The sequence below is a fragment of the Ochotona princeps genome, chromosome 29, assembly GCF_030435755.1.
Source record: "Ochotona princeps isolate mOchPri1 chromosome 29, mOchPri1.hap1, whole genome shotgun sequence".
Lineage (NCBI taxonomy): Eukaryota > Metazoa > Chordata > Mammalia > Lagomorpha > Ochotonidae > Ochotona > Ochotona princeps.
In genome coordinates, this window is record NC_080860.1 from 827,521 (window position 1) to 959,924 (window position 132,404).

Sequence of the window (132,404 nt, forward strand, 5' to 3'; positions counted from 1 at the left end):
ACCTGCCGGGGGATCCTGTGCTGTCCTTGGGGTGGGGGTAGGGGGCAGCGGCCGCCCCAGCTTCGGCCAGGGCTCTGGGGAAAACAGAGCCATCTTGGGGCGTGTGCGCGTGTGTTTGCACGCTGACGTGGGCCAGGCTCTGGCTGCGGCTGCACGGTGGCCGAAGCCTCCGCTCTCGGTCCTCCGCTAGGAATCGAATGAATCATTTCTGGCCGGATCCCGGCGGCGCGCGGACCAATGCCCGGCGACGCCGCTGGCCCCGCCTCCGTTTGTAATCCGACTGGGGCGCAGTCGGCTGCGCGCTGGGCTCGCCGGCTCGGAGGCAGCTGAGGTGCGTGTCTCCTAAAAACAGCCTCGGGTGCCGGGCGCGTGGGCGCGCGGGGTCTGCGCAGGGCCGGCCCGGGCGCGGGGCGTCGCGTGTCCGCGCGGGAAGGGCAGGGCGGCCCCCGGCCGGGCGCACTCGGCGTGGCGCGGCCTCCGGGCCGGGGAGTGCGGGACTCCGGGGGAGGCGCAGGCCGGGCCGGCGGTTCTCGCCCCGCAGACCCACCTGCAGGCTGCGCCCGCGTGGGCGTGCGTGGCCGAGTGTGCCTGCCGGGCCGGCTGCTTGTGCTCAGCCCCCACCGGGATGCTCGGTGTGTGGGGTGCGTGACTCGCGGGGCGGTCAGTCCGCTGGACCGCGGCCGGGTGAGCGGCCTCTGGAGCGTCCCGGCGACAGGCCTGGGAGCAGGCCGGGAGAGGGAGGCGTTTTCCAGCTGGCCCCGGGGCGTGGACCGAGTGGGCTCCAGCAGCTGTCTGAGGCATCTGCAGGTCCGTGGGGCACTGGGGTGAGCAGGGGTGGGGCCGATGCTGTGACCCTGGGTGGAGACATCCTGGGAGGCGAGGCCCCTCCTTAGGGCAAGTGGATGTCAGCAGAGGAGCCCTGGACCCCAGGGACGGTGCACGTCCTGCAGGTGCCCAGTGCTGGGCCAGGGGCGGGTGGACCCTCTACACTGACCTGGTGACCAGGAGCCCCGCGCTGGGCTTGCTACAGCCTTGTTGGACGTTCCCAGCCCTGCTGTGGCTCTGCCAGAAGCTTCCTGCAGCTCAGCTCGGGGCGTGATGAGAGGGCCTTAGACCCACTCCCCAGGGGTGGCTGGCCTGTGCCTCTGCTCTTGGGGCACCAGTGGAGCTCCGACAAGCGGGTCAGGCGTCGTGGGCGCGGGGCTGCGGGGGCTGGGCGGCCTGGCGATGCTCCCTGTACGTGTATGGGAGGCTGGCCGGGCAGGCTGGTGTGCAGGTGGCATGGAGGAGGAGCAGCCCAGATCTGTTTGCTCTGAGCTCTGTTGGCGTCTGAGGGCACTGTGTGTGGGAAGCCACGGGGCGTGGGCTGCGGCACAGGCCGACGCGTCGCCTCCCGCCGGTGTGTGGCAGCGGAGGCCCAAGCAGCCCTGCACACTGGCTGGTCACTGCTGGGCCTGGCGGCAGCACTCCTGCACAGGTTCGGGCCTCGCGCTCTCGTCCTGGGGGAGGGCGAACCCCCTGAGAGCTGCTGCCCTCTCGTGCCCTCTGTGCCGGACCGCCTCACCCTGGTCTTCCTTCGGTGTGTCTCTGCGCATTGGCCGCAGCTGTGAGGAGGTTTGGGACGTGGTGCCCTGGCCTGTGGGGCCAGTCCCGTGGCTGGGCCATCTTCCCCTGTCCCTGGGATCCCGCTAGAGCTGTGGTTTCAGCAGGGCAGGTCCCTAGGCCCTCTGAGCTGCCTGGGGTCCCGTCTTGTCGCGGGGAGGCCTACCTGCTGCTCCCTGTGTCTGCATGATTCCAGCACCCCTGTCCTGTCGGCTCCTCTCTGTCCTGCCCTCCCCCACCCCACCATGGCTTCCTGGTCCTGTCTGCACATGGGACATGTCAGGACTGGTTTTCGTTTGTTTTCGGTTGTTTCATTTTGTTTTTAGATTTATTTCTTTTTATTGAAAAGGCAGATTTATAGAGAGAAGGAGTGGTAGGGAGAAAGATCTTCCATCCGCTGGTTCACTCCCCAAGTGGCCACAATGGCTGGAGCTGAGCTGATCTGAAGCCAGGAGCCAGGATCCTCTTTCAGGTCTCCCACGCGGGTGCAGGGCCTCAAGGCTTTGGCCCGACCTCGACTGCTTTACCAGACCACAAGCAGGGAGCTGGGTGGGAAGTGGAGGAGCTGGAACGTGAGCCAGTGGCCATATGGGATCCTGGTGCTTGCCAGGTGAGGATTTAGCCACTAGGCCATTGCACCGGGCCCAGACACCTGCGAGTTGTGAAGAGGACCTTGTTTAGTTCCTAACTTCCATGTGACCCTGTGCCCTCTCAGCTGCCCAGGGCTGTGTGTCTCTGGGTAGCTGTTATGTGTTCCCCATAGGGGAGCCTGGCGTCCCCAAGCCTGACACGGGCTACAGAGAAAAGTCCTGGGGCCCATCTTGGGGGAGTGTTTGCACCACACCTGCATGGGCTGTGCACAGTGGGGGAAGGTGAGCAGTACTCTGGGTGGTCGTGTGGTGGCCACGGGGTCCCCTCCGGGTGGTCGTGTGGTGGCCACGGGGTCCCCTCCGGGTGGTCGTGTGGTCACGGGGTCCCCTCCGGGTGGTCGTGTGGCCACGGGGTCCCCTGTAGGTGGTCATGTGGTCACGGGGTCCCCTCCGGGTGGTCGTGTGGCCACGGGGTCCCCTCCGGGTGGTCGTGTGGTCACGGGGTCCCCTCCGGGTGGTCGTGTGGTCACGGGGTCCCCTCCGGGTGGTCGTGTGGCCACGGGGTCCCCTCCGGGTGGTCGTGTGGCCACGGGGTCCCCTGTAGGTGGTCATGTGGTCACGGGGTCCCCTCCGGGTGGTCGTGTGGCCACGGGGTCCCCTCCGGGTGGTCATGTGGTCACGGGGTCCCCTCCGGGTGGTCGTGTGGTCACGGGGTCCCCTCCGGGTGGTCGTGTGGCCACGGGGTCCCCTCCGGGTGGTCATGTGGTCACGGGGTCCCCTCCGGGTGGTCGTGTGGTGGTCGCGGGGTCCCCTCCAGGTGGTCGTGTGGCCACGGGGTCCCCTCCGGGTGGTCGTGTGGTCACGGGGTCCCCTCCGGGTGGTCGTGTGGCCACGGGGTCCCCTCCGGGTGGTCGTGTGGTGGTCATGGGGTCCCCTCCGGGTGGTCGTGTGGTGGTCGCGGGGTCCCCTCCAGGTGGTCGTGTGGCCACGGGGTCCCCTCCGGGTGGTCGTGTGGTCACGGGGTCCCCTCCGGGTGGTCGTGTGGCCACGGGGTCCCCTCCGGGTGGTCGTGTGGTGGTCATGGGGTCCCCTCCGGGTGGTCGTGTGGTGGTCGCGGGGTCCCCTCCAGGTGGTCGTGTGGCCACGGGGTCCCCTCCGGGTGGTCGTGTGGTCACGGGGTCCCCTCCGGGTGGTCGTGTGGCCACGGGGTCCCCTCCGGGTGGTCGTGTGGTGGTCATGGGGTCCCCTCCGGGTGGTCGTGTGGCCATGGGGTCCCCTCCGGGTGGTCGTGTGGTCACGGGGTTCGCTGTAGGTGGTCATGTGGTCACGGGGTCCCCTCCAGGTGGTCATGTGGTGGTCACGGGGTCCCCTCCGGGTGGTCATGTGGCCACGGGGTCCCCTCCAGGTGGTCGTGTGGTCACGAGGTTCCCTCCAGGTGGTCGTGTGGTCACGGGGTCCCCTCCGGGTGGTCGTGTGGTCACGGGGTTCGCTGTAGGTGGTCATGTGGTGGTCACGGGGTCCCCTCCAGGTGGTCGTGTGGTCACGGGGTCCCCTCCAGGTGGTCATGTGGTGGTCGCGGGGTCCCCTCCGGGTGGTCATGTGGTGGTCACGAAGTCCCCTCCAGGTGGTCATGTGGTGGTCACGGGGTCCCCTCCAGGTGGTCATGTGGTGGTCACGGGGTCCCCTCCAGGTGGTCGTGTGGTCACGGGGTCCCCTCCAGGTGGTCATGTGGTGGTCGCGGGGTCCCCTCCGGGTGGTCATGTGGTGGTCGCGGGGTCCCCTCCGGGTGGTCATGTGGTGGTCACGGGGTCCCCTGTAGGTGGTCATGTGGTGGTCACGGGGTCCCCTCCAGGTGGTCGTGTGGTCATGGGGTCCCCTCCAGGTGGTCATGTGGTGGTCGCGGGGTCCCCTCCAGGTGGTCATGTGGTGGTCACGGGGTTCCCTGTAGGTGGTCGTATGGTCATGGGGTCCCCTCTGGGTGGTCGTGTGGTCACGGGGTCCCCTCCAGGTGGTTGTGTGGTAGTCACGGGGTCCCCTGTAGGGGTCATGTGTTGGTACACAGGGTCCTACTCACTGCTTCTTGCCCATACTGGGCACTGTCCAGCTTCTTGCTGTTCGTGGCACGCTCAGCAGTCCTGGGGCACTTTGTTCCCCTGGCACTCTCTGGGCCTGGGGGCGATAGAACACTGAAAGATACTTAAGTTCCAGACAGGGGTTGTGGGCGGTTTCCTGTGGTAGCGCTGTGTGTGCAGTGGTAGGGCTGGCGTGGTATGTGGTGGTCCCTCACGGGGCACGCAGAGCCTGTCTGGTGGGTTGGGGCTGGGCCTTTGACTCGAAGATGCAGCCAGCACGAGCCCAGTGTGGCTCTGGACGTGTCTGAGGGTCAGGTGGCCCAGCTGTACAGACCAAGAGTCAAAGTGATGACTGATTTTATGACATTTATTTAAAAGATGGAGAGAGAAATTCTTCATCCGCTGGCTCAGTTACCACATGGCCACCGTAGCTGGGCTGGGCTAGGAGAAAGCTGGAGCTCCTTCCTCTTCCTCACGTGGTGCAAGGGCCATGCGGTTAGGCCATCTTCGGCCACCTTCCCAGGTCATCAGCTGGGGGCTGGATCAGAAATGGAGCAGCCGGGACTACAACCGGCACTGTGCCATCGTCACAGGCGCCAAGCTGCTGTACCATGGCACGGGCCCTCAAGGCAACATCTCCCACATGGCACAGGAAGCTGTGTGCGCGGCTCAGCCCCCAGGGTGCACAGTCTTCCCTCCACAAAAGGATGCTGGAGACGCAGCCTCTGTGGAAGGCCCTCCAGCCTTGCCTTGTGTGTCGTCAGATGGGGGTCTGGGGCAGGGGAGTGCCCAGGGCTTCCCTGTGCTCTGTTCTTGGTGTCATCCATGTAGGATGAGCCATGCCACAGGTCTTGGTGCTGTGCGTGTGGCCTGCAGTCAGGGACAGCGGAAGGGGATGGGCTTTCCCCAGCCCCGGCACTGCCACGGCCCTGCTAGAACCTGGCTCCTGGAAGCAGTGGCTGTGGCATCTTGTCTCACGTCCCGTGGTGCAGGCACAGATCACAGACTCACTCAGCAGACAGTGGAGTGTCTGACAGATTCTGAGTGTTAGTCCGGGGGGCCCAGAGCTGCCAGCAAGGCAGATGGCCTGCCCTTACGTGAATGTCATTTGTGCGTGAGCTGAGATGCGACCCGGTCAGCTCTGGTCCTGCCAGTCCGGGGACTCCGACAGTGGACATGAGTCTGGAGATGTGACTCCGGAAGGCTCCCGGGAGGAGGACTTGAAGGGAGAGAGGCCTGCACAGGCCCCTGGGCACAGGGCATGCAGAGGAAGGTGGCTGATGGATCTGCACGGGGCCCCAGTTCTAGTGCACCCTTCGGGGTCAGGGACCCAGGGACCCAGGGGCCATGGGGCCGAGAGCCACCCTCCCCTCGCAGAGCCAGCGCTGAGCCCCAGGAGCAGCTGGGGGTATCAGGCAGTGCCATGCACAGGGAGTCGGCTCCCCTCTCCACACAGGCAATGCCACAGTAAAGAAAGCCCATTGGTCCTGCTTCGGGGCAGAGGTGCCCTGAGTGGATGTGTGGGCGGGGCTGTATGGTGCCGGCTGGCTGGAGCTGGTTTTCTTCTGGGAGTTGACTGACCCAAGGCCTCTGGGCTTAGAGCCCCGCCCCGTGGCGTGGCCACGTCCTGGCCAGTACTGATCACTTCCTTGGCTTGTCTTGGTCATTTCAGGAGATGCCTACGCTCACGTAGGATTTTTCTGCCTGTGGGGCAGGGACTGTGTGCGTGCGGAGGCGGGGCGGCCACTCTGCCATCGGCAACGGGGCTTGTGCACAGGTTCTCCAAGGAGCCGGCTTCGGTAGGACTTGGTCGTTGGCCCGGTGGAAGGGAGGGAGCTGAGTGGAGGTCAAAGCCAAGGTCTGATAAGGGCAGGATCACTCTTCCAGAAGGTTCTTGAGCAGGGGTTCTGGGTTTGACAATTGGCGCAGGTCACAAATGACCACCATACCCTGGGGTCTGTGTGTCTCTGCCCCCTTCCTGCGTCCTGAAGTGGGCCTGTGCTGCATGGTGGTAAAATGGCCGCACCCCCAAGTGTGGAGCCACGTGCTCACAGATGGTTGTTGGCAGGCAGAACTCCAGGGGCGTCCCTTCGAGCTTCCTTGTGCCCCTCCCCACTCCTGAGTGGGTGCCAAGGAAGCCCTGAGGGACAGGACATGCTGACTCGCCCTGAGGAAGGCCGACCAGTCCCAGGGGCACACATAAGCTGAGGGCTTTCTCTGGCTGCTGGCAGAAGGGGCCTCGAAGCAGCTGCTGGCGCAAGGAGGGACCCTGCCAGTGGCCAGCAAGGACATGGGGCATCGGCCCTGCACAGGGGAGGAGCGAGTGTTGCCTGCTGGAGGGAGCCTGGCCTGGTTCTGTCCACCTTCCCCAGCCTGGCCCTCCAAAGATGGTCCTCCCTCCCTTCACCCCCACAACCTGGAGCCTGCCCGGAACTGGTCCTCCCTTCACCCCCACAGCCTGGAGCCCACCTGGGGCTGGTCCTGCCTGCCATCCCCCAGCCTGGAGCCTGCATGGGTGGGGACTCTGTGGGAAGCTGAGCATACTTCTCTCTGAGAGGCCCTCTTCTGATGCACCCTGGGGTCTTCTGCATGCCCTTGAATTGGTCGGCTCTCAGTTAAGCTGCAGCTGAGGCCCAGCTGCTCCTGCTGTCCGCTGGGCCTGGGGTTGGCCCCCAGCCTGTGCGGCGTATGGAGTGAGGGGGGGGGGACAGCTCCGACACCACTGCCATCAGTGGGGGCTCCCCTTGTACCTGCTGCTCACTGAGCCCCACTTGGCGGGAGGGAGCTGTGGTCGGGCCTGTTTCCAGCCCACATCGCCCACGCGAGCCGTGACTCAGCATGGCGGGCTGGAGCTGTGACTCAGCGTGGTGGGTTGGAGCTGGCTGCCGCGCACCAGAGAAAGAACAGCGGTGCTTTGCCTGGGTTCTGGTGGTGGTGCTGGGAAGGCCACAGGGCCAATGTGATGCCCTAGGTCCCGCTTGGCCCCACCAGTGCTAACCGTGTCCTGGATGGTGGGAGCAGGGGTCCTTCTCTGCCTGTGTGGCCTCGCCTTGGGAAGTGTGGTTTTAGGTCCTGTTCCTATGCTTGTCACCCCTCTCTGGTCACCTCACTCCAGCCTTGTCTTTGCAACTTGGCGACTTCAGGACGGGTAACACTCTTGGGGCGTCGTAGAGAGCGCTGAGGTCCCAGGGCTCGGTGAAGCCTGCGGGGGGGGCCAGCTTGGGGTCCCACCTGCTCCTGGGAGCGAGGTCCTTTGTGGGGAGTCGCAGTGACCGAGGCCAGGGCCCGAGCTGGTAGTCCCCAGGGGGAGGTGGGTCAGTCGAGACTGTGCTGTGCCTAGAAGGTTCTGGCTGTGTCCTCACATCAGGAGCGAACTTGGGGGACTGGGGGTTTTCAGAGGGGCGGGTGGTGAGATGAGAGGAACAGCTGGCGTGCGCAGCCCCGTTCGGTGCCGGTGCCTGCATCGCCTGCCCCACTGCCCCGGTGTGGGCCCGATTCCCGGGGGGTGTTGGTCAGCTGCACTGTGGCAGGTGTGAGGCTCATTGTCCGGGCGCGAGGACAGGTCCTCCCCAGGCGCGAGGGCAGGTCCTCCCTGGGCTCTGAGGGCAGGTCCTCCCCAGGTGCGAGGCAGGTCCTCCCCAAGCTCTGAGGGCAGGTCCTCCCCGGGCGCGAGGCAGGTCCTCCCCAAGCTCTGAGGGCAGGTGCTCCCCGGGCACGAGGGCAGGTGCTCCCCGGGCTCTGAGGGCAGGTCCTCCCTGGGCTCTGAGGGAAGGTCCTCCCCGGGCTCTGAGGGCAGGTCCTCCCTGGGCTCTGAGGGCAGGTGCTCCCCGGGCGTGAGGGCAGGTCCTCCCCAGGCTCTGAGGGCAGGTGCTCCCCGGGCTCTGAGGGCAGGTCCTCCCTGGGCTCTGAGGGCAGGTGCTCCCCGGGCGCGAGGGCAGGTCCTCCCCAGGCTCTGAGGGCAGGTGCTCCCCGGGCTCTGAGGGCAGGTCCTCCCTGGGCGCGAGGGCAGGTCCTCCCTGGGCTCTGAGGGCAGGTCCTCCCTGGGCTCTGAGGGCAGGTGCTTCCCGGGCGCGAGGGCAGGTCCTCCCCGGGCTCTGAGGGCAGGTGCTCCCCGGGCGCGAGGCAGGCCTGTGCTGCTGCTCGTGGGTCCACAGCTGCCCCTGTGTGTCTGGTCCCCGGCCAGCGAGCCGCTCATGCTCCTCTCTGCTGGTGTGGTCTGCGGCCTTGTGTTGGGAGAACATGTCCTTTCCGTGGCTGCCGTACTTGCTGCCCAGAGTTGTGGGGCGGCAGAGGGGGCCCCCTGTGCCCACCTCTCTTTGCTGTCCTCTGGTGTGTGGGAAGGCCACATGGGGACGGACAGGAGGTTGGCCCACACCTATGCACTGTTCATCCGTTGGAAAGCCCTATAGGGGCTGTGTGGCTGTTCAGAGGTAAGGGCATGGAAAAATTTGCTAAGAGGAGAGTATCGCCCCTTGGAAACCAGTTTGCAGGTGAATGCTGCTAGCTGTACTTCCAGGGCGCTTCCCAGCCCTGGGTGCACGTGCCAGCCTCCATCACGCCTAGCGCCACAGAGGGCACCACGCCCATGCTCCTCTGCCTCCCTGTTCACACCCCTCCCGCTCAGGGCCATCTGGCTCCTCAGGCCCCAATGATGGAGCCCCAGCTGGCAGGTGACATGGAGCCTGTTGGTGGCACCGGAGGACGCGGCCTGCGCTAAACGCCCTGGCTGTGTGTGTGGGCCCAGAGCCAGCCAGATCGCGCAGACCGGGCCCTCTGCTGGCACGGTGTGGCTGCCATCTCAGCGGTAATGCTAATCACCACTTGTCTCCTGGCCCAGCAGAACGGCCCAACCGCAGGTGGGCCCATGGGCCGAGCTGCCTGCAGGTAGTGCTCCAGCCTGAGCCAGGGGCTGGAAAGTACTTCCTTTGGGTGGTGCCACCCGCCCCCCACGCTCAGCCCTCATCACCGCGGGGCCCCCACGCTCAGCCCTCATCACTGCGGGACCCCGGGGCCTCTGCAGGGTGGTCCTGCAGAGCCCACACTCAGGAAGGGCCTTGTGGCCTGCTGCCTGCTTGCCCAGCACTGAGCCCCGTCAGCACTGTCCCCGTGCAGAACATGGGCACAGCTGAGCCTCAGGGGCTTCTCCCGCCCACCACTCTCCTCCCCACCCTGAAGCCTTGGCTTTCTCTTCTTAAAACACTTTTTTTTTTTTAAAGTGCCTGCGAGGTGAGTGGCCTCTCCAAGAGAAAGAGGCCATTTCCTGTGAATTAAAATGTCCGTGATGGCCTGTCCCCTGGACATGAACTCATGCCTCTGGTGCTTCCTGTGTGCAGGTGTCAGAGCCCAAAGTCCTGGTGAGGACCACGGCAAGCCGAAATCGAGACCACAGCTGCTGGTGGTGGAAAGTGGTCAAGTTGGTCTACGCTGAGCTAGGATCCACTTAACCCACAAGGGCACTTCAGAATACCCCGGAGGGGCTGCGCGGACAGAGCCCCCGCCTGTGGCCGTGGCATCCCGTTTGCCCCAGCTGTCCCACTCTGTCCCAGCTCCTTGCTAATGGTCTAGGAGAAGCAATGGAAGGTATCCCGAGTGCTTGGGTCCCCGCTAGCCAGACGCAAGTGGGCTTCCTGGCTCCTAACGTCAGCCTGGCCTAGCCCTGCTTGTTGCAGCTGTCTGGGGAGTGAACCAGCTGAAAGAAGGTCTCTGTTTCCTCCTCTCTCTTTAAAACCCCGACCTTCATCTTAAACAAAAAGCTCCTGGAAATATGACATTGAAAAAATATGTTTATTTTGGTGTAGAAAAATTTGGGATTGCATGTAGTTTTTGCATGGTATGCATTTTCATGAACTGCTGGAGAATTCCTCCTAAGGTGAGCCCCGCGGAACGGTCCAGCTTTGGATGCTGTGTGTACGTCACATAACCCAGTTCACCCCGAAGGGAGCCCGTCCCCACGACGCTGTTGTCTGTGACACCAGCTCCTAGCATTGTCGGCTCGGGGCTCTGCCAGGTGGGCTTGGCCCCTTGTGGAGGGTTCTCTGTGTGGTGGGAGGGCGTGGGGTTCTGGGGTGGACCACCCTCCCCACGAGCAGCAACTGTGGCTGCCTGGGGCCTGAGCAGGGAGCAGCTTTGTGGGTGATGGAACAGCGCCCAGGTTAGTCCAGTGCTGAGATTTCAGAACCTGGGATAAGAGCTCTTACTCAGAGGACCCCTAGGTCCCTCCCTAGTGGAGGGTGCCACTTCCTGGTGGTTTCCTAGCCCCCTGGAGTGCGAAGAAGGAAGATTTGGGCGTGCAGGCCTGGGAGGGGGTGGCGGGTTCTGGAGTGCACCTTAGGTGCCCTGAGAAGGCCTGCAGACAGGCTGTGTTCAGCTTGAGTTGGTGCCAGTGCTGAGAGTCGAAGGCACAAACAGTTCCCGTAACATCTCAGGTTGCTGAGCGTGGGCCTGGCAGCCGCCTGTGTGGGAGCGGTCAGCAGGTGTGGTGGAGTCGCTGCCCACCACTGTTCCACCGCACTGCCCGCTACCAGTGTTGGCCCTGAGTCCGGGTCTGCCAACAGGACCCTGGAGCTTGGGGCTTTGAGCTCGGTTTCCCCTGTACATAGAGACCCTGCTGGGCTGTGGCAGGTGCCGCGTGAGGACTGGGGTTTGGCACATCCCAGCCACGCGAGTCGGGGCTCAGCTCACCCCGCCAGCTGGAGGAGCGTGCTTGGCCACCCTCGGACTTGCTGATGGAAAGCAGCTTCTGATTTCCATAAATAGTCCTGCCGAGCAGCGGTTTAATTGATTTAATGAGCCGTGCTGTGAGAATCAGACCTGGCCGAGGGTCTGTGTTTACTTCCGTCTCCATCTGTGGAAATTTCCTTTGGCCTGCCTTGGCTCAGACCCTGAGCCGCAGTCGGTATCACCCAGCACAGGCCAACATCTGGAAACTTCTGTCAGGGGAGGGGCTGTGGGGAAATCAGCATGTCCCATCTCCGATCTGCCCCAGAATTCTGAGCAATGACAGTGACCCTCCGTGCTGTGTGGTCTGCCTCCTGCACGGGCCTATGGCCTTGGCTTTGTTACTGCCGGCATCTCAGCGTCGTGTCGTCTTGACGCAGATGGCAGAAGCCATCCCGGCTGCTGGGGTCTCACATCTGGTGGCAGGGAAGTTTCCCTCTATCACTCAGTGGACAGGGGCTGCACAGGACGTGTTGTGGGCTCGGGTGCTGGAGCCAGGGCAGCTGCAGGCCATCCTGCCTTGCAAGGAAGTCCCTTGACCACGACGTTTGGGGGCTGAGGCCAGGCGGCCCCAGGCCGCGCCAGGGGTGTATGTGCTGGGGACAGGTGCTGACTGCAACATCTGGGAGGGGAGGACGGGCGATATGAGTTTATGTTGCAGGAATAACATGCTAGGGACAGGTGCAGGGGAAAATGGGGGAGGGGTCGGGGCAAGCAGGTGGCTCAGCTCCTCTCTCATGGAGGGGTGCGGCTGCTGAGCCAGGGCCAGGCTCTCAAGGCCACAGAACGGCTGCTGTTGCTCCACGCACCACGTTGATGCTCGTGATGGGAAGCAGGGCATGGGCTCCCATCTAACCCATCAGGGTGAAAGTGTCTTCAGCATGAGCTGGTGGGCAGATCCTAGGGCCTGTAGTCACGCTGGCTGCACGGAAGGCTGGGAAGGTGGAGGCCTCAGAGGGGGAAAGGGGTTGGGACAGGTGTAACGTCGGCTGACGCTGAGATCTGTAAGGAGCTGAGCACCTGGGGCTGCCAGGTGCAGGGAACAGTGCACACAAAGGCCTGAGGCATGAGTGGGTGAGGGGAGAGGCCTGTGGGTGCTGGCCGGTGCTGTGAGGGGAGAGGCCTGTGGGTGCTGGCCGGGGTGCTGTGAAGGGATGCTCCCACCCAAGCCTGCTTCTGCTCTGTCTGCCATGCCTCAAGGCAGGCTGCTAAGGACACCCTTGTTCCTCCCCTCTCGCACTGCCTGGGTTCAACTCCCGGCTCTGCCCCCAGCTCAGGAGGCAGCAACGACGCCCTGAGCTGCAGGTGGTTGGTCCTGCCACCCACACGGGAGTCCTGGCCGTGGCTCTGGGGAGAGTGCCATACAGGAGTTCTTCCGACTCTGTTGTTCTTTGCCTCTCAAACGAATTTTTAAAATCACTTAAAGTTGAGGGCCCAGCATGATAGCCTGCCTGATGGCTAAATCCTCGCCTTGCAAGTGCCAGGATCCCATATGGGTGCCAGTTCATGTGCCGACTGCTCCACTTCCCATCCAGCTCCCTCTTGTGGCCTGAGAAAGCAGCAGAGGATGGTCCAAACCATGGGACCCTGCACCTGCATGGGAGACCCGGAGGAAGTTCCTGACTCCTGGCTTTGGGTCTGCCCCCTCCTCACCGGCCTCTCTCTATCGCAGAACAATGTGTTTGAGTTGGGTTGGGAAGCTGTGGTGGCTGCTGTGGTCCCTCCTGTGTGGACCGAGAACCTGGAAGCTGGACGGAAGTGGCTCTACCTCCGAACACGAGGATGAGACCAAGGCGGGGCAGGCATTTGGGCCAGCGCCTAAGGGACTGTCCGGAGTGCCTGGTTCACCTTGGATTCCAGCTTCCTGCTCTTGCGTCCCCCAGGAGGCAGCAGTGGCAGGGTCCCTGCCACCTGAGCGGGAGACCTGGATTGGTCTGACCCATCCCTGCCCCTTGCACACGTTTGGGAATGAACCCGTGGCTGGAAGACCTCCCTGTCTCTCTGCCTTCAAATGCAATGCAATCAGTTTGAAGAGAGAGCGACTGGGGAGTGAGCATGCGGCCTGGTGTAACATGCTGCACCTCACAGCCTTGTGCCCGGCTCTGCTCCACACTCCAGCTCCCTGCTAATGGGACCTGGGAAGTAGCAGGTGATGGCTCAAGCATGTGGAGACCCAGGGCCGGCATGCTGGTGCTGTAGGCAGACGATTAGCATGCTAAGCCACCGTGCCAGCCCCTTTTCCACATTCCTGACAATGTGAAGTTGCCCGTGTGTTGTGCAATGTGGGTGGCACAGGCTCAGGCCACTCCTGTTTCCTCCCTGAACTGTCCTCCTGATCGTGCGGAATGCAGGCTCTCTCTCTGTCCCACAGTCTCAGATGACCTGACGGAGCTGGGGCGTAGGGGAGTTGGAGGTGGACTGGTGTGGATGCCAAGGACTGGGTGTGCCATAGACTGGCCTTGGTGTGGGCCTGGGCTTGTACATTTCCCTTCCATGGTGTGGATGTTGAGGGGCGGGTGACGGGCGTGGTGTGGCCTGGGCCTGGTCCTGGGCATTCTTCGTGTATAGTGCGAATGCTGAGAGGCAGGCGTGTCATGGGGTGTGGTATGGCGTGACATGGGCCTGGGCATTTCCTTTTCATGGCGTGGATGCCGAGGGGCAGGTGTGACGTGGAGCGTGGTATGGCGTGGGCCTGGGCACTCTTCGTTCATAGTATGAATGCCGAGGGGCAGGCATGTCATGGGGTGGCTGTGGCTTGGTGTGGGCCTGGGCATTTCCTTTTCATGCTGTGGACACTGAGGGCAGGGCCTCTCTGGTGTGTCCGTGTTGGGTTCAGCACAGTGAGGACTGCCCGACAGCTGCTGCTGGTTGTAGGAATTGGACCGCTCCTTCCCCCAAGACGAGGCGCTCGGTGTATGGAACCCTTCTCTTGCTTTGTCTCCTACAGCAGCCCGGCCCTTCTCCACCCAGATTGGGCCCAGGCTGTGGTTTCAGTTTTTGCCTGTGGAGTGCTGGCTGCACTGCGTGGACCTTGCCGCCGTGGCCACAGGCCAGCTCTTTGACCTTTCATCCACGTGCTCAGTGAAATACTACTCTCCTGGTCTCCCTTTCTCAGAATACTCCCTGTCCTCTCCTTTCCCTTCGTGGGTGAAATGGCTGCGTGCTCCCTACATGTGTGGCACAGAGGACGGTGTGTGCATGGCTCACACACGTGTAGGTGCACATCCTGGGGCTGTGTCCTGGCCGTAGTTTCAGCACCAGTGAGGACGGACAGCTCCAGGCACAGCTGAGCCCAACTTGGCAAGACCAGCCCTGGGGCTGGGCCGCCTCTGCCTGCCGCCCTGGTCCTCTGTGCCGGGCATGGAGTGGCAGGAAGGGAACAGGGACAAAGCCTGTCTCCTGTGGTTCAGCACGAACTTGGTCATCAGCTGGCTGTGCCTTGGCAAGCACGTGAGTGAACTATGGCTTGGGTCATGGCTGGGCTTTTCTCTCTGTGACATTAGCTGTTCTCAGCACAGGAGTGTTTAAAGCAAGATAAACAATACACGGCACGCTGAGCAGCTGTCCCAAGTGACGTCAGAGACAGCTCTTAGGGAGAGGCGAGTGCTTCTCGGAGCTCGGTAGGAGCGGGCTGCTCTCCCCACAGGCCCTCTCCTCCCACTGGGAGGAAGTGGCAGGTGGCTGCCACTGGCTTTGCTCAGCCCCAATTGTTCCTGGGTCTCTAACTCCGGGCAGTCAGGCTCACCTGGTGTGTGTCTGTGGGCTGTTGTCAAGCTGGGGCTTGCCAACAAGAGGCCTGGCGAGACAGTTAACAGGGTTTGTACTCTCCAGGGTGCGAATCTATCCGAGGATACTGAGAAATTGATAAGAAGACCCCTTTCCAAACCTACTCACTGGCAATGTAGCAACAACGTTTGAGTGTTACATGTTAAAACCTTGGGAAGCCGAGGAAGAAGCCAAGCTGTAAGAGAATGTGGGAATCAGGCACGAGGGAGCGTGTACGACTATCATGTCATAACAAACCGATGGAAAGGAGAAGATTTTTACTAGCATTTATTTTTATTGGAAGGTTAGATCAGATTTACGGAGAGGAGAAACAGATTAAGATCGTCCATCTGCTGGTTTACTCCCCAATGGCTGCAATGACCAGAGCCAAGCCAGTCTGAGCTTCTTCCTGGTCTCGCTCGTGGGCGCAGGGTCCCAAGGCTTTGGGCCGGCCTCTGCTCCTCTCCCAGGCCACAGGCAGGGAGCTGGATGGGAACTGGAGCAGCAGGATGCAAACTCGTGTCCATGAGGGATCCTGGTGTTTGCAAGGTGAGGATATGGCCAATGAGCCATTGTGCAGGGTCCAGCACACCTCTTCTGGACAGGGCCAGTTGGTGATTCTGTCCAGCAACAGCCTTTAAGGCCTTTGCTTCTCCAGCTATTACATAAATGAGTGTGGCTGTGTTCAGTACTTTTTTGGAATACTGTATTTTTTTTTTAAAGATTTATTTATTTTCACTGGAAAGAGAGATTTATGGAAAGAAGGAGAGACAGAGAAAAATCTTCCATCTAATGGCTTTCTCCCCAGTTGGCCGCAGTGGTAGGAGCTGAGCAGGACGGTCAGGAGCTTCTTCTGGTCTCTCATGCATAGGGGCAGGAGGTGCAGGGTCCCAAGAAATGCTTATTTCCTGGCAGAGCAAAGTGGAAAAGTGCCGAGCTTCAAGCCAGGGATCCCTTCCAAAGTCGACTCTGACCCAGGCAGGAGCCTCCTCCCTGACACTGCGCTGCGGCCTCCAAGCCTCTGCCTGCCGCTGCCCCGTGATGTGCGGGAAGGCGCGGCTTGAAGTCTGCTGGGAGTTGTCCTCCAAGGTCTGCAGACTTGCACCTGTTAGCACTGGGGGTCTCTTAGGACACAGGTCCAATTCAAGCCACAGAAACACTTGCTTGTTTGGGGGGAGGGACATATCTCTCTGTCACAGTCCTTGGTCCTCAGAAAGCAACTCGAACCCTCTCACTTTAGTGAGCTGCTGGGGTCTCCGACAGTGGTAATTACGCTCAGTTAGGGCTTTCCTGGGTAAAGAGTTGAGGGCAGCAGTTTTGCTGAAAACACAATTATCTGGATGTTTCCATAACAGACTCCCAACGCTGAGACAGGAGAGCGCTGGGGCACGCCTGCCCTGTGAGGGTCCCCCTCGTCCACACACCTTCCCGGCGGCCCTGGGCCTGGGGGTCTCGGTACCTCCTCTGTCCCCCCTACTCCCCACTCCAACACACCTTCCCAGCGGCCCTGGGCCTGGGGGTCTCGGTACCTCCTCTGTCCCCCCACTCCCCACTCCAACACACCTTCCCAGCGGTCCTGGGCCTGGGGGGTCTCGGTACCTCCTCTGTCCCCCCACTCCCCACTCCAACACACCTTCCCAGTGGCCCTGGGCCTGGGGGGTCTCGGTACCTCCTCTGTCCCCCCACTCCCCACTCCAACACACCTTCCCAGCGGTCCTGGGCCTGGGGGGTCTCGGTACCTCCTCTGTCCCCCCACTCCCCACTCCAACACACCTTCCCAGCGGCCCTGGGCCTGGGGGGTCTCGGTACCTCCTCTGTCCCCCCACTCCCCACTCCAACACACCTTCCCAGTGGCCCTGGGCCTGGGGGGTCTCGGTACCTCCTCTGTCCCCCCACCACTCCCCACTCCGACACATCTTCCCAGCGACCCCTGGCCCGGGGTCTTTCCCTCCCAGGGGAAGCTCACAGACTTCCCCAGCACTGTTACACCCGAGTGGGCAGTGTGACCTGTTCTGGAGTTGGGAGAGCAGGGAAGGGATGGGCAGGGGCCCGACTCAGCCTTCCGGAGCTGCTGCTGGTGGACGGGAAGATGGAGGGAGCGGCTGTGTGGCTGGAGGCTGCCAGCCTCACGGGCCTCTGCACCAATAGGAAGCAATGTTCTGGGGTGTTGGCTGGCATGATGTTGGCATTGCCCCAGGACACTTGCACAACTCTGTCCCCTCTAATTACTTCCTTGTCCTCCCCTACTCGCCTGCTCTCCGGCAAACCTGACAGCCCAGAGCTGACCGGACTGGGCAGCCACGGCTCGGGGGTGGGAGAGCTGTGCACCCACACTGCCAGGGAACAAATATCAAAACAGTGTGTGGGGCCCCCAATATTTAACTCCTGCTGCGAAAATTACTGTGTGTGCGCATTCCATTTTAAATTACAGTAATTTTACAATCCAGTTTTATTTGATTAATAGAGTAACATTTGCTGCAGTAACTCTAAAAGCACAAAAACAATGGAGAGAGAAGTTAAGCCACTGTGAGCCTGTCCTGCCCAGAGCGCCATGGGTGACAGTGGGTGCTTGTAGCTGACTGCTGTTTCTCGAGGTCTTGGAAACGGCACGCAGACCGAGGCATCCAGTAGTTTGTGCTCCTGTCTTCATCAGCTTTATTTCCCATGGATACATCTGTGTGATACTAACATCTGCTTATCCTGGAAGTGAACTTACGAAGGTGGCATTTCTGCCTGAAGGCAGTTGAGGCCGGGCCCTTGCGGCCCATGAGAGTTGGGGTCTCTGCCCTGCCACGCACAGTGCACAGAGACCGCTTGCCCTGCAGCCTGGGCACATTTTCTCATTATTGTCACAGAACATCAAAAGTTCAGGTAATAACCATTAGTGATGGCGGGTATATCTCCTCACGTGGCAGAGGGCTCCATTTGCAGCTCCAAGCTTCAGGTTGCTGCTGCGAGCTGGTCACAAGATGTGGCTGTGTCTGGAAAGCAACACTTTAACAAGGTGGGAGGGAGGGCCCAGTGTAGTGGCTCAGTTGGCTGATCTTAAGTTCCAGGGTTCCATATGGGCGCTGGTTCATGTCCTGGCTGCTGCACCTCCCGTCCAGCTCCCTGCTTGTGGCCTGATAGAGCAGTCGAGGACAGCCCAAAGCCTTGGGACCCTGCACCCGCGTGGGAGACCCAAAAGAAGTTCCTGGCTCCTGGCTTCGGGTTGGCTCAGCTCCAGCCATTGTGCCACTTGGGGAGCGAACCAGTGGATGAAAGGTCTTTGTCTCTGTCTCTCCTCTCTGTAGCTCTGAGTTTCCAATAAAAATAAATAAGCCTTAAAAAAAATTAAAGAAGAGAAGGTCCTCCTGAGCTGTGAACACCATCCTCACCTCTGTCCTGCCCTGGTCGTGCCGTGAGCCGGATCTCCACAGGTGGGGGACACCGTGCCTTCCCATTGGCCCGCCCTTCCCTTGAAGAGCTTGGGTTGTAGGCCCGGCTCGCAGGGAGCACTGGTGAATCCATTCGGTGGCTGACAGCAGATTCACACCCAGACGTGCTGGTAGACTCTCTTGGGCAGGGCTTTCCACTAGGAGAGAAAACCTCACAGAGCAGCCTGAGGCCCGGTTGGGAGCTCCCTGTGGGCTCAGGAGCCTGTAGGTGCAGAGGCGCAGCCTGAGGCCCGGTTGGGAGCTCCCTGTGGGCTCAGGGGCCTGTAGGTGCAGAGGCACAGCCTGAGGCCCGGGTGGGAGCTCCCTGTGGGCTCAGGGGCCTGTAGGTGCAGAGGCACAGCCCGAGGCCCGGGTGGGAGCTCCCTGTGGGCTCAGGGGCCTGCAGGTGCAGAGGCACAGCCCGAGGCCCGGGTGGGTCCAGACACTGAATGGCACGAAGGCGTGGGTGTCTGTTCTGAGCTAAGATGTAGTCAGTCCACGGCTTCAGCTCTGAGACATGGACAAGTCAGGCTGGATCAGTTTTTATTTAGAAGCTGCATCCGGCACAGAGCTTCCATTTGAAAGTTAGGAGGAGGGGCTCGTGGTGAGGCTCAATGCCAGCTTACCACGCGGGTGCCAGTGGAGCTCCGGCTGGTCCACTCCCATCCAGCTTCCTGCTTGTGGCCTGGGAAGGCAGTGGAGGATGGCCCAGGTCCTTGGGACCCTGCACCCGCGTGGGAGACCTGGAAGGCCTGTATCCCTGGCCCATCCCCGGCCGCTGCAACCACGTGGGAAGTGAACATGAGATGGTAGATCTCTGTAACTCTACCTTTCAAAATAAATAGATGAATCTTATAAAAAGAGAAGAATGGAAGAGCAGGGCAGCCTGGGATGGACGATGCTTGCAGCCTCCATGTCTGCCCGTAGCGAGCTGAGCAAGTGTGTGGCAGTTAGGCTGAGGGGTTGCCAGGAGCGCACTCGTGTGCAAGCCCGGCTGCTCCCCGACTCCCCCGCCCCGGGATCCCACTGTCCGTCCTCTGAGCAGATGCTGGAGCCCTGCCCATCTTCCCTGGTGTGGGCGGCCCTGCGGGGAGTGACTCAGCTGTGGGGTGGAGACCCCTGCAAAGCCAGCCAGGCCCCGTGGGTCAGGGGCTTCAGCTCACAGCAGGAGCAGCGTTCCTCATGCTTCCTGCGCACACGTGAGCTGCAGTCATTTCATTGCTGTGTCTCTGGGGAGCGGAGCCGCCGGGTTCTTCTCCTGGGGGAGGTGTTGTCCTGCCTTTCAGTTTGCGCTCATTCATGCGCTGTCATTCGTGGCCGGCTGGGAACACAGCAAGACAGAGCAACGTGCGGTGGGGCCATCTCACAGCCTGCCCCTGGTGTGTCCATTCTCCTTGGGCCTTGGAGTGACCCCCTGGTCCTGCATCAGAGAACAGTGGTTGAAGGGGAGAGGTTCCTTTGGATCAGTTTTTAAAATGGATAGACTTCCATGGGAGGAGGGCATAGGGAGGGGCTGGGGGAATCCCAGAGCCTATAAAACTGTGTCACAAAACGAAATGTAATCAATAAAAAAAAAAAAAAAAAAGAATAGACTTTAAAAGGACGTTTGCAGAAGAAATGATCAAAGGGTACAGAATTCCTGTGAACCTCTCCCAGTTTCCCCATCACACACGTCTTTAACAATATTTATGTTTGTCTCAAGGCAGTTGCACAGAGAGGGGAAGACAGAGATCTTTTATCTGCTGGTTGGTTCCCCAGCTGGCTGCAACAGCTGGGCTGGGCTTGACCGAAGTCAGGAACTGGTCCCCCATGAAGGGCAGGAGCCTGGTGCTTGGGCCATCCTCTGCTGCCGTCTTAGCAGGGAGCTGGATCAGAAGTGGAGCAGCCAGGCCTTGAACCAGCACTCAGGTGGGATGCCAGCTGCAGGCCTCAGCCCCACCGTCTGTGCTGCAGGGCCGGCCCTGTCACTCCCGGCTGGGTCGGTGGTGACCGGATAGCCACGCTTGGCTGCTGCTCACTCTGGGACTCGCTCAGTGCTGGGCCTTCTCTGGGTTGGGCCCAAGGTGCCGAGGGCTTGTCCAGCGCAGACTCAGGCAGAATGGCTGCCCGGCGCTCAACCTCGCCCCGACCCTGCCGGGGACCTGGGATCCTGTCTGCAGAGTCTTGTCTTTCCCAGGACCCCACAGAGCGAGAGCCACGTGGGGTGGACAGGCGCTTCCAAATGTATGTGGTCAGAGTTCCTCTCTCTCTTGCCATGGCTTGATAGTTCTTTAAAAAAAATTTTTTTTTTTGGTACTGAATTGTTTCATTGTGTGACTGTAGCATAGTTTATCTGTTCCCCCGTCAAAGCACAACAGGAGGGCCCGGCGGCGTGGCCTAGCAGCTAAAGTCCACGCCTTGAACGCCCTGGGATCCCAGATGGGCGCCGGTTCTAATCCCGGCAGCCCTGCTTCCCATCCTGCTTGTGGCCTGGGAAAGCAGTCGAGGACGGCCCAAAGCCTTGGGACCCTGCACCCGTGTGGCAGACTTGGAGGAAGTTCCTGTCTCCTGGCTTCGGATCGGCTCAGCTCGGCCATTGTGGTCACTTGGGGAGTGAATCATCGGATGGAAGATCTTCCTCTCTGTCTCTCCTCCTCTGACTTTGTAATAAAAATAATAAATAAAAATTTAAAAAAAAGCACAGCAGGATTACACAGGTAAGCACTTTCATTAAAGATTTATTTATACATTTAAAAAGCGCAGTGATGGGCAGGGTTGGAGTGCCTGCACAGCTGTGCTGGGTTGGAGCTCTGTGTGTCCCTTCCTGGGTGGCAGGGGTCCGTGTGCTTGAGCCGCCTTCTGTGGCCTTGCCCGGTGCATCAGCTGGGAGCAGGATCGGAAGTGGAGCAGCTGGGATTCAAGCCAGCATGCCTGTGTGGGATGCCAGCTCCCGGGCTGTGGCTTAACCTGCCGCAGGCTGGACTTCAGCAGAGAGCTTCTTAGCAGAACCTGTTGAGTGGGCTTTCCTGAGCAGTACAGCCGCGATGTGTCGGAATGGGGAGACCCTGGTGACAGCAGGAGGGAAGAACATGAGGCATTTCTGTGCCGTAGCCACAGCTGGAGTGGGTCAGTTATTCATCCAGTGCTGTTGCATTGTACCAAATGATGCTGGCGGCATCCTTATCTCCAGGGAGTTGAGGGTGGGTGTCAGAGACCGTGGAACCTGTGTCCACTCAGACTTCTTGCTGGAAGCATGCTTTCCTGGAAGGGCTGGTCAATGTCAAGGTACTGATTGATGCCACCCAAGAAGAGAACCATTTTCTGACCTGGCGTGATGGCTTGATTAGCTAATTGTCCCCTTGCAAGCACCAGGATCCCACTTCCCATCCAGTTCCCTGCTTGTGGCCTGGGAAAGCAGTGGAGGACGGCCCAATGCCTTGGGACCCTGTGCCATGTGGGAGAGCTGGGGCACGCGCGGGGCTGTTTGGGGGCTTGTCCTATAGCCTCTCTTTACCCATTCCCTTCCAGGTGCAGGAGACCCTGTTGTCACTGGAAAGTTAGAGTGGTTTGTTGGTAGACGGGAAGAGCCCTCCTGTACAAGATCACAGGAGTAGCTCGGGGAAGATGTGACAAGGGGATGAGCACTCGGTGCTGCGCCCTGGGCCTGCTTGTGGCCAGTGGGGTGAGCGGACCAGTGGTCAGATGTCCACTGGGGACTCTGGGTCATGTGACTGAGGGCTTTGGCAAGGACTGTGGCCGCAACTTCCCCTGATGCTCCCACCCCGTGTGTGTTTCTCGTGGGTTCCCAGGCGCCTCCCACCCATGTGTGTTTCTCGTGGGTTCCCAGGCGCCTCCCACCCATGTGTGTTTCTCGTGGGTTCCCAGGCACACCCCCCCACCCCGTGTGTGTTTCTCGTGGGTTCCCAGGCGCCTCCCACCCATGTGTGTTTCTCGTGGGTTCCCAGGCACACCCCCCACCCCGTGTGTGTTTCTCGTGGGTTCCCAGGCGCCTCCCACCCATGTGTGTTTCTCGTGGGTTCCCAGGCACACCCCCACCCCGTGTGTGTTTCTCGTGGGTTCCCAGGCACACCCCCCACCCCGTGTGTGTTTCTCGTGGGTTCCCAGGCACTGCTGCTTCTCTCCCTGGAGTCTGAGAGGAGGCTGCTCTGAGAGGCATTGCTGGTGTCCTCACTGCTTCTCCCTAGGTTTGGCCCTGTGTGCACCCGAGGGAGCTAGTGGAGGGTCATGGAGTGGGAGGGCAGTGTCCTGGACACAACTCGTGTGCCAGCGAGTCTTCCCGGCAGCCTTCCTGTGACCGTATGACTCCTGGAGACCAGCCCTCCCTGCCCAGCAGCTCCAGTTACCGCCCTGCTCAGCTGACTCAAGCGACTCCTGGCTGCCAGGGCAGTCCATGCATAAGTAAGCAGGCTCCCAGCGCCACCAGAGCTGGGCGAAAGCAGCTGGCTGGCTGGCGACCCCGCCTGGGACCACAGACAGCGCCCTGTGAGGACCTGCTGTGGGGTGAGGAAGAGCCTGCCGGGTGAGCTGGGAAATGGTGCCCCTGGGAGCTACGGGTTGGAACGTGAACAGTGCTGAAGACCATGGGATGGAAGGGTGTGTGTGTGCGTGTGTGTGTGTGTGTGGGAGGGAGAGAGAGAGAAACCGAGTGCTCTCTCTGCCTTTGAGCCTCGTGGCCTTCTTGCTTGTCGCTCCCGCTGCCCAGTCAGCCCTGTCCACAGGTGAGCTGCACCGGTGAACAGTGCGCCTGGACACGATGTGGTCCCGGGAGGGAGGCCGCCTGGCCTGGCCCTTGGGTCACTCCTGGTCTTTCCTTGGGGACTGAGCTTTGTGACGCTGATTCAGAGAGCAATGTCTCGCTGTGTTGTTGCTTTTCGGGGCAGTGTATTGCAGCCCTTTCAGCTGGCAGATGGGCGCACGGCCTGAGGTTTCAGATGCCGGATGCGGGCAGACGGGGGCGTGCTGGCATGCACGCCTATCAGTGGGCGGGATCTGTGTGAGGGATGCATGCTGGCTGAGGACCGGCAAGTTCTCTGGGCAGTGAGAGTGGCCACTAGCTCTCCCCTGTGGCAGCCGAGTCGATGCTGAGCTCCGAGGTGAGCATGCCGGTGAGGACGAGCAGGTGGCCTGCGTGTCATGCTGCCTGCCATTTGATGGCGGCAGTAAATGCACATTGGTTAATCATTGCCACCCCTCCCTGCCTGAACAGCTCTGTTAATTAAACCTTGTATGAGTGACATGTGAGCTCCCTGGCCCGTCCTGCCTAGGAACTGCTAGGCTGACTTGGGCACGGCCCTCAAGGGCGTCGTCTCGCCGGCCACTGGTGAATTAGTAATGGTCCACGCTGACACGAGCCTTGCCGAGCAGTATTCCAGCTGGTCACTGAGGGGCGCTGTGGTCAGCCTGGGCTGAGGCTGCGGAGGGGTGGGAAGGCGCAGCGCCGGGGTCCAGTGGGGCCAGGGCACAGGCAGGGGTCCCCGCAGAAAAGCTGGGAAGGATGGTGCTGCCTGAAACACTTTCCCTTTGTATAATTAGGAGGCATTGCCTGACTTGCAGGTTGTCAGGGCTTCCTGAGAGCAGGTGACACCTGGGGGAGCAGACGGGACTGTGTGTTGTTGGTGGCTTGTGGGCACAGGCAGGACTCACAGGGGTGGCTGTGGGCACAGGCAGGACTCTCACAGGGGCGGCTGTGGGAAGGACTCACAGGGGTGGCTGTGGGCACTGGCAGGACTCACAGGGGCGGCTGTGGGCTTGGGCAGGGGCCTCACAGGGGTGGCTGTGGGCACGGGCAGGACTCACAGGGGTGGCTGTGGGTACGGACAGGACTCACAGGGGTGGCTGTGGGCACGGGCAGGACTCACAGGGGTGGCTGGGCACCGGCAGGGCTCTCACAGGGCGGCTGTAGGCAGGACTCTCACAGGGTTGGCTGTGGGCAGGGACCTCACGGGGGTGGCTGTGGGCAGGGTCATCAAGGAGGACTCTCTGCTGTGTCCACCATGCTCCCAGCATCCATGCCTGTTCTCTGGCAGCCCTACCCGCTCAGAGCATCTCTGCCAGGGGTGGTTTCATAGGATGCAATTTTGTGAACATGTTGGTATCTGGAAGCTTTGGCTTTGTGTTGTTTAGCACAGAGAGTGCAGGATGTCACGTGTGTTCAGGACAGGTCCCCTTGGAGCATGGCCCTTCTGTGAAGACCTGGCGAGTTCCTGGCTCAATGTGAACACGCTTGTCTCTTGTGTGCTAACGACTTTTCAGCTTGGAAGTGCGTGTGCTGGCTCACAGCCGCAGCAGTCGGTTTCTGCCTTCCCTCCCGGAGCCCCACCGAGGGCCTTAACTCACTTTGAATCCTACTTGTGGTTTCTTTGTGATGTCACCCTAGCAATGCTGAAGAAGCAGCCATCGCTGCTGTTGGACTGGACAGCTTGCTGTCAGTGTAGGCAAGTGGTTCTTGACCAGGTGACTGGCACCCTGGCAGGGCACCCTGGGGCTGGTTCAAGGCGTCACTGTGCGAGGGCGAGAGGGCTTGGGGTGGGTGGAGACTTGGTGCCCTTGGGGCTCCTCCCAGGCTTGCACCGATGGCTCATTGCTGCTGGCATCCAGCCAGGAGTTCGTGTGCAATGTGTATGTGTTGGCTGTGCAGAGCATTTTGGTTAGCCCGGGGTTATCGGCTGCCCCGTGCTGCTTTGTGTCCGGTGTAGTTCTCCTCTTGAAGCAGCCCAGTTCCTGGTACCGGAAGCTTGCTCTAGGCCCCCTGCCCTCCTCCGAGTGCCCCCTGCCCCAGAGGGCCGAGGCTCAGCCGGGCTGGAATCCTGCTCCGTCAGGTGGCACGCTGGCTTCCCTCCTACTTGTTTGTTCCTCGTGTTTGGCTGCGCTGTGTCTTCCAGAGGTTTTGCAGGAGCCTGGCAGGCTGGGAGTGATTTTTTGAGGTGTCTCCCTCGCCCTTGCGCTGACTGGCAGTTGGTTTGGGGATGGAATTTGAAGCTGGAAGTGAAGTTTCCTTGGCATTCTGCTGAGAAACCCTAGGCCACACACACGCTGTTGCCAGTGTAAGCTGCACCCCTCTCTGTCGCCCCGGGGAGTGTTTAAAGTCATGTCCCAGGTCCCCACACCCTCTGCCCTGTGTCTGTCCGTCTGCAGAGAAGCCTCCCTCTGCTTCTCTGACCACTCCCCCTCGCCTTCCTCTTTCTGGGAATCTTCGTGGCAGATGTTGGGCTTCCCGGATTGTTTTCTTTAATATTTCCTGTCTCCTGAATGATGCGTTCAATCTGCGTGTGCATTGCTGCGTTTCTCGACCCTCTGCAGGTGTCCAGCTCAGCTCTGGGCTCTCGGTGATGTCTGAGATGCTTGCTGAAGTTTAAAAATTCATTCGGTTGTTTCTGAGCTCTTCTGCATGCGCTTCTTGAGGCCTTTGATTTTAGCTCTGTGCATTGGTGGTTTGGTAAGAATGTATGGGCACCCCAGTGTGCAGCGTTTGGTTGTGGGGCAAAGTCTTGGCAGTGCTGGTGGTGGGCTCGCTCTGGCCTTGAGGGAACTGCATGTTGCTCCCAGTGTTGGTGCTGGAGGGTCTTGGACCACGGGGAAGTGGTCCCTGAATGTTTGTAGTCTCCTGCCATGGTTGCGGCTGGTGGAGAGTGGATCCCACCTGCTGTGCCCGTGGGGCAGATGCCCTTGACCCTTGGGACCTCGCTGCTGCCTCTGGTCAGGGTGTCTCTAGCAGACAGCCCGTGTCTGCTGTCTAGACATCTTCCCTGTGTGTTGTCTCAATCTTATTAAAGTCCAACTTGAACTAAAACGGCACGCGCATGTCCTGCCCCTCCTTGCTGGACCGTGGTCCGGAGAGGCCTCCTTTGTGTTGCTTCTTTGGCCTGATAGCCGCGGGGGCTGCAGGGGCAGGTGCTCTGTGAAGGACGGCCGAGTGCACTGTACGCTGGTCACCAGGTGCCACTGTCCTCCCAGCCTGTGTGCTTGGTAAGACCCAGGGAGATTCCATTTATCTTCTTATTCTGTGATTCTGAGGCATTTAACCACTCCCCTCCCTTCTTTCTGTAACGAAAGAGACATTAGAGAAGTGGATATTCTGTTGGTGTCAACTGGAAGCTGCTGGTATTCCAGGGTCTTTGCAAGGACTTGTCAGCCGGGGGGAACTCTGACTTGGCCGTGTGTAGCTTGCCTGTTGGTTTTCACATTGACTCTTGCTAATTGGCTTGGCCCCTAAGAATGCTTGGTGTCATGCCCTGGGTGTCTGTCGTGTGTAGTCCTTGGGGACGCATCCCGGGATGAACAACCTACAGGCTGCCATGTGGCTCAGTTCTAGCCATTGGTGTCTAACCTGTAGCAGGCCCTAAGTCACCTCTGTGGCAGAGCAAGACCTTGGCTGTTCTCAGAGCATCCCAAGCTGCACTGGGTCTGTTGGACCTGCCTGGCATTGTGATGGACTGGGCTGAGGGACATAAGGCACTATTGGGGGCAGCATGGCAGAGGGACAGTGTCATTTCCAGAGACAAGATTCAAGATTGGAGAGGCCAACAGTGAGAAGCTTGGCGTTCCTATCTGTACCGAAGCTCAGCTCTGAGTCTGAGGTCCTTGAGTGTGGGAGAGTCAGCAGGGAGCTGGCCAGCACTCAGCCGAGAATTAGGGTAGCACTGCTTGGTTTGTTGGCTTCTGGGCAGATGTGTGGTCAGAACACCAGCCAGGAATGCTGTGGATCGTGGATGAAAAGAGGGAGAGGTTTTCAGCCTGCAAGTGGTGTCCCATCTGCATTTTGATCATAGAGCAAAAGCAGCAGAGGCTTCTGATGGCAACAGAGGAGCCCAAGTGGACTCCACCGTGGTGGTGGTGCTGCCTTGGCGAGGGTGGACCCGATGATGATGGACACTGTGGAGCTGGAGGTGGTGATGGTGATGATGGTGATGATGGTGATGGTGGTGGTGATGATGATGATAATGGTGATGATGGTGGTGATGGTGATGATGGTGGTGATGATGGTGATGGTGGTGATGATGATGGTGATGATGGTGATGATGGTGATGATGGTGGTGATGGTGATGATGATGGTGATGATGGTGATAATGATGGTGATGATGGTGGTGATGATGGTGATGGTGGTGATGATGGTGGTGATGGTGATGATGATGGTGATGATGATGGTGATGGTGATGATGATGGTGGTGATGATGGTGATAATGATGGTGATGATGGTGGTGATGATGGTGATGGTGGTGATGATGGTGGTGATGGTGATGATGGTGGTGATGATGATGGTGATGGTGATGATGATGGTGATGATGGTGATGATGATGGTGATGATGGTGGTGATGGTGGTGATGATGGTGATGATGGTGGTGATGATGGTGATGATGGTGGTGATGGTGATGATGGTGATGATGGTGATGATGGTGGTGATGATGGTGATGATGGTGGTGATGGTGATGATGGTGATGATGGTGGTGATGGTGATGATGGTGGTGATGGTGATGATGGTGGTGATGGTGATGATGATGGTGATGATGGTGATGATGATCGTGATGATGGTGATGATGATGGTGATGATGGTGGTGATGATGGTGGTGATGATGGTGATGATGGTGATGGTGACGATGATGGTGATGATGGTGGTGATGATGGTGATGATGGTGGTGATGATGGTGGTGATGGTGATGATGATGGTGATGATGGTGATGATGATCGTGATGATGGTGATGATGATGGTGATGATGGTGGTGATGATGATGGTGATGATGGTGGTGATGATGGTGGTGATGATGGTGGTGATGGTGACGATGATGGTGATGATGATGGTGGTGATGATGGTGATGATGGTGGTGATGATGGTGGTGATGGTGATGATGATGGTGATGATGGTGGTGATGATGGTGATGATGGTGATGATGGTGGTGATGGTGATGATGATGGTGATGATGATGGTGATGATGGTGGTGATGATGGTGGTGATGATGGTGGTGATGGTGACGATGATGGTGATGATGATGGTGGTGATGATGGTGATGATGGTGGTGATGATGGTGGTGATGGTGATGATGATGGTGATGATGGTGGTGATGGTGATGATGATGGTGATGATGGTGGTGATGATGGTGATGATGGTGATGATGGTGATGATGGTGATGATGATGGTGATGATGGTGGTGATGGTGATGATGGTGATGATGGTGGTGATGGTGATGATGATGGTGGTGATGGTGATGATGGTGGTGATGGTGATGATGATGGTGGTGATGGTGATGATGGTGGGAATGAATGTAGCAATATGTGTTCTATAGCCTTAAATTTCCATGCAGCTTTGTTTTCTGAATTGCATTCATTTTTCTTGGAAAAGCCTACCTGTCTCAGATGCAGGCTTGGTGTCATGGTCTGCCTGGTCGTGGAGCTGAAGGTCGTCACTCATGAACACAGGCAAACCCTTCACTGTAGGGTGATGCCAGGATCATTTTCATCCTTATCAGTTTCATGGTGTCACTTCCTTGAATGGACATTGTTTCTGCATGCCTTGAAAAGAACCAGTTGTCATGGGCACCTTCAAGAGGTGCTGTCTCGGCTGAGGGGCGGGGTCACCCCTGTGCAGCTGACATAGCCTGAGGGGAGCAGCTGTGGCCGTAAGGGACTGGGTCACCACTGTGTCCCACACATGGTCTGTGGGGGGCAGCTGTGGCCATGAGGGGCATGGGTCACCACTGTGCAGCTGACACAGCCTGTGGGGGCAGCTGACACAGCCTGAGGGGGGCAGCTGTGGCTGTGAGGGACACCCCTGTGTCCCACACATGGTCTGTGGGGGGCAGAAGGTGCCATGTTCTCTCAGGCCCGATGGCTTTTTGTATGCTTTAATCTCAGTCATTCTGGTGTTGGAAGTTCCAGCATGAGTGAGATGCATGTGAGATTCTTTCCTATATTTGGAATGGGCTGATCTTTTTTTCTTTGATAGATTGTTGGCAGCTTAGAATTGCAGATACAGCATTAAGTTATTGCATTTAAATTTAGCTCTTGTTCTCACTTTGGAAGGGAATGGAATGTTTAAAGTATCTCAGCACCAGGGTAAGGCAATGGGAAGATACTTCCCCGGGACCTCGGAGAGCAGGGACTGGCTAGAGGCTGCAGGGCCGCACGGGTCCCTGGAGCAGGGGGCCTGCCCCTGTTGGCGGCCTCGGTCCCTCCCCTTCTACATGCCATGCTCCTTAACAGGCAGTGCCTGCCCCATCACATCCCTGCCTCCGTCACACGCCTGCTTCAAGTAGTGGAGGCATGTGTTGTGGTGTGTGCAGTGGAGTCCGAGGGTCTTGGGTGGTCGGCCCGCTTCTGGCTAACAGTGCTTGTTAACAGCAAGTTCACTTCGTGTGGTCACACGTTCACCATCATCTGCACGGTGGTGTATGTGGGGGGGTCCGGGGAGGCATGGCACGGTGGTGTGGGGGTCCCGGGGAGGCATGGCACGGTGGTGTGGGGGTCCCGGGGAGACATGGTACGGTGGTGTGGGGGACCCGGGGAGGCATGGCACGGTGGTGTGGGGGGCCCGGGGAGGCATGGCACGGTGGTGTGGGGGGCCCGGGGAGGCATGGCACGGTGGTGTGGGGGCCGGGGAGGCATGGCACGGTGGTGTGGGGGCCGGAGAGGCATGGCACGGTGGTGTGGGGGGTCCCGGAGAGGCATGGCACGGTGGTGTGGGGGGGTCCCGGGGAGGCATGGCACGGTGATGTGGGGGTCCCGGGGAGGCATGGCACGGTGGTGTGGGGGTCCCTGGGAGGCATGGCACGTTGGTGTGGGGGGGACCGGGGAGACATGGCACGGTGGTGTGGTGGTCCCGGGGAGGCATGGCACGGTGGTGTGGGGGGGTCTCGGGGAGACATGGCACGGTGGTGTGGGGGTCCCGGGGAGGCATGGCACGGTGGTGTGGGGGGGTCTCGGGGAGGCATGGCACGGTGGTGTGGGGGTCCCGGGGAGACATGGCACGGTGGTGTGGGGGTCCTGGGGAGGCATGTTGCAGAGGCTTGGGGAGACAGGGACCACACAGTACACCAGAAGCTGTAGGAAGGCGAGGGCAGGGTCTCCCAGGCCCGCTGACTCTGAGCCTCCAGGACTCTCCGCCTCATAGAACACCTCGGCAGACTCACCTGAGGTCTGTCGTGGCCAGCAGGCTGACGTAATCTCGGGAGAACCCACGGGAAAGGGCCCAGGAGCTCGGAGTTCTGGGGACAGGTGTCAGTCAGGTGACAGCCCAGGGACGTGGGCATGACCCAGGACGCACCTGCTCTCTGTTCCTGTGTTCACGTCCTGAATCTGGGGCCTTCATAAGCCTGGGGGTGTGGGGTGCCCTGACCGTGGCCTTCCCAGCTTCCTCCCTGACCCCACAGAGTCGCCAGCCTCGGCTGCTGTCCGTGGCTCCCCAACAGAGGGCTGTGGGGCGGGAAACATCTGCCAAGTGGAGCTTAATTTTTAACCTGGAGCCACAGACTGTGTTCGTTCCCATGGCAACATGCTGCCACAGGGCGGGGATGGGAAGAGGCCGAGCCGGACACAAGTGTTTCCTGTTTCTAGTGAGCGAATCCCAGCTGACCCTGCCCCGGAGTGTGGAGCTGTGCACCTGTGGGGTTGAACGGCTGGAGGAAGGCTTGGTAAAGACCTGGGCAGGCCTGGAGGGTCGGACGAGATGACCAGGAACGGCCGCGCCAGGGAGACACCTGGCCATGAGGAGCCACATGCAGTGCTGAAGCCAGCCCCACGTCAGGGCTGTCGCTCAGGCAAGGCCTGTGCCTGCTGAGCAACGATAGATGCTGGTACTGGGAGACACTCCCCCACCCCCGTTTTTGCCTACTTGGTGTGATAACTTGAAGGTAGCTTGCTAGGAAGCAAGTCGTGTTTTTAACATGGAAATTTCACCAGCAAGAAAGCTGTTAACTTCTGCCTTTTACATGGATCGAGCCTCGGCGGAAGTCCAACCCCTCCCTTTTCAGCTTCTTCCTCCCTTCCTCTGAGTGAGCCACGGCTTGCATAATTAGTAGGAGCCGATGCCCTGGGATGCGGCTGGGTGTCTGCTCTGTTGCCGGCCTGCTCGCCCCAGGATCAGGCCCCTGACAAGGTCCAGGCTGCGTTCTTCACAGCACTGTGAAGAGGGCCTTTTGCTCCAGCCTCTGAGGAGAGCTGCAGGGAGAGGGGGCCCCAGGGTTGGGTGGAGGGGAGCCACTTGTCTCCCTACACCACCTCCTCACAGTTCCTACACTGGGACACCTGTGAAGGACGAAGGGCACCTGGCTTTGTTAGCAGGATCCAGCTGTGGGCTCTGAGGAGCCTACCTGTGTTTATTGGAAGAGGGGCGTTGGTGTGGAACAAGGGGCCACACTCCACTGGAAGGCGCCCTGAGGGTTGGTGGGGGCAGACAGGGCAGCTCGGCAAGGCCTGGAGGGTTGGTCACACTCCCTGGGCAAGGGTGCCCTGGGCCCCAGGAGCCTCCAGGGGTGTCTGGGACACCTAGGAATCTGGCACAGCCATCGCGGCCGACGTGTCCTGCTGCCTTGCCTCGCTCGGTCAGCTCACACGCACATCCAGCTGCAGACCCTGGAGCCCGGCTGATGCGTGCAACTATGTGCTGCTCTGGCCCTCAGCTGAGCAGAGACCCCCTGGCTTACCTGGAAGGATGGGGCTCAGAGCTGCCCGTGGCTGCGGCCGCAGCTGGAGCCTAGAGGGGTGACTGCGTGTCCCTGCAGCTGCCTTGGGGGCAGCGAGAGGCAAAGGCTTGGAGGTGAGCAGACACAGGCAGCTCCCAGGTCCAGTCCTGGCTCTGTCACCCCAGCCATGAGAAGAGACCTGTCCTTGGATTTCCACATCTCCAGGCTGCGTGCTCCACGGGCAGACGTGTTGGGAAGAGGACCCAGCATTAAGGTGGCCCCAGGAAGCTCCCGGAACTGAGCTGGCCGTGAGAGCTGAGGCTGGTGGACTGTCTCGCAGGGCAGCAGGGCCCAGCACACATCAGTTGGCCCTGCCGTCCACACAACAGGCACCTAAAATCCTTCTGTCCCACACTGGGCCCTTGTGTCTTTGCCTCTGTCTTTCATCCTGTTTGCTGCCTGGCTGTGCCCTTTGCTGCTGTGTGGAGGTCAGGCCCGAGGGCCGCTGTGTGGGCAGTGTTTTCAGGCACTCATGTCCCCTGGCAGCCCCTGGGCTCTGCCCAGGAGGAGGCTGGAATCTGGGGCTTGTTTGCCAATGGGCTTGGACACGTGTCATTGGTGTGTTTATTGGGCTTGGACACGTGTCCTTGTCGTGTTTATTGGGATTGGACACATGTCCTTGGCGTGTTTATTGGGATCGGACATGTGTCATTGGCGTGTTTATTGGGTTTGGACATGTGTCCTTGGTGTGTTTATTGGGCTCGGACATGTGTCCTTGGTGTGTTTATTGGGCTCGGACACGTGTCCTTGGTGTGTTTATTGGGCTCGGACACGTGTCATTGGTGTGTTTATTGGGCTTGGACACGTGTCATTGGTGTGTTTATTGGGCTTGGACACGTGTCATTGGTGTGTTTATTGGGCTCGGACACGTGTCCTTGGTGTGTTTATTGGGCTCGGACACGTGTCCTTGGTGTGTTTATTGGGCTCGGACACGTGTCCTTGGTGTGTTTATTGGGCTCGGACACGTGTCCTTGGTGTGTTTATTGGGCTCGGACACGTGTCATTGGTGTGTTTATTGGGCTTGGACACGTGTCATTGGTGTGTTTATTGGGCTTGGACACGTGTCCTTGGTGTGTTTATTGGGCTCGGACACGTGTCCTTGGTGTGTTTATTGGGCTCGGACACGTGTCCTTGGTGTGTTTATTGGGCTCGGACACGTGTCCTTGGTGTGTTTATTGGGCTTGGACACGTGTCATTGGTGTGTTTATTGGGCTCGGACACGTGTCCTTGGTGTGTTTATTGGGATCGGACACATGTCCTTGGCATGTTTATTGGGCTTGGACACATGTCCGTGGTGTATTTATTGGGCTTGGACACGTGTCCTTCGCGTGTTTATGGGATGACCCGGTCCCTTTGCCAGCTCTTCCCCCACGTGGCTGTCTGTAGATGGCGGTTCCATTCTTGTACATGCATCAGATGGTGGCCACAGGTATATGCTTGTCACGCAGAGTAAAACCAAAGGCATCAGGCCAGTGCATCCCTTGGTGCCCAGGAAGGGGGTGTGGTGCCTGCAGAGGAACCCCCAGATGGTGGGTTCCTCAGAGACAGCTCCTGGGGCACCATGTCCCCTGGTCCCTGGAAATGCGGGGGTTTCAGGATGAAAGGGGGCATCGCAGGACTCGGGACTCCATGTGTGGGTCTGGGTTCAGGCCCCCCGGGTGGCTCTGAGGTGTCAGGGTTGCCGGAGCAATGGGCAGGAGCCTCCATTCCCTCGGCAAAGTGCCAACCTAAGAACAGCCACGGGTTCCTCTGTGACTGGAAGGTTTGTGTTTGCTGTGGGCTGGGCACAAGCTAGCGCCTGGGAAGGCCCTGGAGGAACTCCTTGGCCGAGGCCTGCAGGACCTGCCTGCCTGCGGGGCCTGTCCTCCGCAGCTCTCTGCTCAGTTGCAAGGTGTGGAGTGCGTTTCCCTGCGACCAGGCACTAGTTTGCAATCTGCACACAAGCACGCCGTCAGTGCGTGCTCCTCCAAAGCAGGTCAGGTCTTCTGCTTCTGTTGTGTGTGACGACGGGATGGGCAACGGCCCTGCCTGTGCTCACAGGCCCCGGGGTGGAGCCACAGGAGTGCCGACAGGTAGTCTGTGGGTGCCAGGCCCATGTGTGTGGGGCCTGTGTGTTTGGGGCCCATGGGTGCGGGACCTTTGTGGGGGGGCTCGCTGCCTCCTTGGGGCTTACAGCTCCCTCCCTGAGCACAAGGCCTCCCGGTGGCTGCGTTGTGCCTCAGAACCCAGCAACACTGTCATAACAAACTCAATTAAGGCGTCAAGCCGGAAGCCAGCCTGGGCAGTAAATTAATTTTTAATCCATGGCCGTAGTGCATTTGTCAGTGTGATGGATGTGGCCGCCAGTCCTACAAGCAATAAGGGAGATAATCATGTTCGCCAGCCAATTTGCCTCTGTCCTCCTCTGCCCTCCCAGCCCCTGGCCTCCTGGCAGAAGTCTTGGTGGGGTTAGCTCCACGCTGGCACATGGTGCGTGAGAACTGCTGGTCCTCCTGGCTGGGTCATGTGGAGAGCTAGCCTTGATCCTAAGAGGGGGTGGCTGAGCCCCAGTCCCACAACAGGCTCGGCCTTCCAGTAGGCCGTGTCCACCACCTGCTAGTACTGCAGAGGTGCTCCTGGCAGGGACCACCAAGGGACACATCAGTGTGGCAGTGTGCTAGAACCTGGGGAGTCGGTGGTGCCTCTGGGTGGGGCTCCTGAGGGTAGGGAGCAAAGTATTCCCTCCCCACTGGGGACAGTCCGTGCCTGTAGGTACCCCGGGCCTTGAGGCTGCTGCGTCGCTCCCCACTACTGCTTCTTGGGTCTGAGGATGGCAGGTGCACCAGGGAAGGTTGTGTGGGCACTGCAGGGGGAGCAGTGACTCTGGAGGGGCTGTGGGGCCCCTGCTGGGCAGTGGGTGATTCCTGCTTCCCAGAGGCAGTGTTTGGGAACTGCCTGCCCACGGAGAGCTATGGCTTGCCTGCGTCCTTCCTTCTGTCACTGCTGTGTCTGGGCAGCAGGTCCCCTCTGCAGCCATGTCTACAGGACAGTCATCCCCAGGTGTTACGATCATGTCTGCTTGCTGGCAGCATGGCTCCTCTGTGATGCTAGGCACTGGGTATCATCGGCAGCCACTCCCCGAACCAGTGAGCTGGGGCATTGGGTGGACGCTGCCCTCTGACGTGGGCTCAGCACTGTGCAGCCTGCCCTGGGCCAGTGAGCTGGGCATTGGGTGGACGCTGCCCCCCCGACGTGGGCTCAGCACTGTGCAGCCTGCCCTGGGCCAGTGAGCTGGGCATTGAGTGGACACTGCCCCCTGATGTGGGTGCAGGACTGTGCAGCCTGCCTTGGGCCAGTGAGCTGGGCATTGGGTGGACACTGCCCCCTGACGTGGGCTCAGCACTGTGCAGCCTGCCCTGGGCCAGTGAGCTGGGCATTGAGTGGACGCTGCCCCCTGACGTGGGCTCAGCACTGTGCAGCCTGCCCTGGGCCAGTGAGCTGGGCATTGGGTGGACACTGCCCCCTGACGTGGGTGCAGGACTGTGCAGCCTGCCCTGGGCTTGCCTGCTTCCTTCCTGGGTAGATGGCCCTGGTCACTGTTGTCATCACAACAGCCGGAGCGGCAGCTGCTGGCGCTGGGAACACGTGCCCCGTGCCACATGCTGCTTGGAGTGCTCTCATCTTGCTTGTTTGTTTCTCACAGCCGCCACCCGGGATGGCGTGTTGCTGCCTTGCTGCCTGCCTGCTCGCCTTGCCTGTGTCTGAGTCCTGGGAGGCTGACCGCCTGCTGAGGGCCGCTCTGCAGGGCAGAGGTGGGAAGGGAAGAAGGAAGGGGACGGTTCAGCTCCGGAGCCTGAGACCTTGTCCCACATGGGGGCTGCTGAGTGAGCCAAGTGGAGCTGCTGCTAATCAGCCTCGCACGGAGCCTCAGTGTCTGTGGGTCAGCCAGTCCCTCTGCCTGGGTGTGTGGGGATCCAACAGGGGCCTGTGCCTCCCACGTAGGTTGGGGTTGACATGTCCTGGCTCATGCCCCAGGCCGTGGATGGGACTGGTCGGGTGTTCAGAGAAGCTGAGGAGAGCTGTGGGGGTCTGGGGCCACTGTGGCAAATCCTGCAGTGCAGGCAGCTGGGCCAGGGTTGCCTGCCTTGCTTGCAGTGCCTTGGGCTGGAGGGGATAGGACAGAGTGGCCAGGAGCTCCTCTGCCGAGGTGTCGGGGTCTGCCCCCCGCTTGTGGCTGGGTGGTTGGCAGGCTGTGCACTCAGAGCGCCCTTCAGCTGGGCATCTTTTTTGGCAGTTCTGTCCTGCACTCACTTGGCAGTCGTGTCCCAGCCGGCCATCCTGGGACAGCTGGCGTCGGGGCATTGGCGCCCCACCCACAGTGCCCCCTGCTGCCTAGGGTTCTTCCGCTGTGTGTGTACTTCTGCTGTCTCCAGGTGGAGTGAGGCCTTGAGCATGCCCCCGTAGTGCTGCCCCGCCCCCTCTGGGTCTGGCTCTGCCCCACCCTCCCCAGAGCTGCACAGCCCTTTGCCCTCCTGTTGGGCTGCCCTGGGGGTGATGCCCTCCTACACTTGGACGTGGGGCCAGGGCACAAGCAGGGTATGTGGTGTCTCCTTCCTGGCCCCAGCTCGCCACAGTGCCCCCACAGTCGCTCTGTGGCTCCTCTGTGCCCCCACAGTCACTCTCTGGCTCCTCTGTGCCCCCACAGGGGTTCTGTGGCTCCTCTGTGCCCCCAGTCACTCTCTGGCTCCTCTGTGTCCCCACAGTGGCTCCGGGGTTCCTCTGTGTCCTCACAATGGCTCCGTGGCTCCTCTGTGGTCCCACAGTGGCTCCCTGGCTCCTCTGTGGTTCCAGCAGCCCCTCCTCATATTCCTTCCTACATTCCAATCTCGTGTGTGAAGCGCGGGGTGACAGAAGCATTGTGCAAGTGTCAAAATGGATTACAAGCCTCCGGACCATGTGGGTGTGCCTTAATGCCCAGGTCACGTTCCTGGCCCCTGAAGTGGGCCAAGGCCCTGCAGACCCTGTCAGATGGGCCAGCCAGGCATGCTTCCTGTGGGATATTAAAAGAACAAAACTGCATTTAAGAAACACAATTGCTCAGAGCCAAGAACCCAAGCACAGAGGCTGTTAGCTTGGCTGGCAAGTCGCAAGATCCCCCACCATCTCATCACAACACTCCTCCACCCCACAGCCTCACCTGCTGTGCCCTGCGGTTGCCATGACAACCATTCAGTCCCCACCTTTGTGGTGGGAGGCCAGCAGGAGTCCAGGGTCTCCAGCAGTCACCACCTCTGGCTTTCCTGTGAGTGGTTTCCTGTCTCAGCACGTCCCAGTGACACCTGCTGTGGAGTGTCTGAGGTGGGGTGCGCGTCAGACCCTGAGATGGGCCACGTTTTTCTCAGGGGGATGCAGCGTCGTCTGTACTTGCGGCAGCAACACGCCTTCACCCAGGGCCTCGTGCTGTGACTGACACAGCAGGGGTGCTGTGTCTAGGGGAGTTGGCTCCAGGGGCCAGATTTCAGCATGGGTCCTGGGTGTCTGGATGGTGAGCGGCTGATGGCTGCTGCCTAGCCATGGGGCAGATGGGCCCGGGGACACCACTGGCTGGTCCCTGGTGCATCTGTGCTGGGTCAGACGGTGTCCTGCCCCCCCAAATGCTCCCAGAAGCCGACGTGGGGCCACATGGCCCCCTCAGGGAGCCGACGTGGGGGCTCGGGGCCTCTGCGAGCTGATGCGGGATGGTGAGGCCATGAGGCCATGTGCCCCCCAGGAGCTGATGTGGGGTCTGACATGGGACTACAGCCCAGGGCCTAGACCCCTGCTCAGATCCCAGCTCTGCCTGTGGCAAGCTCTTGAAGTCACTTCTCGTCTTGCCTCAGTTTCTGTCTTGTACAATGGGGACAGTGATGGCCTCTGCTTCCGAGTCTGTGTGAGCCTTGGGTGGGTACTTCTAAGTTCACCAGAACTGCACTTTAAGGGTGAGGGGCTTTCCAGAAGAGCATGGAAGTGAAAGGAAGAGTTGATTTTTGAGATCCATGCTGAGTTGTTCCGGAATCTTCCTGTGCTGTGATGTTTGTCACATGTCTGAATGCTTTCTGGATTTCCACGTAAGTCCAGGCTGGTGTTGCTGGGGTCACTTGGGGAGTTCACACCCAGGGGTGTCCTCTCTCTGCTGGTTTTATAGGTCCTGGGGGTCCAAAAGGCCATCCGACCTTGGGAGCTGGATGTTGTCCCTTGCTTCTCTGGCTCCAGGAAAGCTCTGCTGCTGGAGGTCCTGGTAGAACTGAGTGTGGCTGGAGCTGGAACTGCTCCCCAGCCCGTACTCACGGGTTCTGCTCACCTCCTGAGATAACAGGCCCAGGCTCACTGCCCTCAGTGCGTGTTTGCCACACATTCGGAAGAGCAGTCCCTTCCACCCTTGGAATTCTCATCACCATCCTACAAACATGAAGTCCTGAATTCCTACACCTTCTGACCAAGTGAATTTATGCTTAGTTCCCTGATAGTTCCTTTATCCCGAGGTGGGGTTTGGAGTGAGGGTAGACCCGTCCCAATCCCAGGTCTGGTCCCATAGGAGTTGTAGGAACTTGTCAAGTGAGTTTTACCCTAACATGAAAATTGTCCCTACTTTGATCCTGTTTCCTGGAGAGCAGGTATCTCTGGGTGACGTGAAAAGCCCTCAGAGCATTACTGGTGTAGGCCATCGGGGGCCACCGGGGTGTGGAGCCGGCTAAGATGTTTCCTTCTGCTCTTCTGTGAATTGGAGGCCAGGTGGTCCTGGTAATGGTTGCAGTGGCTAGCTCCCCTCAGCACCACGGACAGCACCAGGTTCTGTCTGCCCCATGGACCATGCTCTCGCTTTTGTATGCAGCTTCAGGGCTCACCCGTGGCAGGATCCCTTTCTGTCAGTGATTGTCTGCTAGCCTTCCCATTGCCTGGCAGAATCAACAGGTGAATCTGGTTTGAAATCGGGATGACTCCGTTCCCTGCAAGATGGCAGCTCTGAAGATGGTGTGTTGTTGATGCTCTTTGGGAACAGAACACTGTCATTGTCTTAGCTTGATTGCACTTACTGTTTCCCATTTTAAAAAAACATTTAACTTGAAAGTCAGAATTACAGAAAGGGAGAGACAGATCTTCCGTTTACTGGTTCCCTCTGCAAATGGCTGTAACAGCCAGAGCTGAGCTGATCTGAAGCCAGTAGCCAAGAGCTTCCTTTAGGTCTCCCACATGGGTGTAGGGGCCCAAGGCCTTGAACCATCCTCCGCTGTCTTCCCAGGCCATAACTGGGGAGCTACATCAGGAAGTGGTGCGGCTGGGGCTTGAACTGGTGCCTATATGGGTCGCTGGGCCTGCAGGTGGAGGAGTGACATGATATGCCATTTGCTGGCCCCTCCCATTTTGATCTGTTGGTTAATGGCCTTGCAAAAGATTAATTTTCATTTGTGAATTTATTTGCAAGATGAGTTGTGTCAAGGTAGCTCTATTTACAGGGTCACTGCGTCACAGAAAACCTCCATTGAATGAGTCTTATGTGTTGCCCACATCTGCTGGAACTGGCTGGTTGCAGTCATTCTGGAAGGTGGGGACTCGTGAGCAGGGCTCTGAGAGGCAGGAGGCAGCGGGTCTACCCTCTGCTGTGAGAGGCTGCTCTCTGGGGTCTAGACAACCCGCAGTGAGCACACCTGTGCCTTGAGGCCGCCAGGGACAGGAGCTTGCCAGTTTAACCTGGTGCTTTGGAAACTGGCCCACAGCTTCACTATGCATGCAGGCAGAGGGGGCTTTGTGGCCTTGTGGTAATCTGATGATTCAGAGTTAGTGACCTTAGGATGGCTGCGTGTTGGGGTCAACCCCCCGTCCCCTGCAGGCTAAAGGCTTGGTCTTGAGTGGCAGCCTGCCCCGATCTCCAAGCCAGCGGCCAGCCTGGGTACAGACCTCCAAGTGCCTGCTGATGTATTTCATGTGTCGTGACATGCATGCGTTTTCAGGAACATGTGCCCTCATCTATGGATGCCGACTTGTCCCTAGACCCCTTGTCGCCCCTTGGACTGGCAACCCCATCAGCGCAATCATACTAGATATTCAAGTGTGTAATTTAAAAACAGGCAAAAAAGAACAAAGCCGTCCTTGCTGGCTTTCTGTCACCTAAGCTTGTGTGTTATATGCGTGTTTCTCACCTGTTCAATATCTGAGGGCTCCTGACGGGGGGTGTGAAGACACTCCCTTGGGAGCAGGAGCTCGGAGAAGGCTGCTCATGAGGTCGGGGCCGTGAGACGGTCGGCCGGTCAGCCCCTCCATGGCTGACGCAGGCTCTGTTCCCTGACCTCCACAGAGGGCACTGGCTGGGCCAGCTAGCTATGATGGTAGGCCAAGTGGCTGGGACAGACCTGGGGCTCTGCCTGGGACCCTCCTTCTGGTGGCCCCTCCTCTGCTGGCATCCGTAGGTGGCACAGACGCCAGCAGGGACGTGGTCAGGCAGTGTGGGTTGCCAAGCAATCTGTCCATGCCGTCCTGCAGCGAGCCTGCGTCTCAGTCGTGTTGTGGGAGGACTTTAGCTGCTAGGCCACGACGCCGGGCCCAGAGTTGTTGGATTTTTAGTGCTGGAAAGGAGAGGAGCGGCTGCCTTTCCGGAGCACCTCAACTTTGATGGGGTCCGATTCAGTCAACACATCGGCCTGTAGATGTGTTTGTGTTGTGGGGCTGCGGGAGTCGCACGACTCAGAGCCAAACAGGGCATCTCCGACACACCTGGACATGCCATGCAAGGTCCCCCCATGCCCAGTGCCCAGGCCCGAGCTGGAGCCACATCCAGCTGAGCTCTGGAAAGGGCAGGTCCAGGATGTCCTGGCGCCATCCTCAGGGTCACCTACTTTCCCCGGGGACATCTGCTCCCCCCACCCCCCTCTTTTGTCAGTTGATTTTTTGCCCATCGTTTTGCTAAGCAGCAGGTGGCGGCTTGTGGAAGGCCTCAGTCGTGTCATTGGCTCCGAGACATCGCCCACTAGCCTTGTCTGTAGCTGCCCGGCCTCTGGTGAGCAGGCTGGACACAGGCGTCCCCGTGTGTCCATCTGTGAGGGGCGGGAAAGCCTCTCTGGTTGAGCACGGTTAGACTCGAGGCAGCACTGTCTGTCGCCCACGTGTGACGCATCTCCTGAGCAGACTTCCAAACTGGGAACTTCCCACGGCTGTGACTGAACCATCCAGGGCTGCGCTGGGGTTTCCACAGTTTAAGGCTCCGCCCCCAGCACCTGCTGCAGGGTGAGCAGGAGCCTTCCCAGAGCGGTGAGAAGCTGGGAGGAGGCTGCCCTTTCTCTGCTCACGCTGAGATCTCAGGCTGGGAGATGCCAGGTGGTGAGTCACAGACCCTGTCCCGGACAGTGGGTCGGTGTCCTCCGTGTGGGAGGGACCTGCACTGGGGGAGTCTGTTCCCCTGTGGCTTGCATGCCTGCGGATGCCTCACCCTGGGCTGTGGGAACTCAGCAGGGTCAGAGTCTAGCCATTTCCCCGTCCGCCACCTCCTGCTGCCACCTCTACCAGTGCCTTCCGAGCTGTTGTGTGGTGGTGAGCCCACACACTGGCGTCACTGGCTCCCAGGACTGTCTTTATCCTGTTGGGCCTCTGCTCTTGGCCAGAGGAGCATCAGCTGTGACCCCGCAGGTGTCAACCCATGAGACACTTCAGGGTAGGAGCCGCCGGCCCCGTCTGAGCTCTCCCTGAGCTCCGCCAAGGCCTGTGTGGGCTGCATTGTGCCTGGCCTGCAGGGGCAGCCCACACAGGCCGTGGCGTGCTCTGGCTGCAGCCTGTGTTTAACAACATCTGTGCCCATGGGCAAAGTGTGGTGGCCGAGCTGTGTGTGTGCAGTCTCAGGCCAGCGTCCGTCCTTGCTTGTTCCTGGCTCTGTGTGTGTGTGTGTGTTCTTGAAGGGATAGTTTGTTTTGTGCTGTGAGGGTCACGTTGGGACTTGGTGGTGTCTCATAAGTGTCATTGCAGTCTGAATTTAGACCTGGGTCTTTTTTTTCCTTCTTGGAAGGATCGATTTTGTCAGGTGAAGTAACTGACCTCAATTCACTCAGACAATATATGAGGGCACTTCAAAATTTTATGGAAAATTGAATTGAAAAGTCAATTATTTTGGTGCAAAAAAAAAGCTGACATCTATGCATAACCCTTTGGTGGCACACTGTCTCGAGCATCTTGGGGAGCCCTGTGTGTATGGAGCCCTGTGTGTGTGGAGCCCTGTGTGCGTGGAGCCCCGTGTGTGTGGAGCCCCGTGTGCGTGGAGCCCCGTGTGTGTGGAGCCCCGTGTGTGTGGAGCCCCGTGTGTGTGGAGCCCCGTGTGTATGGAGCTTGGCTTGGGGAGCCCCGTGTGTGTGGAGCCCTGTGCGTATGGAGCCCCGTGTGCGTGGAGCCCTGCGTGCATGGAGGCCCGTGTGCTTGGAGCCCTGTGTGCATGGAGCCCCACGTGCGTGGAGCCCCGTGTGTGTGGAGCCCTGTGTGCGTGGAGCTCGGCTTGTGGAGCCCCATGTGCGTGGAGCCCCGTGTGTGTGGAGCCCTGTGTGTATGGAGCCCTGTGTGTGTGGAGCCCCGTGTGCGTGGAGCCCCGTGTGTGTGGAGCCCCGTGTGCGTGGAGCCCCGTGTGTGTGGAGCCCCGTGTGCGTGGAGCCCCGTGTGTGTGGAGCCCTGTGTGCGTGGAGCCCTGCGTGCATGGAGGCCCGTGTGCGTGGAGCCCCGTGTGCGTGGAGCCTGGCTTCCTCTGCCCTGAATAGATGGACCATTCAGGTGTTGATGCAAGCTTTTGAAAGTGCCGAGTCAACAAAGCAAACAGATGTAAGCTTTGCTGCAGCTGCCAGATCCCTGGAGGAGAAACGGCTGCCATGCCCGCCTGTTCTCACAGTCCTTGTCAGCAGAGGGCGGCGGTGGGCCTGCGCCTGTTCTCACAGTCCTTGTCAGCAGAGGGCGGCGGTGGGCCTGCGCAGGGCCAGGCAGGGGGTCCGGGCTGCTGTCCCAGACTCAGGGGTTTCCAGCTGAGACCTGCAGATCCAAGCTATGGGCCTTGGCACACAGCACGGATGAGGTGGGGTTTTCTCTGCAAGGGCCAGGCGTTAACCCAGGGGCACAGCCATCTTGCCATCAGCCCTGGGGACAGGTCCCAACCTTGACCCTGATCCTGCTGCCACACTGCTGGGCCCTGGCAAGAGGCAGTCGGGGAGCACACCCAGACACTGGAACTGTCGTTGGGGTGGGGACCAGGTGCACGGTGACGTGGGATGAATTCTGACAGTGGTGTGGCTGGTTGGGGAGGCCTGGCTGAGGCCAAGGAACTGCTGTGAAGCCAAACTTGTGGCTTGTAGCAGGACTGGAAGAGGGCAGAAGGTGCTGGGCAGTGGGACCAGCAAGTGGTTGGTTCATCAGGGGCCAGAGAGAAGGCCAGGCTGGGGCTGGCCAGTGGGTGGGACTCCAGGGCCGCTGGGCAGACCCCACGGAGCCTTGTGGCCCACCAAGGAGACAGGGCTTTGCACCGCTGTGCAGGGAGAGGCAGATGCACATGCAGCTTTTGGAAACGCACGCTGATGCCCGTGTGAGATGGCCTGGGGCGCATGGCTGTCAGTCCAAGTCCTGTGTTCTCTGGCAGCAAGGACATGAGGGGTGACAGCTGTCAGCCAGCCCGCGGCCTGCATGCCGAGTCCGAGTGGGTGTGACACGCCCACCGAGCTCACTTGCGTGTAGCTCCCTGCCTGGTGCCTCCTGCGACAGCAGTCGTGGACCCGCAGCCCTGCGAGTTGGCTTCCCTGCGCTCTGTGCTCGCAGCTTCAGCACGTGCCCCCTCTCCCCAGGGCGCCGAGGGCCACCTGCCCGCCTGCCTTCAGCTGCTGCCGAGTCCTGGACATGCAATGCAGAGTCTTGGAAGAAAGGGCTTCAGGGGCTGACTGATGTTCTGGCAACCTATTATTGAAGTCATAATTTATATGGCAGCATTTAATGGAAGTGTGTCCTTGGATGCAAATTAGCAGGAATAAATCGCAGCACGACCCTTCTGACCGGGGCGGGCACCCATGGTAGGCCCTTCTGAACCAGGGCGGGCGCCCACGGCAGGCCCTTCTGAACCAGGGCGGGCGCCCACGGCAGACCCTTCTGAACCAGGGCGGGTGCCCACGGCAGGCCCTTCTGAACCAGGGCGGGCGCCCACGGCAGACCCTTCTGACTGGGGTGGGCACCCATGGCAGGCCCTGGCTGTGAAGGCAGTGAAGGTGTTGGGGGTTGGAGGAGTGGCAGGCGAGGTCAGTGGGTGGCTGTGAGGGGTGTGGGCTAATGAGGGGCTCAGAACTTACTGAGGAATCCATGCAAATTCACATGGAGTTCTTTTGCAACGTATCCACCTTCAAGTGGGGTGGAGTTTTTAGATGGGAACAGAGGATCTGCCTGGAGATTTCGGGAGGGCCATCTGTGGGGACTTGGTAGTTACCAGGGACAGAAAGCAGTCCAGACTGGCCCCAGCACTCAGCTGGGCTTCAGGCTTTGCTTGATCAAGATACTTGGGTGGGACCTCCTGGAGCCTGCTTTCCCTGAGTGGTCCTGACTCTGGGTCCACCCCACCAGCTCTGTCTATGGTGGGCAGTGAGGGACGGGCGAATGCCGTCCCTGGGGAGCAGGTAGCAGGTGCTAGCTGGGAATGGAGCTGGGCATGCAGTAGCCTTTCTTCCTCCGCAGGTGAGCCGGAGCATGCGTGGCCAGAGCACACGCTCGCTGTGGTGACCACAGAGTGCAGCTGGCCACGAGGGAGAAGCGCCAGCCAGAGCCAAGCTGGAGAACCTGGAACAGGTCCTGAAGGTGAGTTGGTGGGCTCAGTGACCTGGGGCTGGGGGGCTGCGCTGCCACCAGCTCTACCCCCATTGGTGCCCAGAGCCCTGGGGGCTGCATCCCCCGCTTGGCGGAATACATGCAGTAACTAGCACTGGGTGTGTTGTCAGCTCTGGGGATGGTGGTGGTGCCCCTAAGCAGGATCCGAGCGTGCGGGTCAGGCTTGCAGGTGGTGTCGCATCATTGACCTCGCTGTGGCTGGCCTCTGCCACGAGGGGGATTATCCAGGGTGCTGCACCTGGCTCCTGTCCCATCCACAGAGTTGGGGGCACACGTGGCCATGCATACCAAGACCACCCACATCGTGTCCTCATGGATACTCCTGTTCTCCCTCAGAGCCTCACTGTGACCATGTGGGAGTGTGGGAGTGGATGTCCCTGGGGCAAGGCCAGCTCCTGGTCCTGACCCTTGGCCAGCCACGGCAGCCCTGGACTGGGACGTGGGGTAGACGGGCCCCACTGGCCTCCATCCTGGGTGTGGTTTGTTTAGTGAGAGCAGTCTGACCCGGCTTGAGAGTTCCCATCCTTCGGGAATGTGGCTGCACCTGCTGGGAGCCCGCGGCTTGGTGTGTGAGGGTGGGAGCCGTGCAGGGAGGCCAGCTCCAGGAACACTCTCCCAGCTAGTGGAGGATGCCTGGTCTCTGGGGACAGAGCTGACAGCACAGGCTGCCTGGCATGCCACTGAAGTGAACCACAGCCAGTGTGCCCACCCCAGGAGGGCGCTGGAGGAGCACCTGCCCTGGGAACCCAACACAGACATTCTTGACCCAGTCCTGGACTGCAAAGCCCATTAATTAACTGTAACTGAACTGATTCGTTTGTAATACCTTTACCAAGTCCCTCAGGCTGGCCATTAACTGCGTGCTTTCCCATGTTCCATCCTTCCCTGCTTTGCTGGTTTTCCAGTCTTTATTTTCACTTTAATTGGAAGGGTGAGAGGGGGGTGGTGGATGTTGTGAAGGAGCTGGCTGGAGGGAGGGAGGGAGCCCTGCCGTCCTCTCTTGCACTCCCTGACTGCAACAGGTGGGGCGGGCCAAAGCCGAGGCAAGGCTGAACCCAGCTCTCCACTCAGCTGTGCCGGTAGGTGGCAGGGCCCAAGTGCTTGCCCGTCACCTGCTGTGTCCCAGGGTGTGCCTGAGTGGGTAGCTGGACCAGAAGCAGAGGTGACAGGAACCAAATCAGGCACCCTGAAGCTGGACCATGATCCCACTGCTGCTCCGCATAGCTCAGAGCCACGCCAGGTGCACAGTGTTAGAAACAAGAGCAGTCGCTCTGTGCGGGAGCCCAGGGAGGGCTGTGACACTGGAACTTGTCCGTGGATGACCAAAGGGAGGGACACATGTTACGGACGAGGGGAAGGCTGTGCCAAGGCCCGAGGAAGGGAGGGAACAGTGCAGACCCCAGAGCCGGAGTGCCTGGGGCCCACCTAGCTTCCTGTCATGCAGGCCCTGGCCCAGCCACTGCCCCTGTCTGGGGGTCCCTGAAGGCCCTGGCCCAGCCACTGCCCCCTTGTGGGGGTCCCTGGAGGCCCTGGCCCAGCCACTGCCCCCTTGTGGGGGTCCCTGGAGGGCCTGGCCCAGCCACTGCCCCCTTGTGGGGGTCCCTGGAGGGCCTGGCCCAGCCACTGGCCCCTGCCTGGGGGTCCCTGGAGGGCCTGGCCTAGCCACTGGCCCCTGTCTGGGGGTCCCTGGAGGCCCTGGCCCAGCCACTGCCCCTGTCTGGGGGTCCCTGGAGGCCCTGGCCCAGCCACTGCCCCCTTGTGGGGGTCCCTGGAGGGCCTGGCCCAGCCACTGGCCCCTGTCTGGGGGTCCCTGGAGGCCCTGGCCCAGCCACTGGCCCCTGCCTGGGGGTCCCTGGAGGGCCTGGCCTAGCCACTGGCCCCTGTCTGGGGGTCCCTGGAGGCCCTGGCCCAGCCACTGGCCCCTGCCTGGGGGTCCCTGGAGGGCCTGGCCCAGCCACTGGCCCCTGTCTGGGGGTCCCTGGAGGCCCTGGCCCAGCCACTGGCCCCTGTCTGGGGGTCCCTGGAGGCCCTGGCCCAGCCACTGGCCCCTGTCTGGGGGTCCCTAGAGGCCCTGGCCCAGCCACTGGCCCCTGCCTGGGGGTCCCTGGAGGGCCTGGCCTAGCCACTGGCCCCTGTCTGGGGGTCCCTGGAGGCCCTGGCCCAGCCACTGGCCCCTGTCTGGGGGTCCCTGGAGGCCCAGCGCGGCTGGTGTGTGCATGTGGAATAGACCTCAGTGGATAGATGCTCTTTTTTTCTCTTGTTCTGTCTCTCAAATATTTTTTAAGAACAGTAGTGGATTAAATGCTGGTTAGGAATCAGCAAAACCCTGGTGCATTTGAAAGATATTTATTGAAAGGCAGAGTTAGAGAGGCCTCCCAGGCACGGCTTGTTCCTCAGGGCCTCTGCCGTTCTGCCAGTGCCCCACACTGCCTGACTCATCAGCTTGGCAAAGCAGACATTACCCCTGGGCTGCACCTGCTTGGCCGCCACGCGGGAGGTTGCAGCAGGCCTGTGGTCTCGCGTCTCTCATGGCTCTGCTGGCCAGTAACAACTTCCTCCCCAGAGCTAAATAGAGACCTTTCGGGCTGCGCTTGGCCGCGCCCACTTCTAAAACTAAGACACACAAGTGTTGTAATGAGGCAGCTGTGGGTGAGCAGTGCTTGCCTGTCTGCGTCTGCTTTCGGCTGTTGTCAGCTGCCCCTGGTGGATGTGTGCACCGGCTGGGGGTGCCTTCCCTGGGCCTGCCAGCCTGGTGTGGAGCTGTGACCACGGCCCCACTTCCAGCAGCAGATGTTACCTGTGAAAGCTTGTCAAGGGCCTGGTGCATGGCAGGGAGCTGGCATATAGTAGGCACTTAGTATAGGACTTGGAGGTGCCAGCAGACACTCATGGACAGGCTTGGTGGGCCGCTGGAGCCTACTAGGTGCTTGGTAGCTGCCCTCTTCTCAGTACTGCTGTCTTGGGCAGGTGCTGGGATAATTCCCCAAGGTCCTGGGAGCTCAGGGAATTCCTGCTGCCGTACTGGCCTGTGTCCCCCATGGCCCTGCCGCCTCGGCTCACAGGCTGTCACTGTGTGCTCTCAGCGCACTGGCGGTGGGTCGGGCAGGCTGCGGCGGGCGGGGAGAGACCGCTGGAAGGTGCAGGGCCTCCACTGGCGGGTCCAGCTCAGCCACGAAGAAGGCATCACGCTCAGATGAACCAAGTCTGCCTTCACTCCGCACAGGCAGCCCGTTTTCCTTTTAAAAGGATTCCTTTGTTTGAAAGAGTTAGAGAGGTCTTCCGTCCACTGTTTACTCTCCAGATGGTTACAGTGGTCGGGGCCGAGTCAGGAGCTTCTGCTGTCTCCCACTTGGGCAGCAGAGGCCCCAAGCACTTGGCCTGTCTTTCACTGCTTTTCTGAGACCGTTAGCCGAGCTGAGGTGGAGCAGCCGGGCCTTGAACTGGCGTCCATATGGGATGCTGCCATCACAGCAGCATTGCCCGCTGAGCCACTGCTCTTCTGTTGCTTTCTTTGAATCATGTGGGGTGGTGACTGTGGAGCTGGGGGGTTCTGTGCATATTTTCTGCTCTCTGCAGGACAGGCGTGGGCTGGTGTTCCTGGAGTCTGTCCGGTGAACTCAGGGGGACCGTGTGCGTGTCCTGTTCCTATGTCAGTGAGACCAGGCTGTTGGAATGCACCAGGAGTCTGCTTTATGGGGCTTGGTCACAGTTTGGGGTTACTAGGTTCCTGTGAGTGTCCATAGCAATAGCATAACTGGCATTGCCTGCAGTCAAGTAGAGTGACCAGCCTCTGGGTTAATTGGAGGGAGGCAAGGCCTGGAGGTTGTTTCTGTACAGCATAGGCAGTACTGGGCCAGAACATGACCCAGGGGAAGGCACAGGAGGGCGTGTCCACCGCCAGGCTGGCCCTGCCAGCGTCCCACCTGGTGGCACAGGAGGGCATGTCCACCTCCTGGGAATACAGGAACATGGGCAAAGCCCCTCCTCTTGGTCTATCCACTCTGCCTCTGCACAGACCTGGCTGCCAAGGCCTCCTGGCTCCCCGAGGGGGTATAGAGTGCAGCACTTGGGTTTCCTGGGGTCACAGTTGGAACTATGGGGCGGAGGGGGCACAGGCATGGACTCTGGGTTCTAGTCCCGGGTGGACATCTGCTCATAGCTGTGTAATGGGCAAGGACCACTTCTCTGATGTCCTCTCAAGAAGGTGACGGTCGGAAGACCGGCCTCCTGCTCTCATATTGAGCGCCATGTGGCTTAGCAGGCCTGCGTCCCAGAAGGCCGGTAAGCCGGGGCTGCTCTTTGTAGCATGCCTGTGCAGGGAGCTGGCTTATTCAGGACAGGCAGGTCCACCACACGCAGGTGCCCTGCCCACCCTACCGTCCTTCTGGCCTCTGGAGAAGCCCGGAAGCAGGGGAGAGGTGGCACCCTGTGCTAATGACTGCTCCTGGGAGCTGGGCTCGTGGTGCACGCCACTGGCTCAGTCGGCACCCTGTCCCCCAGCACATGCGCGAGGCTGCTGACCGGCGGCAACAGCTGGAACTGGAGCATGAGCAAGCCCTGGCCATCCTCAACGCCAAGCAGCAGGAAATCGACCTTCTGCAGAGGGTGAGTGAGCAGGCTGGGCTCCCCGTCTGCAGAGGGTGAGTGGGCGGATGGGCTCCCCGTCTGCAGGGGTGAGTGGGCGGGCTGGGTCCCCCAATCTGCAGAGGGTGAGTGGGCGGGCTGGGTCCCCGTCTGCAGGGGTGAGTGGGCGGATGGGCTCCCCATCTTCAGGGGTGAGTGGGCGGGCCGAGTCCCCGTCTGCAGGGGTGAGTGGGCGGGCTGGGCTCCCCGTCTGCAGGGGTGAGTGGGCAGGCCGGGTCCCCATCTTCAGGGGTGAGTGGGCGGGCTGGGCTCCCCGTCTGCAGGGGTGAGTGGGCGGATGGGCTCCCCATCTTCAGGGGTGAGTGGGCGGGCTGGGCTCCCCGTCTGCAGGGGTGAGTGGGCAGGCTGGGCTCCCCGTCTGCAGGGGTGAGTGGGCGGGCTGGGCAGGCTGGGCGCCTCTCTCAGGTCCAGAGGTTGGGGGTTGGCATCTCCCGCAGGGTGAGGCACCCTAGGTTTTCCTAGGTTGCCCATGCCACGGCCTGTCATGTCAGACCTGTGAGTAAGAGGCCGTGGTGATGTGCTATGTGGGAAGCAGGTGCCGCATCCTGACCTGAAAGTGGGCTCTGCAACTCTCTGCAAAGAGGGCCCCGGGGACTGGGAGCCAGGCCAGAGGGTCCTTTTCCCTTCTTTGTTTGATGCCACTATTGTGTGGGGCTGGGGCGGGGTCAGGATGGCCTGAGCCACCCCGAGGAGGCATGCAGGATGTCAGAGAAGGAGAGAAGGTGGTTTGCTTCTGTTGGCCTGAGGCTGCTCAGGACTGAGTGAGCAAATCTAGGTGTACACACAGCCCACAGCCTGACCCCACTGTGGAGGGGCAAGAGGGAGAGCAGGAAGGAGGGAGGGAAGGGGATTTGGGGCTGATTTGGGTCTACGGAACACCTGGGGCACAGACGTCAGTGGGCACAGCCGGGGAGGGGTGTCAGCACTGGCCAGGTGTTGCTGGCCATCTGGCTGGTTGTCCCGCTGTGGGATGAGGTTCTGGGCTGCTGAACGATCCCACTGATGGACGCACCTTATAGACACTACTGGTGATGAAGTGACCATGAACTCTGAGCACTGTACAGTCATGCATCCAGGGCCTGCACCTGCTGGGCTGTGGGGCTGCCCTCTGCCTGCCGATGAGAGCTCTGCCCTTGAGTCACCCCCACCCCCAGGATTGCTCCCCTGTGCTTCAAGGTCGGTCAGCTAGCTGAGGGGCATATCCAGTGGTAGCAACCCAGGGACAGGAGAGAAGGACGGTGGCCATCTGCAGGCCTGTGGCTTCACTGCCGGTGGGAGCTGTTGGCATCCCCTCCCAGGCTGTTCCCGAGGAGGATGGCACCGGGCAGAGCACAGCTGAGGGCTCCACTGTGTCCCTGACGCGTCCCTTGGCGGCTCTGACTTTGCTTGGTTGTGTGGGCAGCAGGTGTGCGCACCCCCAACCACCCACCCACCATCGGCAGCACCGTGTTCTTTCCAGCAGCCGCCAGGCTGGTCCCCACTTCCATAGCGTCCAGGAGGACTCTGCCGTCTCCACCATGTTAGGGCTATGATCTAAGAGGTCCCCTCCACTACTCTACCACGGCGCCGACCAGAAAGATACCACCCGCTACCCTGTTGCCTTCCGGCCCCAGTTACCGTGGTGCCTGCATGGGCTCCTGTTCCAGGGGCCAGCGTGGAAATGTGTCCCCCTGTGGGCACTCCTATCGCCTAGCCCATCAGACCACGGGTGTCAGCATGACGATCACGCCTCCCACACGCTGCCAGTGGCCTGACAGGAGCCTAGTTTGTGATGGCTGAGATTCCGTAAGAACTTGGCTCTGCCCGTTTCGCTGCTAATTTTAACCGTCTATTCCAATCACCCAAATGGCCCCGCTTGCAAGCAGGCTGCTACTGGCATCGCTGCTGCTGCCAGCTTGGCTGCTGCCGAGGCCCCAGGCAGGTTCTGGGAGGGCTTTTCATCCACCATCAGCTCAGCGCGGGCCTTGTTTGTATGGTCCCTGTGTGTCCTCCCGCTGTTGGGCTTTCTGGCTATTGAGTGTCCTCTGGCTAGTTTTGCTTTGAAAGGGACGGTTGGAAGCTTGGAGCAATGGAGCTGAATCTAAGAACATTGTCATTATCTTGCAGTGTCAGAGCCCTTGCCTGGCCCTCAGAAGGGGCCACGGGAGGGCAGCATACGGGGCCAACCCTCGCCTTACTCTGGCTTTTCATGTTTAGTCTCTGCTGTGGAAGCCAAGCTCCTCCCAGCCCCACCCTCCCACCTGGGCTCCCTCCCAGCCCCCACCCAGGCTCCCTCCCACCCTCCATGCGGGTTCCCTCCCTCCCAACACCCACCCGGGCTCCCTCCCTCCCACCTCCACCCCCCCTGTGCTCCCTCCTAACCCCCTCCTGGGTTCCCTCCCTCCCAGGCCCCCAGTCTCTATCCTGCCGCTCCCTTCCCATTCTCCCCTCCAAACCCCAGCCTTGCTCTCTGCAAGTCCCCCTCCTGCTCTCCCGGTCCCCCAGCTCCCACCCGGGCTCTCTCCCAGCCCCTACCCCCTCTTGTGGGCAGGAAGTGGCACTGCCCAGGTAACACTCACTTGCCCATGGAAGATGCCAAATGGCCCTGCTCCAGGGCACCTCACTCCACTCAGTAGCTGCCCAGCAGGTGCTTGGAGTAGAGGGCACTACCCTCTGGGGAGATGGGGCCCCTGGACAGGGTGTGCAGGGTCCAAGGCATCCCCTCTGCTCTCCCTGCAGCACACCCCAAGCTGCTGCTGACCGTGGTCTCGCTGTCTTTAAATGGGAAGTATCCATGGATGCTGTGTGGGTGAGGCTTCTGGGTTTCAGGTGTCCCTTCCGAGGGGCTTTCAAGGGACAGGGCCCTGACACAGTTTGACTTGAGACACAGCTGCAGCCAGGCCCCACAGCTGTCGTGGCCTCTGGGTGCCTTATTCTCTTGTTTCAGGTGGAGGCCTGCCTCATGGTGCCAAGATAGTTGCCACAGCTCCAGCCTTTGTTTCTCTTAGGCCAGAGTCCCTAGGCCAGGGATCTCTCTGTCCCAGCATTCTCAGGCAAAGGCTTAGATCTGCTTGTGCTGCCAGCTACCCGGTGGTCTGGAGCCATACTCACCCACTCCACGTGGGGGAGCATGGACCCTGGCACACCCGGGGTCTTCTGGGGCAGGCACACTAGCAGGTTAGACACTTCAGGCTGTGAGAGCACCACGTGCTACTGCTGCAGTTCAGTTTTGTGTGAATTTGCCCTTGAACCTGGGCATGAGCTCCTGCAAGATGCCACCCTTCCCGCATAGGCTGGAGGTGGAGGAGCCTGGGGTGTTCAGGCCGCCCCCACCCAAGGCTGGAGGTGGAGGAGCCTGGGGTGCTCAGGCCGCCCCCCACCCAAGGCTGGAGGTGGAGGAGCCTGGGGTGTTCAGGCCGCCCCCACCCAAGGCTGGAGGTGGAGGAGCCCGGGGTGTTCAGGCCGCCCCCACCCAAGGCTGGAGGTGGAGGAGCCTGGGGTGCTCAGGCTGCCCCCCACCCAAGGCTGGAGGTGGAGGAGCCTGGGGTGTTCAGGCCGCCCCCACCCAAGGCTGGAGGTGGAGGAGCCCGGGGTGCTCAGGCCGCCCCCACCCAAGGCTGCCGGGGCAGGGCCTCCCCACCTCTGCAGCCCCTCCAGCCTGTCCTGCGCCCTCTCACAGCCCTGCGGATGGGCAGGTCCCTCTGCCTGCCGCAGCCCGGGCACAGCATTTCCCTGCAGCCTGGAGGGGCCAGAAAGCGGAAGTGCTCGTGGGGGTTCAGTGACGTAGGCCCTGATGGTTCCAGCTCGTTCTTTCTCCTAACGCTGTGCCTGTTTGTCTTTCTCGCTTACCAAAGGCTCAGGTGGAAGCCAAGAAGGAGCACGAAGGTGCCGTGCGGCTACTAGAGGTGAGTGACCCTGGAGGCCGGGGCCCCGGGGTGCCTGCTCCCCTGGCCCCTGCTGCGTGCGTGACGGTGCCGGCGTTGCGTCCTCTTGCACACAAGCAGTTCACGCCCCAAGCAGGTGCAGCTGTGTCCCCCGGCCATGTGTTCTCACACAGGCCACAGGATGAGTCCCAGGAGGGGTGGCTGCCCGGTGCCTGGGGGCCATTGCCCTGCTTCCATGCTGCAGGGGCACCTGGCTGAGGCAGATCCAGAGGGCCCTAGGGGCAGCCCAGAGGCCAGCGTGGAGTGGGTGCCACCCTTAGCCAGGGGCTTGGGAGAGCTGCCATTTGCTACCAGCTTGGGTGGCATGCTGGGGGTGGCCGCTTCCGGTCCAATATCAGGGTCCTTGGAAGAGGGTGGACGGGCAGGGAGGGGGAGACCTTGGGTTCACCCTGTGGGTCTGTGCCGCCCACGTCCTTTGTGCCCAGTGGGCAGTAGCAAGCAGCTGCGCCTGCTGCCTGCTGTGGCCTTCATTGGCTCCTGGTGGCAGGGGCAGGGGACTGTGTGTGACCCAGCCTGGGGCCATGCTGCATCCTGGAGGACTGAGGAGCCCCCTCAGGATGCCCTGTCCGTTGACCCCAGGGAGCATGTAGAATGTGGGTCTCAACAGTGTCCTCCTCCCCCTCCCCATCACGCATCACCACATGTTCCGGGAGTTCTCTGAAGACGTCCATGAGTTACTGTCTGTCTAGCGGGGAATGTGCCTTGGGGTGGAGTGGGGGCTTGCCCCGCGTGGCTGGGGTCTGCCTGCTGGTCATGTGTGGTCAGAGTGTCCTGTGAGAGCCGCGTGGCTGGGGTCTGCCTGCTGGTCATGTGTGCTCAGAGTGTCCTGTGAGAGCCTGGCGCTGCACGCTTCCAGCTGTGCTGGCTGCGCAGCTCTGGGGTGGTGTGGGCGTGCTGGGAGGAGCCTCCCTCTGACGTGTGTCTCTCTGCCCATCTTGCTTTGCCCTTGCCCAGAGCACCCTGGACAGCATGCAGGTATTCGAGAACCATGTTCCCTGCCCGTACATGCCAGTGCCTACCCTTCCCAGCTGCCTGGGACAGCTGTGAGCCCCAGGGCCTGCTTGGGCTGTGTGGTGAGGGATGCTGAGCAGGCCTGGGGCACACGGCTGCACGTCCTTCACCAGGACTGTGAGCTCACTTGGTGGCACGGACTGTGGATTCAGAGGACCGTGGGAAGAACCAGGACTGGTCTGATGCCACCCTGGGGCCATCCCAGAGGTGGATGCAGATACGAGTTCATGCCTGCCTTCGTTGGAGCCCTCGCTGCTCCGTCCCTGTCTGCCCCGCATGTAGCAAGTTTCTCCAGGGCAGGATAACAGCCCTGGCCAGGCCTTGTCCAGTCCCGGGGGCGGAGCAGAGCTAAGCCTCGTGGGAACAGGGTGAAATGAGGGCTTTCCCCTTGCAGTTCTCAAAGTACGGCCAGAGCAGGAGCTTGTTAGAAGCGAGGACTCGCAGGGCCCATCAAACCTCGGGCCGACCCGAAGCCCCTATTCAGCTTAGAGATTGCAGAGCCGGTGCTGTGGGGAAGTGCCAGGTGAGCTGCAGGTGACGAGCCTGCAGGAGCCCGTTCCGGGGGGTCCGGCCGGCCAGACCCCGCAGCCGGTTGGGGGGCATGGCCCTGCGGTGGCGGGCATCTCTTCCTGAGAGGGAGTTGTGGCCTGAGTGGGTCCTTGGGGACTTTGTTTAGCCAGAATGTTCTGCCTCAAAGGACCGTGTGGCTCAGCACAATGAGAACTGCCAGGTGAGGCTGGCCCCAGGACATGTGGTCGATAACATTTGTGAAAGTTTATTTATTTGAAAGGCAGAGATAGGAGGAGAGGTGGAGCAAGAGGAAGGAGAACCTTGGTCTGTGGCTTCTGCCCTGCAGATGTCGCAACGGTGGGGACTGGGCCAGCCCCGAGCCGGCAGCCAGACTCCAGCCAGATCACCCATGTGGGTGCTGCTTTCCCAGGCCGTTGGCAGGGAGCTGGCCCTGAGCATGGAACAGCTGGGATGCTGGCATCTTGGTGGCTTGGCCCACTGGGCTGTATCGGCACCCACGGGCACGTCTCAGCCCTCTTTTGGGGTGGACACATGCCCAGGGTGTTGGGGAAGCCAGAGAGTGACATGTGTCATTCCTGGCCAGGACGTGTGGCCGGCACCCAGGGGAACACTGGGCTTGTTTGGGGTTCTGCAGAGGAGCAACGGGGTGACGAACAGAGCCCAAGGTTGCATGGGGCACTCAGCACCATCAGCTCATGGGCTTCTGGGTCATGGATGGGGCGTTCACGTGGGACAGAGATGTGAGGGGCGTGAGCCCCCTGGGATGCCTGAGAGAAGGGGCATGGCTCCCAGTCCCAGGGCAAACTGAGGCACAAAGGGTCGACTGACTTTGCTCAGGCTGTCTCGAGAACGGACGGGATCCACCCAAGGCTTCCCCTCTTGGGCAGGATGGGGATGGTTCTCTTGCTGCAACACTGCCACTGTGGCTCAGTTCCTGCGGCCCTGGGGGCACCGGCCAAGCAGCCCTCAGCCACCCACTGTCACACTGGTGGCCCGGCAGCCGTGGGCAGCTTGTATCTAGACACTTGCTGATGTGGTCGGACTGGGTCCTCAGGGCCGCCGCCTCCTCATCGCCCTATGAGAGGGTTTGGACTCCGAGGGGTCGGCCCTGGTGCCCGAGGACACCTGCTGTAAGGTGACCTGTAAGGCGACCCCAGTGGTTTGTGCAGTTGTAAGAGGCAGATCCAGCGGGTGCAGTGTCCCTGGTCTGGTCACCCGACACACGGAGCCCAGCTCTGTCAGGAAGCTGTGTGCCAGGACCGGTGAGCTTCTGAGATCCTCAGAGCCAGGGTGGCCGGGCCCTGCTGCCCGTGAGCGTGCTGTGGTGCTGCGGGTGCTGGGCACCCTGCCTGTGCGGTATACGTCTCTGGGGGTGTCCTTAGCAAGGCCACCCTCACTGCTTCACTATGTGCTTTGTAGTGTGGCAGGCCCCACAGTTGGCAGCCTCTACTGCCCCAGGACCACCTTTTCTGCCCCACTGCCCTCTTCCCACGTGCACAGGCTGGGTGCAAGGGCAGCCAGGCACTCAGGAGCTTGTCCGCTGTGTCCTCAGCTTGTCAAAATAGCATCTCATTCTAGAATGTGGATCTGAGTCCTGGCTGCTCTGCTTCCAGTCCAGCTTGGGAAGGTCGCAGAGGAGGGGCCGGCGTGTGGGCCCCTGCACCCACATGGGAGACCAGCAGGAAGCTCCTGGCTTCAGCCTGGCCCAGCCAGCTAAGCACGTGGCTCCCCCAGCCCCTTTCTGTCAAAGGTTTGGAGCAGGAAGCTGGCACTGGCATGAGGCTGACAGCCCTGCAGGCTGACTTGGCACTCCGCTCGTTTGCATTGGGTGCAGTTCTGAGTTGGGTTGCCTCCAGCACAATCAAGGCTACAGACAGTTCTGGCACCCCTTAAATGCCACAGTTCCTCAGGCCCAAATGCCTGACGCCCCTGGGCCTGCTCCCTGTCACTGTGGCTGTCATATCAGGTCTGATGTGAATGAAGAGCCGTGTCTTATCACACCTGTGGATACCGTCCCCCGTGCATGTGCCAGGGCAGTGGTATGGGAGCACACCATTACTGGACCGTTTCCAGGGACAAACAGGACATATGCAGGGCACACACAGACCATCACTGGGCCATCTCAGGGACATGTGCAGACCGTCACTGGGCGGTCTTAGGGAACACACACAGGACACACACAGACCGTCACTGGGCCATGTGCAGACTGTCACTGGGCCATTTCTGACTCCTCCCGACCACCACCCATCTCTCCTGCCACCAGGGACACCTGCAGCTCATTGTGGGTGGTGCAGGGGTGTCTGGGGCTCTGCCTGCCCCCGTATTGACCCATGGTGGCCTCTGGCCATATTCCCTGGCTGAGGGCCCCAAGGCTCACGTGGGCTCAGGCAGTGCCCTTGCTTGGCTCAGGGGACCCCGCTGCTGGGCCGGGCCTGTTCCTGGGGCTGTGGGTGTCAGCCTGCTGCACCTGCAGTTACCAGCACTGGCACCTTCCTTGCTGGAGATGGCTTTTTTTGGCCAAGATCATTCAGCTTTTTGTAAAAGAAACTGCTGGTTTTCTTTCATGAACTGAAGAAATTAATTACAGGCATGGGTGTTGTTAGGTTTATTTTGGGGACTCTGTGCTCTCAGACATAAATAGTGCTTCCTTCTGGTGGGTGAGGCCTGCAAGGGACGGCGTCCATGGTGGAGCCCAGAGCGTGCCACCTCCCAGCTATCCCTGCACTCTCGCACCAAGCCTGTTCCAGGTGCTGGGATGCAGGCAGGGCGCATGAGCATCCTGGGACTGAGCTCGCCCTCACTGGGGGAGCAGGTGGGACGGGCCTGGGCCAGGGGAGGTGAGCACCCCTCTCTCTGCAGCCTACATGGCATGTCTGGAGCACCTTTGGGTGTCTGATTCTGTGTCATGCTCTGAGGGTCCAATGGAGATGGGGAGCTTTCCATGTAGCCACAAGGACAGCCAGGCAAGCTGTGAGGTGCTGGAGCAAGCATGGGGGGCAGGCCAGGAGGCTTGGCTGTCCTCTGTGTGCGGCACCTGTGACAGGAGGGCACCTCAGATGCCCTGGGCCACAACCAGGCTTTGCCTGACTCCTGGAGAGAGCTTGCTGCATGCCCCTTCCCTCCGTGGGTCCTGGGATGTGTCTGTGATGTCAGTAAGGCGGTCCTGTTGCTGACCTCAGTTCCCCAAGATGAGTGTTCCTTGGAGTTCTCCTTTCCTGGAGCAGGAGGGTCATGGGCCTGTGCCATCCTGAGGTGGGCTGCTGCAGCCCCTGCCAGCTGCCAGCCATGAAGTGCCAACTGCACGTGGGCCCCAGAGTAGCGTGTGCTTGGCTGGGAGCCAAGTATGCAGGGCTCCCGTGCCCATCTGCGGCCACCAGCCAGGCTGCCTGGGAGACTGGTTCTCCTGGCAGCATTGCCATGGAGAGGAGGGGCCGGAGGCAGCTCCTGGGCACCCCCTTCAATGCACACACGGCCCTCCTGCACAGGTGTGTGTGTGTCCCGTGCACACACCCAGGTGTACATGCCCGGTGTGTGCGTGTGCGTGTGTGTGCACACACAGGGCCCTCCGTTGCAGTAGTGTGTGCATGTGTGTGCGTACATACACATGTGCAGGCACACACAAGTGCCCTTCAAAAACGCTCGTGGAAGAACGGGATGAAAAGAGTTCATCTTGACATGAAGATGTTCTCCAATCCATGGTGGACTTGCCATCATCTGTGTTTTCCGGAGACCTTTTGAACCCCCTTGTACATGTGGATTTGAAAAGGTTCTTGTGCCAAAACACGCACATTTTAAGTCCCTTTCCATGAGCTTTTTGAAGCATCTTCATATAGCACATGTATGTGCACACATGTACACCATCCAACACACGTGTGCACACCCCACCCCTCCTGCTGACCCGTGTCTACCTCCGCCATGCAGTCCAAGGTCCGTGAGCTGGAGCAGAAGTGCCGGGCGCAAAGCGAGCAGTTCGACCTGCTGTCGAGGGACCTGGAGAAGTTCCGCCAGCACGCGGGGCACATCCACCTGCTGAGCGGCAGCCCCCCGGCCGCGCGCAAGCCTTTCCCAAAGCTCATGAATGGCCTGGCCCCGCCCATTGGCAGAGGTGAGCAGGCTGCCTGCGGTGCCATAGGCGGCTGCTGTGTGGACCACAGCACCTGAGGCGTGGGGGGTGGGGCACACAGCTGATAAGCCTCAGACTGGAGTTGGAACCCTGAAGCCAGTGTGGCTGCGCGTCTACACCAGCAGCCACGGCTCCCAGCGAGGCTCGTGTGTGGCTGCAGTTGCCTCCTTCCCAAAAGCCTGGGAACGGGGAGCCTGGAGCTTCTGCCCTCCACAGGGCACTGAGGAGCCACAGTGGGTCTCCGCCCTCGCCCACCCCCAGGTCTCGTGGGTCCTTGGGACAGGGGCCATGTGAGCAGCCGGACGGAGGTTCTGTGGGCTGAGTCCATTATTACAGAGCTGGGGGTGGTGTCAGGGCCTCACCTGGGGGTTCTGTGAGGCAGGCCACTTGCTGTGTCTTCCGTGGCAGGAGGTTGGTCTCCTGAGTGTCCCTGCGCCCCTCCCTCCACGTGCAGGCAGTGGCCGTCACAGCGGCCATCCCAGACATGGGGGACAAGTGTGCCTGCCCACTGGGTGTGTGACACACCCAGCTGTGACTGCTGAGGGTGCAGTCAGCCAGCGGGGCAAGTCCGGGGCAGCACCTGGTAGTGGGCTGCCGCCACACCGAGTGGCATCACAGGGCCCTGGGCCCTCCTGAGGTGCCTGCTCAGGGCTCCCCCACTGTGCGTTGTGCATTTTCCAAGTTGGCCGTCTACATTGGCACCACTTGGCTGCAGTTGGCACACGGCCGTGGCTGAGCTGTCCCCACACAGGAGCCTGGGCAGAGTGTGAGAGCTGCCTGCCACAGCTGCCTGCTGGTGCCCAGGCCTGCTGTTCTGCTCCTCCCTCCCTCTCTACCCTGTCTCTGTGGCTTTGGCTTCACAAAGGCCCCGTGTCACCAAGCTCGGGCAGGGTCTGCACCTGGTGGTCTTCATGGGGCTGCCTCCCCTGGACTGGTCCCACGGCTCAGCCCAGTGCGGGCCACGATGCTGGGTCAGTGACCCCAGGGAGCAGGGTGGGCAAGCTCCTTCTGCTTTCTGCCCCTAACACTAGAGCAGGTTTTAGCCCTAAATGTGGCCCCATGGCTGGTTAGGGCTCTCCCAGCTGTGGGTGGCAGCAGATGCTCTGGTGGCACGGGCCGGCCCTGTGCTGCTCCTCGTGGCTCCTCTCACTGGTGGTGGACACGCCCAAGGCCAGGAGCCTCACGGTGGGGGATAGGAGGAGGAACAGCAGGAGTGAGGACCCTGACAGGGCGGTCCCAGCTGCTGCCCGCACAGGAGGCACCCCGGGGGCAGGTGACATTTGGTCTTGAACTTCCTGCCTGCTCTGTCTGCCGCCAGGCCAGGAGGGCACGGCTGGAGGTTGCCCTGTGACCGGAGGAGGGGCCCGGCCTCTGCCGCTCACCACTGCAGCTGAGAAGCCCACCTGCCCGTCGCCGCCTGGGGCCCCGAGATGCAGGTTTGAATCCAAGGTGAGGGGCTGCTGGGACATGGGGGCCCCTGGGGCTTGGTCAGCATTAACATTGCGAGGTCATGGGGAGTCGGATGGAGGTAGTACCACAAAGATGTGGGGGGCAAGTAAGGACCCCCCACTGGGCAGAAGGGAGGGAGCCAGAAGCAGCCCACTGGACCCAGTGCCACCAGGGGTGGGTGGGGGTGAGGCAGGAGGGGAGGAGTCAGGGCTGTCAGCCATTTTGAGAGTCTTCCGGAAGCCCTGAGCAGCCCCCACGTGTCAGAGGGTGGGCTTCTCGCAGGACTAGCTGCCAAGGGCACAGGACTCGAGCGGGGCCCCAGCAGGTGACATGGGGCAGGGGGCAGCTTCCATACCCGGGTCCCTCCCGTGTCCTGAGGCAGCCGTGGGTGGCACGGCTGGTACAGCTGCCGAGGCCTGGCTCCTGTGACCTTGATGTGCCTGTGTTGTTCGCAGATGGACAATGAGAGGAAGTCCAACACCTCGAAGCAGAGCTACTCAGGCAGGGTCCACTTATGTGTGGCCCGCTACAGGTGAGCACGCAGGGCCACGGTGCACCTGAGCCAAGACAGCCTTCTGGCTTCAGAGCCAAACACAGTGCCAGATGTGGGCAGCGCCAGATGCAGGCAGCACTGGACACAGGCAGTACCCGATGCGGGCAGTGGTGCCCCGTGGGTTGGCATCAAATGTTGGAGCCAGGCCAGAGCTGGCCCTGCCTGCTTCTCACTGCCGTCCCTCCCTGAAGTCAAACCAACCCTAAGGGGGCTACGTGTCCCATGCCGGCTGGCCAGCCACAGGAGAGCCCTTCTGAGTGCCCTGGGCTTTCTCAAGAGGCCCTGCAGGCCAGGCTGCAGCTGCTCGGCATGTCCGTGGTGGCATCTCCCAGCTAACGGAGCAGGGCCTGGCTCGCCTTGATCCTTGCTTCGGCCACTACAGGCAGATCCATGGTGCTGTGGCTGTGGACACACTGTGGCATTGCTGCATTTTGCTGCATCTGGCTACCACTTCCAGATTGTGTTATTTTAAAAATGATGTATTTTTTTGGCAGTCACAGAGAGGAAGAGACACACAGATCTTCCATCCACTGGTTCATACCCTAGGTGGCCACAGCAGCCAGGGCGGGAGCAGGGAGCAGGGGCTGCCTGTCACCCACAGGCAGGGGGCTGCGCCTGGGTGGGAGGAGGAGCAGGGACCATGGGCTCATTGTGACGAGGCCGCAGTGTGGCTTTCTCGTCTGGCTGGGACGAGGCAGGCAGGAACATGTGTCAGGCTCCTTCAGACTGCCGCTCCAGAGCTGGGAGTTGGGGTGGCTCCTGGTGTGCGGCAGGGCAGGGCTGGGGGCTGCCATCTCCCCGCAGACCACTAACGAGCTATCTGTGTGTCTCCCCCAGTTACAACCCCTTCGATGGCCCCAACGAGAACCCAGAGGCCGAGCTGCCCCTCACGGCCGGAAAGTACCTCTACATCTATGGAGACATGGACGAGGACGGGTTCTATGAAGGTCTCTGCCGCTGCCACCTCAGGGTCCCAGCTCGCCCACGTTGGCCAGCCCTCAGTGCAGTCCTTCTGTACCCTCCTTGGAGGCATGAGGTCCCCACGGTCTCTCGGGGAAGCCAGGCAGTGTCAGCTCCCTGCTGCTCTGTGTCCCCACGCATGGTGGAAGGACCCCGTCAGCCAGTCCCCGATTCCCACAGGAGACTGCTCCGTGGTGCATCTGGCCCTGTTGGACAAGGGTGTGGTGGTGGCACTGCCCTGCACTATCGTGGCTACTTGGCGAGGTCCCTGGGTGACCCATGACCCTGAGCAGTGTGGCAGAGCTGTCCCAAGCTGTCTGGTTGGGACACAGTCCCGTTTCTTGCCAAGGATATAAGAAGCTGCCATGTTCTTCCCAGAGGGGTTCTTCCCAGAGGGGTTCTCCCCTTCCAATCTTCTCGCCCCAGCACCTGCAGGTCCCCAGTTGGTGTCCCTGCTAGCAGGGCCAGGGTCCTTCTAGGTGGCTTCATGCAGGATGGCCTGTGAGCCCCACAGGCCCTTGCCTGCCTCCCACAGGACACCCCCTCCCACAGGTGGGGGTCAGGGAGGTGGGCCTCAAGTGGCAGGGCCGGTAGTGCTGTGGGTCGGGCACCAGCGCTGAGCATTCAGGGCCGCGTGATGCCCCTGTCCGTGAGGCTTGGGCCGAAGGAGGGGGACTGCTCACTTCCGCTCTGGGACTTGGTCTTCCACAGTGGAATGAAATGATAGCCGTGCCCATCTCAGGGGACTCGAGGTAGAGGGTGGTAGGCTCAGACTAAAACCTGGCTCCCTGGTAAGGTTGCCATCCCCACACCCCATCACCCTACACCCCATCACCATCACCCCATCATCATCACCATCACCCCACATCCCATCACCCCACATCCCCATCACCACCACCACCCCACACCCCATCATCACCACCGCCACCCCACACCCCATCATCACCACCACCCAACACCCCATCATCACCACCACCTAACGCCATTGCTGTCACCAGTGCCCTCATTTCCCTATGTTAGCACAGACTGTTGTGGTGTGTGTTCAGGTCACATCGCAGGTCCCCTACCCCTGGCCTCCTGGGCCACTCAGCCTCTGCAAGGGACCCCAGGTAATGGTTTTTCCCAGCTCCATGTTGGAGACGCAGGCACCAGCCTGGGAGCCTGTCTATTGTGGTCTCGGCTTCCTGCTGGGGGTCGGCAGGTTTTGGGGGTGAGACCCCTCACTTGGCCAGCCACAGGAGCTTCTGGGATGACTCGGTTCGCCCAAAGAGGGCCTGACACCATTCACAGCATCCTGTAGTGTCAGCTGCACTCTGGCTGCTATGATGGACCCTGTATCTTGCAAGGGTCTGTGAAAACCACAGTCGGGCTTTTACTGTGGTCTCAGAGCCACAGCCACGGTCATCCTTCTAACAGGTCTTTAAGCACCTGCCACAGGTAGGTGGCTGCAGAATTGGTCAGTCAGTCAGTGAGAGAGCCTTGCCCTCAGGAAGGATCCTGGCTTGGGGGCGCAAGTGCAGGCCCACCCTACAGGGAAGGGTGGGCACCTGGCGAGCCCAGAGTGGCGGCAGGGGGCTGACGGGGCATCAGAGTGGGTTCCTGGGACAGGCTTGTTGCTGTGCCTTGTGAGGAAGCCGTGTCAAGCCTGCTGCAGGGAACATGGACCTGATGGGGCAGCTGGGTGGTGCCTGCCCTGCAGGGGGCAGTGCTGAGGGCCGGGCAACTGGCTGGGTGACCCTGTGCCTGTCCCTGACAGGGGAGCTCCTGGACGGGCAGAGGGGCTTGGTGCCCTCCAACTTTGTGGACTTCGTTCAGGACAGCGAGTCACGGCTGACGAGCACCCTGGGGAGCGAGCAGGAGCAGAACCTCATCAACCAACCCGGTCTCGGCTTGGAGCGGGCCGACATCCTCGACCTCCACTCCGCGACCCACGTGGACTCCGACCTCCCCAGCAACGGCGCGGGGACGCTGGACGTGGACCTTGATGACATCGGAGAAGACACCGTGCCTTACCCTCGGAAAATCACCCTCATCAAGCAGTTGGCCAAGAGTGTGATCGTGGGCTGGGAGCCCCCGGCTGTGCCCCCGGGCTGGGGGACTGTGAGCAGCTACAATGTCCTGGTGGACAAGGAGCCCCGCGTGAACCTTGCACTGGGCAGCAGAACTAAGGCCCTGGTCGAGAAGCTCAACATGGCCACCTGCACCTACCGCATCTCCGTGCAGTGCGTCACGAGCCGGGGCAGCTCAGATGAACTGCAGTGTACGCTGCTGGTGGGCAGGGACGTGGTGGTGGCCCCCTCACAACTGCGGGTGGACAACATCACTCAGATCTCTGCCCAGCTTTCCTGGCTGCCCACCAACAGCAACTACAGCCACCTCATCTTCCTCAACGAGGAGGAGTTTGACATCGTCCGAGCCGCCAGGTACAAGTACCAGTTCCTCAACCTCAGGCCCAACATGGCGTACAAGGTGCGGGTCCGGGCGCAGCCCCACCAGGTGCCCTGGCAGCTGCCGCTGGAGCAGAGGGAGAAGAAGGAGGCCTTCGTCGAGTTCTCCACACTGCCCGCAGGTGAGCCGCGTCCCCCGTGCTGCCAAGACGCTGCCCTGTCTGCCGGGAAGGGCTCTCCTGTTGAGGGCATCCCAGCCGTTCTGTGTGGCTGTGGTGGGGTCCACTCTGGGGCCTGGTGTGTTCCAGCTTCCAGCTGTGCTGGGCTTGGGCTCGGGAGCTCCTTGGCTAATCCTGGTTTGCTGAGGGTCTCTAAGCCAGAGTAGGCGAAGGTGAACTCAGTGGACCGGACACACGCATGACACGTGGGCACATTCCTCCCAGCACACCGTGTGCCCCTGGGCTCGTGGCCTGGAGTTGACTGCTCCCTTCTCCGTTGGTGGCAGGACTGCGGGAAGTTTTTTGCTTAGAGACAGAGGTCTGTCTCATGTCTGTTGGTTCACTCCTCAAATGTGCACAATGGTTCTGACTGGCCCCAAACCTAGAAACCAGAACTCAGTCTGGCTGTTGCCCACGGTGTCAGGGCTGCCATTGAGGCAGCCAGGAGCAGGGCCCACTGGCATCCTAAGCCCTGTGAGCTGAGTGGCCTCTTGTTTCTGGCCGCCTGGTAGACCACTGGCAAATGGGGAGGAGGTCATGCAGTTCCTGGGACAGGTCCGGCTGTGGGCAGCAGCTGGGGCTTCTGGGAGTGAGCAAGCCAGGGAAGAGGTGGGTGGGATGGGCTTCCGAGTCCTGCTGCTCGGGCACCTGACATCGCAGGAACCTGGCCACTCATCTTCCTTGTGGCTCAAGTCAGTGAGGGACCAAGTGGCCACCCGAGTCACCCAGCAGAGGTGGTTCCATGGGCCGGGGACCACGGGGGAGGTGGTGTGCACATAGGGCAGCCATGCCTGGGGAGGGTCTGCTCCCCGCCTGGTGGCTTGTGGGAGGGCTCCTGTATCCAGGCGAGATGCGCTGCGCCCAGCAACGCCACATCTGGTCACACAGGGCCAGCTTGGAAGCCTCTGTCCCTTCTCTCCTTTCGCAGGCCCTCCGGCACCCCCACAAGACGTCACTGTCCAAGCCGGGCTCAGCACGGCCACAGTCCAGGTGTCCTGGAAGCCCCCCATGTTGACTGCTGCTGGGCTCTCCAACGGTGCCAATGTCACCGGCTACGGCGTGTATGCCAAAGGGCAGAGGGTGCGTGTGTTGACGGTGGAGCCTGGTGGCAGGCAGGGAGGGGGGAGGGCCGGTGAGAGCCCGGGCAGCCTGTGAGTGGCACTCTCCGTGCACAGGTGGCCGAGGTCATCTTCCCCACAGCGGATGGCACTGCCGTGGAGCTTGTGCGACTGCGGAGCCTGGAGGCCAAGACTGTGACTGTGCGCACCTTCTCCGTCCAGGGCGAGTCCGTGGACTCCTCCGCAGCTGCCATCCCCCCTGACCTCCTGGTGCCTCCGACCCCCCACCCAAGAACTGTCCCCCCAGCGAAGCCTCTAGCAGGTGTCCCCGATACCAAAGATGAGTCCCTGGGTACCCACATCAGAACGGACGAGGTCTGGGAGCAGGGCCGGGCGCCTGCCCTGGGACACGGGCACATGCTGGAGCCGCCCAGCCTGCAAGGCAGTGGGCGGCGCTCGCCCTCACCCAGCCGCATCCTGCCGCAGCCACAGGGGGCCCCCGTGTCCAGCACCGCCGCCAAGGCCATGGCCCGGGAGGCAGCACAGAGGGTGGCCGAGAGCAGCCGGGTAAGCTGGGGCTTCACGCCATGGGTACCCTGCCTTCCTGACCCAGCGGGAGGCGGCGCTGTCACCCTGCAGGACCATGGCTCAGGCTCAGAATGTGTCAGGCTCCGGGTCCATGCTGCACGTGGGTAGCCAGACCACTAGGCCAGCAGCAATGAGACTGAGGCCCAGGATGTCCTCTGTGTCCTGGGGTACCGTGTGTGTGTGTGTCCACACAGGACTGCATGCAGGAGTACATGCAGAGGCATGCGTGGGTGCTGCGGGCGGGGACTGGCCTGTGGTCCAGGGTGCACAGGCACTGGGACAAGGGGTCCCAGGAAGGAGCCTCGAGTGACCCTTACCACGTGGTGCTGGGCAATCTGGTCCATTCCACCCCACCTGCCTCGGGTGCACCTGCTCTGTCCCTGGTCAGCACTGCAGGGTCAGCAATGGGCATCTCAGGTGGCAAACCCGGAGACTGCCCACACAGGGACCCCCCTCAGCCAGCCTCTGGGCTAGAGGCCTGTCAGGCAAAGCAAGGGTGGTGCGCCCCCTGAAAGGTGACCTCGGGTCAGTCGCCATCCCTATCCTCACCAGGTCATCGAGCTGCCCTGTGCCTTGGCACCTTGTGAGAAACAGGAAACCCAGAGTTTTCTGTGGACCCCCGTCACCCTGTGGCCTCTGGGTGAAGGAGCCCCTGGGGAGCTCCCATGTCCTGAACACGGAGCCTCGTGGGCCAGGAGGCAAGCCAGGGCCCCCAGAGGTGGGAGAGACAGAGGCATCAGAGCGTCAGCCGCCGCTGTGGAGGGACTGAGCTGCCTTCCGACTCACCCTGCCCTAGGCCATGTGCATGTGCCCCGAGGGTGGCTGCAGGGTCTGGTCCAGGCACTAGCTCGGGGTGACAATGCGACAGTGACCACTCAGCTGCTGGTCTTTCTTTCCAAGTTAGAGAAAAGGAGCATATTCCTGGGGCGGGGCAGCACGGGGCCGTGCGCCAACTCCGACGAGGAGGATGGCTACACCTCCCCCGACCTCCGCCGGAGAGGCGCCTCTGTGGACGACTTTCTGAAAGGCTCCGAGCTCGGCAAGCAGGTGAGGGGCAGGGGCGGCTCGGAGTGGGTGAGTGTGTGCAGGGGGCTCTGGGCAGGTCCCTGGCAAGCCTGGAGACGGAGGGACCCTGCACCACTTGATGCCTGCAGGGCAGGGCCTCAGGGTTGTGGGGACCGAGCCCACTCGGAGCTGCCCGGGGCTCCCACTTCCTGCCCTGGTGTCTGGCCATGGAGAACCCCTAGTCTCCACTGAGGCAGTTGCTGCTGTCTGTCTGCTCCGTGTCAGCCATCATCCCGAGAGGTCCAGAAATAGGGATGTGCTGTCCCAGCCTTGTGACCCTGCAGAGGTCAGCCGGGTGTGCCACCTCTGGCTTGAGCCCCTCCCAGCCAGCAAGCTAGCATGGGAGTGTCTTGAAAGCCTTGGCATTCCTGGCAGTGGAGTTGGCACACCTGCAGTGGGGCTGTCTCTGCCCGGCCTCATGGCACACCTGTGGTGTGCACGCACACAGCAGTAGCCCTCTTGCGGCACAGGCGCTCTGGGGGAGGGCCCTTCCCATCAGCAAGCGCTCCTGTCCTTGGTCCCCAGCCCCACTGCTGCCATGGCGAGGAGTACCCCACCGAGAGCAGCCGGGGCTCCGACCTGTCGGACATCACGGAGGAGGACGAGGAGGAGCTGTGCTCCGAGATACAGCTAGAGGATGGAGGCCGCCGGCGGTCCAGCGGCCCCGCCCACGGCGCCCTCAAGGTGAGCCCGAGAGCTGCTCCTGCTGAGCGTGGAGGAGTTGGGGGCGTGTTTAGTGGCTCCGCTGCCAAGCTGGAGCGTGGAGAGGCGGACAGAGGGTGCTGGCCCCAGGCTCTTCCCGCTGGGACAGGCTGGGGGCTCCCAGCTGTGCCTCCTGCTTCAGCCCTTCCGATGGGGGCTCCAGGAGAGGTCACTTCACGGGACTTGAGCTGGAGGGCATCCCTGGGTCTAGCACGGAGTGTCCCGCTGCTGGCTGGAGCTGCTGCTCTGTCCCAGAGCTGCCCACCAGCGTGTGGCAGGCCTGCGTGGGCAGGACAGGTGGCTGGGCAGCCCTCCGTGGGCTTCCTGGATGAATAGTATCTGCAAGCAGTCGTGGGCTCAGGTGCAGCTCTGCACACTGAAGGGGCGGCCGCTCAGCACCCTAAGGCGGACCCGTGTTCTTTCGGCGAGGGCACCTGTGACACCCTGGCACGGAGGAACGTGGTACATTCCTGTGTGAACTTCACATGGTACGGCTCCTGGGCCACTGGGGGCTGCTGACTGGCTGTTCCCGATTGGTCCTGTTGGGTCCCCATGACCCCTCAAGGCTGTGCCCCTAGAGGAGAGTCGACTGAACGTGTTTGTCTCCCCTTCCCCTGGTTCTCCTCACTGGAAGAGCCGAGACACCTGTCCTGCTGAGTCCAGGGAAGAGTGGACTGACACCACCTGGGCCAGCAGGGAATGGCGCACTGGGTTCAGCCAGTCAGGGGCTTCAGTGGTCCAGGGAGCCCCTGCCAGCCCACTGCACTTGCTCCAAACCTTCCTTCTTCCGGGGCAGGCAGCTCCAGGGCCCTCTAGCACCTCTCACAGCTGGGCTTGGGTTCCTGAGGGCAGGTGCCCCAGAATGTGGCCTTGGCGGTCAGTGGGCCTGGCCCCTGCACGCCCCTCCAGCTTGTATGCAGCACCTCTTTGGAAACACTGCCCTGGTGCCCATGCCTGCGGCTCCCGCAGCCTGTCCAGCAGGGGGCAGCAGTGGCTCGTGTCCCCTGAGCAGCCATGGAGCCCAAGCACAGGGGAGGCTGGCCAGTGGCCTGCCTGGTGAGGGAAGCCTGGCCAGCCGTGCAGGGGCAGACTCAGTGTCTGCTAACCAAGCAGCCCTGTGTGTGGCCAGCATTGTGCAAGCCCCGCAGACCAGGCTGGCTCGGGGCAGGAGACAGAGTGACAGCCTGGGCCCTTGGTCGATGCCCATGGCATTTGGGCACTGTGCCTGGGGGCTGCCTTCACACGGTCAGTGTTACAGGGGGCAGGACGGTGAGTTCTGTCTGAGGTGCTCAACGAGGAGTGGAGTCCAGAGCCCCTGGCAGGGGCAGGTTGAGAGCCCCTCCTGGGCAAGGGCTTGTTGCCATCCCCGGCGGCAATCCTTGGGGTTTCCAAGGACATGGCCAGCAGTTTGGGTCTCCTGGGACACCCCTCCCTGCTGCTGCCTCTCCCGCAGTCCACCTGCATGGCTGCCTCCGTCCCTGCTCAGAGGCCCACCCCGTGGCCGCCAACACTAACCCTGTGTTTTCTCTCCTCTCCACCCCACCTCTCGTGTGGTTGCACACTGCTCGCTGGGCACCGTCTGGTTCCCCCCAAGGAACGCTCTAAGCCTAGGATGGCAGACGGCGCCCTGTCGGAGCCGGCCGAGCTCCCCGCACAGCCGCACCTCAGTAAGCGGCTCTTCAGTATCCCCGAAGTGGCCGAGGAGGACCCAGAGCCCTGCGAGCTGCCGCGCAGACAGGGGGTGCGTTGTGGCCCCAGGCCACGCCCCCGGGCTCCGCAGGGCTCCAGGCTCCCCGGGCAGGCCTTGGAGGACTTCCTGCTGGAGGACAGGGGCTGCCGCTTCAGCCGCTGGGCCACTCGGAGCCCGGACAGCGGCCTGGACTGCGGCAGCGAAGAGGAAGAGCTGCGGTTCAGTTTTGGGAATGCCTCGGCCCCGTGCAGCCCTGGCCCCGGCCGCTGCCCCTGCAGGAGGAGCCCGCGGCCCCTGCTGGCCCGGCGGCGGACGCTGACCCGGCAGAGCAGTGTCGAGGAGGACTTCGAGGAGCAGGTGGGCCCCGGGCCAGCCCGCGCGAGCCCAGCCCCAGGAACAGGGCTGGGCCGAGCCCGCGGAACCCGAAGACGGCCGCTCGCAAGGGGACCCCTGGGTGCGCGGGGACCCCCTCCCCGCCTGCAGCCTCTTGCTGGCTTCTCCCTGGCTCGGGTTTGGTGTCTGCGGCCTGGGCCTCTGTCTGCCACCGCTCGCCCTCCACCCTGCACCCCCTCCTCCGTCCCCTGCTGCAATGACTCCCCCAGAATCAACGAGGGTCATGGCTGCTTGGCTTAAAGGACAACTGAGCCTAAATTTTAATTAAGGGTTAGCTGAACTACGACCCCCTCCCCCTCGCCCTTGGGGGGCCTTCCAGTGGACACTTCAGCCTTCATCCCTTGTCCTGAAGGGTTAGAAAAAAGCCCATCTTTACTTACTGTTTGAGGGTTCCCCCCAGGGTTGTGCCCGAGCCTGCTGCTGGCAGCGGGAGCCGTGTTGCCAGCCGTGGGGTGCCCAGCGCAGGCGCCGCTCTGGGCGGTACTCCCTTCCAGGACACTGGCTCGTGGCGCGACTCACCGAGCACGCAGGGCAGCCGAACCTGGCCCTGCACTTTGTGGCAGGCCCCTCCCCCAGCTCCAGGGTTGCCTCGCGCCTTTGCGAGGCCTCCTAGCCAACTCTAAACTTTAAATTACGGAGCGGGGACCTGTCCAGGGGTCCAGGTGCGGGCTGGCCTGCTGCCCGAGTTCTAGCCCAGAGCGATGCTTGGCATGGTGGGGGCTGCGGCGGCCACAGGGACGTGCACTGGGTCCCGTGTCCGGCTCCAGCAGCCGTCAGTGAGGCTGCCTTGAGCCCCGGGCCAGGACGTGGGCCTCTCCACGGTCACTCAGCTAACCTTTCAGTTAAAAGTTTAGTTTCATTGCCTTTAGAGCTTCTGCTTCTGACTGGACTCCGTCTGACCACCGACGCGCCCCGCTCCCGCACGCGTGCCCGCACGGCTGCTCACTGCCCTCTTTCCTCTCCAGATCCTAGGGAACCCGGCATCCACGGGGCGGGCGGACCACGGCGGGCGGCGCTTCCCCCCAGGTGGCGTGGGTCCTCCGAGGCCGCGGCCCGTGGCGGCCTCCCCCATCGGTTAGTGCCCTCTGCCGCGCGCTTCCCCCTCCCTCCCACCCATGTGAGCGCATGGCCCTTGGGAATACCATTTCAGGACAGCACCAGGTCCACGCATTCCCTCTGTAAGTATGCCCAAAGGCCCTGGGGCGTCCCCCGAGGCCAGTCTGGTGCCCTTCGCCTGGATGCAGAGGGCCTGGCAGAGTCAGGGGTGGCTCATTCTGCTCGGCTGCCATGGGCTGCCATGCGTGCAGGCAGACAGTGACACACACGGCAAGGCAGGAGAGGCAGCTGCCTGTGGGCCTTAGGCGGCTCAGACAGCTGCAGGCCACGGTGCACTGCAGGCCGCTGAGCGTGCCGACAGCAGGGAGAGGAGGCTGTGCGCCTGCACTGAGCAAGCCTTGGGACACACACGGGGTCTGTGGCAGGATGCCACACCTGATGGAGGAGCCAGCTGAGTCCCGTTCCTCTTGGGGCCCTTTCCTCACCAGGATGGGGTTCCTGGCCCAGCACCCCGCTTCCAGTCTGAGCAACTCTGGCAAGGGGCAGCTTTTCCTGTTCAGTGCACTGCTGACGTGGGATGGGCCCTCCGGAGGTTCCCACCTCCTATGACCAAGACAGCCACCGAGGGGGTAGACGCTCCCTTCCCCACCTCTCCCCATGCAGACTTGCAGGGCAGCCAGCTGGCCAGAGCTCAGGAAGCACATTGGGTGGGGTTCTCTGGTCCATGACACGCGGCCAGGGGTCAGCGCAGTTGTGGTCCTGTGCCAGGACCTTCAGAGACCTGGCTTCTTGATGCAGCCCTGCGCATGTGCTGAGAAACGCACGGGAGACATCCCTCTGCTGACCCAAGAAGCCACATGAAAAACGTGGCTAGTCAAGGTCCCTGCATGTGCACACACTTCCCTGCACCGCCTGCTGCTTCCAGAAGAAAGGGGAGAGAAGCGGTCAGGAGGACAGGCCCCAAGGCGCTGGTCAACAGCAGTATATCTTACTAATAGCTCAGAAGCCTGCCTCCCACAGGCATCAGTGCTGTCAGGGAATGGAGTCTGGACACCGGCACTGTTGACGAAGCCTCGGGCCCACAACTCCCGAGAAGTGCCCAAGCTTTGGTCGTTCTCTGGGCTGTAAGCTGGGCACTTGGTGGTGGACAGGAGAGGCCGCCATCAGAGTTGACCCCTCCCAGCCATGGCGAGCGCACTGCCTTCAGCCTCCCCGCCCTGCTGCCCTGGCCCACAGGGCACCTGCTGAGAAACCCCAGTGGTCTGCACACTCAGCCTGCTCTCCCCTAAACAGGAAGCGAGGGTGGGACGGGGCAGCAGGGGACACATGGCCCTCAGTGCTTTGGGACTTGAGACTGAGGGTTGGGGTACTCTTGCACCATGGCCCCTCATTGCATTTCCACCCCCAGTCTCACCCTCAGACACGGCTGTGGAGTGCTGAGTGCTGTGGGCAACTGCCAGCCACTGCCCCTTGGGTGCCCAGTAGCTCCACCTCACTTCACACCACCTTCTTGGGGTACACACAGCCAGCACATGGCTGTGCAGGGGACTCCTATGGATGCTTAGCTGCAACCACTCGATGGGAATGGGGGCAAAGAGAAGCTGGGGCTTCCTGTGGGCTCCCAGCAGACGTGAGCATGGACACGCAGAGCCAGGGGATGGGCAGTTGTGTGCCAGACTGGCTCCCCGCAGCCACAGTGCCTGCCAGCTCCAGTTGGAAGTCTTACATTCTGTTTCCCCCAGCACCTGTCCTGTTTCCTGGGAGGGGCTGCATGAGAACACGTGTGTCCACGCATCCGGGCCTGTGCTCTGCAGCAGGCCCTTCCCCAGCTGACTCTGTGCAGCCTCGGAGCTGCCAGGTTCCCGAGGGTCCTGTCCTGGCATGGCCACAGGGGGGCAGGACACATTCCCTGGTGCTCTGACGCACGTGCGTGGGCTCCCCAGCTGATTGCGCCCTGTCCTTACTCCCACATGTGCCAGACGAGTATGCAGGGAGGAACCGCCTCTCCCCCGACTTCTACGAGGAGTCAGAGACGGACCCCGGCACCGAGGAACTCCCAGCCCGCATCTTTGTGGCCCTTTTTGACTACGACCCACTGACCATGTCCCCCAACCCAGACGCTGCGGAGGAGGAGCTCCCCTTCAAAGAGGGACAGGTCATCAAGGTGGGGACAGTTGGGAGGAGGGCATGGGAGGGAGGGAGTGGTGGGGGACAGCACTTGTGGAGTGCACGCGATGGTGACTGAGCACGCAGCAGAAGCGGGTCCTGTGTCCCCTTTCTGACCCAGCCCGTCTCGGCTTTGCTTTGGCCCTATGGCTCTAGGTCTATGGTGATAAAGACGCCGATGGCTTCTACCGTGGGGAAACCTGTGCCCGGCTGGGCCTCATCCCATGCAACATGGTCTCAGAGATCCAGGCGGACGACGAGGAAACCATGGACCAGCTGCTGCGGCAAGGCTTCCTGCCCCTGAGCACACCTGTGCAGAGAGCAGGTGCGAGCTGGCCTGCCCAACCTATGGCCCGAGACACCTGCCGCCTCCCGCAGGAGGGAGTGCCCCTGGGTCCCTGGCCGTGTCACCATGTTCTGTGCCTGGAAGCCTGACTACCCGGAGAAGCTTCTCGGATGAAGGGTCCTGGCATGGGTGCCCTCTGCCCTTTGTGGTGGACAACATGGGGTGTCTTGGTCCATCCACAGCCCATTCATGGGCTCCAGTGAGGAAACACCAAAGAAATTTCCAGGAATGTTGCATTTTAGGGTTCCCATTTCTGCCAGGTGCAAGAGACACCTTGAGCTCTCCTTTCCTCGGCAGTGTTGTGGGGAAGGCTGCTCCTAGTTAGGGCCTCACACAAGTCCCATGTCAGCTGCCACAGGCAGCATCAAGGACACAGGGCCGGACACCTGGCAGTGAGGCCACGGCCAGCCTTCGGTGTGTAGCTTCTCTGTTCTGGTGCCTTGGGCTGTCTTGCTCTCCAGCTGCTGAAGGCCCCCCGGGCAGGACTGGGCATCAGGCACGAGCTGCCTTCTGTTTGGTGGAATGCTGGGCAGCATGGGAGCCTCTGCCATTCAGTGCCTGGGATATCACCCCTGAAGGCAACCACCACACACTGCCCCATTGGACTGGGCACGAGGCAGGAGCTGCCTGTGGTCCCTCCTGCCCTCACGCTGGGTGTGCCCAGCATAGTGTGGCCAGTGAATAGGCCCTGCAGCAACCAGACGCCATCAGAATGTGGCCTGGGCTCACGCATCCCCAGGAATGTGTATGGAGCAAGAATGACCAAGATGACTGTTGTGGGGACATGAACTGTGTCTAGGGGACTTGGACACAGGCCACATGGTGCCTGGGCAGGGCCAGTGGCTCCTGAGTAAGGCAAGAAGGCAGCTCAGAGAGAAAAAGGCAGCCTCCCTACGAGTGACCCTTGAGTTACCTTGGGTCACACTCTCCCCATAACAAACCAAAGTCACACGAAGTGTTGTCCAAAGTTTCAACAGTTATGCTGGGGCTTAAAAGGCTAATCCTCCACCTGCAAGCAACAGCATCCCCTCCCAACTGTCCCCACCTCTGGGCACCAGTTCTAGTCCCACCTGCTCCACTCTCAATCCAGTTCCCTGCTGATGTGCCTGGGAGAGCAGGGGGATGGTCCAAGTGCCTGGGCCCCTGACCCACGTGGGAGACCAAGTTGGGGAGAGCGCTGTAGTGCCCACCTCAGCTGGGGAGCCTCCAGGCGCCTCTGGTGAACAGCCCTGCCCTGTCTCCACAACAGCAACTTGACCATTGCCTGAGACGGGCATCGGTTCTTCGTGGGACTTGCCCAAATGACAGTCACAGCCTTCAGCTGGCTGCTTGGTCCCAGGCTGAAGCCAACTAGCCAAAGGCTGCCAGTCCCTGGTCACATGTGTCTCCCTGTGGCTGCCCTATGAGGGGGGCTCAGTGCCATGGTCGCTGCCTGGGTAACTTGGGGTCTTCTTGCCTGTGACCCACAGAGAGAAGCCGGAGGAGCGGCAGGCAGCGTTCTGTGTCCACTCGCAGGATGGTGGCTGTTTACGACTATGACCCCAGAGAGAGCTCGCCCAATGTGGACGCAGAGGTACGGCAGCCAGTGCCCTGTACCACACACAGTGCCTCTGGAAACCTCACTGCTGACAGGCCCAGCCCCGTGCCCTCACAGCCTGTCCTCACACAGCCCCGTTTCTCCCAGCCTCGCCCTCGCACAGCCCCGTGCCCTCCCAGCCTCCCCTCGCACAGCCCCGTGCCCTCACAGCCTCCCCTCGCACAGCCCCGTGCCCTCACAGCCTCCCCTCGCACAGCCCCGTGCCCTCCCAGCCTCCCCTCGCACAGCCCCGTGCCCTCACAGCCTCCCCCTCAGTCTGGGGTGTCGCAGCTTGTGGAGGTCCCATCTGTGGATGTTCCTCTCCTCAGCGAGCACCCGTACCTGCCTCCCCGTGACGCCATCAGCCCTGGACTGCGCCTGCTGCCGCCAGGGCTTGGGAGCAGCAACTTCAGTCCTGTGTTCTGCAGGCAGCTGGGCCCAGAGGCGGTGCCCCTCCTGGGCTGGGCAGTGGGAAGTGGCTGTGCTGCTGCACCTGCTGGGCTGGGTTGGGCACCACATCCTGATGGCCTGTGCCTTCGGCCTCAGCTCATCTCCTGCAGCCAGCCCTGGGCGGCGGGCTTTCCTGCTGGGCAGGCGTGACCCTGCGTGAGGCAGCTCCCCTGCTCTGAGCAGAGCAGGCCGCCAGGCTTGTGCCTTTCTGAGACAGGACAGGCGCAGTGCCTCGGCTAACCCCAGAGACGCGGTCCAGAACAGCTGCTCAGCAGCCGCAACGCCTCTCTCTGCAGGCCGAGCTCACCTTCTGCACGGGCGACATCATCGCCGTCTTTGGGGAGATTGACGAAGACGGGTTTTACTACGTGAGTACCGGGCGCTGCAGGCCATGGTGTGTGCACACGTGCCTGGCTGGACGGGGCCTCCTCCGCCGTCCCCTCTGCCGCCTGCGCTGTTCCCGCTGGGGAGATTTCCCACGGACAAAACTGCCCCAAACTAATGCACTCAGATGCTCTGTTTCAAAACTGCCATGTCCAAACAGTTACAAGACAATGGGCTTTACCCTATATATCGAGTTAAATTAACTGTCCAGCTAACATTTTCATGTAGGAAGAAAGAAATTCAAATATGCACTAAAGTAAGTAAAATCAGCTGTATAGACTCGTTAGAGCTTCCTGCTGCCCCCGCCCCCCCCCGAGCACTGGCAGCAGCAGGAACCCTTCCCTGCCAGGCCGCCCTCTCCTACGGTAACTGCCACTTCACCCATGGTTACTTCTTCCACTGCCAGCTCACTACTGGCTCACTGCAGCCCTGCACATGGCACACAGCCTTTACCCACTGCAGCCCTGCACACAGCTCGCAGCCTCTCCCCACCACAGCCCTGCACACGGCACATGGCCTCTCCCCACTGCAGCCCTGCACACAGCACACAGCCTCTCCCCACCACAGCCCTGCACATGGCGCACAGCCTTTCCCCACTGCAGCCCTGCACACGGAACACAGCCTCTCCCTACCACAGCCCTGCACATGGCACACAGCCTCTCCCTGCTGCAGCCCTGCACAAGCTTATCCTCACCACAGCCCTGCACATGGCACACAGCCTCTCCCCACCACAGCCCTGCACATGGCACACAGCCTCTCCCCACTGCAGCCCTGCACACGGCGCACAGCCTTTCCCCACCACAGCCCTGCACACAGCTCGCAGCCTCTCCCCACCACAGCCCTGCACATGGCGCACAGCCTTTCCCCACTGCAGCCCTGCACACAGCTTGCAGCCTCTCCCCACTGCAGCCCTGCACATGGCGCACAGCCTTTCCCCACTGCAGCCCTGCACACGGAATACAGCCTCTCCCTACCACAGCCCTGCACATGGCACACAGCCTCTCCCTGCTGCAGCCCTGCACAAGCTTATCCTCACTGCAGCCCTGCACATGGCACACAGCCTCTCCCTACCACTGCAGCCCTGCACACGGCGCACAGCCTTTCCCCACCACAGCCCTGCACATGGCACACAGCCTCTCTCCACCACAGCCCTGCACATGGCACACAGCCTTTCCCCACTGCAGCCCTGCACACGGCACACAGCCTCTCCCCGCTGCAGCCCTGCACATGGTACACAGCCTCTCCCTGTTGCAGCTCTGCACAAGCTTATCCTCACCACAGCCCTGCACATGGCACACAGCCTCTCCCCACCGCAGCCCTGCACACAGCTCGCAGCCTCTCCCCACCACAGCCCTGCACATGGCACACAGCCTCTCCAGGCTGACCAGTTCCGAAGCAGAGTTGACTGGCTGTGGGCCAACCCGTGCTGCACATTTCAGCCCAGTGGGAAGTGCGCGTGCAGGGGTGAGCAGCCCTGCCTCTGTCCTGTGTGCAGGGAGAGCTGAACGGGCAGAAAGGCCTGGTGCCCTCCAACTTCCTGGAAGAAGTGCCTGACGACGTGGAGGTCTACCTATCTGACGTACCATCCCACTGCTCGCAGGACACGCCCACGCGGCCAAAGGCCAAACGGGTAAGCAGAGTCACCCGGCCTCTCTGACCCCTCCCCACCACACGCTCCCGTCCGTGTCCCTGGCCCCAAGCACAAACCCTTCAAGGGGGCAGGGTGTCCCTGAGTTCTGAAGCCCAAACCTCGACTTCATTTGTTTGCGCACACACACACCACAAAACCCCAAGGCCCTTCCCACTGTGGTTCCCCCAGCTTTCCCGGCCACAGGCGAGGCAGGCACGAGGGGGGCTGGCTGGGCCCCAGCAGGGGCAGTGGGGTCAGAGGGAGGGGCTTGGTCCCCTCCCCAGACACCCATCTGACTGAGAGGACATTCATGCCTAGTGTCACTTCCATCCAACTTCATCATGCGAGTCCTTCTCTGTCATGTTTTATATCAATTATATTTTTGTTTCTTTGCTCATCTGCTTGGACAAGAAGAAGAGTGTTCATTTCACACCTTAATCAGGCCAAGTAGCCTTCGTGTAAGCAAGCAGCTGAAGATACCTAGACAGTACCACCTTAAGCTACCTAACGGACCAGTGCGGTAGACTTAAGTCTCATGGGGGAGGGGGATGCAGGACCAGTCTGTCTCAGAGCACCTGAGCCTGTGGCAGCATGGCAGCCCTGGGCTCTGCTCTAAGTTGGCCCTGTCTGGCCGTCACTTCCCACTGTTTGCCCCCGCGTCCCTGCAGGGCTCACGTGGGGAACACGGCTCCTGACTAGCTAACTCGGCCAGTTCTTACACGGCCTGTTCCAACGCCTCCCGGATATAGCGCTGCGTATTGTACTCTCAGCCTCTCCTGGGAGAAATGCACCCTAAGGTGCGTGTGTGTGCCAGAGGCGGCCTCTGAGCAGCAGGCCAACAGGGCCCGCAGGCCAGAGGGCAAGCCCGCCATAAGGGGCACGTGGGGCCTTAGCCAGGGCACACGGTATCTTCAGATGTCCTTGGGGTCTTCCATTAGACCCAGACCTTGATTTCCAATCCAAGCAAGCCGGAAGCCCGTTCCCTGTGCCGCTGACCCTTAGCCATGCCTCGTGGGGCGCACTGGGGGCCTTGCAACCCCCAAGTCCAGGTCAGTTCTGGTGAAGGCAGACGAAGGTGTGAAGCCCTGCCCAGGAGACAGCTCCGCCACTGTGCACTGTGCACGGTGACTGCCTGTCACTCTTCTGGAAACCAAAGCCAGGAGTGCGCATTAGAGGGGCCCGGAAGCTTCCTTGGATTGTAATTAAGGTTCATTTTAGTTTTGTTTTTCTTTTCAACCAGTGTGCTAACTAGCCTGGGAATGCACGCAGCAGCGTCAGCATTTCCAGTAGCCCAGTAGCTCCCAAAGGCAGCACCAGCCCTCAGAGCCGGGCTTCTAACACCCCAGACGGGCACCAGCCCCCGCCCCATTTTCCTGGCCGGGAACAGTGGCCCGTGCCTGCACTCAGACCAGGTTTATCAAGTAGACTGCCGCGGGCCGGCTACCCCCCTCCCAAAGACCAACCTGAACCCTGAAAACCCCAGGCCATGGAGCCACCGCCTGCCTCTCCCGGGCTGGCGCGGCCATGGCCACAGCACCCCTCCCCTTGGCTGGGGGGGTCGGGCGGTGCACGCGGTGTCGTCCATCACACACTCAATGAACTGTCGCAATGTACCTACTAGGTTCCTGCTGAGGGGTCAGGGCCAGCAAGGAGCGCTCCACCTCCCACAACCCACCTCCACTCGGGGTCACCTCCGCCCTCCGTGGGTTCTGGGAGTCCCGGGAGAGGCAGGGAAATGTCCTCGAGAAAGAAAAAGGGGCTGCTTTCCAAGGGCAAGAAACTGCTGAGAAAGCTGGGCGCAGTGCGGTGACCGCGGTGACCCCGGTGACCCCGGCTGCGGACTGCTCCGCCTCCATTGCTTCTCTGCTTCCAAACCGGGGCGGTCGGGACTCAGTCCATCTGAGCGCCTCCTCCTCCCCTGACACGCAGCGGGGCCGGCCCAGGGCTCGCTGCCCGCAGCCCAGGGCTGCCCGGCTCACCCTCCCCTAGTCACAGTCCTCGTGTCCACATGCTTGCCTCCTGCCGTGTGCCCTCCCCTCCGACTCTAGGCTGGAGATTCTCTGATCTGCCTTTGCTGTCCCGCCTTACTGCTGCACAGTGACTTGTACTGCCCAATAAAGCCTGCTGTGTGCCCGTGTGTGTGCTGTGTGCCCGCCGCCCCTCCCCCCAGGCACCCCTCACAGGGCCGCGCGGGCAGGTGAGCAGCCCGGCTGCTGGCCACCCTCACTGCTCGCCCAGCGTTACAGGCCCTGCTTCACGGCTTCATGTCACCTTCATGCTGTCACGACCAGGCCCCGACACGACACAGAACAGCACATGCGTGCAACCCTCCACCTGGTGCCCCTGCCATACCCTACACGCCCCCGACTTGGCCGTCAGGTGGAGCCACACACACCCCTGGCACTTAAACAAAAGGCTGCCGATGTTGCTGGCAGATGCACTGGATGGTTACTATTTTGTAACTCTTGCAAATGATTTTTACTCTTTTTACATCCCAGACTGCCTTTCTTTGTAACTTATGGAAGGTTTATACACGGATGACAAAGCTTTCCCCACTGTCTTCAAACTGTAAAGTGTAACACCCCCTGTGTGGTAGACTGAGAACCAGGAAATCAGCTGACATGTGAATAGGTCCTGTGTGGGTGTGCGCATGTGTACAGTTAGTGTAAAATATTTTGTAGAAATAAATTTGTTATTTTGTGCAGTGCTGCCTCTGTGTATTTGCACACACTCCCACGGGGGGATACTCCACGCCGCTGTCCACCGGCTCAGGGACGGCTGCGGGGGAACCTGGCGACAGCGCTGCCCTTGGCAGGGGAGAGGCCGCCGCCAGCCCAGCACACCCTGGAAGCCTCCTGCTTCCCAGGCCGTGGCCTTTTGAAAGGCACAGGGAGCCTAAGTGAGTCAGCAGGCCGGACTCATCCACACCACGGTGGGTGCCCAGAGCTGCCTACCACGCGGCTGGCAGGGACCCACACACTTGACCCGACTCTGGCTGTCTCCCAGGGAGCTGGATTAGCAGTAGAGGTGGGACTTGAACCCGGGACCTCCCCTGTCGTGGCTGCACCCTGCAGCAGAAATTTGCTGTACTTAGGAGGTAAGACCAGTGTGCCTGTGGCAAGAAAAACGACGCTGTCCATCCGCACCACGTGATGAAGCCAGCCCTCCCGCCCAGCTGACCAGCCCCCACGACCTGCACAGGAAGCTGTTTGAAGAATTGATAACTGGCTCTTTGAAAATCTACCACAGTAGCCAGGAATAGCGTTTCCATAAACCTCTTAAAAACATTTACAAACTCCCCCAATTGCAGAAAAGGCAGGAGACCCATGGCCGCGGGACTCCTCCTGTCCGTCCCTGGGCTCCGTGGCCCACAGGGCAGCCTTTCCACCGCCAGGCTCCCCGTGAAGGTTGGGTGCACATCTTCCCTTTAACAGCAGCTGGTGTGCGGTGTGCAGCTGACAGACACACCCTGTGATCCTGCCCGTGAGTGCAGCGACACCTGTGTGTGTCCCAGCAAACAACCTTACCCAGACATGTGCCTTAACCCGGTCACACAAGAGCCAGCCCGAGGCAGCCAGGCAGGGCAGGGGGCACCCACAGGGTGGCATGCCCTTGACAAACCCCTGCTACGTGACTTCACACCCAGCTGGAGTGGCTGTTTAGAAATCAGCCACAAGCCAGCAGGCCAGAGCCAGGAGCAAACAGCTGCAGAGCCGTCTGACCAACGATTTCCATCTACAGTGGACACACATCTTACACTGAAATAAGACAGAAAACATGAAAACGTGCACCAGGCTCCAACAGGCACTTCACAAAGACATCTGTCCAACACACCTGGGCAAGGGCTCGCTGGCACCACCACAGGCACGGGATGCCCAGGTGGGCTACTCTAAGGGTCACGCACTGGAAAGGCAGTCAGACAGATCTCCCAGCTCCTGCCTCCCTTCCCAGATGACTGCAAGGGCCAGGGCGGGTCAGGCTGGAGCCGAGAGCTGAGTCGGAAGGGGAGAAGTCGGGATTCCAACTAGCATTCATGTGGGATGCCGGTGTTGGCAGGCGGCAGTTTCGTCTGCCACCCCACAGTGTTGGTCCCCTGCGTGAGCAGGGTTAAAAGCTGCCATTGTCCAGCCCTGGTGGGGTGTCCAGCCCTGGTGGGGGAAGAAGGGAAAAGCACCGTGCGGTCAGCTGCTCCCACGGCAGCAGCCACGCAGCCCACGGGCTCACTGCCCGGGGCAGAGGCACCACGCAGGGACCCCCACAGGACACCCTCTCATGAGCAAGCTGCAGCCATGTCCTTCCCATGCAACTGCACTGCACAGGGCTGCTTCCTGGGACTTCACGACAGGCAAAAGGCAGACCACTGAGGACCTGAGGTCCAGCTGGCCGAAAGACCCCGTGTGGCAGGGAGGGTGCAGCCCCAGGGGGGTGCAGGCTCCTGCCCAAATTCATCAAGTTGGGGGACCAGTGCTGTGGCAAGGCACCTCACAAGTGCCAGTTCATGTTTTGACTGTTCCGTTACAGCTCCCTGCTTCTGAACTGGGAAAGCAGCAGAGAAGAGCCCAAGCCCACCCTCGTGGGGGAGCTGTAGGAAGCTCCTGGCTCTGGGCTGCTCAGCTCTAGTCACTGTAGTCAGCTGGGGAGTCAACCAATTGTGAATCACATCTGTGGCTGTGCAGGGAGAACACAGAGCCCGAGGTCCCTGCACGCACTGCCTGCCCATGTTCCAGTACGCCCTGCTCCAGCCCCTGGGGCCAGAGCCAACGGCTGCCAGTGGCCACGACAAAGTCCCTTCCCAGGAGAGCTCCTCTGGCCATCAGGTCACAGCCTGGCGTGGAACCTGGACCTCATGATGGGTCACGAGGGAAGGCTCATGGAGCCCAGGGACCGTGCAGATGCAGGGGGCAGTGCTGGGTGGCTGGGCGCCTCTGGGCAATCCCAACCCCCATCACGTGCTGGCAGGACTAGGGCCACAGTGAGGCCCCTAGGGGTGCGGTGTACAACACATGCCCCTGCCCTCAGCATGCAGGGAATACAGGTGATGCTGCCAGGGGGCCCGGCGGGGAGAAGGTGCCAGGTTGGCTGTGAGGGAGGGTTGGGCTATCTGGTGGGGGCCCAGGGACCGGGCAGTGAGTCGGGTGCCCGAGTGAGGAGGCAGAACACCAGGAGACCACCAGGAGACCACCAGGAGAGTTTGAACACATTCATCCACTTCAGACAAGGCTGCTACGTGAGGCAGGGTGGGGACGCCAGCTTGGAGCAGGGGAGCCCTGAGTCATGGCTCTGTTGCCTGGAAACCTGCCATGCTGAGCAGGGCACAGCTGCAGCTGTGGGCAGCCCAGACCGTCAGACTTCTGGCTCCCAGGCTGCGGTGGATACGCGTGTCCACGGCACCCACAGCCACACACCCCATCACTGGCCTCAGATCCATGGCAGACCTCGGGGCCCACATCGGGGGGGCCCTTGCAGGAAGCCCCTGGACGAGAGGCAGGAGCGGCACAACGCTGGCCGGGGCAGGGGAGAGGGCTCCAGTGACGTCTGCAGGAGGGCACGAGGGGTCTAAGGTGCCCTTGGTGAGAATATGGGGCATGAGGGTGCCTCTTTATACCTGGGCAGCAAGACATTCATGGTGGCTCGAGGCAAAAGGGGCCTATAGGCTTGTTCTGTTTACAATAATAATCAGCTTTGTAGGCTGCCAGGACTGAAGACAAACCAGGGACGTGAGATCCCTGACGGCACCGGCCAGCGGCAGGCATGGTCCAGGGATGCTGCTCCTGCGGCCTGTGCGCCCTGTGCTGTGGGGGGCGTGTGCAAGGAGCCACATGGTGGGGGCACCCATGAGCTCTGCAGGAGGTGTGGCCGGGACCACGCCCCCTGACAGCATCCACCGTCTGTGCCCTTACTAGGCCAACCTGAGTGCTGCTCAGCATATTGGGCTGTTTTCCCTGACACCGCAGGGCTCTCCAGGCGGGCAGGCCTTTGCACAGGGCCACAGCTGCCCAGTCCCCATGCTCCCACCACATTTGTGCCTCTGACACTTGAACAACCGTGCGTGACCAGCCAAAAACACTCAAGTTACTCAAGCCTTGTGACATGGGATCCCTTCAGGCTGCTTCGCACACGGCCCTCTGCTCAGACTGGAGGCGGCCCGATGGCCCCTGCTCTCAGAACCACAGGGAAACACGGTCGGGCCATGCCCTCTGACTGTGCGTGCCTGCGGGCAGCCCCAGGCCCGGCGTCACATCGCTGAGTCAGTCAGCAGTGTTCAGCGGGCTCCTTGCGGTAGCTCCAAGTCTCCTCTTGCATGATGCAGAATAAACCAGCCCTGTCATGGGAACCCATCGGGCTTTGGTCTGCACACAAGGCTACAGGGGACCTGACAAAACCCTGCCCCACAACCCCCAGACACATGGCCCACGTTTACAAGTTCAGTGGAATTCTCCGGAAGCTAAACGGGACGCTGTTGTTCAGGTACAATTACTTCATTTATTTTTTAACAGAGTTGACACCCTAGTCACAAACCAACCAACCAAAGGCGCGCATCTCCACACAGGCCCCTCTCATCAGTCTTTAAAATGTTTGTTTAAACAGAAATTTAAAATTTTCCAACTGTCTTTTCCACTCCCACCTTCCAGCCCCAAAAAGAAATAAAAAATAAGCCACTTCCCTTTCCCCCGTGGGCAGGCTGTGCCACGGGGGCTTCTCTACTAAAATCTGAGCTAGGAGGAAGCAAATAAAACCCACCAAGACTGCAGCGAGCCCGGCCCCAGGCCTTCCCTCCAGAGCCCCAGCGCAGTGCTGCGGGGCACGGCCCTCCCCCGCCCTCAGCAGGCTCCCGACAGTCCAACATGCCTCATTCACAAGTTCCCAAAACGAACCCAAAATCCTAACAACATATGTGTCAGAAGCAAACAAGATAAAATATAAAATCTCACTCAAGCTTAAGATAAGGACGCCAGTTAATAGCAAGGCTAGAAATAAAACTCTATCTCCCAGTCCCCTCCCCAGGTTTCACTGCGGAAGGCAAAGGGTTAAAAATGAAGGATTCAAACCTGCCCGCCACTGCGTGCAGCTAGAGGTAGTACAGGCGGTTAGACAGCGACAGGTTGGGCTCCCGGTGTATGCTCTGGCCCACCAGGAAGGCCAGCTTGTGGGCATACTGGCAGGGTGCGGGCACACGGATGACACCCTATGGGACAGGAGAAGGTGCTGTCACGGCCCGCCCTCCCGCCCAGAGGAGGGCCGGCAGGGGCGGCTGGCAGGGGCGGCCGGCAGCGCTCACCGGCCAGTTGTAGTAGACATGGCATAGCTTATAGGTCAGCCGCTGGATGTGGTCCGGCTTCAGGCCACTGCTGTCATAGATGACATTGTAGTGTGTGGGCGAGACGCTGCCGCTCCTCACTGCTTGGCTCACGATGAAGAAGTCATACCTGCAGGCACGCGGTGCGTCACCCGGGGAGGACTCAGGCCCTCGGCACGCGGGCACTGCACGCAGCTGCCTCCCTCCCACACCGGGGGGCTCTCCCGCCCCAGGGGCTTCCATCTGAAAGCACCGTCTCTCTCGCTCTTCCCAGTGCTCCTTCGGAATCACTAAGGTCTGTGGCTCAGGTGTGGGAGGGAGACGGGGGGAGAACCAGCCTGGGCTTGGCAGAAGGGTGCTGCGGCCTGCAGGGAGGGACGCGAGCCCGTCCACTCCTGGAAGCCAGGGGTGCCAGCCCGCAGCGGCCACAGGGAATGGGACCAGCGGACTTTCTCTCCAGGAACACAAGGGGATAGAACTGCTGTGTGACTGCCCCGAATGCTGTGACTGACGGCAGCCCCCGTGTCCACCTCACGTCTGGTGTCTCAGCTGCTGCAGCCTCCACAGCCTCCGGGGACGCAGCCGCGCATCCGCGTCCTCGCACGCCGTGGACCAGCTCAGGGCTGACCCAGCCCGAGGCAGCTGCCGCCCTGGGCCTGTGCAGGCCCACTCCGGAAGGCCCCAGTCCTCGGGCGGTGGAGAGGCCCCTCTGAGCCTGTGTCCACCTCACGACCGCCTGCACAGGGAGGCTCCTGGATACGCTGGAGCACATGCAGTGCTCCAACTGCCCCCTTGCCCCTCCCCCTGGTCCAAACTGTCCCACAGGAGCCAGTCAGCAGGGGGCCTCATGGCTCACCCAGCTCACAGCACCTGCCCCCCTGGGGTCTCAGGCCCTCAGCATGCATGAGCCAAGCTGTAACAGTGCAGGGGGCCCCTGCGTGTGGACGAGGCTGCGGGACACAGGCTGCCCCCGCCCAGGAAGGCCATCTGGGCAACGGACACCACCCAGCTATGGCTCATCTGCTCCCCGAGAGCCGCGGGACTCACCACTCTGGTCTGGTCACTTCTACATCAATGACAGTGCCGGGCAGTGGGTTCTGGAGTCGCCCTCCAGACTGAGCAAAAAAACGGGCGTTCACACGTTTCTTCACCACGATGACTGTCAGTCTGGGGCTTGGGGATGGCAAGTAACTACATCAGGCCAGTCGGCAACGTGGCGTCTGCTTGCCTCCCAGGGACCCACCCAGCAGCCTCGGGCTGGGTGTGAGCACCCACCACACCAGGCCCAGGCCATGATTTACCCACAGACTCCCTGTCTCCAAAGTTCACACTTGAAGGCACTCGGGTGGGTGTTTTCCTACTGGGAAGTACAACACGCACTCTAAAATCTTTAATAAGCTAATCTGAGCGATCTCTAGCTCTGACCATTCCAAGATGACTGGTTGCTGACGCAGGGAGGCACAGCAAGCAGCACAGATTGGCCCTCGCCAACACAGCGGGGCAATTCACTGAGGCCTCACCCAGTGACCAACTCTGCCACAGCCTCCTCGACGCTGCCCTGCCTGGGCCCCCCAGCTCTGGGCTCAGCGTGCGGCCGCACGGCTCCAGCTCGGCCTCACTGCACCACTGGCCCTGCGTTGCAGCACACGGACACCTGCACACGCAGGACCACACTGCACACACACGGCTGGGGTGGCAGTCAGAGCAGTAGGGCCCACGGCACAGTCCAGGCCTTGCCACCACCCCACTGCCGTGGCTTCCCTCGGGGTGCAGCGCTGAGGCAGGAGGGTCAGGCCCCAGGCAGTGGCACTAGGGGACTCCGTCCATTCTCTCCGTGAGAGAGTAAGTAGGGCTGACCACACACATATGAAAGCCGCACACACAGAGGCCACACCTTTCAATTCGGAATCTGCTAGTCAGGGTGCTGGGCCCTGGAGGGAAGCAGCCGTGCTTCCCGGGGTGCTGGGTCATGTCCAGCCTTTCACTGAAGACGTGGGATCCCATGAGAGGGACAGACAGGCCCGACAGAGTTCCACTTCACCAGGCTACCTGAGGCCCGCTTCTCCCACCCTCTCAGCAGCCTGGCGTGGCTCAGGGACAAGGTCAGCACTGACCTGATGCAGACGCGGCACCCAAGGCTCCCCAGGGGCCTCGGTCTGCTGGGGCTGCAGCCCAAGGCGGCTGCCTCCGCCCTGCCCGGGGACTGGCCACCCTGCCTCGGGCCTGGACACCCTGCCTCGGGCCTGGACGCCCTGCCCGCCCTGCCTCCAGCCTGCTCACCCTGCCTCGGGCCTGCCCAGCCTGCCTGCCCTGCCTCTTGGAGTCACAGTGTGAATGTCCAGGCTGGGAGTGAGCTCAACCCGCACCCGTGTGTGCGCTCCACACTCCTGAACTAGAAGGCTAGAAAGTGCTGGCACCCCCAGAGTGGCCAGCCCCAGAGCACACGCCAGGCAGCTGCCCACACGGGCAGACGATGACAAACGCCAGATCCAAATATGGGCTGAGACAGGAAAGGACCGTCAACGTGAGGGGGAGGCATCCCCGAGCACACACCCCGTGTGCATGGCACGGCCCCCACACCCAGAAGCCAGCTTCTGCAGGGAAATCGCCTGTACCCTGACACGTAGGGGCGTGCCCCACACCCCGCCATGTGCTCCAAGTGCCCCAGGCAGTCACAGCTCCAAGTCTGACATGCCTGCCTCCCAGGCCATCTCCAGCCTCTGCAACAGGCAGCTCAGTTCATCAGAATCTGTCTTCTGGGGACAGCTGTGCTGGCAGCCAGGGCCCCAAGTGCTGTGCCAGCTGGGCCCAAGGCAGGACACTAGGATGGCAGCAGCACAGCCCCGGCCACTCACACCACGGAACAGAAGTCGAGCCAGCTGCTCCTGGGAACTCAACCTCTGCAGTTGCAGGGTCACAGGGGAGCGGAAGCGAGGGGCACCAGCTCCCCACGAGCTCCTGCGGGGACAGCGAGGACAGGGACGGTCCCAGGCCCGGGAGGTGAGCACGTCCCCTGCCAAGCGTGCACAACAACATGCTCACTTGTAGCCTCTGCCGACAGACTTGAGGCAGTCCAGGAACTGCGGCACCTCGTAGTTCACCAGGGTCTTGAGCTGGCCGTCCCCCACGCCGTCCCGGTACACGATGATCCGGCTGGGCATGTACTCGTTACAGCTGTTCCAGGCCCTCAGGGCAGCTGAGAACGCGACGCTGTCAGCCCGTCAGCCCAGGCCTGCCCTGAGCCCGCCCGCCCGCACCCTGGGGTCGGGGCAGCGCGCCACACTCACCTTGCAGGCAGACTTTGAGCCCATCCACAAGTTCCTGTCCCCTGTCCTGAAACACACAGCGCGAGAACCAGCTATTCAGGGAAAAACACAGAGGTGAGAAGGCGCAGGCCTGGAGCCTCGTGGACCCTCATCCACCACGCTGGCTCCAACATTCCCATCTGCCCCTCAGGCCACCTGCCTGCACCTCACACAGCTGCCGAGGCCTCCTGCAGCAGGAGCGGCAGCAGCCATCAGCCACACCACGTCCCAACTCAGTCCTTAGCCAATGACTCGGGGTGGGACAGCACCCATGCCCCTCAGCCCACAGGGAACGTCCCCCGGCCCAGGCCACCCCTCAGCCCACAGGGGACGTCCCCCGGCCCAGGCCACCCCTCAGCCCACAGGGAATGTCCCCCGACCCAGGCCACCCCTCAGCCCACAGGGGACGTCCCCCGACCCAGGCCACCCCTCAGCCCACAGGGGACGTCCCCCGGCCCAGGCCACCCCTCAGCCCACAGGGGACGTCCCCCGGCCCAGGCCACCCCTCAGCCCACAGGGGACGTCCCCTGGCCCAGCAGTCAATACTGTCTCTCCACTCCCAGTTCCCGCAGAGGAGAGCGACTTCGCCAGGCCGTAACCTCAGAAGAGCCAGCAGGCAGCCGCACGGCGAGCAGCTCTGGACACGGCTGGAGCTCACACAGGCAGGGTTGGGAGTCATTTCCCTCCTTCCTCAGAGGAGCTAGCACAATCACCATCCTTCACGGGTCCTGGGATGCCAGCCCTGCCCTGGGAGCGCCCCCGCCTCACCCCTGCCTCACTCACCGCGTCATCCCCTCATTTATGCTGGCAACAAATCCCGCGATGGATCTCCGGCCTGCCGTGGTATCGTGGTAGCAATCAATGCCAACAATCATGGCCAGCTTCAGCTGTGACGAGAATGTCGTCCCATCACAGCCCGGCCCAGCCCGCCCTTGGCTGTGCCCAGCCCAGCCCAGCCCAGCCCGCCCTCAGCTGTGCCCAGCTGTGCCCAGCCCAGCCCGCCCTCAGCAGCCCTGCCTCACGCACTTACAGGCATGTCCACTCGCCACAGCTCGCCGCCCATCTTGCAGTTCATCTGCAGGGCGATCTTGGTGGCGATGGCCATGACCGTCTGCTGCTTGCCCAGGGTCCGGGCTACCACACACTGGCTCGGGGTCGGGCAGTCTGTGCAGAGGTACTTCTTGATGGCGTCATACTTGTCCTTGCGGTTACTGGACAGCAGACAGACCACCTGCACACAGACAACACGGCCTGGTCACTGGTGAGGACGTCTGACGCCGAGCTCTTGGCGAACGGCCGCAGCAGCTACTCACTATCTGGGTGTCCGAGGTGACCTTCTGCTGTAAGACTCTCAGATAGGCTTCCGTCCTATCGTCCACTTCAATCCTGGGACAGGGCAATGGACGCCGCATCAGGAGAGGGCCCAGAAGGGACCCGAGAGGGGAGGCCAGCAGGCCCTTTGGGGAGACAACGTGGCCCACGGCACGCTGCTCTCCTCCTTCCCGTTCCCCATCAACCACATGGCCTGCGTCCACACGTGGCAGCCACGCCGACAGCTCACGTCCAGTCAGCCCTGCGACCACTGCTTTACTTGTGAGACCCCATGCCTTCCAGGCACGAGCAATCGTGCGCAGAGCAGGGACGGACGCACTCACATGACTGCCTTTTTCATCTGTATGCCCATGGCCGGCGTGACTTTGAACAGATTCTGGATCAGTGAATTGGCTGCTTCATAATTCCGTCGAGTATAGATCAACAGCCAGTTATCCAGCGGCCTCACACTGATTAATGGTGCTCCCCGGGTTTCCTTGGACCAGTCTGCAAACTGCGGGTTGTAATCAAACTGGAACAAAGGTGGCAGCAAGTCAGACCCACGTGGCATTCGGTGGCAAAGCCCAGGTGTCTGCAGCATCTACCTGGGCAGGTACAGAGCACACACGCCGAGGAGCGTCACGTGGTGGTCAGCTGGCACCAGGTGCTCAGGCCAGGGCACACGCTGCTCCTCCTCCTGCTCACAGCACCGTCCCGTCCTCCCTCTCACAGCACCGTCCCGTCCTCCCTCTCAGCACCGTCCAGTCCTCCCTCTCAGCACCGTCCCGTCCTCCCTCTCAGCACCGTCCCGTCCTCCCTCTCAGCACAGGCAGTCCTCCCTCTCAGCACAGGCAGTCCTCCCTCTCAGCACCGTCCCGTCCTCCCTCTCAGCAAGGCAGTCCTCCCTCTCAGCACAGGCAGTCTTCCCTCTCAGCACCGTCCCGTCCTCCCTCTCAGCACCGTCCAGTCCTCCCTCTCAGCACCGTCCAGTCCTCCCTCTCAGCACCGTCCCGTCCTCCCTCTCAGCACAGGCAGTCCTCCCTCTCAGCACAGGCAGTCCTCCCTCTCAGCACCGTCCAGTCCTCCCTCTCACAGCACCGTCCCGTCCTCCCTCTCAGCACCGTCCAGTCCTCCCTCTCACAGCACCGTCCCGTCCTCCCTCTCAGCACCGTCCCGTCCTCCCTCTCACAGCACCGTCCCATCCTCCCGCTTACAGCACCGTCTAGTCCTCCTTCTCAGCACCGTCCCGTCCTCCCTCTCAGCACCGTCCCGTCCTCCCTCTCAGCACCGTCCCGTCCTCCCTCTCAGCACAGGCAGTCCTCCCTCTCAGCACCGTCCAGTCCTCCCTCTCAGCACCGTCCAGTCCTCCCTCTCAGCACCGTCCAGTCCTCCCTCTCAGCACCGTCCCGTCCTCCCTCTCAGCACAGGCAGTCCTCCCTCTCAGCACCGTCCAGTCCTCCCTCTCACAGCACCGTCCCGTCCTCCCTCTCAGCACCGTCCAGTCCTCCCTCTCAGCACCGTCCAGTCCTCCCTCTCACAGCACCGTCCCGTCCTCCCGCTTACAGCACCGTCTAGTCCTCCCTCTCAGCACCGTCCGAGTCCTCCCTCTCAGCACCGTCCAGTCCTCCCTCTCAGCACAGGCAGGCATGAGCAGCCGCTGCTGGGAGGCACCTGGCCTCCTTCCACCGCAGAGGTCCTCCCATGCAGGCACAGGGGCAGCAGTAGCAGCTGCAGAGGACTCACGTGGGGACACTATGTAGCAGCAGCACAGTCCTCTGCAGGACTGTTCCCACAGACTGTCACCCTGCACGGCCTCTGCCACATACGTGTGCTTTTACGAGACAGGTGGCCTCCTTCCCAGTGATGAGGGTTAAAGACGTCACAACGTGTGTGTTCGTGCACAGCCTGCAGCAAGAGCCCCAGGCACAAGGAAAGCCCACCAGCCGGGGAGTGTCCACGTAGGATGTCACTCGGTGAGCACAGTGCGGGGCAGCCCCATCTGGCCGGAGCTCAGGGCCAGGAGGGAGCCACGGAGCAGCCGCAGTCACCCCCCCTCCACTGCTCTCCTGCCTGCCCCGCCCTCGTGGCCCTTCCAGCAGCACCGTACTGTCTTCCCGCCTTGGTGGATCTTCTCGGCCTGCAGGATCCGTCCCGAGAAGGACAGCAGGTTGGAGTCAAAGCTCAGGCCCCAGTCCCGCAGCTCCCGCTGCACATTGTCGTCTCTGAAAGGCAGTGCGCCGAGGCCTGAGCTCAGGGCCAGCCCCACACGAGGCCCAGCAGTGCAGGGAGCCAGCCCTGGCCCTTCCCGCCCCACGGCTGGTCCTTCCCCACCCCGCCCTGCACGGGCGAGAGCTGGGCACGCCCAGGCGGTGCCAGCCAGCCGCCCTCACTTGTGGATGTAGTCGATGAGCCGCCCCACTTCCCGCTGCCTCTGCTCGGGGGTCAGCCTCGTGTGCACTGCCAGGTCCTTCATCACGTTGAAGTCATTCCGCATTTTGTCGGTCAGACCTTTGAGCACAGCACACAAATGGGTAAGGCCACAGGACTCACCACCATGTCTACACTGCGTGAGCTATGTCTACACAGCATGGGTGCAGGCCGTGGTCCAGCTACAGCTATCACAACCACATCTATTCAGCATACAAACGGTTAAGGCCACAGGACTCACCACCATGTCTACACTGCGTGAACCACGTCTACACGGCCCGAGGGACATCTACACAGTATGAACCATGTCTACCCAGCCCAAGGCACACCTGCACGGCCCGAGGCACGTGGGTGCTGCCATGTGGAAGCAGAGGGCGAAGGGTGACCAGAGGCCTTCCTGAGGGTGCCCCCCGGGAGGGGCAGTGTCCAGGCCCGCGGGCGCACCTGTGAGGTAGCACAGCTCTGGGATGAGCATGGCGGGTCCTGGCAGCGTGCCCCCGGGGCCACGCATCCTCTTGGGCTGACTGACCAGCACCGGCTGCTTCAGGTCCGTGATCTCCTGGTTGTACTGCTGCGGAGACACAAGCGCCGCGTCCCAAGTTCACAGCACGGCCAGGGCTTGTGGCAGAGGCGGAGGCCTGCTTCTGGGGTGGCAAGGATGGGGTGCTGCCAGCCACCTCTGCCAGCACAGCTGCCACTCGCATGCTCCCGGTGGGCAGGCGCTTGGGTACACAACTTTCCCAGCCCCTCCTCCCACCCACCGGGTATAGCCCTGAACGCCAGGACCACTGGACCGTCCTCAGGTCCTGCCAGCCATGGGTCAGCCAGGGACAGAGCAGCGACCTGTCATGGGGATGTGCCATGCTGTGACTTCCAGGGCTCTGTCCCAGAGTCATCGTGGAATTCCCAGAGCAGGGGAGGCAGACACAGCCACGTGGCTCAGGCATGCTCTCCCACGTGACACAGTCCAGGAGCAAGGGGGGCCAGTTGGGGGGACAGGCACCCAGCAGAGGCAGGTGCGCAGTGCCTGAAATGGGACGGGACCGAGGGCACGCTGCCCCGTGCTGCCTTCTCTGGCCGAGTCCCCCTCTCAGGAGGCCATCAACCTTCTCCTATCAGGCAGCCATTGCCCCTAGAGCCAATGCCCCTGGCAGGGGAGGGGCCCGTCCGGACTGAGTCCGCATCAAGCTGATGGCAGGAAAGGCCAGGAGTGCACAGCATGGCACCCACGAGGCTGTATTCCGCTGTCCCAGGCCTGTCTTTCCCACACGCCCTCAAAGCCTTGACCTTCAGAAGCCCCCAGGACGGGCCTGCTCCTCACCTTCTGGTAGTACTCCAGGAAGCTGACCTCGGAGCCGTCAGCCTTCTTAAAGGTGCTCTTGGGGTTCTGGTCCCAGTCGATGTCATCCACGCGGTACGTCTTGTTGTTGTACCTAAGGAAGGGTCCAGTTTGGCCCGTGCTCCGGGGACACCTCCCAGACACGCTGGTCTCTGGCAGGAAGCACCGCCCCAGCCCCCGGGGCTCGCTGCTGCTGCAGGCTCACTTGGTGAGAACAATCAACCCAATCAGTTCCTTGGAAACTTGTTCCTGGAACTTGTGCTCCTCCGTCTGGTGGTACAGGTTGAACATGAAGTCCAGGACGGTCTCGCTGCGCAGCACCTTGTGGCTGACGTCGGTGCACAGCATGATGCTGTTCTCGTACTGCAGGATGGAGGTGGTGAAGCCGGGCCAGATCACCAACCTGCCGGCAAGCGGTCATGGTCAGAGCAGCCGTACACGGCGCGCGGACACTGTGAGAGCAGGGTTGGGGGCTGCAGCCATGCTGGGGGTGACACTCGCTGCTGCACCACTGGAGGGCGCTGTCCCCTCAGCGTGAGCCCCCGTGCTGGGGGGAGCTGGGCTGGGCTGGGCCAGGCGCGTTCTAATCCCCCAGCTCTGAGGGGGACAGAGCTCTCCCTGGACCAGGGACCTTCCACTTCTACAAACCTGTGATTGGGAATATCTATTGGGTCACTTGGGTTGTAATAGTTGCGTCCAATTTGTTGCAAATTCATGATTTTCAAAAGCCTGGAAGGTGGAAGGTCAGCACAGTTAGAGGGCAGAGGGGCTGTAAGCACCACGACCCTCACCCAGGGGCCGCTGTCCCGCGTGGAGGGGGCTGTAAGCACCACGACCCTCACCCAGGGGCCGCTGTCCCGCGTGGAGGGGCTGTAAGCACCACGACCCTCACCCAGGGGCCGCTGTCCCGCGTGGAGGGGCTGTAAGCACCACGACCCTCACCCAGGGGCCGCTGTCCCGCGTGGAGGGGGCTGCACACCCGGGCACCACGACCCTCACCCAGGGGCCGCTGTCCCGCGTGGAGGGGCTGTAAGCACCACGACCCTCACCCAGGGGCCGCTGTCCCGCGTGGAGGAGGCTGCACACCAGGGCACCACGACCCTCACCCAGGGGCCGCTGTCCCGCGTGGAGGGGCTATAAGCACCACGACCCTCACCCAGGGGCCGCTGTCCCGCGTGGAGGGGGCTGTAAGCACCACGACCCTCACCCAGGGGCCGCTGTCCCGCGTGGAGGGGGCTGCACACCCGGGCACCACGACCCTCACCCAGGGGCCGCTGTCCCGCGTGGAGGGGCTGTAAGCACCACGACCCTCACCCAGGGGCCGCTGTCCCGCGTGGAGGGGGCTGCACACCAGGGCACCACAACCCTCACCCAGGGGCCGCTGTCCCGCGTGGAGGGGCTGTAAGCACCACGACCCTCACCCAGGGGCCGCTGTCCCGCGTGGAGGGGGCTGCACACCTGGGCACCACGACCCTCACCCAGGGGCCGCTGTCCCGCGTGGAGGGGGCTGCACACCCGGGCACCACAACCCTCACCCAGGGGCCGCTGTCCCGCGTGGAGGGGCTGCACACCCGGGCACCACAGTCCTCACCCAGGGGCCGCTGTCCCAAGCAGGCTGCATATCCAATCCTTGGACCCCAGGTTTTCACAGGTGGGAAAAACCAAGACTCAGAGACACACTGATTCCATGAACCCCAACCTCAGAGCATAGCTACTCACTTAGTGAGCACATGGCCACACCTACACCCCTCAGGACCAGCGGGCACCCCTCATGGGCACACGGCCACACCTACACCCCTCAGGACCAGCGGGCACCCCTCATGGGCACACGGCCACACCTACACCCCTCAGGACCAGCGAGCACCCCTCATGGGCACACGGCCACTCCCATACCCCTCAGGACCAGTGGTCACCTCTCACGGGCACACGGCCCTCCTCCCCCCATCCCACAGGACTAGTGGTCACCCCTCATGGGCACACAGCCTCGTCCCACATGACGGCAGCACTGCCATGCATTGCATCCAAGTGCCCGTCCACCCCGTAAGAGGCAAGCCCCGTTGGCAGGTTACACCGACCCAAAACAAGTATCTACAAAACCATGCTCGTGGTGAGTCGCATGCGACCAACATGCCAAGGCTGGAGCAGGCACTGTCACGCCTCACACCCATGTGTGGCTCCCAGCTTCTCCACATGTCCCCAGGAGGCAGATGGCAGCCCAGATCCTGGGGTTTCTGCCGTCCCATGGGAGACCCACCCCTGAAGTGGAGAGAGACATCTGGGAGGTGAACCAGGGGCTGGAACACAACCGCCACTCTGCCTTTCAAATCAGCAAATCTTTAAGAAACAAGGTCAATAGCAAAGCCAAGTGCTGCGCCCCTGGTTTCTCACACAGTTCTGTCCTGTCCTGCTTGCTTTTCACCCAGAGAAGAAACCTACACAGAAGAGGAAGTTGCAGCGATGGCCTGGCCTGGAACCCGGTAGCACGCCCAGGAGGAGGACCACCACCCAGAGCAAGCCCATCCGTGGGGGTGTGGGAGCTGTGTCAAGCTCTGGGGCATCCGTGAGCCACAGTGCACTGTATGCTCCAACACCAAGCACCGGCCTCAAGCAAGGCAGGGGCTCTGTGTCAGGCAACTGCACCCCAAGACAATCAGAGCCAGCCAGCAGTCCCACCAACAGCACACCCGCCCTGTGTGCCCCCCACCTCCTGAAGATGATGTTATAGAACTGCAGGCAGGTGGGCGACGTTGGGGGGAGCTCATTGGTCAGCGTGACAGTGATCCTCACACGCTCCCCGTTCCGCGTTTGGCTGAAGACTTCTGTGACCTGAGGACAGAGACGCAAGTGGGCACTGCTCTCGAGGGGCAGCAGGAGGTGGGGCCTGTGACCCACGAGGCCTCAGGCAGATCTCAGAGGGGGGTGCCTGGGGCTGGGGGAGCCTCAGCTCTGGCCTTGGTGGGGTTCCTGTCTCCCTCCCCTGACCCAGAGCTGTAATAACCTTGTGCTGAAGTCTCTTGGGTAAAAACAGTATTGTCCCGTCAAAGGCATGACACCTTCCAATGAGGTCTTCGTGCTGGAAGAGCAGGGCCGAGCGCAGCCTCCTGGCCTCCATCAGTGGGTTGTAGTCGATGTGGTACTGGTACAGGGCCCACTGCGGACGGGATGTCAGCCGGAAGTGGTTGGTACTTAGCCTGACAATGATGCCGGAGGAACCTGGGAAAGGCGGCCACCACACAGTGTCGGCTTGCACGCGCTCACCATGCGATCCACGCTGCGCAGTGCGGCAGCATGGCACTGCCACAGGACCGGCTGCAGCCCACGTGGCAGAGCACTCACACCTCCAACTCTGGGGACCCAGCGGCACCCACATAACAAACAACAAAATCTGTTCTCGGCTGGGAGTTCCCAGTGATCCACGCTATTTTCAATACAGCAGCACTGAAAAGCAGGCAGCTGCACACAAGCCCCTGCACCCAGGCCGAGGGAGGAAGCAAGCAGACACAAACACCGGGCAGGGCCCCTGGCCAAACTGCTCCTTCAGTCCCTAAGTTGAAGTCAAGCCCGCAGCCCAGGGCTGGCAACGGGCGCTGTGCCGGGGGGCCCACCTGTTTTTGATTCTTTGACGTGGTCCAGGTTCTGTCTCGTATTCACACCAAGATCGTGAAAATCTCTGCGCCGACCCCCCCTCTCTGCTAATGACAAATCCTGAAATCCAGCAGATATCTGGATTTCTTAAAAAGAGAGAGAAAGAGAGAATTATGTGTGGCCACCGTGGAGACAGGACATGCAGCAACTCTCACGCACTGCATGGCCACAGCACACCGACGAGCCCTCCAGTGTTCTTGGGCCAAGATGGCAGTTGTAGCTAAATGTCGCCCGGGTCTTTCTCGCCATGCCGCGGACCCTCTGCTGGCTCAGACATGCACCCTGCAAACATCCGCAGGGCAGGTGCCCATGCGAGGACTTGGCACACCTACACCACTGATTCTCTCTGCACATCCGGACTCTTGTGGCCCCCCAAGAGCATTCCCAGGAGCACCTTCCAGTCTGGCAGTGCGCGGTTGAAGTCCATGCACACATCCTAGGCTAACAGTCTGTGACCACCGCCTCGCCTCTGGATCCTTTAAGAATGAGCAGCAGGGCCCGGTGGCGTGGCCTAGCGGCTAAAGTCCTTGCCTTGAACGCTCTGGGATCCCATATGGGCGCCGGTTCTAATCCCGGCAGCTCCACTTCCCATCCAGCTCCCTGCTTGTGGCCTGGGGAAGCAGTCGAGGATGGCCCAATGCATTGGGACACTGCACCCGCGTGGGACACCCGGAAGAAGTTCCTGGTTCCCGGCTTCGGATCGGCGCACACTGGCCTGTTGCGGCTCACTTGGGGAGTGAATCATCGGACGGAAGATCTTCCTCTCTGTCTCTCCTCCTCTCTGTATATCTGACTTTGTAATAAAATGAATAAATCTTTAAAAAAAAAAAAAAGAACGAGCAGCAGACACAGCAGTGACACAGCGGGCTAATCCTCTGGCTGCAGTGCCGGGAGCAGGAGGCAGGCACTGACACGTGGCAGCCCATGCTCAGACCCAGGGCTGTGGGCTGACAGCCTCAACGACCAAGCCACTCCATTTTAAATACTTCCCCTCAAATACACCAGGTGGGACAAATGAATGGGGGGCCTCAGTCAAGGGCTGTGCTGCACTCATGAATACGGGCCTTCAGCAAGGCCTGCCCTGTGGCCAGCATGGGCAGCTCCAATCTCTCATTCTTCAAACACATTTCTTTTGGGAACCACCTGCCCAGCAGACTCGCCAGGGACAGCCTTGAGAGCATCTGGAGCCGAAGCTGGCCTGTCACGCGGTCACACCCCTGCCCTGCCGGCCATGTGAGGGAGTGGGGGGACTCAGGGCACAGCTCTCTGCTGGCCATGAATGCTGGCCCAGCATGGCACCTGCCGGAACACAACAGAACATCCTAAAGGCATGGCTGGCCTTCTCCTTGAACAATGCAGTTCTGGCTACAAAGGCTTTCCGCCGTGACGACTTTGACCCCACGCTCACGGCTCTCCCCTGGGTGAGTGCCAGCTGCAGAGGCAGCAGACCTCCCACGGACATCAGGAGACCCTGCTCAACCTGTTCCGCACACAGAGTGCGAGCGTCCAGCAGGGAGACTCATCCAACCTGAGATGCCTGCCTGGTTTCTAAACCCAGGACATCCGGGGGCGTTTACTGTGGCACGCAAACCTCACAGGAGGGAAGAATGTGGCACATGGGGTCCAGGTCTGCCAACTTGCCAAGTCCCTGCCTCTTCTCAGAGAGTCAAAGGCCACTAGGAACTGTTGCTTCTCTCAACTCCTTATCAGCGAATGTGCAAAAATGAGACACATTGCCCATTCTATTTGTATCTTCAGGCCACAGGCCGCAGCCAGCGTGAGCAGCCTTAGCATGTACTTTGTAACTTCCTAGTGAAATCTTGCTAGGGGTGAACAGACCAAGCCTAACCTTCCCAAACAACAGCATCAAGGTTACAGGCAAAGGAACCGGTTACAAGCCTGACACGCCAAAAGTGGTGCTGGCATCCCACACGGGCCCTGACTGCTTCAGGCCTGTGAGCACCCACAGAGGAACCTGGCCCCAGGCTTCTGTCTGCTGTGGCTGTCTGGCCAGTGGACCAGGGGATGGAAGACCCCCTTGGCCCCTCACTTTCTCTGGGCTCTGCTCCCATGCCAGCTTCCTAATGCAGACCTGGGGGGGGACAGCCACAAGCAGGCACACCTGTTACCTCCTGTTCCCTTACTCTTCTCTTCTTACCCCCAGACCACTCATCATCGACGCAGGAGAACCTCACACCAGTGACCTAGACTTGGTCTTTGCAACAATTCAGAGAACAGGTACGGTGCTGGCAACGGGAACCGGCTGAATCAACCAGCTGCTGGCCTGCCGGCTTTGTCCTGTCAGCCGACGTGGGGGCATGGCTACATGGCAGCTGCTCCAGCTTTGGGTCAATTACTGCAAAGCTCAAGCTGCTCGGGGAACAGCCTGTTGAGCCCAGAAACGGCCCCTTTCCCGAGAGGAAGCAGAGCCTGGGCCTGGCTCCCAGCAAGCCCAAGGACAGGGAGAGGCTGGGACTGTCTGCCGCAGGGCCCAGCAGTGACCACTCACTCCGTGGCCACGCTCCACGCGCCTGTAGGCCGCTCGCTCCCTTCACCTTGCGCCTTGGTGACTGGTCCCGGTGCTCCTCTCTGCCGTCCGCGGCCCACCAGCTCGCTCTCTGCCAGGGGCTGCTGAGGTCGTGGTGGGGCATACCCGGGAGGCTGGCTCTGTGGTAAACACAAACAATCAGCCCTTCTTATAGATGCAGAGGCAAGTGCCCGTCCCACAAGAGCCAAGGCCTCGGGGTCCCCTCAGCCCCCGCCCCCCGGGCCAGGGGAGCACTCACCATGACAGCCCCCACAAGCTGTGCCGTCTCCTGCCCACGGGCCCGTCCACGGGCCCGGGCCCGGGCTCGGCCAGTCATTTTGTCCTTTCTCAAGAGGAAACCTGTGTGAAGGTGACAGGTGACACACACAATCACACAGACCAAGAGTTTTCATCGCTGGCAACGACATCTTTCTTACCCGCGGTTTCCTGAGGCCACTGGGCCTGTGCCGGCTGCCGTGGAACAAGGTGCTCTTCAGCAGAATTCTCTAGAGCAGCCGTGGGAGGAAGACACTGGTGCCTGGCCCACACTCCCCACAGGCCTGGGCAGTCTGCCCTATGCCGCCCGGCCCCACACGCCACTCACAGGGAGGCCACCACACCCGCAGTCCCCCTCCCTCGTGTGCCCACAGATGGCAGCACCATGGTGCAGTCACCCACCTCCCGTCTGCCTGGGGTCTCAGGGCTGTCACCTGCCCACCACCTTCACCAGGGCCCCCAGCATCACCCTGTCACTAAGGGGCCAGGCATCCAACCCTGACTCTTCCCCATTTCAGACAAGCGACCCTGGGCCCTGGCTAAGTGCAGGTGGAACCACCTTGCCACAGGCCCTGGCAAAGACTATATGAGGAAACGCACACATGGGACCCGTCGGAGCATAGGTTGGCCCAGGACACGCAGGAACCCGCCAGATCCTGCGCTGCCCAGTGCACAGACACACCGGATCCTGCGCTGCCCAGTGCACAGACACACCGGATCCTGCGCTGCCCAGTGCACAGACACACCGGATCCTGCGCTGCCCAGTGCACAGACACACCGGATCCTGCGCTGCCCAGTGCACAGACACACCGGATCCTGCGCTGCCCAGTGCACAGGCACACCGGATCCTGCGCTGGCCAGTGCACACACACACCGGATCCTGCGCTGCCCAGTGCACAGACACACCGGATCCTGCGCTGGCCAGTGCACACACACACCGGATCCTGCGCTGCCCAGTGCACAGACACACCGGATCCTGCGCTGCCCAGTGCACACACACACCGGATCCTGCGCTGCCCAGTGCACAGACACACCGGATCCTGCGCTGCCCAGTGCACAGACACACCGGATCCTGCGCTGGCCAGTGCACACACACACCGGATCCTGCGCTGCCCAGTGCACACACACACCGGATCCTGCGCTGGCCAGTGCACACACACACCGGATCCTGCGCTGCCCAGTGCACAGACACACCGGATCCTGCGCTGCCCAGTGCACAGACACACCGGATCCTGCGCTGGCCCAGGACACGCACAGGCAACAGTCGCCACCTCCAGGCTCAGCTTCTCACTACACCCAATAACACCCTAACCTTCACAGTGGGGCCCAGGCTTGCACAAGCACCAGCCTCCCAGGCCAGAGAAAGGCCTCTCCAAGCCGTGAATGCACAGCACACAGGGACGTCCTCTCAGAGCGGACGGTCACCACGCCACAGGGACGTCCTGACACAGAGCCGTCACCACGCCACAGGGACGTCCTCTCAGAGAGGACGGTCACCACGCCACAGGGACGTCCTGACACAGAGCCGTCACCACGCCACAGGGACGTCCTGACACAGAGCCGTCACCACGCCACAGGGACGTCCTGACACAGAGCCGTCACCACGCCTCAGGGACGTCCTGACACAGAGCCGTCACCACGCCACAGGGACGTCCTGACACAGAGCCGTCACCACGCCTCAGGGACGTCCTGACACAGAGCCGTCACCACGCCACAGGGACGTCCTGACACAGAGCCGTCACCACGCCTCAGGGACGTCCTGACACAGAGCCGTCACCACGCCTCAGGGACGTCCTGACACAGAGCCGTCACCACGCCACAGGGACGTCCTGACACAGAGCCGTCACCACGCCACAGGGACGTCCTGACACAGAGCCGTCACCACGCCACAGGGACGTCCTGACACAGAGCCGTCACCACGCCACAGGGACGTCCTGACACACAGCCGTCACCACGCCACAGGGACGTCCTGACACACAGCCGTCACCACGCCTCAGGGACGTCCTGACACAGAGCCGTCACCACGCCACAGGGACGTCCTGACACAGAGCCGTCACCACGCCTCAGGGACGTCCTGACACACAGCCGTCACCACGCCACAGGGACGTCCTGACACAGAGCCGTCACCACGCCTCAGGGACGTCCTGACACAGAGCCGTCACCACGCCACAGGGACGTCCTGACACAGAGCCGTCACCACGCCTCAGGGACGTCCTGACACAGAGCCGTCACCACGCCTCAGGGACGTCCTGACACAGAGCCGTCACCACGCCACAGGGACGTCCTGACACAGAGCCGTCACCACGCCACAGGGACGTCCTGACACACAGCCGTCACCACGCCACAGGGACGTCCTGACACAGAGCCGTCACCACGCCACAGGGACGTCCTGACACACAGCCGTCACCACGCCACAGGGACGTCCTGACACAGAGCCGTCACCACGCCACAGGGACGTCCTGACACAGAGCCGTCACCACGCCACAGGGACGTCCTGACACACAGCCGTCACCACGCCACAGGGACGTCCTGACACACAGCCGTCACCACGCCACAGGGACGTCCTGACACACAGCCGTCACCACGCCACAGGGACGTCCTGACACACAGCCGTCACCACGCCTCAGGGACGTCCTGACACAGAGCCGTCACCACGCCACAGGGACGTCCTCTCAGAGAGGACGGTCACCACGCCTCAGGGACGTCCTGACACAGAGCCGTCACCACGCCACAGGGACGTCCTGACACACAGCCGTCACCACGCCACAGGGACGTCCTGACACACAGCCGTCACCACGCCTCAGGGACGTCCTGACACAGAGCCGTCACCACGCCACAGGGACGTCCTGACACAGAGCCGTCACCACGCCACAGGGACGTCCTGACACAGAGCCGTCACCACGCCACAGGGACGTCCTGACACAGAGCCGTCACTAGGCCACAGGGGGCATTTCTTGGGCCTTTCGGAGAGTAGCCAGCACACTACAGCAAGTCTTGGCTGGGTCACATCTGTCCCACACCCAGCCACAGGTAAGCAAGGAGGCTGGCCAAGGAGCCGGGGAGCAGCTGCTGCAGAGCCACAGCTGGGTCTCGGAGTGCAAATGGGGCGGGTGTGGCGCGGGAAAGCCGGGCTGCAGCTGAGCCCTTCTGGGGACAAGGACGTCGCCAGCCACTCCCGGCCAGGCGCTGGCCATCCGGCGTCCTGCCAAAGTGGACCCTGGGAGGCAGCGGAGACGCCTCAGGCCCGGTCACCGCACCGGGCGCAGGCCCAAATGAATCCAGCGCAGCCCGCTCACGGGAGGCAGCTGGGGAGCAAACGGCACAGATGGGAAGGGCGGCCTGTGCCGTCTCTCCCGGCCAGCGGCACCCACAAGCCGGGGAGCCCACCGGGAGCCCACCCGCTCAGCAACCTAAGCTCAACTCGCGAGCGCCGGTGTTTACATCGGACCAGCCGCCTGCTGCGCGCCCAGCCACAGCCAGGGGCCTCCTCCGGCCGGGCCAGCCCTGTGTCCAGGCGACAGCGCGGCCCGGGCGCGCGTGGGACAGCGACCTCCCTGGGCACCAGCCGGGAGGGCCGGGTGCGGGCACAGGCAGGAGCCGGCGCGGGTCTGCGCGTGTCCGAGGCCGCGGCCCGGCTCAGTGTTCGCACCTCCTCCCGAGGGGCCCGTCGGGGACCAGGCCCGCCCAGCAGCCCGCACCTTACCGCCTGGGCGTGGAGCGCAGCAGTGCGCGCCGCGGAGGAGCGAGCCGCCTGCCCTCCGCGCGTCCGGGCGCCAACAGCCGCAACGGCCGCGGATTCCTCCGCGCAGCCGGCCGGCCTCGCGCGCCCCGCCTGGGTGGACGCCGCCGGCGGCCTCGTTTCTGGGCGGACGGACCCGGCCGTGAAGAGGCCGGCCTCGCGCGCCACGAGCGCCCAACGGCGCGCCGCGCGCCCTGATTGGCCTCCGCGAGGACGGCCGTTTCCCGGGGCCCGTTCCGCTCGGGCTGCGCTCACGGGCCTGCGTGGTCCCGGCGCGGGGCCGGCCTCGAGGGCCGCGGGCGTCCCACACCCCGGGGAAGGGGCGGGCTGCGTCGGGCTGGCCGCCAAGCTAGCCGCTGTGGCGCTCGCGTGGCTGCCTGCGGGCAGGCTCCGGGCCCGCGCTGCAGTGGGCGGAAGGCGCGGTTTGAGGCCGCTCTGGCCGAGGTGCCCTCCACTGTGAGGCGCAGGCAGCACGGACGCTGAACGCTGCAACCCTCGGGGACGGGGGCGTCCCTTGGCTGACAGGCCTGGACCAGGACCACGGTGCCCTGGGGACAGGACTTGGGTGTGCCCAGGAGAGGCACGGCGGTCTGCCCGGTCAGTCCCATGCCTGAGCAGGCCTGCAGACTCTTGGGGCAGAGCTCAGAAGTTGGGGCTTTCGGAGCACTCTAGTTCTGAGGTTTTCAGCTGAGGGGCGTCCAGCCTGTGGAAGTGTGTCCTCGGTGGTAGTTCCAGGAATGCTCTTTCAGGAGCACACACACTCGGGCGTACGTGGGGAGGTGCCAGCCTCTTCCACAGCACTCACACCGCCCTCTGCCTCCGTGGTGGCGAGGGCTGGCCTCCTCCGCATCCAGTCTCAGCCAGGCAACCCGAATCTCAAAGCCGCCCTGCCTGGCCTGGGTGTCCGCCCCACAGGAGACTCAGAAACCCGGCTTCCCACACGAGCCCGGCTCGGTGGATTAGGGCTGGGGGCAGGGACCTAGGAGGAAATGGCTGCTCAGCCAAAAGTCTGAGGTACGTGGGGTGAGGGCAGTGGGCCCCTGGGCAGGCGGGAAGCCGTAGAAGGGGGCGCTTCCCCTCCGTCCCTGCCTCTCCAAGAAGGTTTGAGATGCTGGTGGGAAAGTGGGTCCCTGGGTTGCCAGCAGATGGGGCAAGACAACCAGAAAAACTTGCAGCCTTAGCTTGGGCGAGAGCCATGCCTTGGCCATGCTGCCTCTTCTGCCCAGACTGCAGCACCTGCTAAGGCCATAGTTCCCCTGGGAGCCATCCCTGCTGAGTCCTGGTGTGAAACGGCTCCTTCCAAGCACACCAGGTTCTGTGCTGCAGGAAGGTAGAGACGAGGCCTCCAGTTCGGGTGGTGCCAACTCCACCTCTTTTAACCTCACGAGGCGCCTCTAAAACTTAAACAGACACAGATTGGGGGGAGCACTGTGGTTGGAAGTTTCCTCGGTGCCAGCAGAGTGGGGTAAATGGCACATGGATGCAGATCCGAGTGCCAAGGTGTGGACCAGGAGGTGGTATGATGCTGACTGCCCGCAGCAGGAAGGGGCGGCAGGGAGCTGCGGGGGTCCGTGCATGGCCTAGCGTGGTGGCTGTGGGTATGGGGCACAGGTGACAGGGAAGGGCTAGGCCAGGCACTACAGGGCGACTTTAGCAACAGGCATGCTGTGAGCCAGGGCTTCCCGCTGGGCCTCTGACCTCTGCGATGACCCAGGAGGGGTCAGGGCCTACTCAGTCCCACCCTCCCGCTGGGACCTGAAGGCAGGGGCTCTTCAGTCTAATGTCCTTGGGGGAACTGTTTGTGATTTAAGCTGGAGAAATGAGTGATTTCTGTATCATCCCCCCTCCCCTGCCTGCCCCTCAGGCCCCTTCCTCTCCCCTGCACCCCTGCCTGCCCCTCAGGCCTCCCCTCCCCCGCACCCCTGCCTGCCCCTCAGGCCCCCCCTCCCCCGCACCCCTGCCTGCCCCTCAGACCCCTCCTCTCCTCTGCACCCCTGCCTGCCCCTCAGACCCCTCCTCTCCTCTGCACCCCTGCCTGCCTCTCAGGCCTCTGCTGGCCAGTCTCCCTTTGTCCTTCTCTCCTGGAGCTTCCTCTTTGCCACACTCACATCTATACACATCTTCGTAAGGGACTGGGAAAAAGGCAGGCGTGCACACCCCTCCCTCCCACAGCAGCCTTGTCCTTGACAGCCAAGGGTGACATGCTATCGCAGCCTTGTGGAGGAAGGGACTTCTGACACATGTCTGAGCTCATTGTATTTGGGGCAATGAGCCGGCACACAGAAACCAACTTGTTTCACCACCTTAATGTGCACGGGGTGTGGGCCTGGAGGGGCCCGTGGGCAGCACACGGGGAGTGGGCCTGGAGGGGCCCGTGGGCAGCACACGGGGAGTGGGCCTGGAGAGGCTCGTGGGCAGCACACGGGGGTGTGGGCCCAGAGGGGCCCGTGGGCAGCGCACGGGGAGTGGGCCCGGAGGGGCCCGTGGGCAGCGCACGGGGTGTGGGCCAGAGCTGGAGCATCTGCAGGATGGGCAGGTTGAGCTCCAAGGATGGGTGGGAGTGGTGTCTGCAGAATGCGGCGGCTTGAGAATCTATTTAGGCTGCCATAGAATTAAAAATAGCAGGACCTCTTCTCTTCCTCTCCCCGTGTCCACTCCTGGGCGCCTCTTCCTCTCCCCGTGTCCACTCCTGGGGCGCCTCTTCCTCTCCCCGTGTCCACTCCTGGGCGCCTCTTCCTCTCCCCGTGTCCACTCCTGGGCGCCTCTTCCTCTCCCCGTGTCCACTCCTGGGCGCCTCTTCCTCTCCCCGTGTCCACTCCTGGGGCGCCTCTTCCTCTCCCCGTGTCCACTCCTGGGGGGAGGCTCTGCTCACTTTGCACGCCTCACTCCCACCTCTCCCTCCAGGTCAGGATTTCAGGGTCAAATGAAGCGGCTGCAGCTGACCTGCCTGTCCTGCACCATGTGGCTTGCTGCCAACTGCATGCCCCGGCCCTGTCCCCCAAGGTGTGGCCCTAGCCTCCCTTGGAGCCTGCTGGGAACGCAGATGCGTGAAGCCCCCAGTGAGGGTGACCACTGCACTGGTTCCAGCTCGTTGACACACCCTGGAGAGCCCTGGGTTAAGAGGATGACCAAAGCCTGGGAGCTTCTCACATGTGTGGGTCTGGGAGCCCCAACCAGAGGGAGCCCACGGAGTCTGGGCCCAGCGTTGGCAACACTGTGTCCTGGAGCAGAGACATGCTGGAGTTTGGATTGCGTGAAGGAATGGCCGTGTAGACATGCCTGGGTGTGAGTGTGAACAGGTCTCAGTTCCCTAAACCCGATTTCCTATCACTGCATTAGAGCTGGAAATTCCAGCCAGGCGCGATGGCTCAATTGGTTAATCTGCCCTTAAGCACTGGGATCCCGCATGGACGCCGATTGGTGTCCAGGCGGCCCCGCTTCCCATCCAGCTCCTTGCTTGTGGCCTGGGAAGGCAGAGGACAGCCCAAAGCCTTGGGACTTTGCACCTAGGTGGGAGACCCAGGAGAAGCGCCTGGCTCCTGGCTCCTGGCTTCAGATCAGTTCAGCTCTGGCTGTTGTGGTCACTTGGGGAGTGAACCAGCAGACGGAAGACCTCTGTGTCTTTCTTTCTCTCTGTAGATCTGCCTTTCCAATAAACTTTTTTTCAAAAAAAAAAAAAACCTGAAAAACCCCACCTTTGTAGGGCCATCATGAAATGCAGATACATGGTGTAACATGCCCACAGCACCCCCGCCGAGGTGCAGGTATAAATCGTGTTCCGCTGAGGAGGGGCTGGAAACCTGTTACCATGGACAGTCACAGTTACCTCACATTTGTTTATTTTAATGAATGCAGGCTCTTGCTCATTTGAAAATAAGTGATGAGACATGGGGAATTTTCGCTATGCTGAATTTTGTTAATGAGAAAAGGGATAATGTGGCCTTAATTGGGTTGAAGCTAGTCTTTGTACTTCAAGAAGGCCTCAGATGCCAGGGAGCAGCTAAACACCCTCACACAGCAGAGTCAGCTGGCGGAGGGGCGCACCGGCTCCCCGCAGGCGCACAGCACACGCAGCGCACGGGTGTACTAGTCCCTGCCTTCCAGAGGAAACAATGCAGAAACTAAGCCGGTTGCCATTGCTTTTAATCCTGACTGGAACACTTTCTTTTCGTGTGTGTGTGTGTGTGTGTGTGTGTGTGAAGATGTATTTATCTGAAAGGCAAATCGTGGGCGTAGGTGCGGGGGCAGGTGAGAGCCATAGAGAATCTTCCATGTGCTAGTTCGTGCTCCACGTGGCTGCAGTGGCAACAGCTGGGGTCAGGGCAGAGAAGTGGCCCTGCCGTGGGGATGCTGGCATCTCAGCCCGCTGCTGACCCCAAGGGCCACAGTCTACCTGCTGACTTGCAAAAGTGGCTAAATACACGATGACACTGCAAAAAGTTTGGAAACGCTGACTCATGACTCGGGGAGCCGGCAATGCTTACGTCTGGACCATCTGTGCTTTTCCCTGTATTTTTATATGCTTTCAGTTTATGTGTTTAATTGTATATCCCACCTCACTCTTATCAGATAGTAATTGTGTCCTATTTCAGTAATGTTGCTACTAAGTGGATTTACACTAGGTTGAAAATCTGTTTTAGCTGGTTTTTCATGTGATTGTCGATTTCCAATATTACAAACAACCCTCTCCTGCTTGTGTCATTCTTGGGAAACAGGAGAGGATGAACTCCCTGTAGCCAAGGCTTCTGTGTGCACATGTGTGTCTGCACGTGGACGCATGCATCTCTGTGTGCATGCCTCTGTGTGTGCATGTGTGTGTTAACAGCTTTTCTGTGCCTTGTAAAATGACCTTTCAGGAAGAACCGGATACTTCACACTTCTTAGGTGTGGCTGGGACAGCCCCAACCAGCGACCATTCGGGGAGTGAGCCAGCTCTTTGAGTAACATTGTCTACCAAATAAACTTAAAAAATGAAGCAAATGGTGAGTTTGCCACCAGAACGTAAATATCACCAAAACCAACACTAAATGAAGGCAAACGGTGAAGGGACAGGATCGGGGCAAGGCCGTCATTGGCCATGCAGCTTCAGACTGGGGTGCAAAAACGAGCCCCCGGGCAACAGGAGCCCTCACGTATGCTTGGCCCTGGAGAAGTGGAAAGTGGGTCCTCAGTAGGAGAGTAGCACCAGCATTAGTAACAAGTCCGTGACAGTCACCAAGGGCCCATGACTCGGCAGGAACCGTGCGGCCGTCACTGAGGCCCCACGACTCAGCAGAAGCCCATGACGGTCACCAAGGCCCCGCGACTCGGACACTCCTCCAGGACGTGACTGTGTTCACACCTCAGGCTGCTGGCCAGAGGCGGTGTCACTGAGTTTAAAGGTGGTGGCTGAGACCGGGCGGGCCCGAAAGCACGCCCTTCTGGCTCACACTGTCTGTAATTACTCATTGTTGATGTCAGCAAAATGGATTCCACAGAGCCACCCCACAGCCAGAAGAGGCAGAGGAAACTGTAAAGGTGGTAGGACATCTGAAGAAAATTGGCTAGAATTCGGACCCGATAGCATTTGTGTCAGTTTCTGTTTGGAACAGGGACACCATGCTGGAGGAGCCCAGTGCTGCTCTGCCTTGCTCAAGGAAGCCAAAGTGACCCACAAAGATGGCCATGCTGGTGGAACCCACGTGGCTGCAAGTATTCCTTCTCCCAGCTGGTTCAAGCTCGCAAGAACTCTGCACACTCAGTGGGGGGGGTCCTGCCAAGGCTCAGCAGAGCCTGCTGCTCTCAGCTGGCATGGTGGCCACCGTTGCTCCAATCCTGGCACCACTGGAGTTCCTGGGGATTGAGCCTGCAGCTTTGAGTGTCTGTCAAAGATGTTCGTCCTGGCAAAGCCGATCCACCACTGCAGGCAGCTGGCAACGCTGCTCAGGGGATCGGCCTGACCGCTGGCCAGCTTAGGGCTGCCTCTGCCCTGCCCCGTTGACCCAAGAGAAAAAGCTGGTGGTTGTGGAGCTGTGGAGCTGGAAGGGGTGGCTCCTGGCAGGCCCGCGTGCACAGGGAGCTTCTCCTGTGGCCCTCCTGTGGCTTCTGTAGTTCAAGACAAACCGACAGGTGCTGTGGGAGTGACTCAAGCGATGGCCTGGAAGGCTACTGAAGCCAGCCGAGTCCCATGATCTGCCCAGCAAGCCAGTGGGCTGTGTCCCCCATAACACCAGCCAGCCCCGGCTTAGCCGGTGGGCTGTGAGTGTCACCCCAACACCGGCCAGCCCCGGCTTAGCCAGTGGGCTGTGAGCGTCACCCCAACACCGGCCAGCCCCGGCTTAGCCGGTGGGCTGTGAGCGTCACCCCAACACCGGCCAGCCCCAGCTTAGCCAGTGGTGGACGCTGCATCTCCATGGACTGTCTCAGTTCACTGGTGATAGACTGAGAAAAACATCACTTCCTGCGATCTTGCAAAGGAGAGAAGAATGCTGTGTGGACCAGTCAAATCTTTGTGGATCAGCCTTAATTCATTGCTTTTGTTTGTTTTAAATCATTACTTTTGAATGGAAACAACGTGACCCAGAAATCTGCCACAGCATTTTGAGATCCATTAAAACACATTTTAATGAGGAAAAAAAGTCTGCTATGGTATTGCCATTGGGGCAAACAAAAGGACAGTGAAAGCAGCCAGGAGACGAGACACAGCCCCCGATGGGGACGGGGATTTGAGAAACTAAAGGTGATTTTTTCAATTCAGGGAGGACAAGACAATTCTTTAAGCAGTTGGTATGCCTAACACAGTATCTGTAGAGAAATTACATTCTATTTCCAATTCCCACTACAAATAAAATCCAAGGAAGTGTTTGGGTTAAAGAATTTTAAAAATATAAACATTTAAAGAATATCAACAACATGAGCATAAAAAGCACTTGGAGGAAAGTTAGGAGACTCTGAATTGTGATGAAGGAAGTTGGGCCCGGCGGCGTGGCCTAGTGGCTAAAGTCCTCGCCTTGAACGCCCCGGAATCCCATATGGGCGCCGGTTCTAATCCCGGCAGCTCCACTTCCCATCCAGCTCCCTGTTTGTGGCCTGGGAAAGCAGTCGAGGACGGCCCAATGCATTGGGACACTGCACCCGCGTGGGAGACCTGGAAGAGGTTCCAGGTTCCCGGCATCGGATCTGCGTGCACCGGCCGGTGCGGCTCACTTGGGGAGTGAATCATCGGATGGAAGATCTTCCTCTCTGTCTCTCCTCCTCTCTGTATATCTGACTTTGTAATAAAATAAAATAAAAAGAAATGAAGGAAGTTTTTGTAAGTTAGAGAATCTAGAAGCTCAAAGATAGACTTGGGCAGAGCAAAGGGTATCTTAAATCAACTGTGAAAGTGAATATTTGCTCCCGCCCATGGTAAGCAGAATCCAATGGAGAAGCCAGGATGGACAGGAGGGACATTCCAGAAGGGGGCGCGAGAGAGCCCACTAGGACACACCCTCTCAAGCATGCAGCAAGATGCGGAGGCAGGGGCACCAGGGCTGCCCAAGCAGGACAGGTCAGCTGTGTGGCTCCACGCTGAGAGCCAAAGCCAGGGGGCCGGGGGCCGGGGGCGGGGGGTGGGCTCACTTCTTCAGCGATGTACTTCTCCCCACCCACCGAGGGCGGGGTGCCGAAGTGGGACATGCGCAGGTAGGTTCTCACCTACCTCCCTTTCTCAGGATGCCAGCGTGGCAGGTGGTCACCGTGCCGGGGAAGGTACAGGGAGAGAGTGCCACGTGGACGGCAGGTCAGGGATGTCCAGTGCAGTGCTGTGTCGTTGATCTTGGGAGGAAGCCCCTGGCCACAGGGCCACTGACCTCAGCGGTGCTGCTGCACTTCCCACCAGAGATGACCAACCTGATCCTTGAGCAGGCTGCTGGTCAAGGGCATGGTTTCCAAAGCTGATCTCTCCTGTACCTGAGGGGACACTGCCATGTGCCAAGTGATTAAATCATCTACACATGTGTTTTTATGTATCTACCCAAGCCGAGGCATAAATATTTCAAAGCACAGCAGGTCCGTGCGTTGCAACATGTTGGCACGATTCTCAGTGTCGTGGCTGATGGGAGCCAAGCTCTGTTGGAGCCAGCTAACACACACGCACGGAGTAACCACCGACGTTGTGAGCACTGTGGGGGTGCGCCCTCCGGTCCCGAGGCAAGTGCCTGCCACCCGGGATGTGTCGAATGTTACAACAAGGACACGTCGCTGGCTGACAGGCCACGTTATGAACTATGCGGAAGGTGCTGATCGTCCAGTTTCCCCGCACCTACACTTCGCTTTGCTTGCATTAGGCTCCGTGCTCCTGTACGCCAATCATCTTCACTCCTCAGGGAGATCTGGCTAAGTTGTGGGCGAGTGCTGCTGTGCTGATCGTCCAGTTTCCCCGCACCTACACTTCGCTTTGCTTGCATTAGGCTCCGTGCTCCTGTACGCCAATCATCTTCACTCCTCAGGGAGATCTGGCTAAGTTGTGGGCGAGCGCTGAAAGCTACATTGACAGCGGATCAGAACTAAAGAACTCAGAGAACTCACAACACCGGTCTAATTTTACTTTCATTAACTCGTCCCCAGTCAGCCTCTGATGCTGTGAGAGCCGGCCCTCGGCGGGGGATTTTGGAGTCACTGATGGTATGTGCCACGGCACTCACCCTACACCCGTCGGAAGGTACGCACAGGCACATGTGGGCGAGCAGCACGGTTCACGCCACTGGCTGGCTTGCTAACAGAGTCCCTGGCCCCCTCTCTGCTGCCTCCTTCTCTCGCGTCTCTTTCCTACATATTCTAGGCCTGCTTGTGAGTTGCACATGCGTGTCTGGACTCTGTGAAGAGTGCTTGTAAATGCCTTTGGAAAGTCCAGCCCGTTCCCAACTGCAGCCCCCTGCTGTCCCACACAGTGGGAGAGTGCCTGTGGTCCTGTGGTCACTGCCAGGGGCGGGAGCCCGCCCCCTGCAGTCAGCCTCCCCTGTCCTTGAGCATGTTGACATGAAGCTCATGGGGAGGTCACGGTGCTTTGCCCAGTTGGGCAAAGCTTGCTTCTCCTGAGAGCACTGGACTTGCCCTGTTCCTCCTCCCCACAGAGGGGAATTGTACTGCGTGGCAGCCTGCTGAGCCCTCCTGTGGGGCTGGGGGTTAGAGCTACAGAAAGACAATTTGGGAATCGTCTGAGCTCAGCTTTGCAGGAAAGACAAAGAGAAGGATCATCCAGCCTTTGTATGTCGGGCCGGGAGGGGTGGGGAGAGAGGAGCAGGCAGGAAAGGCACTCCAAGCCAAAGCTGTGGGTACCAGGGTTGAAGTCAGCTGGGCCCCGCCCCACTCCCGTGCTCTGGCCGCAGAGCGGAGTGGTCTCGGCCATCCTCCTGGCCGGGCCTGTGTCCACGGTAATAACTACGTAGCACAGCTGTTCTGGGGTACCCCAGGAGGGCCTTGGGGAGACCCCTGTGAATATCAAGCCAGCCCTGCTACCTTAGCTTGCCATCTGCTTGAGGTAACGCTGAGGGGCCCCGGCCTCCACCCCCAGCACCAAGCTCTCCACCCTTCCCCACGCTGTCTGGGGCTGTAAACACGTGTCTGGAGGGAATGGTGTGGTTACCACCACAGGCTGGCACTTAGTGACACCGGACAGAGTTCGCTAAATTCCTCCGAAGTCCACCTCTCTGTGTGTCGGAGTCCACCTGGGAGCATTCGCCAATAGTCGTTAGGGAAGCTCACTGTGAGGTGTGCCCTTACAGCGTGTAGCTTGGCTTGTGCGTGTGTGCACGTATGTGCGTGTGTGCATGCGTGTGTGAGCACAGCCCGGATCCTGTGTCTGTCACCTCCCTCGCGATAAGGAGTCATTTCCTGTTGTGTTATCTGCAAACCAAAGGAGAACAAAGAATCCAGGATAAAAGCAGTGTGGAGTCTTCCAAGGGCACATCTGGTGTGGAAGGTACAAACAGGAAGTAGGTGCCTGGGGAGACAGGAAGTGCTCTGTACAGCTGTGGCCTGAGCTGGCTGGTGCCGGGGAGAGTGTGCCAGAAAGCAGAGGGCGTGAGAAAGGACCTTTTGTCACCATTTTCAGTGGGATTTGTACAGGCAGAAAGCACAGGTGTGTGCCTGCTCCATGCCCACGAGGGGCTCTAGGGGCCAGGCCCTGGACCTGCGCCAGCAGCAGGCACAGGAGGAGACGTGTTCAGTGGTGTGGAGGAGGTTGTGCCTGAACCTAGCACTGTTGGGCACATCCCGGTCCCCGTCAGGAAACGCTGTCACATGGCCCAGGACCAGGTCGTGTTAGGGGCCTGTGGCTCTTACGGGCAGCCACAATTCTATTATGTACTTGATTTTTCTTGGGATTCTACAGTGTCTCCAGGAGGGCATCCAGTATGTTCTAGAAGTTGTGGAGCAAGGCACAAATGTTTGCAGCGAGAGCAAATGGCACAAAAAGAGAAGGGGAAAGAAAAAGGAATGGGGCAATCTCATGGCAACCTTGAACTTGAACTTCCTGCAGCTGGTGTGATCGGAACTGCTGCCTCCCTCCTCCCTAAAACAGGGCTGGACTTCTACGTGTGGAACAAGGGATTTTGGTTGTCACTGCCAGGGTCAGATGGCATTAGTCTTCCCGTCCCTGAAGGAATGTTCTAGGGCACCTTTCCAGGGAGGCCCAGCATGAGGAGGGATGGAACAGGGTCTGTGTGACAGACTCAGAGAGTCAGGAGTTGGCACCTCCTCCCGGTGGCCTGCGGGGTGCAGGGCCGGGCACAGGGCAGGGCACTGGCTCGCAGAGCGTCACCAGTGAGTCGGTGGCTCCGGATGCTGCCCAGGGCCACACGCTGCCCATCCGAGTCTCTCGGTAGAGATGGTCGGGTGGGGCCCGGAGAGGGCAAGGCGTGCAGAAAGAAGTGGCTTCCATCCAGGGGCTGGGGAGGGGTGCCCTGGGCGGAAGGCCTGCTTGTGAGGCCAATGGCTGCCAAGGCTGGGAATGCCACTTGTGCCCTAAGATGCTTTATCACACAGGAAGATGTCATTTAGCTATGTACTCTTCAAGCATCAGACTTCAAACTGCCACAGCGTTACCTTAATAGTGCATTAGGACTTGGCCCCCAGTTGGCCAAGTTCTTTTTCTTTTCCTGCGTGTGTGTGTGTGTGCGTGAGTGTGTGCCTTTTTGTTCTCCAGCAGCTGCAGGCCTGGAGCCCGTCTCATAAAGGGCAGGAAGTAGAGAAGCCGCAGGCAGGATTAAAGTGCTGATCTAAACCTTAGATCTCGGCTTGAAAGTCCTAATGTACAGTGAATTCGGTTACATGGAGAAGGAAACAGTAATTGCTGAAGTATGTTTGCTTAAGCTGCAAAGCTGTCGGTGCAGTGCTGGTCTGGCCTGCAGACGAGCCCATGGTGCAGGGGACTGTCCTGTCCTGTCCTCAAGCCCCCGTTCGCAAGCCACGCTTGGTCATCTTCAAACAGCAAAATGACAGGACAAGGCCGAGAAGGCTGCCTCTTCTTGCTACAAGGTTCCTGGACTGTTGGGGCAATCCCATTCCAGATTAAAATGTAAAGTAAGGTAACAGCCACAGGCCTGAGCAGCCCAGAGCCTGTAGCCCGGTGGGACGTGGGAGACTTCTCTGTACCCGCTGTGCACTGCGGAGGAGGAGCAGACATTCCCAGAGGTCCAGCGAGGCTTTGTGGGCAGGTTGTAAATGAAAAGACCCCAGCAGGGGACGGAGGGAGGGTTCGGCAGCAGGTCACATGTCTCTGACCCTGGGGGGAGAAAACTTTCTAGAAGGAAACTGCCTCAATCACAGTCCTTGAGTAACAAGGACCCTGCCCACCACTGGCTATCTGAGCCTGAAGACGGGAAGTGCGTCATTACACCCTCGTCCCTCTGTGGGCCGCAGCACATCGGGGTGGCGGGGTCACTGGGTTGGGCCCTCCGGCCACCATGGCCAGCCCTTCCACAGGGGGAAATGTGAGGATGAAGGCGGGCAGAGCGCAGCAGCCCAAGGAGCTCCTGCAGCCTCCAGGGCACTCAGCCTGCCTGGCCCACACCTCGGCCTCAGACCGCCACGCAGTGAGGAGAGAGGTTTCTGTGGTTGAAGCTTCTGAGCTTGTAGCCCAGGAAGCCAACCCAGGAGCTCCGCGGTGGTTAGCCACTAACCGAGGGGAAGCAGATGCAGAGAGGCTGTGCGGCTTGACAATGGTCACACAGCAGGGGCTGCAGAAACCAAGCAGTGTGGTGCAGGCTGCAGGCGGAGCGCAGGGCCCAGGCCACACCGGCAGCCTGAACAAACACCGCCTGGCATGGAAGCAGCATCAGCCAGGGCTCTGTTGGCAGGGCAGGCACTGACAGTGAGCTCATGGGGCGGCTCGGCCCGTGGGTGCAGCCGTGGAGGCCCACGGAGGAGACTCCACCCTCCCCGCTTGTTCTGCAAAGCCAGCCCAGTCCTCCTTCCCAAATCAGCAGTTCCAGAAAAAAACACATTATCCTCCTTCACAATTCAAGCCAACGCAACAAGAGCAAATGCAGCACTCTGCTGTGACAGTCACGCCCTGTGGCCTAGGCCAGCTTGCAGTGCGTCAAGTGGAGCAGCAGGGAAGGACTAGCGCCCCTCCACTCGACGAAGTCCATGGGAGTGCAGAGACGCAGGACTCTGCCCCCACCCTGGGAGTGGGCACCACTCGGAAGGAAGTAGGAGCCACAGCCAGGCTCCTAGGCCGGATGCTCCTGCGAGCCACAGCCAGGCTCCTAGGCCGGATGCGCCTACTCGACACCCAGGAGTCACAGAACGGAGAGAGGAGGCCTGAAAGAACAGACAATACCCAGGAAGAAAGCCTGACCCTGTGTGCTGCGATGAAGATAAATGGACGGAAGGAGATTTCTGGACAGGCATGCTGAGTACTGCAAAAACATTTCATTGGCTCCAATAGTATACATTTTGAAACCAAAGAAAAACGGCCTGCATATAGGAGACTTCTCCTGCATATTGAACAGGTGTGCCACACGTCAGGCGCCTGGTCATGAGCCCTCAGTGATCCTCAACCCAGGCCCCCAGCCATCCCCTCTACAGCCCTGCACAGGGGCACTGCAAGCTCGCCTCCTGCAGCTGCCCCCAGCTGCCACTGTCCTGCTGGCCCAGCAACGGGGAGCCTTCAGGCCAGAGGCCCCAGCCATCCAGGGAGCTGTAAGGGAGCCCCACCCAGTGGGGTGCGAGCCTGGCCAGGGAGTCCTGGCCTTCCTCCTCTGTGCTAGGGTGCCTGCTTTGACAAGTCATCTTTTCCACACATTATGTGACCTTCCTGATAAGTGTGCCTTGCTGGGATCACGGTGTGGCCCCGTGTCCTAATCGCACACACACCGCCACAGTGGCGCGCACACTGGGAAGCGTGTACCTTCGTAACAGATCTGGCATCGGACGGAGGGCGAAGCCACTGCCTGGAGCACTCCCCATGGCCACCGGACCATGTGCCAGCTGCTCCATTTCCTCTCCAGCTCCCTTTTAGTAAGCCGGGGGAAAGTGGTGGAGGGTGGTCCACGTGTCTGGCCCCCTGCCCCTGTGGGAGAACTGGTGACCCTAGCTCCGGGCTCCCGGGCAGTGAGCTAGTGGATGGAAGCTCTCTAGTTGTCTGGGTTTTCCCCTCCTTTCTGTGTAACTCTTTCAGAATAAATAAGTGAATAAATAAATCTTTTGAAAATGTAACAAAAAGAGCCTATACCACAAGGCATGTTATATATGCGCATCGGCATATAAATCAAGTTGAATTTGAATAAAATACATTCAAAGTTAGAAACCCAATCTGCATGTGTGTGCATGTACAAACGTGCCTGTTTACCGAGGGCGAGGCAGACGCACGGCCGGGGTCTGCACAGACAGACCCTGGGGGCCACACGGCCAGGACAAGAGGCAGCAGGAACAAGGAGAGGCTTCAGAGGTGGGGGATCAGCTAACGACTTGTTTTGAGTCAACTGGAAAGCCGCTTAGAACAAAGCTCATTAATTTAAATCCCTCCTTAAAACTTTCCCTGGTTTAGCTGTGTAAATGGAGAGCTGAGGTGGCAGGTGCTAGCCCACAGCTCACACACACACACACACACACACACACACACGTGCTCTGTGAGGCCCTCTCAGGTGGAAAGGCTGGCACAGGTCATCACATACCCATCACACGCACATTTAAACTTCTCCATGAAATGTAAGGATTTCAAAAGCCAACTTCAAATACCGGGGCTGACTGGGGAGAAAGAACCCGTTAGATAGCAGTCCAGGACTCCGAATACAGAGTTCTGCAGGTCGGTCAAGTACAGCTGACGTGTCCGACGGCAAGTGGGATGAACAGCTAGGCACACGGATGGCACGTAGCCAGCCACAGGAGCGGCCGAGGCAAGGCAGACACCAGGCGCTCCCCTCGCATACAGCCCCCAGCTGCTCTCCAAAGTCCATACCTGTGACATGGGACTTCACAACAAGGAACTTGACTGACTGGGTCAGAAATGAGCTCTTGGGCCCAGCGTGTTGGCCTAGCAGCTAAAGCCCTTGTCTTGAATGCTCCGGGATCCCGTATGGGTGCTGGTTGTAATCATACCATTTGCTTCTTCTTTTCTAGTTGGTTTTTCTCCCCCCCCCCCATCTTCACTTCTGATGCAGACCAATGTCCCAATATTTGGGGCTCTGTTTGAACGAGCAGTGGCACCCGACTAGGTCGGCCTTCTCGCTGACGCGGGCGGGGTTTACAGACAGAAGTTGGCAGAGACAGTTGCTTAGAATACAGCTTGCAGCTTTTCCAGTTCACAAGGTAAAGGTCCCAGTCTCCTCCCCCTCACAGGGTCCAGAACTTCCTCGCTCCCAACCTCGGCCTAGTCCAGTGCCAACCACTGTGGGAGTTTGGGAAGTCAGCTAGCAGATAGCAAGTCTCTTTATGTGAATTTCTGCCTCAGATATTCTTGAAAGGTTTGTTTATTTTTTTGGAGAGGCAGAGAGGAAGATCTTCCGTCCGATGATTCACTCCCCAAGTGAGTGCAATGGCCGAAACTGAGCCGAATCGAAGTCAGGAGCCAGGAGTTTCTTCCAGGTCTCCCATGTGGGTGCAGGGTCCCAAGGTTTTGGGCCGTCCTTGACTGCTTTCCCAGGCCACAAGCAGGGAGCTGGAAGGGAAGTGGGGCAGCCGGGATTAGAACCAGTGCCCATATGGATCCCAGTGTGTGCAAGGCGAGGACTTCAACCACTAGCCTACTACACTGGGCCCCAGATTTTGTTTAAAAGGTTTATTTACTTTTATTGGAAAGGCAGATCACAGAGAGAAGGAGAGACAGAAAGAAAGATCTTCTATCCACTGGTTCACTCCTCAAATGGCTATTGGAGCTGAGCTGATCCAAAGCTGGGAGCAAGGAGCTTCTTCCAGGTTAGGGTCTCAAGGCTTTGGGCCAGCCTCCCCTGCCTTCCCAGCTCTGCCCCTGACGCCAGCTGCTCACACCCTGGGAGGCAGCTGTGACGGCTCAAGTGCTCCAGTCCTTGCCACTCACGTGGGTGACCCGATGTGGGCGTCTGGGGTGTGGACCAGCGAATGGACTTCTCTGTGTGTGCATTCTTCAAACACGTGTTCTCCACACAAGTGCACACGGGATCTAGGGTGCAATCCAGAGACTGTGAATCTCCGTGGCCACCACGTGCCCATGTCTGCCCTCGCCGTGGCCTGTCCCGTGCGCCGTGCAGGTGAGCCTGCAGCAGCACGCCAGGAACCGGGTATGCTCCTCATACCCACCTCTCTTTTCCAGCTCCCCTCAGATAAGTGTCTGCTCGGCACCTGCTACCAGCTGTCCATGAGACTTCACAGCAACTCCTGTTCTTCACCAGGAGCGAGTCGGCCACGCCCAGGGCGAGCCGGCAGGATGCCAGTCGCTGGCACCCACACCTGCGGCCTCCCGGGTGCCCATCCTTGCTCCTGACTGTCAGCCACTGTATTTTCCTCCCCGGGGACACTCCCTCCCTGTGGCCTTGGTGCCATGGTGCTCAGAGTCCTCACCAGCTGTTGCGAAGCTGCAGGCTGGGGGCTCCACTAGTCCAAGGTGCCGGGGGCCAGCCATGTCCGGAGAACCCTGGAGAGCTTGGGGTGGCTGACAGAAGGATTGAGAAGGGGCTGCCCCTGAGCTGGGGTGTGAGAGCCCCCACTGCCGGGAGAGGCAGTAGGCTAAGGCAGTCCCAGCCAGTGACTGCCTGGGCGCTGCAGCGGGCGGCCATTGCCAAGGTGGTGGGGAGCTGGTGGGCTGGGCCTGCCCTGGGCACTGCAGCGGGCGGCCATTGCCATGCCTGAAGGGGCAGGAGTTGAGGAGCAGGATGGGGCCCTGGGAACTTCCCCTCTTCCTCTGTCTCCTCTTCCCCTTATTTTTTTAAAGGGCCAGATATATGGTAGGTTATTATCTTGAGTTATTGCTACAAAGAATTTCAAAATTAAAAGATAAGCATGCTGAGGAAGCTCAGTCATTTTCATAAAAGGGGACTTAAAACAGATGTGCCCTCTTTCATCGTTGCTGGCTTGAAAAAACAGGACTGCATTTTTCACATAGCAGGACAGAGACATGGCCGGGGCCTGGGTCCCGAGTGCCGCTGTCGGACCGTGCATATGTGTGCCGGATTTGTGTGTTAGCTGGGCACACGCATGTGCTGAACATGTGTTCGCTTTTCTGGCTCTGGACCAAGTACCTGCTCTGTACGTCTTTGGCTCTTAGGCCATTGTCCAGTGAGCCCAGCTGAGCGCTCGGGGTGCCCCAGTGTCCAGTGAGACTGGCTGAGCGCTCGGGGGTCCCCCAGTGTCCAGTGAGCCCGGCTGAGCGCTCGGGGGTGCCCCAGTGTCCAGTGAGCCCGGCTGAACGCTCGGGGTGCCCCAGTGTCCAGTGAGCCCAGCTGAGTGCTTGGGGGTGCCTCAGTGAGCCGGGCTGAGTGCTCCATGACATTGTGGGTACCACACCCTAAAGTGGCCCTGGTTTGCTGTCTGTTCTGAACCAAACCAAGTGCTTTCCCTCATTTTCTACATTACTGAAAGAGGTGGAAGTAGACAGGAAGAGAGACTGAAGATCTTCAGAAAGTTCCTACCATGTCCAAAGTGCACAGTGTTCAGAGCGTCACAGCTGACCCGTGCCTGGTGGACAGCTCGTGGCACTCATAGTGCAGTAACCTGTGATGTGCTGCTTTGTGTCATGTAGGTTAACCCATACAGTGAATGAGCCACTGTCATCACCGCCACCCTAAACAGGCCAGCTGACACGTCGAGAGGTCATGGACACAGCCAGATGTGCGGGCTGGGAGTGCTTCCAACCTGGGTTACTACTGGTCAATGCTAATTTTGAATTAACCCAGGCAGACCCAGTGCGATAGCCCAGTGGCTGAATCCTCGCTTTGCAAACATCAGAATCCCATGTGGATGCGTGTTAGTGTCCCGGCAGCCTCACTTCCCATCCACCTCCCTGCCTGTGGCCTGGGAAAGCAGTCGAGGACGGCCCAAAGCCTTGGGACCTGTGTGGGAGACCCAGAAGAAGCTCCTGGCTCCTGGCTTCAGATTGGCTGAGTTCTGATCATTGTGGCTACTTGGGGAGTTAACAAGAGGATGGAAGACTTTTCTGTCTCCTTTTCTCTGTAGATCTTCCTTTCCAAGAAAATAAAAATAAATCTTACAAGAACGAACCCAGGCACAGCTGGTCTGCCTCACCTGCTCCTAAACTGACAGGTCGTCCTGCTGAAACAGGCTCGGTTGCCTTGTTTTCATCTGACATGGAAGCAATGGAGGGAAGGGTGGAGGCAGGAGAGGGAGATCTCTCTCCAACCGACGGCAGCGGCCGAGGCTAGACCAGGCCGGACAGGAAGCGGAGCAGCCAGGACTCGCAGCCTCCATGACACCGTGAGGACCAGGGCCAGCTTGGACGAATGCGTTAGATGATTTTTAAACTTTACATACGATTGTTTTTAACTTGTTCTCTGGTCTATCTGATGCTGTGAAAGCAGTGTGAGGATTTAGCTACCCCGCTGTCACTGGAATTGTGAAGGTATTAGCCATGCGTTAATTAAGAGCGACACAGTCCTTGGCAGTGAGAGATCTGTGAACAGCTCTGAGATGTATCACTCCGATAGCTGGCCTAGTTACTCTCTCCGGAAATACATTTTTTACCGAATCTTGTAAGCATTTCAAATTATGTCTGTGAGTGATCACTAAAAACAACAGTGCTTTCTGGAGCTTCGATCCCTGGGATTTTATGGTGCATTTCATATCAGGCCACATTATTCAGAAGATTAAATGCCTTCTGATACTGCTTATCTATTTAGATCGCCTGAGAGCTGTGAGTCAGGGCAGCTGTCAAAGGGGCGACCAGAAGGCAGGTGAGCCAGTGCTGGCTTCCGGCACGTAGCGGGGGCCTGGCCGCGGGCAAGGCGATTTCTATCTCTGAACCTCATATTTCAGAGAGGAATGTGGAAATAATGGAAATAATGGTTTTCCTAGTTTCTGTGACTCTGAGGCTAAAACCAACTAATATCAATAAAACCCTCCACGGCTGAAGAGGGCTTTGTGCAGGTGAAGTATGCTATAATAGTAATGGTTACTGCTGAGAGGAACGCAGGGACGTCAACCCAGGTCATTTGCCACCCCGGGTCCCTGCGTGGTGTCTCGTTGCCCCTTCCGGCACTGGGATGAAGACCAAGTGAGACAGGCACCCCGGGAGAGGCTCATCGGAGCCTCAGGTGGTCTTTCCCACCGGGTCTTCCCCTGCCGCCAGCACGGCACACGGAGGGCTGCGGAGGGTCTGTTGGCAGGCAGATGGGATGCTGCTCATGAGTGCCCAGGAACGCACCCAGCTGGCCCAGCCAGGTGGGCATGCCACGGACAGCAGACACCTGCCGTACTCAGAGAGTAAGCCGGTTGCAGTCACATGCCTGATGGCGTAGGCTGTACCGTCGAGGACGTAGGCACTGCCAGCTCTGTACACAGTAACACAGCTGAAACCGGGTGAACTTCCCTAGTCAAGAAGAAAGTGGGGCCTAGTGCAATAGCCTAGTTGCTAAATTTTAGCCTTGCATGTTCTGGGTATCCATGCGGGAGTAGGTTCCTGTCCTGGCTGCTCCACTTTGATCCAGCTCCCTGCTTGTGGCCTGGGAAAGAAGTCAAGGACAGCTCAAAACCTTGGGACCCTGCACCCACGTGGGAGACCCAGAGCAGTCTCCTGGCTCCTGGCTTCAGATCAGCTCAGCTCCAGCTGTTGCGGTCACTTAGGGAGTGAACCAACAGACAGAAGATTTTTCTGTTTCTCCTTCTCTCCACGAATCTAACTTTTTAATAAAAATAAATAAAATATTTTTTTTTAAAAAAAAGAAGCAAGGGTCGGGCCTTCCTATTTGGAGACATGATTTTTAAAGCTGTCAAAGTTGTATTGATGTGTGAATTCCTGGTGAGTATTAGCATTTACAGTCGGAGACCACACCTGCGTTATCTGTAAATCTCTTCCCATTTGTGGACTTGTCCAGCCTTTCTGTTTTGATGATTCTGAATGTTGGGAATTTCAACCATGGGGTAGACTCAGGCTTTCACTTTAGAATCTAAAAATTCAATGTTGGAGGATTGTGCTTAGCTGGTTAGCTGGTGGATGAGTCAAACAGCCGGCAGGTGAGTTGGGTGGTTTGTATTTGGTGAGCGAGTCAATCTGTTGGTGGTACTTGGCTGGCTAGTAAGTGTAGTGTATAGTAGCTGGATGAGCCAGGTGGCTGGTGGGCAACGTGAGTAGATGAGTTGGAATATTGACGTGAGAGCTGTGCAGTTGGCAGGTAAGCACCAGAGTATTTGGCTGGGTGAGTTGGATAGTCAGCAGGCGAGTTGGGTAGTTGGATGGGTTGTTGGTTGTTGGAAGGGTGGTTTAAGTAGTTAGTAGGTGAGTTGAGTACTTAGCTGGGTAAGTTTAGTTGGTGATTGAGTTGAGGAAGTTAGTAGGTTACTCAAGTAGATGGGTCAGGTCGGGTCGTAGACATGAGTTGGGTAGCTGGATTTAGAAGGGTTTGAGCTTGTCCACCAAGCAGACCAACGCTCTTCTCAATTCTCACAGCTAATCACAGGCTTTGGGGTGGACTGTGTAGCTCTGTGACCATCCAATCAAGCGTGTGTGTGTGTGTGTGTGTGTGTGTGTGCGCGCGCATGTGTTTGTATGTGTATGTAGTGTTTGTGTGTTCGTGTGTGTGTCAATGGAATCGACTCTGAGTTTCCATTTCAAACCAGGACTATACATTTGATACAAAATGGAACTTTAGCAATGTTGCTGTCTGTCCTAACAAAGGGACTCCGTTAGGAACACGGTGGATGAAGGTAAGGTTGACTGTGAGAAGAAATGAAACCTCCCAGTCCAATTAAGTGTTTTATTATCCGTGGGCAGCCCGTGCTGGCAGAGGGGGAAGGGGAGTCACGTGCGAGGGGAAGTTCGCGGACCTTTGGATGTCCAATTTCCCTTCTGGTGTCATGGCAGGCATGAAGCAGCTGGACCCTTACTGAGCAGCGGTGGCCAGGAAGGAGAACCTGTGCAGGTTATGCCAATAATTGCCAGGCCCCAGGACTCCAGCTCAGACATTTTTGTATGTTCTCAGGAGACAGGAACGAGTGATCATGAAAGGGCCGGCGCTCAGCAGGACTGTCACGAGCCTGGAGTTACAGCTCAGACACGCAGTGGAGGATAGGATCCAACCTCTCCAGCGCAGCGCCTGCAGTAATTAAAAACTTGATCCCTGCTGTTTTATCATCTCATTAGCAATGGGGGCACAGACTTTTATCCTTGTTTGTCAGGAATCAAACATACCAGAGGAACTCTGATTATAAATGGATGAAAGTCAAGTTAAACTTTTAAATAAGAGAAGTGACTGTTCACCATGTTTTTTTAAAGCTGATTAAAGAGATCCATTTTTTTTTCTATAAAAGTAATCTCTGTCCAGCACGCAGTTGCAGAGGTCACCTGCAGGTGCACTGCCTGCAACTCGCTCTGTGAAGGGCCTTGCTTTGGGAGCCCTTCTGATGGCCAATAAATATTAATCCTGAAGCACAGATGCAAAGCGCACCGCCCTTTGCCGGGCTTTTGATGGGCAAAGCACCTTCTACCCCTCTCCGCGGTGCGGCTGGCGACGCCTTCACTCGGAGGGGAGACGGGCCACCCTCCTCGCTTAAATCCACACGCTGGTGTGCTGCTGTAACACCTTGCCTTGACCTGGGGGCAGGGGAATGGCCGCGGGCCTCCTGGACACAGCTTCCTTCTCCAACATTTCCTCTTCAGAGAACTTCCCCTTGGGGCCTGCAGTATTCTCTTTGGGTCCAATTAATCGCAGGGCTGGACCATTTTGGGGGTGTTCTAGGCACGCAGCAGGATCAGTGGGGTGCTCTGCCTGGGGACAGACCAGTTCTTGGCGCCCGGCTGTGCTGAAGTGCCCCTGTGTCTGTACGCTCTGCTGACACGCCTAGAAGCAGGGGTGACCTTGGCTTGCCAGCAGCCTGGAAGTGTCCCTGGAAATTTGTGGCTTCGTTGTTCACAGAGTAGGCATCCAAACAGCATACTTTTTTTAAAAAAGAGTTATTTATTTTCTTTGAAAAGTCAGATATACAGAGAAGAGGAAGATCTTCTGTCTAATGATTCACTCCGCAAGTGGCCACAATGGCTGGAGCCGAGCTGATCCGAAGCCAGGAGCCAAGAATGTATTCCAGGTCTCCCACGTGGGTGCAGGGTCCCAAGGTTTTGAGCTGTCCTTGACTTCTTTCCCAGGCCACAAGAAGGGAGCTGGATTGGAAGCGGGGCAGCCGGGATTAGAACTGGCGCCCATATGGGATCCTGGTGTGTGCAAGGTGAGGACTTTAGCCACTAGGCTACCATACCAGGTCCCAAACAGCATACATTTTTAAAGCTAGCTACTGTTAGAATCAGCATCGTTAACCTCTCGGGTCAGTAGCCCTTGGTGGGGGGGTGCCAGGGATGTCCTGTGGTGACCCTGGTCTCTGTCCACTGGTTGCCCATAGCATCCTTCAGCTGTTCAAGCTCTGAAAAAAAAGAGTATTTCATGAAATTATTAGACGTAAATTAGAACATGTTTTAGCACTCAAATTTATGTTTCAGCATGCTTGAATTCCGTACTTGTATAGCTGCCTCTCTCACTTTGTCCCTCTAAAACACACCCAGGTTCAGGACTGCACAGGGCAGGGGGCCAGTGGCTCGCTCACCACAGTGGGCCTTGCACCAGGATAAACATCTTTGACTTTCCCTTTTCCCACGCACTCTGCGAAGTCCTCCCAGCTGAGTGGTTTCCGATAGCTGGCGAGAGGCCTCCGGGGTCTTAGAAGCCCTGGTGTCATCCGTCCCCAGTTCACAGAGGGCGTGAGGAACAGGCATGTTGGCAGGAGCGAGGGCCAATCTGCTCCGGGTACAGCTGCAGGGGCACACACAGCCGTGCAGTATCCACCCACGCGTGAGCCAGCCTGCACGGGAGCAGGACACCCGCTCCTTCAGCTGCTGTCAGCAGGCTGTGCAGGACTGGGCTGTCTGCTTTGCCGCTGACCCAGGGAAGCGAATGGGAAGTTGAGCCTGTTCTGGAGCTACACTGGAAACAAGCTCACTGCATCGGGGCACGATTCAGAGCTCACCGTTTTCCTGGAAGGGGTTCTTCTGCAAGGCTCACCTTCCCTCCTGCAGGCTTTCTGAGCACTTGTCGTTGAGTCTCCGTCAGGTCCGTGGGCTCTGGGGAGATGAGAACAGTCACGTACCGGGCCAGCTGTTGAGGCAGCGCGGGGGCTGCTTGGCTGCACATCCCATCTCAGGGAGCTTGGGTTTGAGTTTCAGCTCTGTTCCCAAATGCAGCTTCCCACGGATGCACACCTTGGGAGCAGTGCTGACTTGGGCCTCGCTAGCTGTGGCCCCGGGGGAGCAAGACCGAAGCGGCTCCGCAGCACCGTGGACTCCAGCAGCTGCTACCGTCTTCCCTCCCCTCCTGCCTTCTTGAGAGAAAACAGAAACAGGACACGTGGCTGCAGGGCAGTGGAGCAGGGAGCTCCCAGTCCCCCTGGAGCTCGGAGCACCTGGGCTCCCATCCAGGCCCTGCTCCTGAGCCTGGGTTCCTGGGGCAGCAGGGGACAGCGGAAACACTGGGGTCCTTGGCATCCACCGTGGGGACACCCCAGATGGGGTTCTAGGATCTGGGCTTCACCCTGGCCTGATCCTGACCCACGAGGAGGAGAGAATGCCTGGGTTCTCTCTGTCTTTCCAGTAAATGTGTGACCAAGGCCTTGTTTTGGAAGCCAAGAGCCCAGTACAGCAGGACGTGGGTGATGTCGCCCCAACGTCAGGTGACCCCTGCCAGGCCTGACTCTGGCCTCTCAGCTGGCTCACCCAGTGCTCCCAGCAAGCACAGCCCCCTGCAGCCAGCCTCACTCAGCACCCCTGCCTGAACCACAAAGCCCTGCAGCTCTCCCTCCTGGATGCCAACAGCACCTCCCAAGCCGGTGGCAGACAGGTGCAGGGTCTCACTGCGTCGGCTCCCACCCTCCGCCCCGCATCCTCCCGCGAGGTGCAGCGGCTGGGCACAATGGCCCACTTTCCACGCTCCCTGGGGCTCACTCCTTTTCTGCAGCCGCCAAGGGGGCGCGTCCAGCCGGCCGCACACAAAGACACCCTCTGCCTGCGCCTCCCGGCATGGGTGCCCGACCCTCGTGCTTTCTTTGTTGAAAAGGGAGAAAGGCTCCCACTTCAGCAAAAGCAAACGGCGGCCTGATACTGTGCCAACAATGTTAACCAAGTGCTCTGCAGGGCCTTTGAAGTTGGCGGGGGGCAACACGCTTGTGGTACCAGGAAGAATGATACTTTAAGAGATTGCTTTTCATCCCTTTAACTTAATGAAAGATTAATGGCCTTGTTATTTTTGTTTCTGTTCCTTCTTTTCCCTTTAATTTCCACCCCCTCCCGCTGAAATTGAAAATCCTTCCCTCCGATGGTTTTCCGGATCAGCAGGTTTGTTGGATGAGGCTCCCTGACCCGAGTCTCGGCTGCAAGCCGGGCGGACGGCTCTATGGCCCAAGCGTGCCCGTGTCTTTGGGAGGTGCCCAGTGGCCAGCGGGCTCTGGTGGCAGCCAAGAGAGCGAGGCTCTGGCCCGGCACCCCCATGCCACGCTCTCCCTGTGTGTGCACATGTGCAGGAGCTGAGCTCTGGGCTGAGAAGGTGGCTGCCCGTCGGGGGCAGAGAGGTGAACTCACTTGGGGGCTGAGGGTCTCCTTGTGTACCTGCCGCCCCGTACCCCAAGCTTGCTCCTCTCTCCATCTTCCTCTCATTGCCCAAGGGCCACGGCTCCCACCAACCTGTGGTGCTATTCTTGATGCTGGCCTACCTCACCCCCATTTAGTCAATCAGCATGCCCGCCAAAAACATACACACCAGAGAGACGTCCCCCAAGCCCAGATCAGAGCCTGCTGGGCAACTGGCACTCGACGTCACTCGGCTCTGTGCCCTCCCTCAGCCTGTACCCAGTGGCACCTTCTCGTCATCTACTGTATGACTGAAAATCCACAGTGGCTCTGTGATTCTCTTTCCCACAGGGCCCACTGGCTTCTGCCTGGATCCCGATGGCCACACAGCCCCTCCCTCCCCTGGCGTCTTTGGCCCTTCAGGTGTAAAGCCGTCGCTCACCCTTGCGCTCATGTCACCTCTGGGCCACACTTTTCATTGCTCTCTGCGTCTGTTTACTGCTGGGCCCAGTTCCTTCCGCGGGACCACCAGCGCCACACCAGTGTGCCCGGGGACTGCCAGCACCACTCCAGTGTCCCTGTGGGATGGCCGGCACCACGCCAGTGTCCCTGTGGGATGGCCAGCACCACACCACTGCCACTGCGGAATGGCCAGCACCACGCCAGTGTCCCCGCAGATGGCCAGCACCACGCCAGTGTCCCCACAGATGGCCAGCACCACGCCAGTGTCCCTGCGGAATGGCCAGCACCATGCCAGTGTCCCCGCAGATGGCCAGTACCACGCCAGTGTCCCCGCAGATGGCCAGCACCACGCCAGTGTCCCCGCAGATGGCCAGTACCACACCACTGCCACTGCGGAATGGCCAGCACCATGCCAGTGTCCCCGCAGATGGCCAGCACCACGCCAGTGTCCCCGCAGATGGCCAGCACCACGCCAGTGTCCCCGCAGATGGCCAGCACCACGCCAGTGTCCCCGCAGATGGCCAGCACCACGCCAGTGTCCCCGCAGATGGCCAGCACCACGCCAGTGTCCCTGCGGGATGGCCAGCACCACGTCACTGTTCCCACAGACGGTCAGCACCACGCCAGTGTCCCCGCAGATGGCCAGCACCACGCCAGTGTCCCTGCTGGATGGCCAGCACCACGCCAGTGTCCCATGGCTCCTTGCTACTCGTGGTTCTTTGCTGAAGGCTCATGCTGTGCAGGTGTGGGACAGCTGCAGGGCAGCAGCGGCCCAGGACAGGACGGCACTTATGCTCCAGTGACCCTGACAGTACAAAGCACCAGCTGTCACATGAACTTCCTGGACAATGCCAGCCATGGGCACGAGACTGCCATGGGAGACAGAGAGCGGTCACGGCCCTGGGTGCCTCACTGAGGTCGTTGCACGCTGGATCTCCTGCCCCAGCTTGCACACATTTAGGTCTTGGCTATGAATCAGCCCCAGCAAAATGATTTGGAAAGCGAAGCCACCTACAAGTTTGCTCCAGGTTGGGTTAACTGAGGGACTTGTGTGGCACTGCCTGGTGGCTAAAGGCAACAAGCCACCGTCTTTCCTCGTGATTCCTGTTTGAGATCATTCCCTGGCATGCTGAAGGCTCTGTGCCCATGCCACGTGGTACGAGGCCCTCCTGCCTCTGGCTTGGTCTCTGCACCTTGCTGGCCACTGGACATGGCTGGCGTACCGTGAACGGGCAGCGCCCTCTGAGGCTGCAGCACGGGGCCTGCTGATGTAAAGGGAGCTGAGGGAGGAGGGAGCGCCTGTGACGAGCGCCAGGCTGGTGAGCGGACGTGCGTGACGGGCAAGAGGGAGCAGCCCGTGGCAGGGCCGACCCCAGGCTGCACATGCTGGCGCCATCTCCCATTTTGGTCAATTGTTTTTCCATTAAAAACAAATCAACTGCAATGCCAAAGTGTATTCCGGAATTCTAGAGACCCCCAGATTGCTTAGCTTAGTCAGAAGGCCTGCTTGCAGTGTCGTGGGGCTGGCAGACTTGCCAGTGACTGTCCAGAGTGCTGGGCCGTGGGCGACAGGGGCTGTGCTCTGTACGGGGCTGTTGCCACGCTCCCCACGGGCGGTGGTGCTACGTGGACAGGCTCCATCCTTGGGAGAGTTAGCAAAGACAGACCTAGCACATGATGTTACACACATTCTCTTGTTTTAATAACTCGAGTTGGCTTTGCATTGGGAGTCGCAGTCATCCAATACTATGAAAATTAAACAGAAAATTTCCACCATTAAACCAAGCAGCCTGCGAAATAGATCAGTAATGAAAAAGAATAATTTATTACAGCTTTTGAATTCTGACAGCTCTAAAGAGATGTCCTTCCTCTTCCCCCAAGGGGAGGTGGAAGCGCGCTGGCATTGAGCATAATCTCTCTGTCTGTAGAACTTTGCCATTGATCGGGAGACAGGATTAGATCTTTACATCACAGCCTATTTTGAGCAATTATAATCCATGAGTAATCTCTCCCCCACGCCCCTTCCCCGGGGAAGGGGGCTGTGAGAGCCTGGGCCTGGGTCCTGGCGGAGACCAGTGTGCATGCTCCTGCTGGCTGGCTCGGCTGGAATCCCAAGGCTGAGCCCGTTCATGTGGCAGGAACGTGGTCCCGGACGGCAAGCGCAGGTTCCATCTGCCTCTGGTGCAGTCAGCAAACACAGCGGCCGCCTTTCTGAGGAGACACGGGTTGCTGTCGCGTCGCTGGCCTCCATGTGCCAGGGAGAGAGGATCTTCCCAGTTCCGCTCAAGCCCAGTGGGCGTCGCTTCCAGTCTTCCTCAACCCGCGCGAGTTTCCCGGTGCTGCTCAGTGGTACACCTCCGCTGGCAACACCAGCCTGTGAGGGTGGGGTTTCTTGGTGTTTCTGGAACATGTGCTGTGCTAATGGCACCATTGTTGTTTTCCACAACTCTAGCTACATTTCCTTGGAGTGCGGGGATGGAGGCAAGCAGGGCTAGCATAACCTTGATGAGCGCTCTTGGCCCGTGTTTGAACTGTCACTAGTCTCTGCTTAGTTCTCATCTATAGCTTTGGAGTAACTGTTTGTCGCTGTTGTGAAGCTGGAGAATCAGGATCCAGACACTGTAACTAACTCGTGCCCCTTGGTGAGGAGGAAAGCTGGGGCTCAAGGTCAAATCCACCTGCTCAAGCTCCCACTTCTGTGCTGACAGATGTCACCGCCACCACTATGGCCACCACCATCCTCCTATCACCAAAACGAGCATCACCACCACCGTCACCGCCACCACCATCCCTGTGAGTCCCTGGGAGCAGCAATGTGCTCTCACTTCCCACAGTGGCCTCTCCTGTACCCACTGCATAGCCGGAGCCCTTCTGAGGGAGTGGCCCGCGTGTGATGCCTGCCTGCTTCCTGCGGATGGGTGGGTCTTGCTGAACGATGCTGCCCTTCATGTCCAGCATACATAGGGACAGAGTATGTATTCAGTAAGTGCTGACTAAATAAATACACAAATCATAGCCCAGCAACACAAAAATGAGAGTCGTCTGAGGGTGGGAGGGAGAAGCAGGGCCAGGGCAGGGTTCCCACACAGAGCCTGTCCGAGATCCAGAAGTTGGAGTCCTCTGGAATTGACTCTCCATTCTGTGAAATGCTTGGCTCTAGTGCTGACGCCTCTCCAGAGATGGACTCCAGGGTTGCATGTCTGACATCTCAGCACAGCATCGGAGGCAAGGCAGCTGTGCAGACCAACGTTAGCACCTGCCCCGTCTCTGTGGGGCACCTGCCCCATGGCTGCACAAGACCTGGACGTGTGTTAGCAGCCTCCTGCCTGCAGATGGGAGCTGAAGGAGGAGCTGGCCGGCCGGAGGAGCTGTTCCCAACATTTCCTAGGGAGTGGGCAGAGCCCATGCGTGTGTGCACACTTACACCCACACGTACACACACCCTCACACACATACATGCTCACACACACCCACACACACACACATTCACACACATATCCAAAGATACACTAACATACACATATACTCACACATACACACATACTTGTACACACATACTTACACCCACACATACACCCACACACACATATGCACACAACCCCACTGCATTCTCCGTGCTTTGCTGGCCCCTGCCCCCACCCTCCGCATCTTCCAGTCTCAACGAGTGACAGACGTTGGCTTAACCTCAGAGCTCTTCGCACCAGCAGAAATGCAGACGACTGGTCATGGCTCTGCATTACCTTGGGCTGAGGGAGTGTTTGACTCAGCTTTGCATGAGAAACCAGTCAGCAGATCCATAACTCCCGTGAGGGGGTCAACCAGATGCCGATGGAGAGACGTGTTCCCACCACTTCTCGTCAAACCTTCCTCCGTTCACTTCTGCACCCTTTGAGGTTCGTGGATTGAAACAGCCATTGTGGTGTCTGCCAAATGGTGAATTTGCTCATTTTTAAAATCAATGAGTCACCAGAAGCACACACACACACACACACACACAAAACACAGAAAGCGTTGCTTCCAGCTGGGTGAAATGCAACAGACCAGGTTTCGTCCCGGGAAGGCGAGAGTGTGTGCCGCCTTGATGGCTGCTGGTGCGACCGCTGTGTTACAGGTACTGTCTGCTCTGTTCTCATGGCATCCTCATGGTGGCCAATTCGGGCCGACTGGCACCAGAGTGAGCATTGGCGTGAGCAGTGACCCGGTTCATGTCTAAGCCACAGCCAGGGGCTCCTCCTGCAGGGCCTCACAGACCACGGGGAGCAGAGGGGCTGAGCCCATGTGTTCCCAGCCGCC

The 132,404-nt window shown here is 60.3% G+C and overlaps 2 protein-coding genes across 5 annotated transcripts; one reads left to right on the forward strand and one right to left on the reverse strand.

Annotated features, from left to right (window-relative positions):
* Positions 1-222: 222 nt before the first annotated feature.
* On the forward strand, positions 223-79,422 carry RIMBP2 (RIMS binding protein 2). 4 transcript variants are annotated; one of them, XM_058656742.1, is made up of 21 exons: positions 223-331; positions 44,520-44,639; positions 49,170-49,274; positions 53,147-53,197; positions 58,700-58,883; positions 60,220-60,350; positions 60,806-60,882; positions 61,741-61,850; positions 63,620-64,432; positions 65,397-65,548; positions 65,644-66,093; positions 67,015-67,161; positions 67,705-67,863; positions 69,476-69,928; positions 70,930-71,038; positions 73,000-73,184; positions 73,343-73,511; positions 75,002-75,105; positions 75,855-75,926; positions 77,438-77,572; positions 79,194-79,422. In XM_058656742.1, exons 3-21 carry the CDS (start codon positions 49,173-49,175, stop codon positions 79,380-79,382), a joined length of 3,792 nt encoding a protein of 1,263 aa, XP_058512725.1. In that variant the 5' UTR covers positions 223-331; positions 44,520-44,639; positions 49,170-49,172; the 3' UTR covers positions 79,383-79,422. The 4 variants fall into 4 exon arrangements, with proteins under 4 accessions (XP_058512725.1, XP_058512727.1, XP_058512728.1 ...); XM_058656744.1 differs by having other exon boundaries at positions 65,749-66,093; XM_058656745.1 differs by lacking the exon at positions 79,194-79,422 and adding an exon at positions 77,987-78,137.
* Positions 79,423-84,205: 4,783 nt separating this feature from the next.
* Positions 84,206-103,417, reverse strand: PIWIL1 (piwi like RNA-mediated gene silencing 1). The gene is made up of 21 exons (XM_058656646.1): positions 103,349-103,417; positions 99,683-99,783; positions 99,452-99,563; positions 96,857-96,982; positions 96,250-96,464; positions 95,956-96,077; positions 93,900-93,980; positions 93,457-93,654; positions 93,234-93,345; positions 92,357-92,483; positions 91,876-91,993; positions 91,593-91,707; positions 89,830-90,017; positions 89,488-89,560; positions 89,205-89,405; positions 88,958-89,061; positions 88,157-88,227; positions 87,912-88,065; positions 85,917-86,042; positions 84,852-84,999; positions 84,206-84,758 (listed from the first exon to the last, which is right to left on the reverse strand). The coding sequence occupies exons 2-21, from the start codon at positions 99,758-99,760 to the stop codon at positions 84,642-84,644; spliced, it is 2,586 nt and encodes an 861-aa protein (XP_058512629.1). The 5' UTR covers positions 99,761-99,783; positions 103,349-103,417; the 3' UTR covers positions 84,206-84,641.
* Between the last annotated feature and the right edge of the window lie 28,987 nt (positions 103,418-132,404).

Bases quoted from the DNA above. Each gene is read 5' to 3' on its own strand.
- RIMBP2 (XM_058656742.1), top strand. From the start codon at position 49,173: ATGCGCGAGGCTGCTGACCGGCGGCAACAGCTGGAACTGGAGCATGAG. The intron at 60,883-61,740 runs GTGAGCACGCAG...TGTCTCCCCCAG, and splicing joins TTATGTGTGGCCCGCTACAG to TTACAACCCCTTCGATGGCC. The intron at 69,929-70,929 runs GTGGGCCCCGGG...TTTCCTCTCCAG, and splicing joins AGGAGGACTTCGAGGAGCAG to ATCCTAGGGAACCCGGCATC.
- PIWIL1 (XM_058656646.1), bottom strand. From the start codon at position 99,760: ATGACTGGCCGAGCCCGGGCCCGGGCCCGTGGACGGGCCCGTGGGCAG. The intron at 89,062-89,204 runs GTAAGTGCGTGA...TTCTCGTCACAG, and splicing joins TGTGGCGAGTGGACATGCCT to CTGAAGCTGGCCATGATTGT. The intron at 88,066-88,156 runs GTGAGTGTGGCG...TCGCGTTCTCAG, and splicing joins GCTCAAAGTCTGCCTGCAAG to CTGCCCTGAGGGCCTGGAAC.